This window comes from Mytilus edulis, chromosome 13 (genome assembly GCF_963676685.1).
Source record: "Mytilus edulis chromosome 13, xbMytEdul2.2, whole genome shotgun sequence".
In the NCBI taxonomy this organism is placed as follows: Eukaryota; Metazoa; Mollusca; class Bivalvia; order Mytilida; family Mytilidae; genus Mytilus; species Mytilus edulis.
The window spans coordinates 30663367-30764338 of NC_092356.1; the positions used below are offsets into that span (position 1 = coordinate 30663367).

The 100972-nt window shown below is 32.5% G+C and overlaps 3 protein-coding genes across 6 annotated transcripts; 1 reads left to right on the plus strand and 2 right to left on the minus strand.

Moving 5' to 3' along the window:
- Nucleotides 1-2789: 2789 nt before the first annotated feature.
- On the minus strand, nt 2790-10881 carry LOC139502315 (zinc finger MYND domain-containing protein 12-like). The gene is made up of 8 exons (XM_071291745.1): nt 10685-10881; nt 9139-9280; nt 7385-7556; nt 6790-6959; nt 6075-6197; nt 4933-5056; nt 4118-4263; nt 2790-3029 (listed from the first exon to the last, which is right to left on the minus strand). Exons 1-8 carry the CDS (start codon nt 10789-10791, stop codon nt 2910-2912), a joined length of 1104 nt encoding a protein of 367 aa, XP_071147846.1. The 5' UTR covers nt 10792-10881; the 3' UTR covers nt 2790-2909.
- Nucleotides 10882-15456: 4575 nt separating this feature from the next.
- Nucleotides 15457-27669, minus strand: LOC139502113 (ADP-ribosylation factor 2-like). Its single transcript, XM_071291480.1, has 5 exons — nt 27217-27669; nt 20118-20195; nt 18972-19045; nt 18493-18730; nt 15457-17534 (listed from the first exon to the last, which is right to left on the minus strand). The coding sequence occupies exons 1-5, from the start codon at nt 27308-27310 to the stop codon at nt 17257-17259; spliced, it is 762 nt and encodes a 253-aa protein (XP_071147581.1). The 5' UTR covers nt 27311-27669; the 3' UTR covers nt 15457-17256.
- A 5108-nt stretch (nt 27670-32777) lies between these two features.
- LOC139500848 (uncharacterized) lies at nt 32778-80687 on the plus strand. Of its 4 annotated transcripts, none has more exons than XM_071289727.1 (5): nt 32778-32885; nt 36676-36765; nt 56157-57049; nt 70379-70551; nt 78344-80687. In XM_071289727.1, the coding sequence occupies exons 2-5, from the start codon at nt 36704-36706 to the stop codon at nt 79694-79696; spliced, it is 2481 nt and encodes an 826-aa protein (XP_071145828.1). In that variant the 5' UTR covers nt 32778-32885; nt 36676-36703; the 3' UTR covers nt 79697-80687. The 4 variants fall into 4 exon arrangements, with proteins under 4 accessions (XP_071145828.1, XP_071145829.1, XP_071145831.1 ...); XM_071289728.1 differs by having other exon boundaries at nt 32780-32881; nt 78344-80644; XM_071289730.1 differs by lacking the exons at nt 32778-32885; nt 36676-36765 and adding an exon at nt 55392-55543 and having other exon boundaries at nt 78344-80644.
- The last annotated feature ends 20285 nt before the right edge of the window (nt 80688-100972 follow it).

Below are 100972 nucleotides of genomic sequence, written 5' to 3' on the forward strand. Positions count from 1 at the left end.
AAATTGAAAAAAAATTTGGTCGTATATTGGTATGACGTTGGCATCGTCATCCAAAACAGAAGGCTCTGACAAAATATAAAATGCAAAAAATCAATGGACTGACTTATGACAAAACAATATTATTTTTTTAAGAATGAAAGACTGCAACCAACAACCACTGAATTACCGGCTGTTTACTTGGGACAGGCAAATATATAGAATGTGGCATATTTTGTTTAGAGATGACTTATAGTCTCAAAGGATCTCTCTGTTGTCCTGGACCTGATTTTCATCATTGTACAGGGTTTAACAGACTTTGACCTTGTTTCATGAATCTTAATTAGATCTGTAACAATAATTCAATAAGTATTAGGTCATCTATGCATGTTTGATTGATAATGATTGTAAGGTGTCCATGACCTCATTGTCATAGTTCATTGATCTCGTGGTAGTGTGTTAGCTTCAAGTGCTGGAGGACTCCCAACTTGATCAATCCATACTTTGAAATTGGTATTTTCTCAGATAAGCATGCAGAAATAAGGAATCGGAGCAAAGACCACCTGGTTAGAATAAAGTATCTGAGTAAGGGTTATAGGTCCCTTATTTTACTTATGTTAGGGCGTCAGTCTTGTACAAAGCAGGGTTAATGCATTGTATTAATATTGCATTTAAATGTACTCGTCCTGAATATGTATATTTTTTCTACTTGAGAATTTACATATGTAAAGTTTTCATTACTGTGGATTCATTATTATTCGTTGGATACCAATTTTCGTGGATTTTGTGGGAACAGTTGAACCACGAAATTAAATGTTCAACGAATGACAAATTTTCTCATAGCTTGTATGCAGACTTCGGCAAAACCACGAAATCAAATATCCACGAACATGTAAGTTTTCCTCAATCCACGAAAATTGGTTCCAACGAAAATAAATGAATCCACAGTATTAATGTTAGTTTGTACAAGGATTTGTATAGTAAGACTATAAATATCCTTGTCTTGTAGACAATCTTTCATCTACTATTCCTGTCATATTTCCATTTATTAAGGAATTGTATGCAACCTCCTTGCATTCACATTCAGGGGCTTCAGTGGCCAAATGGTCTTAAGTAGTTCTACTGTAATCTCTTACGTTGTGAGTTTGAAACCCCCCAACCCCATTGCAGGTATACTGGACTCCAATCTTGATTGACTAGGATTATCAGTTTTCTTGTTGGTGTAGGTGGTTTTCTCTGGGCACTATGGCTTCCTCCACGAAATATCCAAAAAATAGTGTTCAAAAACTAATAATCATTCAATGCATTTACATTCAGCATACCTGCACACTTTTCAACATCTCTATGTGGGTTTTTTTAAGCACAAAAGAACCTAATGCATACCTTTACATGTCATGTTTACATGTTTAAATGTATTTTTTTGCTCCTCGGAATGTCTTTAAAGTATTTAGTCTGAATAATTAAGTATAGGGTCTGGTCAATACCTGTTATGGGGGATATTCCAATTTTAAAAGCAAGAAAGTTGGCAGGTCTTGAAGTTGGACTAGAAGTTTCAGAGGAGAAGATGGAATCATGATTTCTCATTTCAATAGGCTGCCATGTTTGCCACCTTTTCAAAATTAAATCAGGAACTTACACATGTACAGTAATTTATTATGTGTCAGGTCACATGATATCTACTGTGGACAACCAGGATCCAAGACTTGAGTGTCATTAGAAGAGGACCATCTGTTAAGCTTGTTTAAAAATGTCAGTTGTTACAGAACACACAAAGGTTTAAAAAATTTATAGACAATGGACAAAGATGAATGCTTAGTGATTCAATCAGCTCACATGATGGTGTCAGACCACCAATTAAAAATCCCTATCTATTCAACCAAATTTCACAATTTTCACAGCTTTCTAAATATTTTACCTTAAGTTTAACTTCATAGAAACCAGGTATATCCTGAATTGTACATGTATCAGCTTTCTACATGCCAATTTTCATGGAAATCTAAAATTAGTATATTATGGAGCGCATTAATCCTCAATTTTTAATGCAAACTCATAGACAAGTAAATTTTGACTCAAAATGGTCTAGATATATTTCTCTTTCACCAAAAGTTTCATTTCTGCAAATGTGTTGGTTAGTTTTAAGTAAACAAGGACATCAAAAGCACTATTTTGTGTCAGAGTAGGGCTACTTTTACATACGTTCTAAATTGGAGGGAGTAATTGGTGATCTGACACATGATACAAATGGGCCAGTTGAATAGCTGTCTCAATAACAACTATATCACATCTTATTTATACAGGTCAGCTTACGAACATAAGAATTTTCTATGAATTATGCTTTTCTTTTTCTTTGTACACTTTGTTTTTTCGGCTTGGAAAAGGTTTGCCTTAATATTGCTTTCAAAGACAGAAATGTTATGTTTGATATAGGAAACTGCAAAGCCCCAACAAAAAGCTGTAGAACGTTATTTCTTATGAATAAGCAATAGTTTTAAATTTCATCCAAAATACAAAAACCATTAAAAGGAAATAAGCCTAACCCATACCTGTGATGTCAGAAAATTCATTATTTCAATACTGTTCAGGTAAAAATCAATTATTATATATAGATATAAGAAGATTTAGGATGAGTGCCAATGAGACAACTCTACATCCTATTCACAATTTGTAACAGTAAACCATAAATGGACAAAGTACGGTCTTAAACACGGAGCATTGACTCAAACAGAACAGCAAGCCATAAAGGGCCCCAAAAATGACATTCAAAATATTGCCTTTTTATGGCTACTGTTGCACTTTCAATAAATAATAATAAATAACTTACATAATTATTTAATAACATAAGTATACAGTAATTTCCTTAAATAATCTTCAATTTACAGAAATCATTTAAGAATTAGTCAATATCACAGTTATATACAAATAATCACAGTATTTCAAATGACTCTCTGTGTCTGTGATTCTAAATTCTTCATAAATTCAACAATAGTACGAGACAGGGAGTCATCAGGGTGTCCTTCGCTGGCAACTACAGCTTTTCTTCCAAATTCTTTAGCCTGAAAATACAAAATTAACAAAATATAAATTCAACTATTATTTAAGGTACCAAACACTGACTAAAATTAATTTGGCTCGTTTAATTTTCATTAAACTTTGACAAAATATTTACTTTGAACCTTTGCCAAAAATGTAAAAATTTGAACAACACACCTCCTCGGAAAAATTTCATTGAATATATAACCGCTTGACAAACACTGATTTTGTTCATTGAGGAGCTTAATATTTCCTTAACAATACAATGTGATTAAATGTGTAATACGTCACGTCCGGTTGCATACAAAAAAGGTCGAAAAAAATATTCCCTTGAATTTGACAGTTGTAGGTATTCAATCCTACATTTTATTGCAGTAAAACATTTCTGGGTCATAAACATATATCTTGGGTATTTCAAAGCACCATTATGTTTTTATTTGGGGTTTCTATAGAATATTTTAGAAACTTGAGGTTACATGCTTAAACTAAAGCTTGTACACAGGTTAAATAAGGAAGGAAATCTGATTGCTTAACTTCCAGTAATGGTTATTTTCTTATATGCAATGAAGTGCTTTGTGAGATTTTTTTTCTTCTATACATGTAATACTGGACAGGATAAAACTCATGCCAAGTATTTCTTTATTTGAAACAAAGATAAATTCTTCACAATTTTTAGAAAAGTGCAAATTTAACAAAGACTAATAGGGGGAAATCAATGGTGGTATTACACCTAAATCATTTAACTGATTTTATAGAATTATCTCACCGTAGTGTTAGTTAACATCTTAATATTACAATTTTTTTTTCAAACTATAGAGACTGAAATATGTGACAAAAGAGATCTTACAATTTTGCCATGCTGTTGTGATCATTTGACAATATAAGTATATACTAATGAAAGATGATCTCTTTTAGTGAAAGCTTGTAATGACATAAAAGTGACTTGTACAGGATTTAAAGACATCACAGACTTTTTACTACCTTGAAAAATTTAATGGGTGTCATTAACATAACCTTTTAATTAAGAATTTTATTTAGACTTTTAGAAAGTACTACATCATAGCAAACTGATATATTTGTGCATCTGCTATAGATTCAGGAGAGAACATACCTTAGAAATATCCATCAGTATAAAGTAAAGCATGGCTAAAGCATGACAAATAGTGGCCAGATCTTGAGGCTGTCTGCTTTGCTGGTGTTCCTGCATATCATAGATGGCATTTAAAACTTGTATTGCTTCAGCCTCTTGTGCCTCATCTATTGAATACAAAAAGAAATATTCGATTGAGTAATTAAATGACATATTGGTACATTGTAATATTGAAAAGTAAAATAAAACTAAAGCTTTGATTAGTATCCATGTAATATATTTGTAAGTATCCTGAATTTGCAGGTAAACATGTAACTAAAACTCAAAGACTAGTCTGTATTTTCATATTTGCAAATGTGTTCCTACTACATTTTACTAACAAACCTCACATTTCTTTGCTTATCTTTGAAAATGTATTTTGCATGTGCTTTTGAAAGCAAATATCTCCCAACAGAAGAATATTCTGGAATTATGTGACTTCACATATATTTATACAATTGATACTTAGATGCGAGACTAAACAAATTGTGTATGACCCTTATGTTATCTGCAAATTTCACCCTTAGAGGCCATTTAGCTTTCCACAATTTAATGATGACCTACAATTATCTAATTCTAGCTTATTTCCAATACAATTGTGTGGTATCAAAATTATCTCCCTTTGTCCAATACCATTTTAGACTGGCCGCAGACATAAAACATGTAAGATATTGATTGATTTGTAAAAAAAAAGAAGTTACAGACACTAACAATCAATCATTTATCATATATAGTATAGGGACCTTTGTGTAATAAATATTCATCAGAAATACCGAAGTCTATAAATATACATGTACCTAGAGTATCTTCCTTTTCGTCGCTGGATTCTATAATCAATGGACCAATTCCTTGTGGAGTATCAGGAGTTTTTGTTCTTATTTTCACAATTTTTTGTAAATGATTATACCATATATTTGAAACCTAAAAGTAAACAAAAACATTGTTCATATATCTGCTATTTCTTTTTTAAAGTACAAAAAATAACAATATTCATGGGTTCTATCCCATATCACCATTAGATTTATTTTTTTAAATTTTAACTTTTTTTGTTTAAACAGTTTACTAAATCAAGAAATATTTTTTTGTAAATGATTATACCATATATTTGATACCTAAAGTGAAACAAAAACATACATCTCTGTAATTTCTATATAAAGTAAAATACAAAAATAATAGGTTTAATTTAAGATTTAAATTATTTAATTAGCAAAACAGTGAAATTTATATTTTACACCTCAGTAATCACACTAGTTCAAACTAGATTTTCATTAGTATAAACTCTTGCATTAAATTTACTCACTATATTATTTCGCTCTTTTTATTGGATATAAACTTTTCCTTTGTTGTTAATTGTTTATTTATACTATTGCAAAGTGTTTTCTTTACATTTTTGAATTTGATATTACGTTGAAATTACCCACCCTCCCTCCCTTGTTAATTTTTTTTTCCTTTTATAAATTCATAGTGGCGGATGTTTGTCAAAAAAATTTGGTTATATATCTATGTTTATGTATTTTCATTTGTGTATTTAATTAATTATGATATATTGTATTTTGTAATATATTGAAAAAATATTTATATCAGGCAATACAAATTATACCTATTGACTTCCTTTAATTTCACCCACTTGATAATTTTCATGGGTTATCTCCCATATGGACTACTAGATTATTTTTTTTTTATAACTTTTTTTGTTTAAACAGATTACTAAATCAAGAATTATTTTATTTCTGATTACTTATTTTTTTAGTGTGTAAGCTTTACAAGAAGATTTAAGAGACTTAAGCTTGTTATATCTAAATGAAATAAGAAAAATTGAGTCCATGTTTATTTATATTAAACCTCCAAAATCACTCAAGTTAAAAAAAAATATTTGCACTGGAACTCAGAGCATATATATATTTTTGTGTTGCAGAAAGTTTGCCTTATTTAACTTTACCTGTCGATATAAGGAATCAGCAATTTCCATTCTTCCTTGTCGGAAAAATACATTGGCCATGTGAAAATAACCCCCAGATGTCCTAATATCATTTGTACCAAAATTTTCTGAGGCATGATAAATCTGTCAAAAAAAACGAGGTAAGTATATAATAAAACAAATGTATAACAGTAAAATTTGTGGTGAACTTTAATTTTCAGTACTAATAATCATGAACACAACTTGTCAAAATTTGACTGGCAAACAATTCATAAGTGCAATTTAGACAAACCATGATAAAAATAAAATATCATATTTTGAAACATTTATAGAAATTTACATAACGTCATAAGAATAAAATTTCATATTTTGAATGATACAAACTGCAAGAAAATTTCAAATTCATGCATTTTCCTGTACAAATCTGTCTAGTGGACTTACATGTATAACATTCTTTTAAGAATCCAGTTCTTAGCAAGGAAGAAGAAGAAATCCTATGTCACAAATTGTCAATGCTGGTGTTATTACGTCACAGTAAGGATAAATATTTAAAATATTAAATGTGCTTTGCAAAGATTCAAAAAACATCATTTATACAATGTCAGTAAATAAAAGAAAAAGAGAAAATCCACAATAAATGTTACATTAAATATGAATTACCTCTCTTTACAAAATATTAGTCATGGTTCACTAATTGAGTTTTAAAAAAATAAGATAAAAGATAGATTTGACTTACGTCATCTGCTAACTGTCGTAAGGAATCATCATACTCTCCTTTGGCTGCATATAACAGTCCTAGATTTCTGTATAGTTTAGATTTGATAGCATTTGAACACGATGGGGTCTTTAAAACAGTCCACTGAGCTTGGGCCAAATATTCTTCTGCTTGTGATAAACGTCCTAATCCTGCAAAAATATGTGATAGGTAAATTATCTCCCTTGAACACAATGCAAACAATTTATAAATTAATACCAAAGCAAAATGACAACGAACAAGATTGATTGACTGATGTTTAACACCACTTTCAGTACAATTGGGCTATTTTGTTTCATGGCAATCAGTTTTCATTGGTGAAGGAAATCAAAGTTCCCCGAGAGAACTCTTTAGCCTATAGCTACCACAGTAATACAATTTGAGGAGGAATGATTTACTAAAAATCATTATTCAATTTGACAATACACTGTAAATATTTCCAAAATATGCTTGATTTTGGGACATAATGGCTTAAGCTAACATAGACCACAGTTAATTTTGTTAATCTACCCAATTTCTTTGGATTTTAATGTAGGCAACAAACTCTTTAAATTGAATTTTTTAGTAAACAACTTACCTATACTAGCTTCTCCAAGGATTAGATAAGATGGCACAAGCTCTATGCTATCTAGACCATGGACATCAATAGCAAATCTTAGGGACTGCATTGCTGCTGGTACCGCCTGTTCATGACGACCTTCAAAAAGTAACTTCTGTCCCGTTGTGCGTGTAAGGTCAATCATAGTTGTCTGAAAAATGTATAATATTTTTTTCTTTGTATTTTCAAAAAAATACAAAACAAGAGTGCACATGCTGAAATGTCTCGCCTTCTATACTAATCATTGATATTATGTTGATAGTCCTAAGTATAAAGCTAAGCTTTAATACAACTGTCACATAAACTTAACATTAACCAAGATAACTAAACAAAAACCAATGAACCTTGAAAATGAGGTCAAGGTCAGATGAACCATGCCAGGCAGACATGTACAACTAACAATGCTTCTATACAACATATATAGTTGACCTATTGCTTATAGTTTAAGAAAAATAGACCAAAACACAAAAACTTAACACTGTGCAATGAACCGTGAAAATGAGGTCACGGTCAAATAAAACCTGCGCGACTGACATAAAGATCATAAAATATTTCCATACACCAAATATAGATGACCTATGGCATATAGTATTAGATAAAAAGACCAAACTCAAAAACTTAACTTTGACCACTGAACCATGAAAATGAGGTCAAGGTCACATGACATCTGACACCTGCCAGTTGGACATGTACACCTTACAGTCCTTCCATACACCGAATATACTAGCCCTATTGCTTGTAGTATCTGAGATATGGACTTGACCACCAAAACTTAACCTTGTTCACTGATCCATGAAATGAGGTCGAGGTCAAGTGAAAACTGTCTTACAGACATGAGGACCTTTCAAGGTACGCACATATCAAATATAGTTATCCTATTACTTATAATAAGAGAGAATTCAACATTACAAAAAATCTGAACTTTTTTTTCAAGTGGTCACTGAACCATGAAAATGAGGTCAAGGACATTGGACATGTGACTGACAGAAACTTCGTAACATGAGGCATCTATATACAAAGTATGAAGCATCCAGGTCTTCCACCTTCTAAAATATAAAGCTTTTAAGAAGTTAGCTAACACCGCCGCCGCCGGATCACTATCCCTATGTCGAGCTTTCTGCAACAAAAGTTGCAGGCTCGACAAAAATTGATTGTGTGATGGTTTAAAACAATATGTTATCCATCCAAAATTCATAAAGCATCTGAGAAAATGAGAAATTTGGCATCTTATTTATACAAATTGTACCATACTGTATCATCAATTATAACACAGTGTAAATGATGTATAATGAAATCATTCAAATTCTGTCATTTTTTACCATGGTGAGTCCAATAGTAAGATGAACATATTTTATTCAAAATATTTCAATCTTGATGCATCTTTGGGGGAAAATGGCGAGTCCGGACAGATTTTTACGAGTCCATAACTTGCCTTAGTGACTCATGGACTGGCCTAAGTGAAAACTCTGACAGATACATGTAACTTTAGTATCATATTAAAACAATATAGCATCACATTACCCATGGTGTTTTGAAGATCACTGAAAATATTTATATATATATCTTCAATATAACATACAAATACGTTATCAGTGGAACTGTGATATTCAAAGCATTGATATTTTATTACCTCCTACTATCTATGGGAAAATTAGATCACCAAGATGCCAAGGTGGTTTTAATATACATATTTGATTAAGATCCTAATTACAAATAAAATTATTTAACCTCACCTTTTTCATTAAAATATGTCTTTCTCTTTTCTGTCTTTCTTCCTGTGATGGTAAAAAGGGGGCACCTTGTCGTAAAGCTATCAAACTTTGACATATTTTTTCATGAATTCCTACCCAATCAGCTTTCTGATGTTCCACACTACTGCAAAAATAATTTAAATTGTAAGATTTATTACTTATTACTGAATGTATTCTATTTGTCATGTCTTTCCACAAGTGATCCCAGTACTTTTTTTTGTTTTTATACATTTACAGTTAATTGTGTTTGTACTATAATTATGCATACCCAATAGAATTGATATATATTATATATATATAACTTTATAACTTCTAATACAATCAGTGTATCCCCCCAAACTCTGTCTGTCTGACAAAATGTCAGACAAAAAGTCCTTCGGTCAGACAGAAATTTTCAGAATTTTTAGTTCAATGTATAGAAGAAAAATGTCAAATTTCTTTTCAGTCAGACAAACCCAAAAACAGTTTGGCACGGACTGTAGAATTGTAATCAACATAAATTCATTTGTTAGAAAAAGGCCTAGGTCATAAATAAATTTTATATATTTTATACATGTACATTTCAATTATGAAATCTTATTATTTTACGTTATACCAAGTACTACACAAATCCTTGATTGAACAAATAATATAATTTGATATGAAATCTAAATATAGGACATCAAAATATTAATAAACACTATGTCAATATTTGAATTAATGTCTCTGCTAATATAAGTTTTATCTAAATATGCATCACACCTTCAAATGGCACAATTTCCGATCGACCACCTTTGCTATTGTTCATAAAATTCATTAATATTTTTCGAAGTCCATATATGTCACTTTTATACATCCAATATAATATAAGTTGCTTTTCTGTTAACCCCAAGAATATACTTCATGGACTTTGTGTGCGACTTTTCAGATATATATATATGTCTTTTGCATAAACCTTTTCTAAAATATAATCGTTATAATTCTTCTTAAATGCCACTGAAGTGGGTGAAAACATTCCCCATGTGTCACTGCCATACATTAAAATAGGTTTAATTGTATGGTCATAAAGGTGCATTAAAGTTGTGACACTAGGATTTGATGATGCTAGTTACATGTAGAACAACTTCAACAGATCAACTTAATAGGCCTAATCGATAATTGTCCACCATAACTGAACATCACAAAAGTACCCGTAAAATTTTGACGTCATTATAGAAAATATCTGACGCCACAATGCAAAAGGAATTGTTGTATGACATCAAAAGTTCAAGCCGGACAAATTCTCAGGTCAGCGTGACAAATTTCAAAATATTGATTAGGTGTAACAACAATACAACATGAAAGCTACTTACATACAAACATATAAATATGCTATGGTTTTTTTATATATACAAATATCGAACTGTTTAAATGTCTGCCACAAAATGCTTTAATACTGTTGCCAATAAAATACAAACCCCATGGTGTATATACTTTTTCGCGACAGCATATATGATCATATATAACTTTGTAATTTTACTAAAACATGTTTCAATTACTCTGTTCTTACCAATAATACGTTACTCGACACTTTGTACACTGAATAAATGCTGGTTTCTGACATAGTTCACAATTTAAATTTGTCCCTTTCGGGTTTGCAAGTGGATTCAACGTCATTTTTACATTTGTACGAGATCACATTTCATTCAGTCGTCCATCTTTATTGATATGCTGTTGCTACGAAAGCCGTCAATCATTCACTGCGTTGATTTAATATTGTTGCATGTAAAGGGAGAGAACTTTTGTTAAGTTACTGTTGCTAACAACTACTAGTGCTTGTATAGTCGTCACGTTAAAAACTCGTCCCCTTTAATAAACCTAAGCAACACACTTGTCATTTTACCATCAAGTAAATTTACTCAATTCTAACTTGATTGGTAGTAATTAAATATGGATACTGTGAAATACAATAAGACTTGAAATGTAGAAACATTATTCCTTTAACCTTTCACATTGTGTGTGTGTTTTATGCTCGCCCTAGGTCGTTTCGCCCCAACTGAAAAAAAATAATGATTTGAACAAGAATATGAATCATAGATTCTTTTTAGCTCACCTTGCCCAAAGGGCCAAGTGAGCTTCACTCATCACTTGGCGTCCGTCGTCCGTCGTCGTCCGGCGTCCGTCGTCCGTCGTCTGTAATCTTTTACAAAAATCTTCTCCTCTGAAACTACTGGGCCAAATTTAACCAAACATGGCCAAAATCATTATTAGGGTATCTAGTTTAAAAATTGTGTCCGGTGACCCGGCCAACCAACCAAGATGGCCACCATGGCTAAAAATAGAACATAGGGGTAAAATGCAGTTTTAAGCTTATAACTCAAAAACCAAAGCATTTAGAGCAAATCTGACAGGAGTAAAATTGTTTATCAGGTCAAGATCTATCTGCCTTGAAATTTTCAGATGAATTGGACAACCCGTTGTTAGGTTGCTGCCCCTGAATTGGTAATTTTAAGGAAATTTTGCTGTTTTTGGTTATTATCATGAATATTTTTATAGATAGAGATAAACTGTAAACAGCAAAAATGTTCAGCAAAGTAAGATTTACAAATAAGTCAACATTGCCGAAATGGTCAGTTGACCCCTTTAGGAGTTATTGCCCTTTATAGTAAATTTTTAACAATTTTTCATAAATCTTTGTTATCTTTTACAAAAATCTTCTCCTCTGAAACTACTGCGCCAAATTGAACCATTGGGGTATCTAGTTTAAAGATTGTGTCCGGTGACCAGGCCAACCAACTAAAATGGCCATCATGGCTAAAAATAGAACATAGGGGTAAAATCAGTTTTTGGCATATAACTCAAAAACCAAAGCATTTAAAGCAAATTTGACACGAGGTTAAATGGTTTATCAGGTCAAGATCTATCTGCCCTGATATTTTCAGATGAATCAGACAACCCATTGTTAGGTTGCTGCCTCTGAATTGGTTATTTTAAGGAAACTTGCTGTTTTTGGTTATTATCATGATTATTATTATAGATAGAGATGAACTGTAAACAGCAAAAATGTTCAGCAAAGTAAGATTTACAAATAAGTCAAATGACCGAAATGGTCAGTTGACCCCTTTAGGCGTTATTGCCCTTTATAGTCAATTTTTAACCATTTTCCGTAAATCTTGGTTATCTTTTACAAAATCTTCTCCTCTGAAACTACTGGGTCAAATTATTCCAAACTTGGCCACAATCATCATTGGGGTATCTAGTTTAAAAATTGTGTCCGGTGACCAGGCCAACCAACTAAAATGGCCACCATGGCTAAAAATAGAACATAGGGGTAAAATCAGTTTTTGGCTTATTATAACTCAAAAACCAAAGCATTTAGAGCAAATCTGACACGAGGTTAAATGGTTTATCAGGTCAAGATCTATCTGCCCTGAAATTTTCAGATGAATCGGACAACCCATTGTTGGGTTGCTGCCCCTGAATTGGTAATATTAAAGACATTTTGCTGTTTTTGGTTATTATCTTGAATATTATTATAGATAAAGATAAACTATAAACAGTAATAATGTACAGCAAAGTAAAACCTAAATAAGTCATCATGACCAAAAAGGTCAATTGACCCCTTAAGTAGTTATTGCCCTTTATAGCCAATTTTTAACAATTTAAAATTTTCACTAACATTATCTACTATATAACTACTGGGCCAAGTTCATTATAGAGATAATTGCAAGCAGCAAGAATGTTCAGTAAAGTAAGATCCACAAACATATCACCATCACAAAAACACAATTTTGTTATGAATCCATCCGTGTCCTTTGTTAAGTATTCACATAGACCAAGGTGAGCGACACAGGCTCTTAAGAGCCTCTAGTTGGTCTTTTTCTTTAGTTTATTGTATAAAAAAATGAAAATCGAACCGTTAGTGCACTTGGTGAACTTGACAAAAACCCTGACAATATTTATCACCCTTTTTTTTAAAGGGGGGGGGGGGGGGGCAAAAAGACCATTTTGTCATAAGAGAACCATTTATAGATTAATGTACGACAGGGTTGAGATATTGAATTGAATTCGTATTTGAATTTGAATTTGAATTTGAATTTGAATTTGAATTTGAATTTGAATTTGAATTTGAATTTGAATTTGAATTTGAATTTGAAATTCGAAATTGAATTCGTCTTTGAATTTGAATTTGAATTTGAATTTGAATTTGACCCAAATCTTTTTGGAATCTTTGTCATTTTATCTCTGATGAATTGTAAAAAACACAGGCACGTGTCTCAAATTCTGAGACAAGTGCCTGTGGTAAAAAGTATCTGTTTTTTGCTTCTTATATAAAGTAAAAAAAACAATCAGTTTTTTTTTTAATTTCAATATCACCCAACCATTCAAATAGTTTTCTGTGGGGTCTATTTATATTTCCCCCTAGTATACCAATGTATACACTGCTCCCCCAATGAAAAACACGAAGAAATGTATTTTGTAATGCCTACAAATCATGCGTATAATACTCCGATTAAAAATGATTAATTTCTACTACGTCTGGCATTAGTTTTTGATTTTTCAACCCTGCCAAGGACGTATATTAGTAATATATCATTGACCCTGCATACCACCATTCCCCATGTGAAAAATCATCTAAAAAAATAACCACAATGCTTTTCAACATGAAAATGGTAACATACGTTATAAATGTATTTCTTTGGGATACCATATAAGTCATATTTTGTATAAAATAAAGAAACAGGTAAAACATGCTACACAGTGAAAAAAGTAAACTGGAGTTTCTAATTGACAAAATAATTGTTGTCTTTGAAGGTAGACTTTTTTTGTGCACCTCTCCTAGTCGACATCTTTTTATTTTCATATGCATCGGAGTTCCTTTGGACACTTGTCAAAAACAAGAAAATCAAAGAGATTTTTGTATGTTTGTCTTTTATTTTTTGCTTATCTGCTTTGTATATATGCCCTTTTGTTTTTCTTTGTTATTTGATTAAGATTTTAACACAATGTTGACTGTTGTACCCCTATTTTGACATTTTGTTCACACATCGTTGTCAATATAATGGAATTGTCTGTGACTTTGATACAAGTGAGAGGTTTAGCTAGCTATAAAAAGTGTTAAATCCACCATTTTCTTTACAAGAAAAAAAAACCGTGTACCAAGTCAGGAATATGACAGTTTTTATCCATTCGTTTGATGTGTTTGAGCTTTTTGTTTTGCCATTTGATAAGGGACTTTCCGTATTTAATTTTCCTTCGAGTTCGGTATTTTTGTGATTTTACTTTTTGCTTTGTTCAATGCAGATTTCGAGATCACACCATTCGCTTTGTATGTTTAAAAGTTTCAGGACAACGGGTCCACACAGAAGATTTTGACAGCAGAGAAACCCGTGCATCCTTAAACAATAAGACTTAATCAGATGACAATACCAAACTAAAAATCCAGGCTGGGATCCCGCTAACATGTTTAACCCCGCCACATTATTTATATATGTGCCTGTCCCAAGTCAGGAGCCTGTAATTCAGTGGTTGTCGTTTATTTATGTGTTACATATTTGTTTTTCTTTCATTTTTTTATATAAGTAAGGCCGTTAGTTTTCTCGTTTGAATTGTTTTACATTGTCTTATCGGGGCCTTTTATAGCTGACTATGCGGTATGGGCTTTGTTCATTGTTGAAGGCCGTACGGTGACCTATAATTGTTAATGTCTGTGTCATTTTGGTCTCTTGTGGACAGTTGTCTCATTGGCAATCATACCACATCTTCTTTTTTATATTATACATAATTAGCTATCTTAATTCAGTGATGGACTCGATGCTGCGGATGTGTTCTAGTCCTTGTCACTTTCTAGTATGTGTACAAAGCAGTGCTGCTATAACACGATTTGTCAGTCTCTCATTGTTTATGAGTTGATTCTCTTTTTCGTAAGTTCTGCCTCTTTTTCTTTCTTCAGAGAGGTGGAAAATGTAGTTTTTCTGTAAGTCAAAGTGTGAACGTATATGCCGTCATAAGATTGATTGATTTTGGGTTGTTTAACGTCCTGTGGCAGATATATCATGTCGTGATAACCGTATAAGTCATATAGATGTCAAAGTTGAATCATCACAAAGCGAGAATGATTCATATATAGACGCCATCCAAAAAAGTTTAAAAAGACAATTTCTGAAATAATGACCAATCAAGATCTTCGCCTGCCAGTCATAAGTGTATTAAACCGGTACAAAATTTATTTACAGGAATGCCACACTTGTAAACTGGGTTAAATAAAAAATTATATGGAATGGAATCTATGCGAGTATTAGTGCATTCAATGAAGATGAAAAAGAAGAGACATGGAAAACAAATATTTCAACTGTTTTATTTATAAAATAACCGCACATTTATAACAGTTAAAGAACATTCCATATGATGCCAGAATGAGGGATAAATTAGGTTTTTATTAGTTTGTTTTTTACAGATTTAGAACTTTATCATCCCCAGTTAACATGGCTTGTCCGTAGTTACAATGTAACATACACTGTAGGGGTAAATTCAGTAAAAAAATATCCTGCAAACAAAACAGTTACTGGAATCATGGGGGTCATTCATTTCTTTTTATTGAACATTTTAGCCAATGTGTCCCTATTCTTTATATTTCAGCACCCCAATATTCTATATTCTTTATTTTGTGGCCTAGTTTTCTACATTTTTTTTAAATGTAGTGCCCCATTAATTTTCTGCACTTTTAGCCTCCAATTTTACCCTCTGTCTCATCCGCTAGGGTGCAAAGCTATTTTTCTTAGGTTAAAGATCAACAAATGAGATCCAATAGTTTCCTTCACATTTTGTGATGTCAAGGCCATTCATAGCTTACTTACTCATTCTAGAAGACTGTACTGTGAAATATAGTTGGTTTGCACTTTATACCTCTTGTGGATAGCTGTCTCATTGGCAATAATACAACATCTAACTTTTATGCAACTAAAATTCATGATATGCTTTGGTTTAACTATATGTGATTATTCTTCTCTTTCAAGTAATTGTGATTGCTATAGTTTCCTATCGAAGGTCGGTGGTTTTCTTAGGGCACTACGGCTTCCTCCACCTTAAAAATCTGGCCACCATGAATAAGCCTAAAAGTGGTACTCAAAAGTGGCGTTAAAACTCAATCAATCAATCAAGTAATTGGAGGTAAAACAAAATAATAATGAGCACACAATGGAATTTATAATTATTTACAACCGGTAATACGAACTTCTAATCCTTTCACATCACATAAAATAAATTTCCAGTACAAGCGAACAATACACATATATATATAGACACAATCTTTATAAAAAATGTTTTTGAGACTTGTGATTTTTAAATATATAAAACTCTATGATGATTTTCTAGATGAGAAAATGAAGTGTATGATAAATGACGAACTAGATCACAGCTAAGATTATCATCACCATATATGGAAGTTTTTATCGACCTTGACTGGCTATACAGCCCTTGCACGGTCGGTGTCATCACCATAGACGACCGGCGCATCCATTTATACTTGTTTAGTACACAACCATCCCTTAGGCAGTCTTATATCTCAAGGTATGGCCTCTGATAGATTAAGTGAGCGTAAAATCAATGTTATCGATATGTTACAGGTAAATGATACAGTATTATACCAACATAAGTATTACAGATGTCCACGCTGTTATGAAAATGATTCTAGCTTAATTTCTGAATTCGAAGATGACAGTTGTGAAGATTCGTTTAAGTTGAATATAGTTGATAAAGACGACACTTTGCTTTTGTCAATTAATCCATGGTCTTGCATTTTCATAATGGCATTCCATTTTAAACTCACATTGCAAATAAAGCTAATACTTGAATCATAGTTAGTCGCACTGATGTTCTTCTTGAGTGGTTGCTGGATTGAACTTTCATCGCTACATAACTTGACTAGATAAATTAACGTCAGAATGTTGCTTAATCAATTTGCACACCTTTCTCTAGAAAAAAGGTGAGTCTAACTCTTACTATCATTTTTTTAACTGATTTTAGCTTAAACATGCCGATAAATAAGTTTTATTTTATTGACATCATTTTCGTCCAATGAATGAGATATCTCTGAAAGTTGAATTGATATGAAATCTGTCATGATCGATTTTTATCGTGACGTCACACATTGTCGATCTTATCGTCATCGCCATCATTATTATCATCGTCTTTGTGAATACCAACTGCCTGAGTTGGTCTAATGAAAAAACAAGCAAGAGCACTATACGATCGTTCACATGTTTCAGGATGATTTTGCGGCGGTAAAAATTGCGTGACTTCAGTTTGTATTTTATTTATTTCAGCAGTTTGTTTTACTTGACTTGATCCCAGTTGTAGAGCTAGCCAATCGAATGCCTCTGTGATACCATCACCGGTCAAGGCACTTATAGTGAATATATCTGAAAAAAATAGTTAATTGTTCTAATAAATCATGTGTGTAGGCGCATTGGTACATAATCTAAATTAATATGTATCCCTACCCCAACACCATGTTTTTGTTTGTTTGTGTATAAGTTAGACATGTAGTGCTCATATCTTTTCCTTTATCCAATCATTTTCAATATCAATCTAATTAAAATATTTAATTAGATTGTTTCAATATCTTCTCTCCTACTTTTCATGCCTTTCTCCTATCTACCATTTTTGCGTAGTATTCCACAACCTCTTTTTATCTCCCACCCTCCCCATGCATGCACTATCTACTTTCTCTATTACGAAGTATTGTGTCTCTATGTACTTTCAAACCAGCTGTGTCCTAATGTGTGCTATATAAAAGGATTCCAATTCAACTAAGCAACATAATTTTCGTCTTGATATAGGCAACCAATGTAACTAAACAACATAATTTGCATCAAAGTTTAGGTCCCCGATTCAACTTAACAAAATAATTTTGGTAAAGGCCTCCCATTCAACTAAACAACATAACTTTCATTTTGATATAGTTGTTTTAGATCATTTGTATTTCCATCTTATATACGTCGGTGATCTTTAGTTTCTTTAAAATGTAAAAAAAAACGTTATACTTTATCGGTAGTTTGTTCTTTGAGTTTGCTCTCAGCAATTATGAGTATATTTTATAAACATTTAACATTGTTCTTGTTGTATATTTGAGTTTTATTTCAAGCCCTTCTACCGATATTTTCTGGATAGGCCCTTTTTTATGTTTAATTGTATATGATAGCATATTGTAATTCAGCTGATCGATACAAAAAAATAATGGGGAGGGTAGCGTTTTAAAACTGTATTTAACCAGGCAACAAATTGGTGCGTTTTTTTCCATATGAACCCGTGAGCTTGAGCCGCAGTGGTTTTGTCTACGTGTAAATTAAATTTCTCCTTTTAATCATATATACTTACTCCATCTTCGCTTTAAATTATTTAAGGCCAACGAATCAGATATTTCTTGAAGACTCATTCCATCTTCAATGTCTGATTTATTTGCAAGGAATAAGAACACTGCATCTTTGAGATCTTCGGATTTTAATGCTGGTTTTATGACGTCATATGTGACCTCCTCCAACCGTTCTCTGTCTCCACGGTCTATCATGATAACAACCGCATTACTGCCCTTGTAGTAATGTTGACACAACGGACGCTACAAACAAAAAGAAGAAGAAATTCGAAGAAGAAAAATACTAAGTAAATGTCTAGGAATATTCCTCAAAAAATCAAAAAGTTAACACGAAAGATACTTGCAATAACATTCACGATGCCAATTTTACTGTACCAGATATGCATTTCGACAATATGTTTTATCAGTGATGTTCGAGGCAAAAGGTTTAAAAATTCAATTTCTAATTACAGTAAAGTTGTAGCCAAAAATACAAATTACATACCATTTTACCGCCAAATCCAAGGTCCCACGCATTGAGAGATAAGTCTTTATATTGAAATGATTCAACGTTGAAACCTGAAATAAAGATAAACATTTTTACCTTTTATGTCTGTTTGTTTTGTTCATACATTGTAGTCAATATAATTGAATGTTATGCGACTGTCAGTCAAGTGAGAGGTTTAGCTAGCTATAAAACTGCCATGTTTAATCCACCAGTTTCTACACAAGAAAATGCCAGTAGTTATCCATTCGTTTGATGTGTTTAAGCTTTTGATTTTGCCCTTTGATAAGGGACTTTCCGTTTTTAAGTTACCTCGGAGTTTTGTATTTTTGTGATTTTACTTTTTATGTAATATGTATGAGATGTAGTCTTCTCATATCAGGTTGAGTAGCCACGACGATATCAGACAACTGCATCTACTATATATAAATGAGATTATTTTAACACATGCGTATTATCTTAATCTCAGGATTGAAGTAATAAATGATTATCTTATCTTTTCCCTTGTTTTAAAAAGAACCATTATTATATTTATAAAACAAGAATATATAGTGTCTATAATCTCAAAAAATCACTTAACACTTTCAACAGATGTTTTATAGTTATGAAATCTTAATTGCGTCTATATTTTTTTCTGTCATCAAATTGATACCTTATCACTATCTGCTATTGTATGGCAATATGACTCGCTGTACATACTTTGTCTTTTTTTGTTTAATTGCCAAAACTTTTTTTTTGCTGATAGAAGATAATACTTCCATCGCGGTAAATTGATTTATAAAGTATTCTTAAAAGCGTAATAATTCTGTACATTCATGTAGTATTTTCTAAGCACTCGTGAGTGCATTGGATGAATAGTATGCTGACATAATACTAATATTACGTGGTAATAGCAACTACTTATTGTTTTTCAATTGTTGTTTTCGTGGTAATATCCACTTCTTAATTATCGCAAATGTTGTTTTCTATAGTTGCATTGTTTACATCAATGCACTATTACATGTTGGCATCTTAGATGTCTATGTAATTACCTACAGTCATGATATATAAAAATATACATTAATATCAAATAAGCAAGTAAATCATAAATATTATTATGTAATTTTTTCATTAACGAACCGGAAGCTGAGTAAATATGACACTCACCAATTGTTGGCGTAGCCTTTATTGGTTCTCCCAACTTTAGCCTATATAACAATGTTGTCTTGCCAACTGATTCCAGACCTGGAAAAAATAATAAACGTGAATAACCAATCGAATTCAAAGACATAACATGGTAAATACTAACTCTCATTCCCCATAATACTACTCACTGGGTCACAAGGAATAGATAAAAAGACAGCAAACACAGGATCAAACTGGAGTCCAATTCACTACAGGGAATACAGTCACCATAAACGCATGATTAATACTTATATATCTTAGAACAAAGGTCTACAGAAACAAATGCAGACCATTGCTCTTGTGTGCATAAACAACCAAGAAAGCTGGCCTCTTGAAAGTCATCAAATCTTTTCCGTCAAGAATTTTTAGTTGTTACATTTTTGGGGCTTAAAAAAGAGTTACAGATACAGTTAGAAACAAAGATTTCAAACATTCAGACAATTCATCAACAAACCGGAAGCCCAGTATATACGACACTCGCCAATAGTTGGCGTAGCATTTATTGGTTCTCCCAGAAGTGCATCTTCCTGGTGCTAGTAAACTATTTGCATATGCGTTCCTCATTGTCACGGAGAATGTATTTATAACATTTTATGTAATTCTGACGGTCATACAAAGCCAGGAGACCATCTTATTATGGTAACAAATAAGAATCACTTCTGCCATGTACAGTCGCAGCTTCGTCTAGCAGTCAAATTTTGATAATCATCAACTCCATGAAAACGGCTAGACAAAATTCATTCAAACTTGCACAGATTATTTTATGCTAGACATGAAGTTATGCCCTGCTATATTAAATTTTTCATTGATGTTTTCCGTACCACTGAAAAACATCAGTTCTGCCATAACCATTTTTTATTGGAAGCATTTGTTTATCAAGTTAAGTATGTTATAAGCCTTCGTAATATCAGGGACATAAAAATACTGTATTATACGTCTCTAGAGCTACGTTTTCTCAAAGACAAACAAATAGATTTTCCTCAGTGGTTTGGTATTTTTTTGATCGATAATTGAAATTGAATCTTGAGTAGCACCTTGCTTGCTTCTTACTCTGACAAGATAGAAGCAATTTATTGTTAACATACTCGTAGTTGGCAACTGCAATAAATTGATATAAATTTAGAAGGTATAAAACTATCTGTTTCCCTCATCGCAATAAATTTTAGACAAGATAAATACATGTTTGATCTTATGTGCAATTTTATCATTTAATGATGAAAAAACTAACGCACGTGTCATTAGAAACACGTGCAAGATCAATTTCTTCTGCTATATCAACAAACCATCTGACGTGTGAATGATGCAAAATCTTGTTGTCAAGGTAGTTTGTTTTGGTGATGCATCATCACGGCATGATAATGAGTGGATGATTAGAGGTATTTTTTTTAAGTGTGATGTATATTTTTTTGGGGTATTACTATTTAGAAGTTTCGGGGTTAAAAAGGGGGGCATCATGAAAACTTAAAAAATAATAATATGGCAATGGTTCAAATGTTTGGGTAGTTAATCAGGCAATAATTCAGATGATCTTGACTCGGCAAGTGAATATCGACTGGTGCTGTCGTTTGATATCAAAGATGAAAAACGCGGGACCATTTATAAAAATAAGAAGGGAACTTTTGTTCACTATACAACAAGTTATGATTTGTGTGTTAAAAAAATAGACATTTAACAAATCATACAGAGAGTATATTTAAAAAAAAAAATACATGAAAACTACACTGATTGTAACTCAGATGCCGAGTCTGTATAATAATTAGAAAAAATATTTTAGAAGATGAAGCTCACGTTATTTTAAGGTGTCCAATTTAAGACGATTTTAAGCAATAATTATTACATGATTGAAGCACAGCATTCTGAGAAAACGTATTTCAAACGGGATAGCACATCCTCATCTTTACGGATATGTTGTTTACAGTGCCCGGAAATTTAGAAATGATCCTGGTAAACTTGCCAATCCTTTAAATAAACTTATTCTAAAAGGTTACTAATTCAACACTGTAATTAGATCAATGAATATTGTTTTATTGATATTAATATTGATTTTGTTATCAATAATTAAAAACAAACTAAATATTATTGTTATATACATATGCCCATTCATGGATCTACAATCTGTCCATACCTGCATCTTGGCATTGTTCAATGTCATGTTTTTCTCTGGCTGATTGATAGATGCATGATTTTTTTCAGTTGTTAGTGGCTTTAAACTAGCTGTCAGAGTAACTACGACTACTCGAAGATCTGTACTGTTTGTTTTTGTTTTTGGGATACACAAGTTCCCTGCCACGTCCACTTTGCGTAGTATTTCTATTTGTTCGTTAGTTTTCTCGTTTAAATTGTTTTACTTTAGTAATTTCGGGGCCTTTTATAGCTGACTATGCGGTATGGGCTTTGCTCATGGTTGAAGGCCGTACGGTGACCTATAATTTTTAATTTATGTGTCATTTGTTCTCTTGTGTCCAGAGTTGTCTCAAAGGAAACCATACCACATCTTCTTTTTTATAATAAAAATTTCGTGTGTCTTTTGATATTACACAGAAATTAGTGTTTTTATTCACAGATATTGATATGATTCGTAGCTATGCCAACTTCTGTTTTCCTATTTATATTGATGTAGTTATGTTTTATACTGTAAATAATGTACATATAACTAGTTTCATAGACGAACTTGCTGTAACGAACTAATGTTTTAATGTTATAAAGTCTCTTTTAATTCTGTATAAATTGGCTCTCTATTTCAAACCCATTGTACGCACTCAACTTGAAGTTATGTTTTTATATTATTGAGACACGAGACTTTGAATAAAATATCGTGACAACTGCATTTCCATAGTTTAATGCGATAATAACGGCCCAAAAATGTGGACACAGAGCTGTTCTCAAATATGGAAAAATAGGCAAGGCTTAAAATAGTACATGCATGTATATATAAAAAAAGAAGATGTGGTATGATTGCCAATGAGACAACTCTCCGCAAGAGACCAAAATGACACCGAAATTAACAACTATGGGTCACCGTACGGCCTTCAACAATGAGCAAAGCCCATACCGCATAGTCAGCTATAAAAGTCCCCGAAATGACAATGTAAAACAATTAAAACGAGGAAACTAACTAGAAGTACTTGTAATATTTGTAAGACCAGAAATAACAATTATAAGACATGCCATAGTACTGTTGCAGTATACTCCCACTTCCTGAAAAAAAGTTATTTTTATTTCCTTTTTCCCTGTGCGTATTTTGAAGATGCTTTGTTTTGAAAAAGTCAATTGTATTTCCCCTTTCCTTGTAAGTATATATAAAAGATTTTTTGTTTTCAACAATATCAATATAAACCCTCAAAACATCCCGTTTGTATAATTGTTGATTTCCTGATATGATAAACGTTTTTACTATTTAAGTCCAATAGAGTAAAACATCCGTTGGAATTTCTTCCTCTTATTTATTTTTCTTACGGTTTTCGTATGCATGTACATGACAATATATATATATATAGGTCTGGAAATTAGACCCGAGACATATCTATATAAATACTGTATACCGATATTTGAAAGACTAGAGAACTAATCAAGTTCTAAAATAACCATAAACAAACGAATGATCGAATGAGTGAAATGTATGGGTTTAAGCTAAGATAAATTGATAAACTAGCAAATGCATAAATAATTATTTTTCTTTCAAAACACCAGTTGATTATTTAAGTTACAAGAAAACCAAATAACGGAAATTATGAATGATTGCTGCCCATCAAGGGCCATATATTCTTATGCTTTAGAAAAAGATCCTAAAAACAATCTTTTTACATGTAATAATAAATGAAAGACGAGCACAATCGTTTTATCTTATTTCCCCGAAGATTACACATAAATATATTGTCAAAGCTCAGTCTACGACAATTTTACGTTTTCATCAATATCAAATATCAGCTGAAATTCATTATCAATCAAAACAGATTGCTTCAAACAGATAGTACAACCATGTAAATTTGTGCGTAACGGAATTCTATTGTATCTATATGATTTGTCATGAACAATTAATTAACGGAATTCTTCTTTGTACACGTTTTGTATTTTTAATTATGACACAAGCTGGGTGCAGAGTGGGAAAAAAAGAAATTAATTTCAATCGATTTTCCTGATCTAAATAAACTCGAGTATAATACCTGTCGATGACTCATTGCTGTGTGTCATAGACCTTTCAATGCCAAAGTATGATCACAGATATTTCAATGATTATTCTAAACAGCGTATATTTTTTTTAAGCAACAATGAAACATACGCCTTCCTGTTCAAAGTCTTCTGTTCTCATTTAAGCACATATTAATATAATGATGAAAGCTAAAACTGGTATATTTTAAAACAAAATTTGTATAAGGTTTAAAACAAAAAACAAAAATATATAAAATGGGGGGAGGAGGAGGAGGGTGGTCATTATAACGCGACAAATATGATGAATGCATATGATTTAAACAACCATCAGTCCAAATGTTGCCAGATAACCCCGACCTCTTTTTTTTCATAATCTTGAGTCTGCACCTGTCCAGAGACACAGAATGAGAAATATGTTAACATCTGAAAACGTGCCTTCAATTTCAATATAAGAAGACTATTTTTTAACAGATGTAAACATGTTTCTTGGAAGCAGAATCGTCCCGATATAACTGCTGAATAAGGAGTTCCAACAACCTGACCCCCTTTTGAATCAGCCACTGATTGTTGAAAACTGAACATAATCATGTTGACGTTTGGATGTCCTTTGGTTGTCAATGTCGTTCGGTTGCTGTCTCATTAACGTTTACCTCAAATCCATTTTTATTCTTATTTTTTAAACATACATGTATATTTATTCAATTTATTGTATATATATATATATATATATATATATATATACAACTCGTCTAAATGTTGATGTTTAGACGAGTTGTATATACATTATGTACACAGCCATGTATCACCATCATTGATGGCGATCCGATGGATACATCTGTTGTAGGGTTGTCACTGACTCAGACGTATATATATATATATATATATATCATGTACTGCAGTACGCCGCTAGATTAAAACTGACGTGGAAAGGTAACACACGGCCAGCGAAAGCTCTTTTTTGAGAGCCCAGGTGGTCGTGTGGTCTAGCGGGACGGCTGCAGTGCAGGCGATTTAGTGTCACGATATCACAGTAGCATGGGTTCGAATCCCGGCGAGGGAAGAACCAAAAATTTGCGAAAGCAAATTTACAGATTTAACATTGTTGGGTTGATGTTTAGACGAGTTGTATATATATATATATATATATATATATATATATATATATATATCATGTACTTTATGGTACTTCAAAATACCATGCTATTTGATTGTCGTGCATTAATTAGAAAAGTAAATACATTAGTGCTCAATGTCCCTCCCCCTTTTTTATAATATTGATACAAGATGGTTCGGTAAGTAACTAATTAACTAAATTAGACAGTGTAGCAAGTCACGAATTTGCATTATTGTTTTCAAATAAATCTATCACATATCTCTAGATTCTGGCCTATTGCAGGGGCTAATCTAGACTTTCTAAAACACAAAGGGGGGGGGGGGGTCCTACACAGAGAAAGGGGGATTTCAACAAATTCAACTATATGTCCCCATTCAAATGCATTGATCGTCAATAAAAAAGGGGGCTCCAACCCCTGGAATCTCCCATAGATAAGCCACTGAATTGATCCACCATACGCTCTGAAAACTGGGGAATAAAATGAATGAATCTTGATATATGGTCACACTTGAGGCATTCCTTATCACTTCTGGTAACTGATAAGGGGGAACCTGTACTGTCCAAAACTTCAGTTTTAAGTGTTCCTTGTTCGTTGGTTTAACAATATACCCTTGTGATTTTCTCAGTTTTGTATTCTGCTTTGATCTCTAGCTTTATATGCTCCCTTTACCAATTTTTGTCCGTCATCTTCAATCTTCTGCTATGTAGAATCATTGCATACACAGTAGAAAGTTTGTTACCTTGCGTTCGCAAACTCCTCAAAACCCAACGATTCAATGAAACTTTCACACAATGTAAGTGCAAAAAGAATTGTACATTCCTTTTATTTTGTGGGTTTTCCACAAGGCAAAGTTTGAACATTACGGACCGCTAAATATAAACGTTTAAGGAGGGCAGGAAGGATACGATTGTCTAATTGGGCGTGCCTATCAATCTCTTTTCTTTTAAATTTAGCACCCCATTATTATATTTTCTTTATTGGTTTTGCCTATTATTCTCTAATCTTTATATTTAAGCACTTCATTATTGGATATTCTTTTTTTATTTTTTAGGGTCTATTTTTGTCATCTTTTATCCCTTCAAGTATTATTCTCTATTCCATTAACCCAGCTAAGGCACGATATAGGCTGTACTTGAAGTGTTTCAAACGGGGTTCAGTTTCATGAAGATTAGCCATTACAAATATGTCTGCTCTTCATATCAAAGTCACTACGAAAGCATAATGCAAAAAAACAACCAAACACATCCCTACAACTTCATGACGGCCCTTAAGCACCCATTTTATCGAAATCCTTTCAGTTGCTACACTGCCCCTAGCACCGACTAGAGTGGAGTTACTTGTTAGATATCACGACCACTGTACATTTTTGTATTTAATTAAGAACACAGATGCATGGTAAATTCAAGAAATCTATATTGATCTATATGTATTTGTAAGTAAAAACATATCTATGTGACGTATAACATTATTTGTTTTTCATGTGCAAGCATAAAAATACATGTATTTTCAATATGGAATATGCATTTGTGATGTATTTACATTAATATAAGAGTGTAGATGAAATGCACACCTCGAGCAGTGCCAGACACTAAACGCCTGTCTGATGTTATTATATTCAAACAGATGTCTACGTACAAAAAGAGCGGGGTAAATTTAGAAGAACTAATAAAACAAATTCGTGAACCATTATTTTTTATGCGTTTTCTAGTTAATTATAATAAAAACCTGAAATTAGTATAACATACAAAATGTTAATTAAAAAAATAATGATTATAAATTTGAATAGTATGTATAATATATAATTTTATTTAACTTACCTAATAAAAGTATTCTTATTTCCTTTGATCTGTATTTAGAAATTTTATTCCAGGCTTGTCCCATCACTTTTGTAAACAAACCATTTCTAACCATGGTTTAATAACATTGTGTCATAGTCTTGAATACAATCAGCATCCTTCATCATAGTCTAAAAATAACCTGAAGTTGGAGAGTTCCGAATAACGACACACTTAATCATAAGCGGAGGTGTTTTCTTAATTTTGAAAAATGTCAATTTCTTGACGATCTACTCATTCAAACTTAAACCTTAAGTTAAACCATAATTGATTAATTTACGAAATGAACAATTTGAAATCGATTCTTGCATCTTAACAGTCACGGTTAAAGAATAATAAACTGCTGCGATGTAGTAATATCTCTGCTATTCAGCAGGTTGGTTTTGAATCAATAATTAACAAGGTGAAATATCGAATTTTAATGTTAGATATTTCATTTGAAAATACATAGGCAAAAATTAGTTTCAAAGTGAAAGCAAAAGCGAAAAAAGACGTTCAAATGGTTAACATTTTACAGTCTTACATAAATACAATCGGGTGGTCATTTGTCACTCGGTTGTTTGCGGCCCAAGAGTGTAAGACTTCATTTAGAAACTTAATTGCTGCAAATAAAAAATAAAATGTATTTGAAAAATATCTAATTGAAATTTAACGGCAGAATTGAAATGACGCTTTCTATTATAGAAGGTGTCTTTAAAAAATCGAAGCAGAACTAGTGATTAACATAAGAACTTGGGACCCGCCTTTTTTTTTGGCGTCCCCCCCTTTTTTTTTTATCCAAAATCCGTTATTTTTTATTTTCGATTATTTTCAATTATTTTCGATAATTACTATATAATATATCAGTGACCGCGCTTTGGATAATAACCTTGGAATTGTTAGTAACTGGCAAATACAAGTTAGTTGTAGTATATTTAAGTTCGTATAAAACAAACTGAAAACGGCGAAAATAATTGAAATTAACCAACGATAGGGAGACAATTATAACGTATAGTAGAGAGCTTCCTGGTAAAACAAAAGGTAAAAATAACTGATCATATAAACATGAAATATTTTGAAAAAGCTATTTAGAATTTCAAACGGGTTTTCGTTTGGTGTTAAGAAAGTTAGCGGAAATCTCTGAAAATTTTACAGACTCCATCACTAGTGGTTGACTGTTATCTGGTTAACAACTCTGATTAAAATTCAGACCTATATCAACTCGTGTGCTTGTATGAGTATAATGAAAACAGAGACTGACATTTTATTTAGCTATTGGGAACACAGGCAGAATTTTTATCCCTATATACAAATGTACCTCCATGGATTTTTTATTTTTACATACTTGATTCGCATAGGATTTTTTTTATTTATATACATTCTTGATTCGCATAGGATTTTTTATTTTTACATACTTGATTCGCTATAGGATTTTTTTAATATAAAAAATTTCATCAGGTTGAAGTCTTAATGCACTGAAAACAAATATTTCATCAATGAAATTCCAGACAGATATTCTCATGAATATCCTTTTTAAATCAGATACAAATTTTTATTAAATCCGATACAGATTTGTCATTGGAGAACGTTTCAACTGAGACACTACACATGCATCAACAAGCGTCATTATGCATGGAGTAAAGGGGTTGGCGTCATTATGGAGGAAAGGGTTAATATAACAGGTATATATACAGGTAGAAAATTATGAGACAAGTGCCTGTGATTGGGAATAACTGTTTTACAGACGATGACGGATATGTTTCAATTAACGCAATCAAATCCCGTTCTCGTTTCGTTCTCGTTTCCTAGATATGACCTATCAAAGTAGATTTATCATTGAGTTTTTTACTTACATGATGATCAACAGGACGGTTGCCACAAGTAGAGCAGGATATGATAACCCTTCCGAAGCACCTGAGACCACCTCGGATTTTTTTGTGGGATTCGTGTTATTTAGTCGATCTTTGTTTTTCTATGATTTGTTTCATGTACAGTGTCCGATTGTATTTTTTTCGTTTTTCGTTTTCTTACCATGGTATTGTCAGTTTGTGTTCGGCTAATGCGTTTTTGGGATTCTTTTGGTATATATTTCGCAAACTCTATTATGGCTGTGTATCGTTACTGTGGATGAACAAGATAACAAATCACGTTGATATAAATACGATTTTTTTTGTATTTGTTTCCTCTCCCTGACAACAAACATACATTCCTTCGTTGATAGAATAAGACCAAACTTAATATGCTTGGACTATATAAATCCCAATTTGGCCGTTACATAATCTAAAGCATCATGGGTAATTTCATTGTTCGTACCCCAAAATGAAAATAACGTCACGTCATTGGTTAAATTTCCATTGTTTATGGCATTTTAACCAATTCCGACGTTTTGGTGTACACTTTTGAAAATATAACCGAGGATGCATTAGATTCTGAAATATTAACTGTTTTATTTCTTTTTTAGGAAACTAAGTATATGATGTCAGTGACCACCATGGCAATTGAAATAGATAACTATTTTTATGTGGATGTTTTCTTTCTACAAAGTATTAGTACTAAGTGTAAATTAACATTTAAATGATTTGCATAATTTGATCTTGTTTATTCGACAAACTTATCAATGCTTTAATATATTTTTTTTAATGTTTTACTACACAGATTGGCTAACAGTTTGAGTCAGTCAATGGTCAAGGTATAATAGCATATAAGGATACTTTGAGATTTATGGTGTTTAAGAAACAACAATCCAACGACACAGAAAAGAAGACATTATTTTAGACCTCAATATTAGTTTTTCAACGATATGCAAATTAAATTCAAGGTCAAAGTCAAATAATGTATAATCATAGGGTCCTTCCAGGCATTTACCTTTTGATACGTTCATTCAAATTTTCATACAAACTCTTTTTCACTCCGCTCATTCTAATATTGTTTATTTGGTACCGCACAATAACACTGTTACTTCATTGGTGCGGAATAGAGGTCTAAGAGAGGGGCGAAAGATACCAGAGGGACAGTCAAACTCATTTAAACTGGCAACCAAGTCTAAAAAGAAAAAGACAAACAGACAATAAAAGAACACAATACACAACATAAAAAAACAAAAACTGGAGGTGATCTCAGGTGCTGCGAAAGTGTAAGCAGAACCTGCTCCACATGTGGCACCCTTCGTGTTGCTCATGCTATTACAAACCCGGTAAATAGTCTAGTTCGGTAGGTCATATTCGTGAAAAGGGAAGGAGATAAGGAACATGTCCGACATATTTATCTAGAGTTGGATAAAGAGAGATAACTCTAATAGTTATAAAAGTTTCTTTCAGCAAAAATCAGTTATAAAATATGTGTTTTCACCAATTTTCTACTCAAACGACATTGCCTGTAGAACATCCTGTTGTTGTACTAACAGAGAGACTGTTATATACGTTTGACCAAATCTAAAAAAAAAAGGAGGTTGAACAATCCAACCGTTATTCGTTGTACAACGTGTATAAAAAAAATGTGACTGTTCTCAATTAGAAGTATAAACAGCCTAGCCGGTTGAAGAACGCCTTCGGGTGCGTTCTTTTTCTCTCTCGCTGTATTGAACACCCATTGGTTGCCTTCGGCTGTTGCGCTCTTTGGTCGGGTTGTTGTCTCTTAAAAACATTCCCAATAACTATTCTCAATTGTGATAAAAAATCAATCCATAGATACTTATTTTTCAAGTATGTCCTTTGGTAATTCTCCAATTGACTATGCTTGTAAACTGCTCGATCACAAACTCTGCTTAATTTTAATTTAATTTGATCTAATAAGGATCCATGAAGCATGGTTGGAGTGTTGTATCATTTTTTAGCGTAAGAGTCAAACAGCAGCCTTTTTTTGTTATAGCTCATCCTGTTCACGGAAAGGATAAACTAATATGATATATCACATAATAATTCTGGTATATTGTATTGTGCGGATGAAACTTCAGCCGCTGAAGCCGAGAAAAATGTGAATTCATACTTCTGCACCATTTTCTCGTTTGAATTGTTTCACTTTTTTTTTTCTTTTTTTATTTCGGAACCTTTTATAGCTGACCATGCGGTTTGGGGTTTCTCTTTTTTGAAGTTCATACGGTAGTCTGTGAATGCTTATGGGCACATTATTTGAACTCTGGTGGGTATTTGTCTAATTGGCAATCATATGGCAAATCTCTTTATTTTCATACAAGTCATACTAAATGATGTGAAACGCTTTATGTAACTTGACATATTAAACACAAATACCAAACTGAACATAATTTAACAATTAAGTTCTTCAAAGAGCAATTAGGTTTTTAAACGGGACTACATTTCTTTTATTTTTCTAAAAAATTCAAGGAAATATACCTCTTCTTTCTGCTTTATCGTCCTGAAAATGCATGAAATATTTGCCACTGGACGTTAGGCAACCAACAATTAATCATGGTAATCTTTCTGCTCTCATATTGTTTCCAGGTCGTTTTCCCTATGTTTTACGTCAATTTGACTTCTAACTGCTGACTTTAAATTATAGAAGAACTTTTAAACAGCAAAATTTTCAAATTCAACAATTGTACTAATTGTGGTTCAAACGGAAGTTGAACATGGAGACGCCCAACATTTTATTTAAACTGAGTGAAAAGCTCTCAGACCATCATACATTTTCAGGAAGCACAAAACGCAGAGCAACTCATGAGTTATGACAACAGCGACCCTGGAAACTATCATGAACCAGTGCTAAAATATGTATATACTACTTATTCACGAAAATGGTAGTCTAGACTGATCAAACCTTTAGGTACCAAATTCTCAATCAAATTGGAATACTGTAAGACTATGATAAATAAAGATGGTATAAAATGTAATGTTTACAATAAAATCTCTACAAGCCAGTAGCACCCGGCGTGTACTTTTATAAAAAATATCTACGTTACTATAGACCACAGGTTGATTTTTATCTGAGTTAGGTTGACATTAGAACAATTCTCCTCATTACAAGGTTTTATCTTTTTTATTTTATGTCCTTCTGTATCACGAAACATCAAAGACATTAATTATAAGGTGCGGATCCAAGTTTTGAAAGGGGTAGGGGCTGGCAAAGTTTGGAGTGGTACATACAGAAAGTCTATGAATTTATTATACACTTTGTTCACATGGGATCTTCAGTCCCCTACACCTGTCTATGCCATGGTATTAGATCCGATATTACGACTAACAATATGAGTTATTCCTAGAATATAGGCTAACCTTTGTCTTTTTGGTAACAAGGGAACTATCACTTGATCATGATATTTCAATCCATTTGCACCCAGACTACTGATCTCAACAAAGATATACATATATACTATATGTCTCTGGTCTCAGATATGCTTTAGACTTCAAGCGGATTATTACCGGCAGAAAAAAAATCATCAATTTAAACTCATATCGCTATTGTTAAAAACTATTTACTGAAAAATCAGACGTATATTTAAATACTTCTTTGTGTATCAGAGATTTTTCATTTGATTACGTTTTTTTTCTTAACTACAATTTTTTTAAGGTTTAAAAATTTTCACCCTTCAGTAACCTCATTGAATTTTTTTGGGACAGTCTAGGGGCGATAATCCGTTTCTTTGTAAAACAAAACGGTACTTTTTTATGCATTTCCGGCAGTTATGCCATGCAAGTGGAATGATTAAACAAGTGTAGGTAGGTTACATTGCACCTCATAATAAACATATGTCACGCAACATTGGCTTTTGCATTGTTTACAATAAATATCACATTTCTGACGCATATCAACAAAAAGGAATGCGGTGGTCAAGATTAGACAATAAAAAAATAGTTGACCCGTTCAAGTATTGATTTTCTCAGGCTTTTTTTTAGTACACATACAACGACCAGTATTTACATTTCATTGTTAACATGTTTACACAGGATGATAAAATTTATACGTGAGAATGAAAATGTGTGAGTGTTTTTTTTTCTAATATTTTGCAACTTTTTTAACCACAGTGATAAAATGTGACTCAGTTACACAAGCACTTGCTGTGCAGTACAATGTAAAGTTTAACATATTATTCATCCAATGGACACCTCAAAAATGTGGAATGTACATTCTTTACTAAAAACGACCTGCAAGTCCCTATAAGATTTTTAATAACAACAGTCTTGTATATATATTTTTAATATTGGTGCATAGTAAAAAAGGGGGAATACAGGTTTTCTGACCAGAAGAAAAATATGAAACTCTTTCAATTAAGACAATTTTCTTTTAAATTACTTGAAAAGAAAATTTCATAAAAAGAATCTTGAATTTCATTTATACAGAAGATAAACATTTATTTTCAATTAATTTTTAACTTGGAAATGACTGCTTTTGTGACATTAATGATTTTAGTACTCTTGGTGATTATGAGTTGTATAACTGGTCTATTTGTACATTTTTTGTGAGGACCAATCAGAAATCAGCAAAAGACCAAAGAGCTAATCTATTGGTCAAGGACCAGTTACCCTTACTCTTTATAACTTGTTGCCTAATACACATATAAAAAAAATGCTGTAAACTTCTGCCCGTTTAGAGAAAAAAATAAGAAAGTCTTTACATTGAAGGCTGAAGGATAATACATGTTATGAATTCATACAGTTAATGGTAATAAAAAGCTGTATGCAATTTAATTGCAAATTCAAATCAGAAGTGGATACCGAAAAAATCTACTGTTTTCTTATTTTTGTTATTTCAATATTAAATTTTTTTGATATTTTAAAAGAAAAAGAAATGTCCATGTCTACATTTTTTCTACTAGAATAGAATCCTTATTTTTTACATGCATTTAATTCCATTTAACATAGGGGTGAATGAAAATAATTAGATTAGTGTAGAAAACCACAGAAAATTACTCAAAAGTACTCTTAAAATTAAAATTCCACTGAAAAATTACAAATTTTGCGTGATATTTTTATTTGAGTTATTTCCCTTTATTGATGATATTTACTGAGTTTGAAAGCTTTGAATTGTCATAGGGTGAAACTTGCACATTTATTTCTTATCTAAGATCGGTATTTAATTGCCCGCATTAATTTACTATAGGAGTGTTAAGTATTTGTAGATTTATTGTTTTCATGAACTTTAGCAGACTGTCTGATTGACCGTTAAATTTATTGTATTATGTAATCATTTCTAATTAGAAGCCTTATATTTTTTCATTTTAAATAAGTACATAGGAAAATTGGGTATATTTTTTTTTCAAAGAATGACATTGATTTAAAATAAAAGAATTATTTCCAATAAATGGAAAAAAAAAGAAACTAGAAATATTAAGTTTAAGCTATATATATTTTTGAAGACTAACAGCTGCAATTGAAATTTCCCACAATATTATTGAAATATACATTGTACATGTATTGTGCCACATTTCTTTTTTTTCCATTGAATGATTGAAGAGTTATACATAGAATATTGTAAATTTGAATTTACTGTATACTATAAAGAGTATGTACATGTACAATTCTACTTAGTTGGTCCTTCCAATTCAAAGTGGGTGTTGTTAGATATACAATAAATCTATGAGATAGATATTAATTGAGTTCTCATTTGGGGGTGGGGGGGGGGGGGGGGGGATCTAATCCCGGATTGTTTTGTCAAATTCCTGTAATAAGCATGTTTATCATTGAAGTAATAATGCAAGTAATTTCACTTGTCCAACCCAACTTTGTTTCCCATTTTCACTTAATTATTTGACTTTCATGCGTCAGTCTTTCAAATAATCCAATGATATGTGTATCTGTTTATTGGTAGTTATAAGAATAGAATAGAATAGAATAAGAATATTTATTATTCCAATCAAGGGCGCTTGATGGGCAGAATAACATGTACACATAAAACAAAACATCATGATTTGTAACAGAAAAATATTTTTATAAACTAAAATGAAACATTAAAAAAAAACTTCATACAGATGTTATTATCTTCATAATATTTTTATCTTTGATACATGTACTATGAAATATGAAATGAATCACAACCTTACACAAAGCAATATTATGCAACCTAATGTGGGTAGAATAATGTTCCTTTGGTAATGAAGCTGTTGCTCACATCTTATAATTATTTTCCATAAAAATGTCATTTTAGTTCAAATATGTCAATTTTAACATGTTTATGACAACACATGTACAATTGACATTTCTGCATTAAAGTTTTGTCATATTTTTATTTATATCATATTTTTCATCATACCGATGAATTTAACATGCTTTTGTAAGCATTGAAAAATTTATTGTTTTTTTTTGCAATTTCGGGACCATATACATGTAGATGAAACACATGAAATGTCTCTTACAAATGTATATATTATATCTCCTCCTTTAAAAGATTTTTTAATCAGATTTGTTACATGTTTGTCACATGTGGTTTTCAAATATATTTTACTGTTTTCAATAACAAATTTAACTGAAAGAATGAAACTTTACAATGTTTCCTCTGTCATTTTCAGACACATTAAAGAATAAGTGAGAGATTTTTGTTATCAATCATAGTTACCTAACTGTTGACATTTTTCTAAGGCTAAAGGTGATGCCTAACCAGATAGAGGTGGTGCTTCCTCTGCCTACCTATATCTACCCACCCTGCACAGAAGACTGATAAACTAATAAATCCTAGTCCAGGTTATACACCAAGCTAACATTGATTTGGTTCTGTCCAGGTTATGCACCATGCTAACATTGATTTGGTTCTGTCCAGGTTATGCACCAAGCTAACATTGATTTGGTTCTATTCAGGTTGTGCACAAAGCTAACATTGATTTGGTTCTGTCCAGGTTATGCACCAAGCTAACATTGATTTGGTTCTGTCCAGGTTATGCACCAAGCTAACATTGATTTGGTTATGTTCAGGTTATGCACAAAGCTAACATTGATTTGGTTCTGTCCAGGTTATGCACCAAGCTAACATTGATTTGGTTCTGTCCAGGTTATGCACCAAGCTAACATTGATTTGGTTATGTTCAGGTTATGCACAAAGCTAACATTGATTTGGTTCTGTCCAGGTTATGCACCAAGCTAACATTGATTTGGTTCTGTCCAGGTTATGCACCAAGCTAACATTGATTTGGTTCTGTCCAGGTTATGCACCAAGCTAACATTGATTTGGTTCTGTCCAGGTTATGCACCGAGCTAACATTGATTTGGTTCTGGAAGCAATGGAAAGCACATATTCATGATATTTGTTGACCCCAAAATTATATCAGGGAAGCCAGACACAGCAATCCTGAATTCTGGTGTTATCCTATCGGGAGCAAAATATTTAGGTTCAGTATGTGGTTGAAATTATTTTAAACGTCATAGCTTTATCAAATCTTCATTGCTAGCTTGACAGAGGCAGTATCCAAAGCAAAATATTGTGTTCCATTTAACTCTTATAATGCTTGTAACAAAATTAAAAAAAACCAGTTGTATTTATATTTATTCCTTGTTTTACGGGTAACTCATGTCTTTTCAGGATGAAGATACAATACAAATAATTGTCCATGGCAGCCACGAAGAGTTTTCCATCAGAGTCCAGAAACTTTAAGCAGTCAAATGAATTAAGGTAATTTAATTGAGATTAATAGTTTAATAGTCCAACAGTAATTGACACTATACATAAAATATTTTGTAAACTATCCATGCAGATGTGGAGTAATTTATTTTGAAACAAGGTGATTGCTAGTGAAACAGGGAGATTGAGGGTGATTGCTAGTGAAACAGGGTGATTGCTAGTGAAACAGGGAGATTGCTGGCTAAACAGGGTGATTGCTAGCTATAATATAGTGAAACAGTGTGCTTGCTATTGAAACAGGGAGATTGCTGGCTAAACAGGGTGATTGCTAGTGAATTGAATTGTAGTGATGTCCGAGATCTACAACCTTGTCATATATATTTAAAGCCTGTGAAATATAATAAAAAGAAATGTTTATGTTTAAAATGGAAAAACCTCAATCACCACCACTATAAAATTCACTAACAATTGGGGGGGGGGGGGGGGGAATGGCTCCAGTCATGCTTCAGTGACTTCCTAAACAATCAATCTCACTGAAAAACTGTCTTTAATCCACCTCTGAGTTAACTGTCTAAAACAACTTGAAGGATGGTTTGAGCACTATGTATTGGATAAATAAACAATGTTTTGACAATAATATGTCAACTTTTACAGAACAAACAACTACAGTGTTAAGGTTATGTAATTAAGTATTTGTCACTTACAATTTTTTGCTATATATTTAATTTGTTAAAATAACATTTGAAGAAAAAATTGAAATAACCAAATGTTGAAGGCATTTATGGTTGGATATGAACGAATGATGTGTTTAAAGACACAAAATTGTCTGAAGTGTATTTGTTTATTAGGTTATGATTTTTTAATTTTTTTGGGGTGATGCGAACATAAATAATCTATACAAAATTTCAGACAAAAATAATGTTATTAAATGTTTTTATAAATAAAAAATGACAATTGACGACCACACATATAATTTTTAGTTCAATTTAAAAGTTACAGTTAATAAGTAAAAGACGAAGTACTATTGGTTTATTTGTGTTGTTCAGTTGCTGTCTCATTGACCTAAAGATACCCATGCCTCACATCTTACCTAAAGATACTCATACCTCACATCTTACCTAAAGATACCCATATCTCACATCTTTGTTTTATTCATAATCATTTGCAGATTAGTTGAATCTCCCCTTTAAGATTAAGTCATTTCTTAAACATCTTAATACTCCAGTATGTGGGTCAATAATATAAGTCTTGTGAAAAATGTTCAAAACATTTTCAAATTTTCTACATGTGATAAAAGGAAGACAACTCTGTTGAATTTTTACCAAAGTTAAATAAGTTAGCCTGCACTTCTTGATAACATCATCTATATAGCTAAAAAAATACCTTTTAAAGTCATTGAAAGAAGAAATAAGTATAAAGAAAAAATATAAAAGAATATACATGTACGTTGTCTTAAAGATAAAACGTTGCAATCAATCAGTTGAGGTCCAAAAATTACGCACGTCACAGCGGAACAGTGCATTTATATAATTAATAAGTATTCATTGCTACATGTAACACATCCCAGATGGTAAAAAATAGCTAAACAAGTAATACAGCCAAAGCCTTCTGACCACTAAGAGAAGGTTGTTTGATAGATTGAAGATTGCTTAATGTCACATCAAGGCAAAAAAGGCTTTTTGTCAAGAGAAGGTAAATTTTATCTTGAGGTAAATTATTTATTGGAAAAACTGATCTTTGATTTTAGGTTTTGGTCATTTCAGACCATTTCAGTTACTGCAATAATTATGCCCCACCTACGATAGTAGAGGGGCATTATGTTTTCTGGTCTGTGCGTCCGTTAGTCTGTCCGTCCGTCTGTCTGTCTGTTCGTTCGTCCGTCCGTCTGTCCCGCTTCAGGTTAAAGTTTTTGGTCAAGGTAGTTTTTGATGAAGTTGAAGTCCATTCAACTTGAAACTTAGTATACATGTGCCCTATGATATAATCTTTCTAATTTAAATGCCAAATTATAGTTTTGACCCCAATTTTACGGTTCACTGAACGTAGAAAATGATAGTGCAAATTTCAGGTTAAAGTTTTTGGTTAAGCAAAACCTTGTATGCGATATATAAAAAATTCTCAGCTTTTCTGAATCTGTACACTATACCGATTAAAATGATGTCTTACTTTAAGGATTGTGACCACAAATAGTGAAACTACAGCTCTTTTTTTATGTCGCGCGGTAGTGGCATATTGGCCAGTGGCAAACAGTTTAACTGGCAAATCCCAAACATTTACTGTATCACATTTTCATCAGTTTTACAAAGAAAATAAATCATAAAATAGGGTTTCTTTTAAATAAATAGAATAAAAACTATGAAATAGGCATGAATAAAGTTACTTTAAATAGATTTTGTTCCTAGTACTATATGAACTAAGTTATAGCTGAGTTGAGAAAATATTGAAATAGTGTTTTTCTTAGAAATGGCATGTGTACCTTTTTGACTATAAAAAGTACCAAATATTTATTATAATGAATAAAACTTTATGTAACACTGATCAGGAGTAAAGGTCAAAGTAGAAAAAATCTACACTTTTCATATGCAACTTTTGGTTCCAAATATATGAGAGATTGAATAAAAATATCATGACGTCGCAAAAAATTAAAAAACTTCAATATTCGCACAGAGTCTGGTTTTCTTATATCTGGTTGCTATGTACAAATCTGTAATATTTGCATTAAATATACCAAACTGATGCTTTTAAATTAATGTATACATGCCGTACAATATTTTTCAGAATTATTTTACTCCATTCGCAAACACATTTCTATGCTAAAACATCACTAATATTTTGTATTTGTCCCTTAAGGGTGCAATCAACAGTTTTTTACGTGACGTCATTCTGTAACAGGGCATGTAATAGTGGACCCATCATGCAGAAGTCAGATATTCATAGTTATATAGATATCTATACATCAATGGAAAGATAATTCTATGAACTTTCTGAATAAATAAAAAAAAATCCAACATCTCTTGTTTAATCATGCAAATTGGTACAAGTTATCAGCTGGAAATTAGGCATTTTCCCCCTAAAAAACCTTAAAAACAGACCACCTTTGGACACACGGATCAGTAACCTGTGCATATATTTGAGATTTCTTATAATATGCATTTCGAAGAGCTTATCCGGCTGATTTAAGAAAATGTAGTTTCAGCCTACGTTCGCCTGCTCCGAAAGGAGCTATCTTACCTGACAAATCAAAGTGCTTTTTGCAACAGGTGAAAATCAGCTGTTTATGGAGTTGCCTCCCATATAGTAGGAAGTCACAAAAACATTTTTTTTTTTTTAAATCTTGACAAAAGTGGCATTTTAATTGAACTTTAATATATGTTTTTCACATTGAACATAAAAAACAATCAACTTTTTCATTTAGTGGTATATAAATAGCAGGGAATTCCATCAGTATGTAAATCTCACTGGGGAAATACCCCTAGTTTTTAGTACGAAACTGTTTATAGCACCCCAAGGTAGTTTTTGATAAAGTAAAAGTCCAATCAACTTGAAACTTAGTATACATGTTCCCTTTGATAAGATCATTCTAATTTTAATGCCAAATTAGAGAATTTATTCCAATTTCACGGTCCACTAAACATAGAAAATGATAGTGTGAGTGGGGCATCCGTGTACTGTGGACACATTCTTGTTTTTTTCTGCTTGACCAATGAATTTTTGAGGAATTTAATTAGTTGATGCATTAGACTAAAAAATATGTATACCGCTAATTGACCAATACTTGATTCCTGCCTTCTGGTAGAAAAAGGGATATTAGTTTTTTTTTTTTTATTAAATTTTTATTAAGAAATATATTGCCTAGACTACATAAGGAAACTTTCTGTAGTTTAACAGTGCTTGTATTGAAGATCATACTTTGACCTATAATGGTTTACTTTTACTAATTGTAACTTGAGAGGGTTGTCTCATTGGCACTCATACTACATCTTCTTATATCAATTGACCAAAAGTGCCTGGACTTCAGCTTGTGTTTCCTACCAAAGGTCTCTGGTTCTTTCTGAATATTCCTACTTTCTCTACCAATATAAACTGGCCATCTCGGTGTACATGGTGTAGTTAAACAGTTCTGAAAGTGGCATTAAACATCAGCTATCAATCAATCATTGTTGGGGACAATGTGGTGACCTCTAGATGTCTATTTTGGTCAATTCATGGGGTAGGATTACTGTACTGTTGATTGTAGCCTACATTTTATTCATTGTATAATTATATTGATTGGTATTGGTGACAAAGGAAGACAGCAACTTAATGTAATTTTGTAGTGACATACATGATAGAGGGTGGTAATGAGGGTACCTTCATGATGAATAAAGGTACTAATTCTTGCCAAATGACATTAACAGTAATATTAGGTGCTTGACAATAAAAAGGGCACTTTTTTTAGACGATAAAAAATTGACAGTTTTTGGTCAAGGTATATATAAAAAAGAAGATGTGGTATGATTGCCAATGAGACAACTCTCCTCAAGCCAACAAAATGACACAGCAATTAACAATTATAGGTCACTGTACGGCCTTCAACAATGAGCAAAGCCCATACCGAATAGTCAGCTATAAAAGACCCCGAAATGACAATGTAAAACAATTCAAATGAGAAAACTAACAGCCTTATTTATGTACAAATAATTAATGAAAAACAAATATGTAACACATAAACAAAGGACAACCACTGAATTACAGGCTCCTGACTTAGGACAGGCACATACATACTTAATGTGGTGGGGTTAAACATGTTAGTCTTTTATGGAGTGTAAGTCCAATCAACTTGAAACTTAGTACACATGTTCCTTATGAAAGATCTTTCTAATTTTACTGGCATATAAGTGTTTTCACCCCAATTTCACAGTCCGCTGGACATAGAAAATGATAGTGGGTGTCGGGGATGTGTGTTCTATGGACACATTCTCGATATGCCCCTCTCCTAAGTCAGGAGCCTGTTGTTCAGTGGTTGTTGGTTTTTTTTCTCGTTTTTCTTTTTTTTATACAGATTAGACTGTTGGTTTTCCTGTTCGAATTGTTTTAAACTTCAACTTTCCATCCAAGTCACAATTTGTAAAAGTAAACCATTATAGGTCAAAGCGGAGCCTTGGCACAATATAAAGGGCCCCCAAAATGACTAGTGTAAAATCATTCAAAAAGGAAAAACAAGGATTTAATCTATAAAGAAAACCAAATGAAAAACACTTACATGAACATTGTTTTAATCAAATTATTGAATTTTTGTAATATTTCTGGTATATGAGTAAATTGTTTTCATGAACCATTGTAATTTATGAAAATTATGTATGTACCTTGTACATATCAGCCTGGTTATGGTATTCATGACCTACATTTTATGCATCATTGATTTTTGGTTCTACTTCACAAATGGGAAAACAAGGCTTTGATTTATACATTACCTAATTGAAAATGGAAGGAATTTGTTTTTGCTGAGTTCTATGTCTGTTGACAACATTTATTAAATTTAGGTTAAAGCATATGGTCTGTTGAGAGCAGTTTTGTTGAGGAAATTTCTGGAATTGTTTTGCTAATTTTAACAAATATATTGCTTTAAGCTGAATCATCACATGTCATGTCCAATGGCAGCTGTTTACTAGAGTTAGACTTTCCATAACTGTGTAGCTTATTGAAAATCTTAGAGAGAAAAAACCAAAATTTAGTTTCTCATTTTTGATTTATATAAAATTAAAAAAAAATCATTACTGTACATTAGTTATTAATAATTATTTTGTTAGAACCTGTATGTTTAATTGAATGTTACATTTGTCTTTTGATACTATTTAATTTAATAAAATTTTGTCCAGTATTTTTCTAATTATGAAACTATTCAATTTGATAAAATTTTGTCCAAGGTTTTTATTCGTTCACAAATCTGTTCCTTCACAAATCGGTCTCCAATGATTCATTTATCATGAAGCCTCGACGTTGATTGTCAGACTCACAATTTGAAAGGTGGGTACACAATATTGCTTTTTTTTTGCCGACCTATTAGTGTATATTAATCTTAATAAACGAAAGCATGTTTGAAAAAAATGTGATGTTGATAATGTCAGACTCACAAGTTTTGAAAGGTGGGTACACAATATTGTATTTTTTTCGTCGACCTATTAGTGTATATTAATCTAAATAAACGAAAGCATGTTGGAAAAAAATGTGATGTTGATAATGTCAGACTCACAAGTTTTGAAAGGTGGGTACACAATATTGTATTTTTTTCGTCGACCTATTAGTGTATATTAATCTTAATAAACGAAAGCATGTTGGAAGAAAAATGAGACAGTGAATTTTACCTGTCTGCTGCTAGACACAACAAAGATTTTTAGTATTAGGGATATTGTATGCAGATATTAAAAATCTTTAGTCAGATATTAAAAATACAGTAGCAAGTTAACTCCTTGACAACTGTGTACATCGCCATAGGAGGGGCACTTTCTCATAACAATTTTACATTTTTGTGGTGATATAAAATGTTAAGTGAAAAAAAAAACTGAATCGGAAATTTTTGACAAAAAAAAAATTACATATGGTAGACATCTATACTACTAATGGCGTCCAAAGGAGACATGATTTTCATTGATATAAGATATTTATTTCTTAAAAAATGACAACCAGATAATTTAATGCAGTGACACTTTTATTTACATAATTATTATATTATCGAAATATTGTTTATGATAAAGTAATGCAGATTATAAAAAAAAATACTTTACAAAAAAAAAAAAGTCAGTAATTTGCATTGAGGTATACTGTAGGAAAGACGGGATTGACAAAGTATTATTTCTTTTATTGATTAAAGTGCATTTTTTATGGTGAATTTTAGGCAGCAACCATTTAACTTCAAAGGGGGGTTATAGGTTTTTGTCTGAGTCAGAAATTTTTCCGAAGCTATCAATTAAGTTATTTTGTTCAAAATTTAACACTAAGGTATAGGGAAAATCTGGATTCAGATTTTTTTTTGTCATCTGCTTAACCACAATTTGTGTTCTTCATCAAAGTGGAGATCTGAATATTTTTTTATGCCCCACTTACGATAGTAGAGGGGCATTATGTTTTCTGGTCTGGCGCTCCGTTAGTCCGTCCATCTGTTCGTTCGTCCCGCTTCAGGTTAAAGTTTTTGGTCAAGGTAGTTTTTGATGAAGCTGAAGTCCAATCACTTGAAACTTAGTACACTTGTTGCTAATGATATGATTGTTCTAATTTTAAAGCCAAATTAGACTTTTGACCCCAATTTCACAGTCCATTGAACATAGAAAATGAAAGTGGGAGTTTCAGGTTAAAGTTTTTGGTCAAGGTAGTTTTTGTCGAGCCTGCAACTTTTGTTGCAGAAAGCTCGACATAGGGATAGTGATCCGGCGGCGGCGGCTACGTCGGCAGCGTTAGCTAACTTCTTAAAAGCTTTATATTTTAGAAGGTGGAAGACCTGGATGCTTCATACTTTGTATATAGATGCCTCATGTTAAGAAGTTTCCGTCAGTCACATGTCCAATGTCCTTGACCTCATTTTCATGGTTCAGTGACCACTTGAAAAAAAAGTTAAAATTTTTGGTAATGTTGAATTCTCTCTTATTATAAGTAATAGGATAACTATATTCGATATGTGTGTACCTTGCAAGGTCCTCATGTCTGTCAGACAGTTTTCACTTGACCTCGACCTCATTTCATGGATCAGTGAACAAGGTTAAGTTTTGGTGGTCAAGTCCATATCTCAGATACTATAAGCAATAGGGCTAGTATATTCGGTGTATGGAAGGACTGTAAGGTGTACATGTCCAACTGGCAGGTGTCATCTGACCTTGACCTCATTTTCATGGTTCAGTGGTTATAGTTAAATTTTTGTGTTTTGGTCTGTTGTTCTCATACTATATGCAATAGGTCTACTATATTTGTTGTATGGAATGATTGTAAGGTGAACATGTCTAGCGGGCAGATGTCATGTGACCTTGACCTCATTTTCATGGTTCAGTGGTCAAAGTTAAGTTTTTGAGTTTTGGTCTTTTTATCTAATACTATATGCCATAGGTCAACTATATTTAGTGTATGGAAATATTTTATGATTTTTATGTCAGTCGAGCAGGTTTTATTTGACCGTGACCTCATTTTCATGGTTCATTGCACGGTGTTAAGTTTTTGTGTTTTGGTCTATTTTTCTTAAACTATAAGTAATAGGTCAACTATATATGTTGTATAGAAGCATTGTTAGCTGTACATGTCTGCCTGGCATGGTTCATCTGACCTTGACCTCATTTTCAAGGTTCATTGGTCTTTGTTTAGTTATCTTGGTTAATGTTAGCTTTTTACTTAGGACTATCAACATAATATCAATGATTAGTATAGAAGGCGAGACATTTCAGCGTGTGCACTCTTGTTGATGAAGCTGAAGTCCTATCAACTTGAAACTTAGTACACTTGTTGCTTATGATATGATCTTTCTAATTATGGTGCCAAATTAAAGTTTTGACCCCAATTTCACGGACCACTCAACATAGAAAATGAAAGTGGGAATTTCAGATTAAAGTTTTTGGTCAAGGTAGTTTTTGATGAAATTAAAGTCAAATCAACTTGAAAGTTAGTACACATGTTCCCTATAGTATAATCTTTCTAATTTTAATGCCAAATTAGATTTTTACCCTATTTCACGGTCCATGGAACATGGAAAATGATTGAGGGGGGCATCCATGTACTTTGGACACATTCTTGTTTTAAGCTAACCTTACTTGTATGAATAAATTTTCGGTTCTCTTTTTTGTTAAAAAAAGCCAAACCTTTTGACATTATATTATAACAGATTTTAACCTATTTTTGATAATGGAGTTTGATAAAAGACGCTGTTTGAAGACTGTACTTTGACCTATAATGATATTTTGGATGGAGAGTTGTCTCATTGGCTCTCATATCACATCTTCTTATATCTATTTATACTTGGTAGTAAGGTTAAACATGCCTTTTATAGCAGGGACGTTAATTTATTAGCAGCACATTCAGATATTTTTCTACTTCTGATAAAGCCGCACTTTTTGACATTATATTAAAAAAAGATTTAAAACTTATTTTTGATAAATGGAGTTTATATTTGGTAGGAGGGGTAATCATTGACATGCCATTAACAGAAACATTCAGTTGTTAGTGACACTATAAGTATTTCTTGATTTCTGAAAAAATTAGCCTTTTATCATTTTATTAAAAACAAGGAATTTAGGAGGATTTTCTACAGCAAAAAAAAGGGGTGTGGTGGTTAGATAGTTCATACTGAAATATGAGTCAAAGTAAAATTTATAAAAACGTGAGCATGGCTAACCCTCTTTAGTAAGGTTAGTTTTCATCATACATTTCTTATCACTTTCCAGAATTCAAAATTATTCCAGATTCAGATGATTTCTTGTAAAAAAAAGATTTAAAACCTATTTTTGATAAATGGGGTTTATATTTGGTAGGCTGGTTAACAATGGAGTGTAGATAATCATACTAATAACATTATTCTGATCCAATGATTAATGCACACGTTACAACCCCTCAACATTTTTTCATGTCTGCACAATAATATATGCACATTTGACAACATCTTTACATATTTAATATGATATTTAGTTATAAATTGTACAAGATCATACATGTATTTTGCTAAAGTATTAAATTACTGTTTTTCTTAACCTCATTTTTGGGTTTCAGTTTCTATATATTTGATAAATAATCTTGTTTTATAAACTTTTCTGAAAAAACTTTAAGCACTTATAATTTTACAAAAAAAAGACCTACTAAGAAGAGCCAAAATTTTTGAAAGAGGAAAGACGATTGATTGTCTCAAAAAGTTAATACCAAGTTCAATAGAATTTGGTGTAAAGGGGGTACATATCAGTCTCATCCATAACCAGTCTGCACCAAAATCTTTTCGGACTACTCAGTCCAAAGACCAATATTCTGACATTTTTCTAATGTGTTTAAACAAAGTTTAACAAAAACTTACTAGTTTGAATAAAGTTTTACTAGTCTTGTGCATTGGACTAGTGGCTAACAGTGCAGACTGCATGACACTAAACTGACCAAATCTCAAACAAATGTATGAATATTGGATTATAGAAAAGAGTTGCATAATTGTGGTCTGCAAAAATCCTACTAAGGTCTGGTTTGCATAATAAAGCTTTAGTAACAGGGAATAAATGAACTATACTGGTACTTTGAATTACTGTAAAGTAAACTTGTCTATTTGAAAGGGTTTGTGGTATTCTGTGGCCCAGTGGTCTGTGCATGTAGTCTATATACAGTGATCAATAGTGTGTCTTGTCTGAGGTTGTGAGATATCATCCATTGCTTAGGCGAAGTGTATTAGTCTTTGATCTTCATTGTCTAGGATTGCCAGTCTGCAAGCCAAAGATCAGTGGTTCTCTTTAGGTACTACAGCTTCCTTCAACAATAAAGCTGGTCGCTATGTGTGTGCTGGAAGGGGCTTTAAATACCAACAATGTGATGGGCTCACCTATCTAATGACATGATTCATTGATTAAATTTAAGCTTCTGGTATGGTCAGCTTTCATTAACTTTGTGTTATAAGTTGACTTGACTTTATTTGGTCTGATGATTTCCTCGTTACATATCATTTTCATGGTTTGGTGATTAAAGCTAAATTTTCAGGATTAGTTCTGTTCTCTGCTTCTCAGTGACATTAAGTCATAGTTATATAGGTGAACTAGTTTAACTTTATATTAGGAACTTTTATAGTTTACTGTAAGGAATGGGTTTACTGATTGTTGACCTGTTATAATTGACTTTAAATTTTTCCTTTGATAATCATCTAATTGGCAATCAGTTGTGTATCCAGGGGGTTCCTAGGGATGGAAGTAGGAACACCCTTTTTTATTGGACGATAAATGCATTTGAATAGGGACATATTAGATATAATTGGAACCTCCCATTTATCCTGGGTTGTGGGAACCCCTATTTAAGAGCTGGATCTGTCCCTGGCAAACATTCTTCATAGTTTTTTATATATTAGATGGAATCAGAGACCAGTTATAGGATACCAGTTCATTACCCACCAATGAAGTCTCTTGATAAATGGACCATCTTTGAAATGGGATATTGTATGGAGATGAAAATTATGTCGAGATGCTTAGATTTGTAGTATATCCAAAGGGTATTCATTAAACTCAGGTGCAGAATCAATTTCAAATGTGGGGGGGGGGGGGGGGGGTCAACCATATGTTTCCATTCTAATTCATGAACTAATCATCCAAGAAAAAGGGGGGTTCAAACTCTGAATGGTTCTGAAATGTATATGGAGGATGATTGTTTGAGTTAATGGTCCAAATTTTATTTTCAATTTTAGCCAGAAAGTTAAGAAGAATGACCATATTAATATTCAAAACAGTATTGCTCTCTTAAATGCCAGTCATGACCCTTAAATAATTAACAAATGAAACTTGTGAAGGGGGCTACTCAACAAGTAATTGAAATTTTGCAGTCTTATATAGGGAATAAATAATCTGTCCCTCAATTATTATAAATTTGCACTGAAGTAATTTGGGAAATAATTGGTTCCCCTAAAAAAAAATCTAGATGAATTACGGTAAATGGGTGTAAGGAGAACCACTAAAAGATTTCGTAAAGTTATAGTTAGGATCAAATTGAGAATGGAAATGGGAAGCATTTTACAATGCGATTAACTCTATCCTTTCTGCTTCAACACAACCTAAGTCTTTAACTCCGTTATAAAGGGAAGTATTTTTTATCCATGTACATACTTGTCTGAGTTGGCCATATAATATACATAGAGCAAACAAAAGAATCACACATTTTTTTTACCTATATATAACAAAGACAGCTTTTGTGTTTCAGCATTGAAGACATTTTATCTTAGTTTCTTTATTAAACATGTTACTGTTATAAAAAATAATAGATCTTTTGAGACTAGATTTTGTTAAATTAAAGGTTGAATATTTTTTTTCGGTCAGTTAAATATTTTCTTTTGAGTTTAAATGCCCATCTAGGAAATAAATTAGATTCTTAAAAGAAAAATCTTGTTTGTTCATAATTTATATGCCAAATCAGACATTAAAAAAATCTGTGATATTGAAAAATTTGTATTTAACTTTAAGGTATTATTTAAATTTATGAAGGTACAAATCTGACTCATTGCCTATTTACCTATACTGAATAAAATATGCACAAAAAAATTTATAAAGGTTATATTATTTTCTGTATATTAAACTTTTTATGTGCAAGTTTTAAACATTTTTAATGGATATTCGGAAACTTGCATCACTAAACAATGTCTGCACAATGCATTAGCATATAAATGCAGAAAAAAATCATTATTGATGCAATTTTTCTAAACTAATGAAAAAGACGGTGAAAGAAACATTTTCAAATTGACATCAAGAATAAATTGGTTGTTTAAAATCAATAGAACTTTTGACTGCCTTCTGCACAATTTTTCTTCAATTAAGATGCATTATCCTCTGTGTGGCCTCTGCCTATTTACAATTTTTCAATGTCTGCAGAAGATTTTTTATTCTCAATTTCATTGTATATTTGCATTCTTGTTGCACATCAAATAAAGAGGTACAACAAGGGGGATAATCAATATTATAAAAAGATTGGTTTATGTTTTGTTTAACTGCTGGGAGGGGGGCAGGTGGTAAATTAACTAGGTTGTTGTGCAGAAGTTCAATCCTTTGTTTTCTTTGTGTTAAAAAAGTGCAGTGAAAATTTAAATGTTTTTTTCAAGTTTCGTTACAGAATAAATCTACATAAAAAGCTTGTATGTTTCGTATATGTTAAAAATCAAGTCCTAGGTTTTGTCAAATGATTTTCAAATGACATTCAGTTTAAATGAATAATGTTGAAAAAATTATTTGAAAAAGGTTAAAATGTAAAAAATTGTCAAGTTGTTATGTAAAAAGCAATAAGTCAATTTGACAACCCATTAATTTAAAGTCTACACCCAAGCATAGAAAGAATAAATCATCACCTTTTTTTTTCAGTCGAATTCCTTTTGAAGAACTATTTTTATAAACTTAATTAAAGGAGGATTATTTTTATTCCTTTAATACATGTACTAGCGACGTATTTAAAATCTCATAAAGCGAAGAGAAAAAAAATCAAAGAGAAAAGTACCGATTAATCAGTCATACCACAATGCAAAACTTTTGAAAATTTGATTTGTATTCATTCAAAACACCATTGCAACTTTAAATCGTATGTCACTTTTTGTTGAAAGATTGCTTCAATTTTTGTATGTTAAGAACTTTGCAACAACTGTTAGTGGGCTCTGTAGGTGGACTGTTGCAAAGTCCTCTCCAATATACCCTTATTCTCCTGTGGCATTTCTTATTTCCTGCTCTTCATCTTGTCCAGTGGCAAATATTTCAATCTAATGAGAACAATATATCAGGTCATTCAGGTGGTAGAATTTAGATCTGTAAAAGGGGCAGGTAAATTTAAATTCCACTGTGAGTTTGATTGAGTAAGAAACTTTGACTGACATTATATCACTTACTTGGCCGTCTGAAATAGACATGTATAACTAGGGTAACATTTTACTATCTAGTTTTATTTATAACGGATAATTCAAAGTGTGCAGTAGCATGCTATTTTATCAAGCTAAAAAAAACCCAGATTTTTATGTTTATTTAGTGAATTGTAAATATGTTAAGGATGTACTTAGGTGAGGTTAGGTGAAAATTAATAAATTAAGAAGTTAAAATTGATACTGTACGCTGGTAGAGCATCAATTAAGGATAAAAATAAGCTAAAAAAATTTATAGGTCACCTCCTTTTCGAGATATTTGAGATTTAAAATATGGCGGGAAAAGGCTGACTCGGACTTTTACCTTATATTTGCATTGGTATTATTAGGTCTCAAACCAAAAGAAAGAAAATTAAGAATCTTCTAAAATTTTATAAAATGACCTTTCATGAGCTATTAAGTCTTATATGAAAAAATAAATGGGTGTTATGGGGCAAAATATTTTACATTGTATTGTATGGAAAAACACCAAGGAGTCCTAACATTTGACACAAATTCCAAAACCTCACCTAAGTACATCCTTAAGGTGTTTTTGTATTGGGGTATTAATGGTTATTTGTTTTAGCTTATTTTTAGAATTTGTATTATTTCTTACATGTTATTTTAGAAATATGGAACATTTTGGGATACAATGTATAAATTATTTTACCCCCACTCCCCCATTCACGGCCCTAATTCCACCTTCACCCCAAAAGAATTCCAAATTAGGATTTTGAACCAGATTTCATCTTTTAATGAACATGGAAAAAGATAGTGTGAGCAGGGCATGGTATCGTATTTACACATACATATCATTTTAAAAGATTAAGTACTTTATAAGCATTGATCAATATGATATTGTTAACTACTGTTATAATGTAGCCTTGAACTTTTTCCCCCCTTCAGTGCTTATCATTTGGCATGGTGTTAGGTTTTTTTTGTCCTTCAAAGAATTTGTATTAGTTGAAAGATTTTTGTTATTTTCTGCTAAATTTCTCCACATTTGCTTAATAAGACTTAAAGTGATGAACATATAGTAAAGCCATTGACATAAAGTAAAGACAATGACATACAGTAAAAACAATGACATATTGCAAAGACAATGACATACAGTAAAGACAATGACATACAGTAAAGACAATGACATATAGTAAATACAATGGCATACAGTAAAGACAATGGCATACAGTAAAGACAGTGACATATAGTAAATACAATGGCATACTGTAAAGACAATGACATACAGTAAATACAATGATATACAGTAAAGACAATGACATACAGTAAATACAATGACATACAGTAAAGACAATGACATATAGTAAAGACAATGGCATATGGAAAAGATGGTGAAGATGACATATGGTATAGGCCATGTCATATAATGTATACAATGACATATGGTTTATACAAAATATGGTATAGATGACATATTAAAAAAAGACATATGGATTGACCATGACATGATATAGACTACAATATATGATGTAGACAATGACATATGGTATAAATGACATATTTTATAGACTATATAGGGAACACATGTCATATGCTATAGATGACATATTATAAAGACCATATCACATGATGAAGATATATTATAAAGACCATAAAACATGATATTGACAACATATTGTATTGACATATGATATAGATGACATGTGGTATAGATAACACAAAGTATAGAACATCACATATGATTTAGACTATGACATATGGTATAGACCATGACATATGGTATAGACCATGACATATGATATAGACTGTGACATATGGTATAGAAAATGACATGATATAGACCATGACATGATTTAGACTATGACATGATTTAGACTATGACATATGATATAGACTATGACATATGGTATAGACCATGGCATATGGTATAGACTGTGACATATGTTATAGAAACTGACATGATATAGACCGTGACATATGGTATAGAAAGTGACATATGGTATAGACTGTGACATATGGTATAAACCATGACATATGATAAAGACTAAGACATATGGTATAGACTGAGAAATATGGTATAGACTGTGACATATGGTATAGACCATAACATATGGTATTTACCATAACATATGGTATAGACCATAACATATGGTATAGACCATAACATATGGTATAGACCAAGACCATAACATATGGTATAGACCATAACATATGGTTTAGACCATAACATATGGTATAGACCATAACATATGGTATAGACCATAACATATGGTATAGACCATAACATATGGTATAGACCATAACATATGGTATAGACCATAACATATGGTATAGACCATAACATATGGTATAGACCATAACATATGGTATAGACCATAACATATGGTATAGAAAGTGACATATGATATAGACCAAGACATATGGTATAGACCATGACATACGGTATAGACCATAACATATGGTATAGACCATAACATATGGTATAGACCATAACATATGGTATAGAAAGTGACATATGATATAGACTAAGACATATGGTATAGACTGTGAAATATGGTATAGACCATAACATATAGTACAGACCATGACATACAGTATAGACTGTGACATATTGTATGGACCATAACATATGGTACAGACAATGACATATGGTATATACCGTGACATACAGTATAGACCATGACATATTGTGTATACTGTGACATACAGTATAGACCATGACATATGGTATAGACTGTAACATATGGTATAGACCATGACATATTGTATAGACCATGACATATTGTATAGACCATGACTTACAGTATAGACCATTACATATGGTATAGACCATGACATATGGTATATACTGTTACATATGGTATAGACCATTACATATGGTATAGACCATGACATATGGTATAGACTGTGACATATGGTATAGATTGTTAAGTATGGTATAGACAATGACATATGGTATAGACCATGACATATGGTATAGACCGTGACATATGGTATAGACCATGACATATGGTATAGACCATGACATATGGTATAGACCATAACATATGGCATAGACCATGACATATGGCATAGACCATGACATATGGCATAGACCATGACATATGGTATAGACAGTGACATATGGTATAGACCGTGACATATGGTATAGACCATAACATATGGCATAGACCATGGCATATGGTATAGACCGTGACATATGGTATAGACAGTGACATATGGTATAGACAGTGACATATGGTATAGACCATGTCAGATGGTACCATGGCATATGGTATAGACAATGACATATGGTATAGACCCTATGTGTATAATTGAGGACAACTGTTATTTTCTAGATGTAATTTGTTGATGTCCTTAGGGTGCTGATATCTTTACATATACCCCACATCTCTGGTTATTAATTGATCTAATCCTGAACATGCATGAACTATTTGCCACTGGATGTTACGCATCCATCAACTACCTTTTTTGCTATGAATAAACCTATATGGTATGAAGCAGAAATCCTCAAAAGTGATTGTTTGTCTAAGTGATCTATTTTCATACCACACTGTTTTTTTATCAGTTGCATACTCTTGAGATGCAGGATCATTAAAAATTCCATTGAAATTTATTTAATGAGTATGTTAGTGTCTAGACAAAAGGATCATATCAAATATGTGAAAATTTAGAAAGATTTTGAAAGGAAGCAATATGTGGTTCCTCATTGAAAAGAAACAAAAATTACAATGGTCTTTCATAGAAAAAAGAGAAGACTATGAAACACTATTCTCTTGAAAAAAGAGATTTGAAAGATGTAATCTTTAACTCGAGACACATGGCTGAGATACTGGCACTGATTATCATGATTATGACTCAGATTATGGATTTTGGAGGCCTCGGTGGCAAAGTGGTCTAAGTACTTACTACTGTAATCACTAGCCAGTCAACACTGAGATTGTTAGTTTGAACCCCGCTCATGCGGGTGCTCTCAACTCCAATTTTAATTGACTAGGATTGTCAGTTTTCCTATCGATGGTCAGTGGTTTTCTCCAGGCACTCCAGCTTCCTCCACCAATTAAAACTGGCGGCCACAAAATAGCCTAAATGGGGTGCTTTAAAGTGTCATTAAAACACCAAAAATCAAACCAAATCAAATCAAATATTGGGGATTTTTTTTTACGTTTTTTTTCATGTAACATTTTTCATTAATTTATTTAAAATCTCAAACTCATAATTAAAGTTTCCCATCCATCAAATGATTTTAACCTGCAAATTTTAATGTTTTAATATTACATGGCATATTAATCTTTTAACTATGTTAATTAATCAAAATTATTTTTCTGATGAGATTTCTATTTTTAGATCAGCGAGTGGATTAGCTAATCCTGCAGGGTTCCCCTTTGCCTTTGTGCATTGAATTGATCACTTGGTTATCAGGGATAAAAAATGTATGAAATATTTTTCATGTGTGTAATTTAAGTAGTATTACATAAGATATTGATTTTAAGGATGGAAAGATTACATTTTTTGTCCTCCTTCGTTTCTATGACAACACATCAACTCTACCAAAAATAATATGCACTTTTTTCATCATCACTATTGTTGCAAGTATGCATTTCAATTAAGTTAAAAACCTTTTATTATGCATGTGTAGATGTTAAATCGCTTGGCAAACGGCCAGAAACTGTAAAAAAAAAAATCTGTAATTTATTCCAAGGCAGTTACAACAAAATGTCATTCTAGTTCACTTAAAAAAATATAAAATGATAATGCCTTGAGGCTTTAAGGTATTGAGGACATGTTTTCATAACCACGCTTTCACCTTTTTTTCTGATATTGTTTGGTTAACACCCATTTACCCATTAAAATATTGTTTGTGCAAGATAATAGAATTGGGGACGAAAAAAGGTCAGATATTTTTATATTTTTATACAAAAATCAATTATCCAAATTTCAGAGACCTTTAATTATTATATATAAATCTATGTATCGGTTTATTAGCTATGTATTTGTTTAAGTTAAAATGATTTTAATTAAATTTTCGTAACTAACAAATGTACAATCATTTAACCAGATATGAGTTATGTAATGTGGGATTTTTTTCTGTAGTGATTCATCAAAGATTTAATTGAAAAAAACGTTTGCCCTTTATTGAACCCCAATTTTTTTCCAAGCTTCTAAATAAAACTATGTTATTGCTTTTACTTGTTCAGAATAAAAAAAATGTGATTTTTATATCTGCAGAAGTTATAGATCTGTTTTGTGGCCCTTAGGAAGACATTGGTTTTTTCGGAAAAATATATTACATAATCGGATCGTCATTAAATTCAAGTCAGTTTCATTTACTCTTTTCACATTTTATTACACACCATAGAAAAATTGTAGAGGAAATTAAATGGATTTTTTTTTCATTGCAACATTAAAAGCAAGTTGCATTATTCATTTAAGCCAAAACTTTTTTAGTCTAGTTTTTAGTTGGCAATAAGTCAGCAGGCAAAATTACTTTCAGTGGTATTTTTTATTTAATGTGAAACTTTTTATTGTTGAGGATGGACAAAAAAAGTGGAATTAAAAAGTTTTATTCAAAGGAAACGTTTGTTGTGTTGCAAGAATGAATGAAATCGGGATTAAATGTTTAACAGGTTAATTTTAGATGACGATAAAAATTCTTTTATGATAGATTATTGAATACATTGGACATTTGAAGACAGGTAGAGTTCATGTTTTTCTACTGTGGATATTTTTCTCAAAACAGTTTATTGCAACAGTGAGCAAGATGTTGAAGGACTAAAACAGTTGTGCAGAATTTTAATACAAGATAGTTCAAAGAAAAAGTTATAGTTTGAAAAATATCGGTCAAAATGAATGGTCATTTTGATTTTGATCCTTGGTACAATAATTTTAAAATGTTTATGACTTATTGGTTTATGTCTTCTCGTCACAGGCCAGGATTGAATGGATTAGCAGGAGACGGTCCATTGCTGCCGGAGAGAATGGGAATCGGAGAAGGAATGGAAGAGGAATTACAGAGAAGAATGCGGGGGAGAAGTAATAATTTCGAAGAAGAATTACGGAGTCGTTTCGGACTTAACAATATTGAGGAGGAGTTACGAAATCGAATGGGATTAAGTAGCAGGGTTGGACAAGAACTTAATGGTAAAATGGGAGGTAATAGTACTGGGGAAGGAGACATACATAATAGACTCAGTTTTAATCGGGGTATGGAGGATGAACTGCGTAGCAGAATGGAAGCAAGTCATAGCATTGAAGAAGAGTTACGTAAGAAAATAGGATTCAGTAGTAGTATTGAAGAGGAATTACGGAGCAGGTTGTTATATAAAAATAGTGGACCTAATTCACAGGGTGATATGTCATTTTACAATGCCGTTGATGAAATGTGTCGTCAACCAAACCACCCTCAAAACCAATCATTCCAGTCAAAAAATGGAGACCGGGACACTGAAGAGGAAACTGAACCAAACAGCGACCATCTTGATGAGGTCATCGAAGCAGTTGCAAGAAATGAATTCGACTACAATCCAGAAGATAATTATATAAAACCTGAACACAAAAGAAGTTGTAACCAATTTGAAGACAATTTTCCGATCAAACAAGAACCTATAGACTATGATTTAATGGCAGCAAACTTGACAGCTGGTCTGATGAACCCTGACCGGCGTCATATGTGTGCACACTGCTGTAAAGGTTTCCGGAGTAGGCAACAGTTACTACAGCATAGCCTAGTCCATACCAATCTTAGAAAATATCATTGTAATTATTGTGAACGATCTTTTAAACAGCTCTCTCATCTTCATCAACATCATAGAATTCATACAGGTAATTATAATCATTTTAACAGGTAACTTTATTTTAATTACAGTGGGGTTCTAGGGGTTGGAACTGCCCCCTTTTTTTTATGATCAGCCCATTTGAATGGGAACATATGTAGTTGTAACCCCCCTTTAACCCCGGTGGGGAACCCCCTTTTAAAAATGGTTGGATCTGCCCCTGAATTGTATAATATGACATTTAATTACATTATTACTGTTAATTATTAATATTATTTTAAAAGGAGAAAGACCATTCGAGAAAAATATTATATAACTAAAGGCTTTGCTTAAAATTTGGGTCTACCAGTAGTCTTAAAGGCCACTGTTTTCAATATTTACAGTGGCAAATATTACAGAAATAACATGAATATTGTAAATAATACATCAATTTGCAGATTATGTAATAGCTGTTGATGACTAGCCTAATAGAATAGATAGACAATAATAATGAGTGTATTGGTAAAATTAGAGCACAATAAATAATGTCAGGTTGGAGAGGTATATGATATCATCAGAGCCATTATTTGCCTCTTAAGATTGTAAATTTAGTAACTTTTTTTCATCTTTTCCAAAATTATATCAAATTCTATTGATAAAGGAGTAGAGTGGTGTAGACATAATATAAGAGATATGTGGTTTATGAATGAGACAGCAAGCCAAAAGAAAAAAAATCCCAAAAATTTAAATAGTCTACGGTCAACATAAGGCTTTTTCAAAAATGGACAAATGTCCCCATGGTAAAATTATGTCTTTGCATGTTGTCATGTATAATACAGGAAATGTTAAAGTGTAGTTTACTTACAATTCGATATTGAAGAACTAATTCAACAATGGGTAATGTCTAGCTCAAGATCTAAAAGGCAAAATCACAAAAATACTGAACTCCAAGGAAAATTCAAAACGAAAAGTCCCTAATCAAATGGCAAAATCAAAATATGTAGGAATCTGATGTACAGTAGTTGTCGTTTGTTTATGTAATTTATACGTGTTTCTCGTTTCTCGTTTTTTATTTTATATAGATTAGACCGTTGGTTTTGAAGGGTTTTACACTAGTAATTTTGGGGTTCTTTATAGCTTGTTGTTCGGTGTGAGCCAAGGCTTCGTGTTGAAGGCCATACATTGACCTATAATGGTTTACTTTTTTAAAATTCTGATTTGGATGGAGAGTTGTCTCATTGGCACTCACACCGCATCTTCCTATATCTACCTATTAAAATCAAGAGGCTCAAACACATCAAACGAATTGACAACAACTGTCATACTCCTGACTTGGTACAGGCATTTTCTTAAGTAGAAAATGGTGGATTAAACCTGGTTTTATAGCTAGCTATAGCTAAATGTCACCTTTTTCACTACTTAAATTCAATTTCAATACAAAAGTGTTGTAGTGTAGTTGGCTAAAACAGATACTGTAAATTTAGAAATTATTGAATGCATTTATTATTGTGATTTTTAAAGAATGGACAAAATAACAAGATTAATTACTTTCAAAATCATTGGGGACTTAGGTGGACAAGTGGTATAAGTTTTTCATATACAGTAATAACTAGCTTGAAAGTTAAGCCCTGATAGGTGTAAACTAGTCATCCCCAGGAAAAATAAAGGCAGCATCCCAATATCACAAGATGACCTTCCTCCCTAAGAAAGCTGACCAGCAATTTCAGTATATTGAAACAATCCATTGATGGAACTTGATACATTTGCATATATTGTTGGTTAACCAAATTAAGTACATTTTTATAGATCTGCATCTTTGTGCATCAGTTAATCATAATACATCTATTTATTTTATGTTTTCAAACTGAATGAGTTTATGGTTAATTATGGTTATAAAAAACTTTAAGGTAAAATCTTGTTATTCCAATCCAAAGATAAAATGAATGATACATTTTCTAAACTTAATTTTAGCAAATGTTAAAAAAAATATTCCAATGCAAGTTTATACCCTTTAAATCTGTAAGAAGGGTTTCTTGTGTTTTAATCTCTCTTTCCTTACTAACTAAAAATGTTCTCCTCATGCAAACAATAGTGCTGAAAGTAGCTTTAAGGTGGTACCCAACACTTTATATAACTAGTATATATTTGTATAGGGGCCAGCTGAAGGACGCCTTTGGGTGCGGGAATGTCTCGCTACATTGAAGACCTGTTGGTGACCTTCTGCTGTTGTTTTTTCTATGGTCAGGTTGTTGTCTCTTTGACACATTCCCCATTTCCATTCTCAATTTTACTTTAACTAAAATTAATTTGGCTCGTTTAATTTTCTTAAAATTTTGACAAAGTATTTACTTTGACCCTTTTACAAAAATATAAAAATTTCAAAAAATTTGAACCAACCGTTTTATCAGAAAAAATACACTGGTTATATAGCTGTTTGACAAACACTTATTTTGATCATTGAGAAGCTTGATATTCCCTTAACAACACTACTTTATTAAAACGTCGAGCTGATTTTACAGAGGTATCTCCCTGTAGTGTTAGGTACCACCTTAAACACCAATCAATCAATCCTGCATAATTGAACATGAGGCCATCGTCAATGCTCTCCACTGTTGCCTTTCTTGTGCCAAACATGCTGCCTCTCCCTATGTGACTCCCATGTTTCTCAGTTCACTTTGGTGTTCAGAAATCACACTTCATGTTACACGCTGCATTTCTAGTTTCACTAGACATATTTGTAGGGTCATCCGCTGGTCAAGGGGGGGGGGGGGGGGTTCGTTGGACTCATGAACTCGACTTTAACAGTCACAATTTGAACAAAACGTTGACTTTAACAGTGCTTTTTGATTTCCGAACCCCCCGAACCCCCCTGGCTATGGGTATGATCTGTATCATGTATGTCCTTGTTAACAATATATGAAGTTTCTATTGATGTGGTTTTCCTAGCAGCACTTTCTTTACAGAGTGAGGTTGCAAGCCTTTTGTACAACCCTCCTCCTTTCACATCCTGGGCTTTGGATCCAGCAAATGACATCATTAAAATCCTTAAAGAGTTCATTTTATGCCCCCACCTATGTTAGAGGAGGGGAATTATGTTTTTCGGTCTGTTAGTCTGTTTGTCCATCTGTTCATTCATCCGTCCATTCATTCTTTCATCCGTCTGTTTATTCTTTCGTCCATCTGTCTATTCTTTCGTCCATCTGTCCCGCTTCAGGTTAAAGTTTTTGGTGAAGGTAGTTTTTGATGAAGTTGAAGTTCCCTTTGATATGATCTTTCTAATTTTAATGCCAAATTAGATTTTTGACCACCATTTCTCGGTGCACTGAACATAGAAAATGATAGTGTGTGTGGGCATCCATGTACTATGGACACATTCTTGTTTTAAAAATTAGAAGTTATTTCTTGTGGAAGGGTTTTTTAATCTGTTCTTTGAACATGTTGAATTTGAAATGTAGTATTTGTGAACTCTCTCCATACTTGGGTTTTCATTTTATTTGGCAGAAGTCAGTTGTCCTTGACTTTGTTTAAATGGCTCAATGGCTGCATAAACAAGTTTTTATTTTGGCCTTTAATTTCGAATATTACATTGGTTGACCAGTTTATTACTTTTTAAAATTTAATTATTTTGAACTTTTATAAAATTTAATTATTTTGAAATTTTAAAAAATTTAATTATTTTGAACTTTTATGTTCAAATGTTAGTAATTAGATGGGTATTTAAATGAAATGTATAATATCATTATATAATCTTGAACATTAATAGCTTATTTTCACATGATTTTGAACAGTTATGATTAAATTTCTTAGTTGTTTTGGATTTTCCGGTATTTGTCATAAGGACTATAAACGCACATCCTTTAACAACAATTTTTTTTCTATTTCAAAGGAGATAAATAGAAAAAATATGTTTAGTTTGAAAAATGATGTTAAATCCAATTCTGTAGGATGCTTTAATGCCTGTTGCTATGGTAACATACCATAGAATAGGCATCAGTAACCATAATGACTGTAAATTTTTGCGATGTTTTGCCCACATTGCAATAAAGTAGGTTTCTCAAAAATATAAAACTTGCAATTTCAATTTTGATTTTATGATTTGTATGCAGCTTTTCTTGAAATCTCAATAGTTACTACATGTATCATGTTTGCAAATTGAACAAAATCACAATGATAATATAAAAGAGACTAAAAAATTTCTGAATTTGCAGTATAAACTTAACTCGTTTAGTTTTCTTTGTATTATATATTTGGAACATTTTCACTTGTTGCATTATACACCAAGTTTGAATGGAGCGGCTGTACATCTGCTAGTTTGTCAAAATTTCTGTCAATCTAACTGTGCCCAATAATCACAACTGTTTAACATAAATAATGTTCAGCTTTGGTTAGGTTATACTGTATAAAGTAATTATAGGCCTGTCACTCTAACTACATCCCGTTTGTTGTTCTGGTAAATGTAATGCAAACAAAGAAATTTTTCATCAGCATCTACACATGACAACTTGTTTATCAGTATTATTGCTTTATCATTCAAGAGGAATAAAAAAAATAATAACCTTTTTTCCAAAAAATTTGTATAATAACTTTAGGTTGATAAATATGAACCCCACCAAAAATTGGGTAACTTAATAGGTGATACCAAAAAGTAATCAGTTCCTGTGAACTCAGTGCTCTGGAAAGGTAATCAGTTCCTGTTAATTCAGATGCTCTGAAAAGGTAATCAGTTCCTGTTAATTTAGATGCTCTGGAAAGGTAATCAGTTCCTGTTAATTCAGATGCTCTGGAAAGGTAACCAGTTCCTGTTAATTCAGATGCTCTGGAAAGGTAATCAGTTCCTGTGAACTCAGGTGCTCTAAAAGGTAATCAGTTCCTGTTAATTCCAATGCACTGCAAAGGTAATCAGTTCCTGTGAACTCAGATGCTCTGGAAAGGTAATCAGTTCCTGTTAATTCAGATTCTTTGAAAAGGTAATCAGTTCCTGTTAATTCAGATGCTCTGGAAAGGTAATCAGTTCCTGTGAACTCATGTGCTCTAAAAGGTAATCAGTTCCTGTGAACTTGGGTGCTGTGAAAGGTAATCAGGTCCTGTGAACTCAGGTGCTCTGGATAGGTAATCAGTTCCTGTTAACTCGGATGCTCTGGAAAGGTAATCAGTTCCTGTGAACACATGTACTCTGGAAAGGTAATCTGTTCCTGTGTGCTGTGGAAAGGTAATCAGTTCATGTGAACACAGGTACTCTGGAAAGGTAATAAGTTCATGTGACCTCATTGCTCTGGAAAGGTAATTATGTCCAGTAAACCCAAGTGCTCTGGAAACAAACAGTTCCTGTGAACTCAGGTACTCTGAAAAGGTAATCAGTTCCTGTGAACTCAGGTACTCTGGAAAGGTAATCAGTTCTTGTGAACTCAGGTACTCTGGAAAGGTAATCAGTTCCTGTGAACTCAGGTACTCTGGAAAGGTAATCAGTTCCTGTGAACTCATGTACTCTGGAAAGGTAATCAGTTCTTGTGAACTCAGGTACTCTGGAAAGGTAATCAGTTCTTGTCATTACTTATTGCTTAGGAAAATTTTTGTGAGATGTCATAATCAGTGATGTCATAATAAAGGAAAAAATGACTAGATTGTGACTTCAATAAGTGGATAATCAGTGACACAGATTCTATATCACAGTCAACCAAATAATGATGGTGTCCATAAAACTTTTGAAGGGATGGCTCTATACCATTAAGACCCTCAGATTCAATAGATATTATGCTTGTAAGCAGTAACCCTTTAAGAAGCAAAAATCTTGATCTTGGTCTCTTGTCATAAAACTTTATTCAGTATTCTGACTTTAAAATTTGTGTTCAAAACATCAAATCAAGTATTGTGATTGGCTGATTTCTGAGTCTGAGTACGATAACTTTTATGACCATAAGGCCTGGAAAAGCATATGAACTGGGAGAGATTATTTTTTCAGAGAATTTGTAAAATCATGTTAGGATTTATGGAGAAGCAAAGTTCTCATTTAGGGTGGATCATGTAATATCCTGAGTATATTGTACATCTAGTTAAACTTTTTCGTATCTACTAAATAGATATTCTCAATTACTGTAAGAATATAAAATGTTATTTTTATTTAGAATAATAATAAAATATTCTTTTCAAGTTATTTCAAATCTTTAAATTTAATCTCTTGATTGAAAGTGAACAATACATTAAAAAAGCATACATAAATATAGGTAGGACAAAACATTTTTGAAGTAAAAAATTTATGCAGAGACTGAATTAAGCTAGAGGGTTGGCATAGGATTTTCTGAATACATGTAGAGAATTATGAGTATAAAAAAAAGAAATAGAAAATGTGGCCAGAAAATAAGAATAATGGGGTGTTAAAGTATAAAGTATAGAGAATAAATGGCAAAAAAAAAGAAAAAAAAAGAGCATAACAACAGAAAAATACTAAAGAACCCTTCATCCAGCCCCTCATAGAAGATATGAAAATAACACAGATTTAATGATTTGTGTTGCAATGTTAAAATATTTTATGCACTTTAAATTTTTTAATCATGTTTGATTGATAAGGAAACATCCAGTGCTCACTCTAAATTAAGTCTGGTCTTGTTTTTCCCTTCAAACAACTTTTTTTTAGACAGGAAATTGGTCATTTAACTAAATGTGAAACACACTTATTTTTTTATGTACTTTTATGAAAAGAAATTGTTCACTTGAATCTTAATAGATTAAATATCTTTAGAGGTTAAATCGTACAACTTCAAACACTCCTGGACAATAAAAAGGTCAGAGTTCGAACCACAATAGAGAAAAAAATGTTGTCTCTTCACCTTACCATGTGACAATATTGAAAAAAAAGTTGTGTGGAGAAAATTTGATTAAAAATAACTCTTTGATCAATTAAATGTAAGTTGCTAATTGGAAAAGTGATTGGAAACCGATTGTCAGATCGATATATTTATATAGTAGGTTAGCAAGGCATTTTATATCTGCCATTATAAGAACTCTATATATAGAAACTGGGGAAGTAGTGCAGAGTGTTGCATTCAATTTGTTATTTGACTGATCATAATGGGAAGATAGTAAAAGGTGGGGGTGTCAATTGTTCATCTTATTACTTAATAAGGGCAGTTGCACTTTTGAATTTTATGGTATTATCAGCATGAATTGGAGAATTTTCCATCACTACCCAGTCTGTCTGGTTACAAGGACATTTTTATCTATGAATATTGTTCTTCAAGGGTTTTAGAGCATTTTCGTTGCTATATGATATTTTAGATTTATGATACATGTTTTTCTAAATAGTTTTATTGGATGAATGCATGGTGACCTTTTTTTTTTTGGCAAATTGTAAATTTTCAAAAAGCCTCTCTAAACCCTTGCAACAGTTCAAATCAAGTGGCTCCTATGTCATTCATTGTAAAATTGTCATTGGATGAATTTCATGATAGCAATTAGGCTCTTGTTTGGTTTCGTTTATTGTTTTAATATTGATTACCAACTTTTAAAAAATTCTCCTTGATGTTTATCTCACACTTTCAGGGGATCTCTGTGGCCAAGTGGTCTTAGTAGTTCTACTACTGTAATCACTAGCTCTATCAACACTGAGGTTGTGAGTTTGAACCCCGCTCGTGTGAGTGCACTCGACTATAATCTGAATTGACTAAGATTGTCAGTTTTCTTATTGAAGGCTGGTGGTTTTCTCTGAGCTTCCTCCACCCTTAAAGACTGTCCTCCACGAAATAGCCCAAAAGTGGTGCTTAAAAGCAGCATCAAAATACAATCAATCAATTTTTTTATTCAGATTTTTAGCAAGTTAAAACAAATTTTACATAAACTAAAAATTTTCATCTGAAGTATAAAGTAAATCTGTATTTGTAATCATCATAAATAAAAGCTAGAACTTTTTTTATACATATTTCATCCTGTTCTCATTCATCATCACACTGGAAAAATTGTTCCTAGCATTATGTTGAAATATAATTTTTTAAATTATTGATTTTTTAAACATAATTTTTTAAAATTATTTAACATTTTTGCTTCAAACCAGATTTGACTAAATATAGGTTTAGGGTTACGGGTAACCTTATTGAAAAAAAAAAGATCTTATGTCCACGTTTAGCTTATAGGATCCTACAACACTTCTTTCAATTATGTGTCCTGGTTATTATTACATCAGCCAATGAAATGCCGGCTTTCAAATTTTTGAAGGTTTGTATTATCATGACGAAACTAGAAGATTCTGAAAGTCTTCAAAACATTTAGTTTAATGAAGTGTTGTCAGATCCTTGTAATTTAGGCTTGGATACTGGATCAGTATTGCACTGAGATTGCTGGGTATACTGAGATTTCTTTTATAGAATTATTAGTTATTAATTATTATGTATTTCTGGAAATGCCAAAATTGAAATTGACATGAAAGATTTAATTCCATGTTCAAATGTATGTTGTTTTCATGGGAAATTGATTTTGCAACAGAAATATATTAAACATTATATTTAAGGTTAAATGCACTAAATATGCATCTGTATTGAATACGACTATTAGATAAGTGCATTTAACACAGTTTTTATGCATGTACATGAGTGACAGGTGGGTTTATGATACATGTACATGTAATCTGAGGGTTGAAAAAATGTCTATGTTATTTCATGAAGGTGTAGTCATTAAAATGTTAAAAGAAATGAAAAATATGTACATTTTGTAATGATACTGTGGATGAATTTTTTTTTGTGGGTATCAATTTTCGTGGATTGCTGCAAACTTGAATATTTGTGGATATTTGAAATTCGTGGTTTGGCAAATCTCTGTATACACATCCTATTGAAAATATGTAATTCATTGAAACAGTTGAATTCGTTGTTAACCTGTACCCAAGAAACCCACGAAAATTGGTATCCAACGAATAATAGTGAAACCACAGTAAATTAATTGCAGATGAGAACCATTTAATTTTAATAAGTAAGATTATATGTTAAAAGTAAAATCACAAAAATACCAAACTCAAGAGGAAAATTCAAAAAGGAAAGTCCCTTATCAAATCACAAAAACAAAAGCTCAAACACATCAAACAAATGGATAACAACTGTCATATTCCTGAATTGGTACAGGCATTTTCTTATGTAGAAAATAGTTGATTGAACCTGATTTTACATGAAAAATGATATATGAAAAAGAATTTAATTTTGCACTTGATAATGTTTGTGTATTTATGTCTTTACATGCAGTAACATGTGTTTAAAAGCACACTTACAAAAACTGCTATATAGCATTACTTAGGACGACCTCTCACATCTGAGTAAAAATGCTATTGGAGCAATCCTATAGCCGTAATGCTTGTTCAGTTATTATCTGTACAAAATGTAAAAAAAAATAACAATTTAGGGAAATATTTGTTGGGTGTCCAAAAACTTTTTAATTCATAAATTTGTGTATCTCATCTGCTTCTTAAAAAATTGTATTTCTGTATTATTTGCCATCATTACAGTCTTATAATGTCATAGTACCCAAATAGCAAAGAGGACCTAAATTGTACCTTTTTAGCAAAAGTAGAGGAAATCTCACAAGTTTTCTTAGAGACTATAAACAATTTGTATTTTTATGATAAGCTGATTACTGTAAACCAACTAATTTTGTGAGCAATTTATTTTCGCAACTTTCGCAAGTAGAAAAATAACGCGAATATAAATCGCCGCGAATATGAAAAACTTAGATTTTTCCTTATCCATCTTCATTGAGATAATTTTAGAATTGCGAAATCAAATCGCCACAAAATCGATTTGGAAAAACTACATGCGAAATAAAGTATCCGTGAAAATAAGTTGGTTTACAGTATATTTAAATATATACACAAAAGGTTCACAGTATTTATCAATGCTGTACGTGGATTCATTATTATTTGTTGGATACCAATTTTCGTGGGTTTCGTGGGAACAGCTGAACCAGGAATTTAAATGTTCAACGAATTCATTTTTTCAATTGGCTTTGTATACAGAGTTTAGAAAAAACACGAAATCAAATATCCAGTTTTCAGCAATCCACTAAAATTGATACCCACGAAAATAAATGAATCCACAATAGAAGAACTATCCACTGGAAAAGTAAAATTGACATTAACGATTCAAAATAAGATTGGTGGAACTCTATAATAAATAAGGATACATCTACAAAATAACACATAATGGAAAATTTTGTCTGGATCATAAATAAATGTAGGTGAAAAAACTCTCAAAATAGGTGCCCTCAGGTTATACATGTATTTGTATTGTATTGCAATTCAATGCACATTTCTGTAAGTGCCAATTAGCTGTACTGCTTTGGGTAATAAAGATTTTAAAAGTTATTGGTACTGACTTCAAAGTAGCCCAAGATCTTGTACATAACAGTGGTACTGACTACAAAGTAGCCCTAGATCTTGTACATAACAGTGGTACTGACTACAAAGTATCCAAAGATCTTGTACATAACAGTGGTACTGTCTACAAAATAGCCCAAGATCTTGTACATAACAGTGGTACTGACTACAAAGTAGCCCAAGATCTTGTACATAACAGTGGTACTGTCTACAAAGTAGCCCAAGATCTTGTACATAACAGTGGTACTGACTACAAAGTAGCCCAAGATCTTGTACGTAACAGTGGTACTGTCTACAAAGTAGCCCAAGATCTTGTATGTAACAGTGGTACTGACTACAAAGTAGCCCAAGATCTTGTACGTAACAGTGGTACTGTCTACAAAGTAGCCCAAGATCTTGTACGTAACAGTGGTACTGTCTACAAAGTAGCCCAAGATCTTGTACGTAACAGTGGTACGGACTACAAAGTAGCCCAAGATCTTGTACGTAACAGTGGTACGGACTACAAAGTAGCCCAAGATCTTGTACGTAACAGTGGTACGGACTACAAAGTAGCCCAAGATCTTGTACGTAACAGTGGTACGGACTACAAAGTAGCCCAAGATCTTGTACGTAACAGTGGTACGGACTACAAAGTAGCCCAAGATCTTGTACGTAACAGTGGTACGGACTACAAAGTAGCCCAAGATCTTGTACGTAACAGTGGTACGGACTACAAAGTAGCCCAAGATCTTGTAATAGTGGTACGGACTACAAAGTAGCCCAAGATCTTGTACGTAACAGTGGTACGGACTACAAAGTAGCCCAAGATCTTGTAAGTAACAGTGGTACGGACTACAAAGTAGCCCAAGATCTTGTACGTAACAGTGGTACTGACTACAAAGTAGCCCAAGATCTTGTACGTAACAGTGGTACGGACTACAAAGTAGCCCAAGATCTTGTACGTAACAGTGGTACGGACTACAAAGTAGCCCAAGATCTTGTACGTAACAGTGGTACAGACTACAAAGTAGCCCAAGATCTTGTACGTAACAGTGGTACTGACTACAAAGTAGCCCAAGATCTTGTACGTAACAGTGGTACTGACTACAAAGTAGCCCAAGATCTTGTACGTAACAGTGGTACTGACTACAAAGTAGCCCAAGATCTTGTACGTAACAGTGGTACTGACTACAAAGTATCCCAAGATCTTGTACGTAACAGTGGTACTGACTACAAAGTAGCCCAAGATCTTGTACGTAACAGTGGTACGGACTACAAAGTAGCCCAAGATCTTGTACGTAACAGTGGTACTGACTACAAAGTAGCCCAAGATCTTGTACGTAACAGTGGTACTGACTACAAAGTAGCCCAAGATCTTGTACGTAACAGTGGTACTGACTACAAAGTAGCCCAAGATCTTGTACGTAACAGTGGTACTGACTACAAAGTAGCCCAAGATCTTGTACGTAACAGTGGTACGGACTACAAAGTAGCCCAAGATCTTGTACGTAACAGTGGTACGGACTACAAAGTAGCCAAAGATTCTACGTAACAGTGGTACGGACTACAAAGTAGCCCAAGATCTTGTACGTAACAGTGGTACGGACTACAAAGTAGCCCAAGATCTTGTACGTAACAGTGGTACTGACTACAAAGTATCCCAAGATCTTGTACGTAACAGTGGTACTGACTACAAAGTAGCCCAAGATCTTGTACATAACAGTGGTACTGACTACAAAGTAGCCCAAGATCTTGTACGTAACAGTGGTACTGACTACAAAGTAGCCCAAGATCTTGTACGTAACAGTGGTACTGACTACAAAGTAGCCCAAGATCTTGTACGTAACAGTGGTACGGACTACAAAGTAGCCCAAGATTCTACGTAACAGTGGTACGGACTACAAAGTAGCCCAAGATCTTGTACGTAACAGTGGTACGGACTACAAAGTAGCCCAAGATCTTGTACGTAACAGTGGTACGGACTACAAAGTAGCCCAAGATCTTGTACGTAACAGTGGTACTGACTACAAAGTAGCCCAAGATCTTGTACGTAACAGTGGTACTGACTACAAAGTAGCCCAAGATCTTGTACGTAACAGTGGTACTGACTACAAAGTAGCCCAAGATCTTGTACGTAACAGTGGTACTGACTACAAAGTATCCCAAGATCTTGTACATAACAGTGGTACTGACTACAAAGTAGCCCAAGATCTTGTACGTAACAGTGGTACTGACTACAAAGTAGCCCAAGATCTTGTACGTAACAGTGGTACTGACTACAAAGTATCCCAAGATCTTGTACGTAACAGTGGTACTGACTACAAAGTAGCCCAAGATCTTGTACGTAACAGTGGTACTGACTACAAAGTAGCCCAAGATCTTGTACGTAACAGTGGTACGGACTACAAAGTAGCCCAAGATTCTACGTAACAGTGGTACGGACTACAAAGTAGCCCAAGATCTTGTACGTAACAGTGGTACGGACTACAAAGTAGCCCAAGATCTTGTACATAACAGTGGTACTGACTACAAAGTAGCCCAAGATCTTGTACATAACAGTGGTACTGACTACAAAGTAGCCCAAGATCTTGTACATAACAGTGGTACTGACTACAAAGTAGCCAAAGATCTTGTACATAACAGTGGTACTGACTACAAAGTAGCCCAAGATCTTGTACATAACAGTGGTACTGACTACAAAGTAGCCAAAGATCTTGTACATAACAGTGGTACTGACTACAAAGTAGCCCAAGATCTTGTACATAACAGTGGTACTGACTACAAAGTAGCCCAAGATCTTGTACTGTGGATTCATTAATATTCGTTGGATACCAATTTTCGTGGATTTCATGGGTACAGGAGAACCACGAATTTAAATGTTCAACGAAAAACAAATTTTCTAGAGGAGTGAAGGCAGACTTTGCCAATACCATGAAATTCAATATCCACGAATATGCAAATTTTCTTCAACCACGAAAATTGGTACCCACGAAAATAAATGAATCCACAGTACATAACAGAGTGATCATAGGTTAAACAAAATAGTAAACTTTTGCATTTATTTTTCAGGTGAAAAGCCTTACTCTTGTCCATTAGATGGATGTGACAAAGCCTTCCCACAGTTGTCTAACCTGCAGCATCATATACGTAATCACGATAAGTTAGCCGAGAGTCAATACCAGTGTCACTTGTGTGATAGAGCCTATCCTAATGAAGCTACACTGAAGGCCCATAACACAAGGGTTAGTATTAGGTCCCTTAAATTAGAACTTTAGCCTATTCCAATGACCACATGAGAACAGTATGATAGGGCCTATCACAATGAAGCTACACTGAAGGCCCATAACACAAGGGTTAGTATTAGGTCCCTTAAATTAGAACCTTAGCCTATTCCAATGACCACATGAGAACAGTATGATAGGGCCTATCACAATGAAGCTACACTGAAGGCCCATAACACAAGGGTTAGTATTAGGTCCCTTAAATTAGAACCATAGCCTATTCCAATGACCACATGAGTACAGTATGATAAGGACCATCCCAATGAACTCCATGAAGCTACACTGAAGGCCCATAACACAAGGGTTAGTATTAGGTCCCTTAAATTAGAACTTTAGCCTATTCCAATGACCACATGAGTACAGTATGATAAGGACCATCCCAATGAACTCCATGAAGCTACACTGAAGGCCCATAACACAAGGGTTAGTATTAGGTCCCTTAAATTAGAACTTTAGCCTATTCCAATGACCACATGAGAACAGTATGATAGGGCCTATCACAATGAAGCTACACTGAAGGCCCATAACACAAGGGTTAGTATTAGGTCCCTTAAATTAGAACTTTAGCCTATTCCAATGACCACATGAGAACAGTATGATAGAGCCTATCACAATGAAGCTACACTGAAGGCCCATAACACAAGGGTTAGTATTAGGTCCCTTAAATTAGAACTTTAGCCTATTCCAATGACCACATGAGAACAGTATGATAGGGCCTATCACAATGAAGCTACACTGAAGGCCCATAACACAAGGGTTAGTATTAGGTCCCTTAAATTAGAACTTTAGCCTATTCCAATGACCACATGAGAACAGTATGATAGGGCCTATCACAATGAAGCTACACTGAAGGCCCATAACACAAGGGTTAGTATTAGGTCCCTTAAATTAGAACTTTAGCCTATTCCAATGACCACATGAGAACAGTATGATAGGGCCTATCACAATGAAGCTACACTGAAGGCCCATAACACAAGGGTTAGTATTAGGTCCCTTAAATTAGAACTTTAGCCTATTCCAATGACCACATGAGAACAGTATGATAGGGCCTATCACAATGAAGCTACACTGAAGGCCCATAACACAAGGGTTAGTATTAGGTCCCTTAAATTAGAACCATAGCCTATTCCAATGACCACATGAGTACAGTATGATAAGGACCATCCCAATGAACTCCATGAAGCTACACTGAAGGCCCATAACACAAGGGTTAGTATTAGGTCCCTTTAATTAGAACTTTAGCCTATTCCAATGACCACATGAGTACAGTATGATAAGGACCATCCCAATGAACTCCATGAAGCTACACTGAAGGCCCATAACACAAGGGTTAGTATTAGGTCCCTTAAATTAGAACTTTAGCCTATTCCAATGACCACATGAGAACAGTATGATAGGGCCTATCACAATGAAGCTACACTGAAGGCCCATAACACAAGGGTTAGTATTAGGTCCCTTAAATTAGAACTTTAGCCTATTCCAATGACCACATGAGAACAGTATGATAGGGCCTATCACAATGAAGCTACACTGAAGGCCCATAACACAAGGGTTAGTATTAGGTCCCTTAAATTAGAACCATAGCCTATTCCAATGACCACATGAGTACAGTATGATAAGGACCATCCCAATGAACTCCATGAAGCTACACTGAAGGCCCATAACACAAGGGTTAGTATTAGGTCCCTTAAATTAGAACCATAGCCTATTCCAATGACCACATGAGTACAGTATGATAAGGACCATCCCAATGAACTCCATGAAGCTACACTGAAGGCCCATAACACAAGGGTTAGTATTAGGTCCCTTTAATTAGAACCATAGCCTATTCCAATGACCACATGAGTACAGTATGATAAGGACCATCCCAATGAACTCCATGAAACTACACTGAAGGCCCATAACACAAGGGTTAGTATTAGGTCCCTTAAATTAGAACCTTAGCCTATTCCAATGACCACATGAGTACAGTATGATAAGGACCATCCCAATGAACTCCATGAAACTACACTGAAGGCTCATAACACAAGGGTTAGTATTAGGTCCCTTAAATTAGAACCATAGCCTATTCCAATGACCACATGAGTATGAGTATGATAAGGACCATCCCAATGAACTCCATGAAACTACACTGAAGGCCCATAACACAAGGGTTAGTATTAGGTCCCTTAAATTAGAACCATAGCCTATTCCAATGACCACATGAGTATGAGTATGATAAGGACCATCCCAATGAACTCCATGAAGCTACACTGAAGGCCCATAACACAAGGGTTAGTATTAGGTCCCTTAAATTAGAACCATAGCCTATTCCAATGACCACATGAGTATGAGTATAATAAGGACCATCCCAATGAACTCCATGAAGCTACACTGAAGGCTCATAACACAAGGGTTAGTATTAGGTCCCTTAAATTAGAACCATAGCCTATTCCAATGACCACATGAGTATGAGTATAATAAGGACCATCCCAATGAACTCCATGAAGCTACACTGAAGGCCCATAACACAAGGGTTAGTATTAGGTCCCTTAAATTAGAACCATAGCCTATTCCAATGACCACATGAGTATGAGTATGATAAGGACCATCCAAATGAACTCCATGAAGCTACACTGAAGGCCCATAACACAAGGGTTAGTATTAGGTCCCTTAAATTAGAACCATAGCCTATTCCAATGACCACATGAGTATGAGTATGATAAGGACCATCCCAATGAACTCCATGAAGCTACACTGAAGGCTCATAACACAAGGGTTAGTATTAGGTCCCTTAAATTAGAACCATAGCCTATTCCAATGACCACATGAGTACGAGTATGATAAGGACCATCCAAATGAACTCCATGAAGCTACACTGAAGGCCCATAACACAAGGGTTAGTATTAGGTCCCTTAAATTAGAACCATAGCCTATTCCAATGACCACATGAGTATGAGTATGATAAGGACCATCCCAATGAACTCCATGAAGCTACACTGAAGGCTCATAACACAAGGGTTAGTATTAGGTCCCTTAAATTAGAACCATAGCCTATTCCAATGACCACATGAGTACGAGTATGATAAGGACCATCCCAATGAACTCCATGAAGCTACACTGAAGGCCCATAACACAAGGGTTAGTATTAGGTCCCTTAAATTAGAACCATAGCCTATTCCAATGACCACATGAGTACAGTATGATAAGGACCATCCCAATGAACTCCATGAAGCTACACTGAAGGCCCATAACACAAGGGTTAGTATTAGGTCCCTTAAATTAGAACCATAGCCTATTCCAATGACCACATGAGTACAGTATGATAAGGACCATTCCAATGAACTCCATGAAGCTACACTGAAGGCCCATAACACAAGGGTTAGTATTAGGTCCCTTAAATTAGAACCATAGCCTATTCCAATGACCACATGAGTACAGTATGATAAGGACCATCCCAATGAACTCCATGAAGCTACACTGAAGGCCCATAACACAAGGGTTAGTATTAGGTCCCTTAAATTAGAACTTTAGCCTATTCCAATGACCACATGAGTACAGTATGATAAGGACCATCCCAATGAACTCCATGAAGCTACACTGAAGGCCCATAACACAAGGGTTAGTATTAGGTCCCTTAAATTAGAACCATAGCCTATTCCAATGACCACATGAGTACAGTATGATAAGGACCATCCCAATGAACTCCATGAAGCTACACTGAAGGCCCATAACACAAGGGTTAGTATTAGGTCCCTTAAATTAGAACCATAGCCTATTCCAATGACCACATGAGAACAGTATGATAGGGCCTATCACAATGAAGCTACACTGAAGGCCCATAACACAAGGGTTAGTATTAGGTCCCTTAAATTAGAACTTTAGCCTATTCCAATGACCACATGAGTATGAGTATGATAAGGACCATCCCAATGAACTCCATGAAACTACACTGTACAGATTAATTATGATGAGGCCTTTCCCAGGAATGAATCTACATTGAAGGCCCATCACACATCAGCTAGTATTATGTCCCTGGTAAAGGCCACACGAGTACAGTATGATAGGGCCTATCACAATGAAGCTACACTAAAGGCCCATAAAAAAAAGCGCTAGTATAAGGTCATTAATAAGGCCCATGAGTACAGTATGATAGGGCCTATCCTAAATGAATCTTTTTTAAAGATGAATATCACAATTAAAATTAAGAATTGTTTGTTAAAGGCTGATATTCACAACCTTGGTCAATAATAGGTTATTTATGAGGTTATATGACTACATTAAAGTTGAAGCTATCCTATAGATCCAAGTTATTCTTTTGATCTGTAGGGTTACTAGGACATTTTTACACAAACTCAAAACGTTTTGCAGTCGTTTATTGGAATCACATTGTCAGCGTTGTCCAAAGACATTTGGTTTCTAGACAATAACTTTAGTATTTAGTATTTAGGGGCTAAAAACGAGCCCAAATAAGCATTTTTTTTCTTAGTTTCCAGACAGGGGGGCAATTCGTAACAGCATAGTATATTGCACAAAATCAAAAAATTGAATATAAATTCAAATCATATAACCAAGTCTTAAGTTCTTTGATTATAGTTATTCTTTGTCAGAAACCTATTATATGTGTCAAATGTTTATTATCATATACTTAGACTAAATAACATATAAATTTTACCGTATGATAATAGCATTAAATTGACGTAAATTCCATATTTTTCGAAATGGTGCTTAGCGGGCTGATATGAAAAGTTTATCACATGCTTCGATTGTTATCACATGCCTTTCCGTAACGTTATCACATGGCATTCCGGTAATACTCGGCCAATTCCGGAAAATACACCTCAATGCTACGTTTTCAGTGAAAAACATTACAAAGTAGTGTACAAAACAATTATTTGAATACTGGAAAGTATGTTGTTTAAAATAATAAAAAAATAAATATAAAAAAAACCAAACAAATTATTTAATAAATGCATTTTTAAAGTTTATGAAACATAATTTAGAAAGTTTCTTTAAAAAGTTGACTTTTCCAAACAATGATCATTAGGTATATTGTTGAATTATTTTTTTGCCAATTTGTCCATATTAAAATGTTTTTTTTCTCTCTCTCTGAGGCATATGATAGAAAGGCTTCATATTTAATGTATCAAATTTTGGGCCTGACGGCCGTGAACTTTTTTACTCTTTAAACTTCGGGAACCACGTAAAAGGATCAATATATGAATCTGTTATTTTTCTCTACTGTTGAAGCATATGATAAAAAGATCATAACATGTCATTTTTCATATCGCATGTATTATCAGCCCTCGGTCAATATCAGCCCTTGAGCCGTGCGGCTCTTGGGCTGATATTGAACCTAGGGCTGATAATACATGCGATATGAAAAATGCCATGTAATAATCTGATAGTTTAATCCAAATTCAGACAGTATCAAGCATGAATCTTGTGTCCACTTTAGCCCCAACTGTTCAGGGTTGGATATCTGCAGTCGTGTTCAGCTGTGCTCAGCAACACAATTTATTTAACTCTCTAGATAAAAGGTATTTTTAATGTTCTTTATAATATTGAAAAATTTATAGGATTCCAACCCTCCCAAAGCTACTAATAGATCTATACATTTTGTCTTGTTTCTTGATCTCTATAAATTTTTACCAGAAGGTTCAATACCTCTAGAGGAAGGTTGGGATTTATGGTCCCAATAGTTTAGGAATTAGGGGCCAAAAAGGGGACCCAAAATAAGCATTTTGGTAGTTTTCAAACAATAACTTGTGTTTAAGTGTATGAATCTCTCTGAAATTATACCACAATTTTCCATACCATGAAGAAATGGTTAGTAATGACTCTGGGGGTAACAGCTCAAAATGTTTTGGAATTAGTGGCAAAAAAGGTAGAATTAGGTGCAGAAAGGGCAAAAACTAGGTTTTTCTGATCAGTGGACAATGGATTTTACGTTTGTCATTTCAGGGCCTCTTATAGCTTGCTAGGTGGTTTGGATTTTGCTCATGGTTGAAGTCAGTACAATGACCTAAATTTTCTTACCCCTTTTTGACTCTGGTAAATAGTTGTGTCATATGCAATCATAACCACATCTTATTACTGTACTGCTATTCATGTTATATATAATGGAATGAAAAAAAAAAAAATAAAGATAAAAAAAAAATGGAATGAAAAAAAAAATCAACTTCAATAGGAAGTTGCAAGCTGTAACAGGCTTCAAAGTAAAAAAAAAAGTGTAATTCATATTCAAACTCAAATTCATTCTTGCGAAAAATACATATGAAGTGCAGAAAAGTTACACTAGGTTATGTAAGATTTTTAATATGACTTTTTTTCTTAATTTTCACCAATTTGTTCACAAATATGATCTGAGACGGATATTGATGATAATATGACATAATAAAAAAGTCAGTTAAACGTTGTATTTAATGTATATTAAGTTATAATGAAATGAACTTTCTTTTAAAATGTGGGATAAATTCAGAAAACTATAAAATAGCTATAAATCTAAAAATTAATAATCATAAATACTTCAAAGAAAAAATGTCTGTCTGGATATTTTTGTCAACATTGCACACTTTCAGTGTTAAAAGTTTACAAAACAGGATACTGCTACTATTTAAAATGATATTTAATTAGAAAAAAAGAACATTGAGTGCATACTTAGTAAAATTGGTTTTTAAAAATGCATAATGCAGCATTGAATGATAATAAGGTGATAGTATGTCTATTCTGATTAAGAACTTTTAATCCAAATGAAGGTAGATTTCAATATAAGGGAGCTACCATTTGGTTTTCATCCTGTCTTATTTTTTGCAAAGTTTATATCCTGCTATTTTTTTCAATCAAAACTCCTGTCCTGCTTTTTTTCAAATTTCATCCTATAGTAAATAACACTATTGAATAATTGAAGTTCTTACTGTGAGGGTAAAACATTTGCATTTTGACATATGGGAAAATAGCCTGCTGACCAAATCATAGTATATGACTTATTGAACAATTGTCTCTTGATGTGATGTAAAAACATCAGCATTTTTACATGGAATTGTAAAGGAAAATGCATGAATGTGGAAGACTTTTGTGGCACACTTTTTACATGTTAAAAAAGCAAAAGGACAACTCATTGGAGGGGTCTAGACTCCATGTAGTAGTAGTCACCCATCTGGGTATATTCAGATACCCTATTGTTTTTAGAAATACATTTAATAGCATCACATCCATAACAAACTATAAGAAAATAATGTCAAATAAGTTCATCAAATTTTTTCATTACAATGATGCTAAAAGGTCCTGGGAAGACTTGTTTTCCAGAGGTAGTCCTAATTCCCACCCTTCATCTCAGTTTACTTACTTTACCGAACCTGTTTTTGTATTAATTGTTAATTTGGTCTCATTGTGAAAATGCATGAAATATTTGGCACAGAATGAAAGCATCAATCAATCAATCAATCAATCAACAAAACATAAAGCAACAACCCATTCAATTAACCAACCACAATATTATGCATGTTTTTATCAGTTCAAATGCTTATGTTTTCTATGTAAGCATTTTTTTCAGAATAAGATCCTAGGGTCCTCAATGACCAAGTGATCTTCGTAGTCACACTACTGTATCACCACCACAACATAGAACAAAAGTGCTGAAATTGGAGTTAAAACCAATCAATCAATAAACTAACTTATTAAACAGTCAATGATTTAAATTTTAAAATAGAGTACGGTAAACTGATTCTGAAAACTTAATTTTGCTGATACAATTCTCTTTCTTTCATTTCAGATGCATGTTCATTCCAAATTGATTTCAGATCTACAAAAATCACCACTGTCTCAACAACCAAACATGTCTGTCTCACCGGAAGATACTGTCGTCTCTGACCTGCAGCCACGACAAAGAAAAAGAAAAGCATCTCGTCCACAACATATCAACAATCGATCAGCAATACCATTTAACCAATCAGAAATGGAGAATCGCATTTACAATAATTATATGAACAACTATCCAAAAGATAGTAGACCAGAAGGGTATGTGTATATCTTGGACAGTGATGATGACGAAAATGTCCCGGACATTCCATTAAAAAAATCAGACATTTCCAGCAATAATAATTGTTATAGCAGCAGTGTATCTCGAAGTGATAACTTTTACATTGCACAAAGGTCACAAGAAGGTCAGTCTAAAAATTTGTCGTCTGCAGAAGATGATGATAAACATTTTGGTAGAATTAATGATTTATCAAGTGTTCGTATGAATAATCCTAATTTTAGGTATTTAGATGAAGATATCTATAGATCACAAATGTCTGATACCAGGAGCCACAGCTTGCCTAAACTGTCCAATGATATGCCTAAAAACAATGATCATATGACAGAATCATCCAATGAAATCATTAGAAACAACAGCAGTGTTTCATCATCATCCAATGATATGTTCCGAAACAACTCTAGTGAAATGTTCAGAAACAACCCTAGTGGTTCAATGTCATCCACTGAAATGTTTGGACACAAAAATCAACCAGCAATTTCAAGAAATGGCAATTTTTTGCCTGTTTCATCTGTTAACCGTCGTGACACAGTACCCACAAATGGAATACCTATAAATAGGAACCATTTGTCAACTGCATCCAATGAAATGAATAGAAATCGTGATGGAAGGTCACATTTGGCCAATGAAATAACTAGAAACAGTAGTGAAAGGTCACAATTGGCCAATGAAATGCAGCATTATAGTAGTAGCATGGGGTTAGACTTATCAATCAATAACAATGATTTTTCTAGAATGTACAATGAAAGATCTAGATTACCAAACATGTCTTCTGATAGAAGTTATGCAAACAACCATGTTTTATCCAGAATTCAAAATGGTCTAGGTGATAACCAAATAAAAATTGAAGGAAAAGAAAATCAAATATTTACCAATGGAATGGTACCAGCTGAAACTGATACACATTTTATTCAAATGATGAACAACAATTCCAATGAATGGCGGAGAAGAAATTTTGTTGGCCAAAACAGAATAGTGAATGGTGAATCAGAAGGAAGTTCTGACGAGTCCGAAGTGGATATGGGACAACAGCAGCATTTTCCAACTCCGAATCTAGGAGCAGACGTGTATGATGACCCAATGAACTAAGTCAAAAAATAGATCTGTGTAACTTTTTTAAGTTGTTTATGTTTAATTATAAGTGTTGTGTGTACAATATGAGGCTAAAATCCAAGAAAAAGGGATAAGGGCCAATATGTTTTGTTAGTTTAACAGTTGCTTTTATTTGTTGTTGTTATGTAAATAAATGGAAACATTGCTTGTGCTTTTCACTTTTCATACTTAAGATTTTGTTTAAATAAGGCTAAAAAGAGTATAATTCTGTTTCCTGTCTCTCTACCTTTGACCTTTTTATGAACTTTTGTCATCAGGTTAAGAACCGTTGAAAGACCAAATTTTTTTTGGTTGAGCTCTGCTTAAGTCCATATCATTCCCCTATATAGCTTATGTAAAATATTTTTAAAAATAACATTATTTTACATACACTATTTTTTGGTCTAGAAGGCAGGAAACAGGTATACATTTTTTGGCCTTGCATTTTTGTTTGTTTTAACAAATTATACATGATCAAAGAATTTTGTTCCCATGTGTTTTAATATAGGTTCTTCTGAAGATTTTGTTAAATTAGCATTTTTGTCTTTCCTTGTAATATAATTTTCATATTCTTAAATTGAACTTCATAAAAACATCAAAATCAGAAGAAAAATCTGCATCAGTTTTAAATGTTGATAAAAGGGAGATAACTCTTAACTTTAAGAAAAAACCATTAGAATCTCATGTTGTCAATTTATATGAAAAAATGTTACTGTCTATCTGCAGAGTTGTGGAATTCTATATGAGAAATCCTTTTGTTTTTGTTTATTCTTTTTTTTTATACATGAAATTAACTTTATAACAAGTTAAAAAGGTTAATATTTTATAATTTTATATACTTGTTTTGACCAGTACATGTATATATATACGTACTGACTGTACATGTATACTTTGAAAAAATATTCATAAATGAATAAATCTATTCAACAAGAAAAAAACGAAAAATTTTCAAAGATAATACGTAAACCAAAGTTTTTTTTATGAAAAATAATATATCATAAATTAACCTACAAGTATTAGCATTTCATAAAAACATTTTTTCAATTACTTTTTTCAAACCAAAGATGTTCTTGTTATTGCATTGTATTATACAGATTTTATATTTACTATGTGTACTGTTCAGATTATGATGTCCTTACAAAATAATTTGATAGGTTGTTGCTTTCAAAATTTAGTTATTTCGTAAACAGGTCATTGGTTTATAGTTTTTAAGGTCAATTTATATATGACGCAGCTTATGTAATATGTAAATATATATCAGTAAGATTTACATTAAGGTGGTACCTAACACTACAGGGAGATAACTCTGTAAAATCACCTAAACGTTTTAATTACATTGTGTTCTTATGGGAATATTAAGCTTCTCAATGATCAAAATTAGTGTTAGTGAAACTGCTATATAACCAGTGTAATTTTTCTGATAAAACGGTTGGTTCAAATTTTTTGAAATTTGTATATTTTTGTCAAAGAGCCAAAGTTTATACTTTGTCAAAATTTAGTGAAAATTAAACGAGCCAAATTAATTTTAGTGAAGGTGTTGGGTACCACCTTAAAGGGAAATTCCGCGATTTTTTACTTATCATCTAATTATGTTCATCTTAACATAAAAAACACATTTGCAAAGTTTTAAATTTATATTCCTTCTAATAACGGAGAAAATCAAGTATTTGTAACTTTTTTGGTTGAATTCTCCAGTGGGTCGTGACGTATTAGCCCGATTTATTGAATTCTGGGAAAAAATAAAAATCTGTTTAACTCTTATAGCTTATCGACAATATACGTAATTAAAAGCGCACAGCTGACGAATGGTCGAAGTTATAAACCACAATATAAGAATGAACGAAAGTGAATATGCATATATATACCGTTTTGTATTGATTGAATTAAACTCCTATAAAATTATCTCTAGTAAATGTTTTTGAATAAATTTAATTAATTATTGTTGAGATTTTTTTCATAAAATATTTATTGAACATTTTTACTGATATTGAACTGAAAATATTTCAGTTCTATTTACCGTTATTGTTTTGATAATCATTTCAATGCAACTAATGTGTGAGCAGAGTGTGTATATTATTTTGTAAAGGTCACTGTATATTTCTCGGCTTGAGGTCAATTCGTTTACCTTGTAGCTATTTAGCCGCAGGTGTGAGTTCAAGCGTACACAGGTATAAATGTTGTTATTTGGAAAGGATAAATAGAAAGGATTAGAGTATATGCTGTCATGATGTTAATACACTCAGATTAAATACACGATGAGAATAAAGATACAATAATTAAATTGTGTAAATTAATTGAAAATAAAATTCAGATTCGTAATTCCGAAAGTGTATAAAAATAAAAGGAAACAATTTTTGATTACTTTCTTAGCGGCAATTGGCGTAAAGATTCAAATATGAAGCAAAAAATAGTAGTTTTAATCTTTAATAAAAACTAAATGCAATATTACCCAATTTGATATACCATTGTACATCTGTTTGATATCATTGACTTTACCGGAATTTCTTAACTTGTATTCAAATCTGGCTGTGTTTAAATGCTAATAAAACTATTGCAATTTTAAAGTTTTTAATTGACAAAAAAATACAACATACAACATGCATAATTTTTTTTTAAGTTTCTTTTTAACATTTTATTCTTACATAATTAAATTCATTTGACAATCATTTACACGAACTTTTTGTGAAAAGAATACTAATTATCTAAGCTAAGGCATTATATCTTTTGAGGATTTTTGAGGATTTTTTTTTAAATTCTATGATAATAGTTGTGCAATGTTGAACATGATAGCCGTCATTAATCCAAATAAGTAATACAGTAGTTGTAATAAAAGTTATACTTTAGTCATGCATTACAGATATTGACGAATTTATAATAGTTCGTTCATACATCGTTGTTCATGAAACAATCATTATTAGTATACATGTAAGTTTCCTGACGTATAAGAGCCATTGAGGATGAGCTCCAGAGAAATCAGACTAGTTGCGTTTCGTTCGTTTGTTTGTTGGGAAAGGAGAGGAAATGCAACCGCTTGTACAGATAAACAACAGAATTACCATACAAGCATTTATAGTCAACACAATCAGAAAGAGTTCCCATCGTTAGACGGGGAATATGAAGGCTTCCAAGAATGAACAAGTGACATGTCTAACTCTGAACAGTTAGAGAACAGCCTATCGACATCGAACGCTTGTTCTTGATATTTGAAACTGTATGCATATATATACGTATACGTTTATGATATAGTGATGAGTTCTGACAAAAACTAAATTCCTTCATGGTTATATCTTGCCATACGTTTATATTGGTTTGTAAGGTGATTACTCAAAATCGTTATTTGAAAATCCTGTTTGTGAGATGTAGATTCATTTCAATACAGAAATTTCGTCTATATATTTCACAAGTGTATAACACGGAGAAGCTCTGAAGGTTCATTACTCCCACTTAATTTGTTTGGGTGTGAACCATCGATGTTTACAGCAATATCAAGGAATAAGGTGATGATGGTAGAAAGAACTATGGGCGTCATGTGGCAAATATTACATGCATATCGGACAATGAGTTGTCAATCTGTATGAAAAGTTTTCCAATACAACCATATTATTGAGAAGGAATGTTTACATGCTATACTCTCGTACTAGTATTACAGGGTTCTTGTGGCATTCACCTTAGACACACATCGTTTTAACGATGTTTAAAAAAAGACAGAACCAATTTAATGTCATATTTCCCTATTTTTTAAATATAACTAAAATTCTTTTATCTGACAAGAATATCCCTATTTAGCGAACAAGTAATTTATTCTTTTTTCGGTTATTGAATACCAAGAAAGAAAATAAATCCCGAAATTAATTTGAAACTTTGATACTCAAAAGTTTCCCAGCAAAATATTCACATCCCCTGGGGATAATTAGTGTTCGTCCAGTGGCATATATAACAATTGTGATGACGAATTCCTTCCTTTGTTTGAGAACAATCTTATTGAAATATAAATCTGTGATTTTCCTAGGTCCACAGCTTCAATGAACCAAAGCAAAAGTTATACATCGACCTGTATTTAAATCAAATTGGTTCTCTTCTTCTTTTGGTATACAACTGTAGTCTATCGACATTCGATGATTACATACTGTTGGCATACGTTGGCTAGTCTATTTACAACACTTTTACCCCTATTTATTCAAAATATATGTTTTTTTCTTATGTTCAATGTATACACGTATATATTTTAAATTGCGCTATAGTTCCGTAACTTTATATCCAGTCGTATAAACGAATCGTCGGCAAGTGCGTACATTTTTTTAAATCAATATTTCTGGTCTGTTCCAATCTGTCCTTCACTATTGACAATGACTATATATTACATTTTCCCAAATTCACCCTTGGAAAAAATATTTAAATAGATTTTAATTTCATCAAATCTTATTTTTTGGGTATTATTTATATATTATGAATTATATTCTTTACACCAGAAATGTTATTTATAAACAAGCGTATGAGTTTAGTAATGACAAGTAAGACAGAGTTGTATATTATACATCTGATAGTTCAAAATGGAAAGTTATAAGTTATAAGTTATCAGCCGTGTACACTGATCAATACCTGCAGAAGTGAAACGATGCATGAACTTGCAAGCCCGACAGGAAATCGCTTGAATACCTGGACGTGTCACCTCACACCCCTCACAATACCTTTGGAAGTAATACCTTTAGCCATGCTGGTGATCAGATAAGGGAAGATCAAAATATATTTGAAAAAAGTTTATTACTTTAAAGAATTATGAACAAATTAGATTTTCGAAAACAATTTTCACGGAACACTTATTTATGATTTCAACTTTGACTTTTCACCTAATTCCAATATCAACAGTTTAAAAACAACAGACCATGGTAATTTAAAAAAAGTAAGAATATTTTCCGTATCAAGTTAGTTAGTCGTATTAAACAACCGTACGATTGACAAGATATCGACACGCAATTACGACTACATCGGTTACTGTAGTTTTGTTTCTTTGTGGTTTATAGACATATCGTTTTTATTCATCGGGAAAGAAGACAAGATGGCGGATCTCGGAGAATTGATACTCTAAATTTAAAATCGATGGTGATCGCTTATCTAGCGGAATAAAACTTTAATATCTATGAATTTGAACATTTTTATACAGAATGAACATAATATCAATTTTTGATTTTTTTGCGAAGTTTCCCTTTAAGATATCCCCTTTTATCTTAAAATCTTAATGGATTAAAATATGATCTGTTTTTCTGAATGTAACTACTATGAAATTATTTTTTTTTGCTGTATACTAATTTTAGTGGAATTCCTTTTCTATAGGGGAACTACAAATGTTAAGTTCATCTATAGGAAAGTATGCAGACGTTTGCAAAATATAAAAAAAAAATATTTTCGAAAATGCAAGTTTTCATGAATCCATGAGAAATGGTACCCACTAAAATACTAGAATCCATATTATATTTTTAGTTTATATGAGTTTACATTTATTGCTGCTTTTAATTGTTGATTTTAAAGGTTGTAAATATAGACTATTATTTGTGATATTTTTATTGCTTAAAATATGTGTACTTAACATGTATCCTTGAGATGGAATCATTCCACGTTAGATTGATGAAATAGGTCAAGTTTTTTCTATGTCAAAACATTTGCCAAAATATTCAAAGGAGTTGGTTCAGTAAGACCCCTTTTTGGTCCCAAAATATAGCAGTTTTACAAAACGCGAAAGTAGAATGCTTCTGCTACATAAATATGGACTGTTTTTGACAATTCAATGCATATATATCGGGTACTAGCATCATTAAGTCATGCTAAATAACTGAAATCTTCACAATTTTAGCATTTTAGTTAAATTTTAGATGGTTTCTGCATTTGTGTTCATTCATATTATTGAAATGTAAGTTGTATTTAATGATATTACATAACATATATAAAGGTTGAGGATGAACACGGATGCACTTCAATTTTGACAAAACCCATCTGAAAAATGATGTTTTTTTGGCATATTTGATAGATTTTTCATATTTAAGCTTGAATCGGAGCGTTTTAATGACTAAATCAGTTAAAATCATTCACCTAAAGTAATTGAATCAATTTAAATAGACACTTAAGTGTTTAAAAAATGTCCAAAATCTTTCATTAGATGAACCTGAAATTTGAGGCCAAAATCGGCCCTTACCAGACCTACTCCTTTGAATACAGAAAACTTACATATTCAAAACCCAAACATTCATATCATTTAAATAAGGTCTTTTTTATGAAATTATAAAATCTGTTTGTTCATCATCATCTTTTCTTTTCATTTATTTTGTACATGATCAGAAAAGTAGCCTCATTGCACCATTTCAGAATCTAATGCATCCCGGGTAATATTTTCAAAAGATAACATAAAATTTGTTGTGATTGGTTTAAAACGTTCGAAACAAATAGACGTGACATTATTTTTATTTTGGTGTACCAAAAATGAAATTACCCATAGTCCTTTAGATTCTGAACAGGTGAATTTACATTTGCAGACCCTAAAAGATTATTGGTGTAATTGAATAAGTTTCTGAAACAGTGAACTTTGATATGTTATATTATTTTCTTGCCATAAAAGAGTAAAGAGTTTGACTTAAATTTAACTAAATCATATTAATCAATTTTTCGGTGGTAAAAAAGATTTTCTTGCCATTTCGAGATAAATAACTCAAATTAAAACTTTATTCATTTTGTTCAATGTTTTCTGTGCAAGAAATTTCACCGATTATTTTCCGTATATTAATTTATGACATTTAAGGTGGTACCCAACACTTTCACTAAAATTAATTTGGCTCGTTTAATTTTCATAAAATTTTGACAAAGTATTTACTTTGACCCTTGAACCAAAGTATATAAATTTCGAAAATTTTGAACCAACCATTTCATCAGAAAAATTACACTGGTTATATAGCAGAGTGACAAACACCAATTTTGATCATTGAGAAGTTTAATATTCCCTTTACAACACAACGTTATTAAAACATTTGGCTGAATTTACAGAGTTATCTCCCTGTAGTGTTAGGTACCACCTTAAGCTTTTTTTTATTGTGTTCTACTTAATTGCTTGCTATTTTATTATATTTTCCATACATAATACAAGTGATAAGTGTGTTATTTTAAAAACAGCATTTTTTTTAAAGAGAGTCTACAAATATTGTGTTTTTAATTTGTGTATATTGTATATATATTTTTTATAGAGTATAGAGACGTGGAGCTTTAAAGATTTTTAAACAAATATGTGATGTAGAATATTTATTGGTGTCGTGTGTCACATTTATAAATGTATAGTTGTGTGCTTGTATTGTTTGTTATAGAATTAGTCCTACATTAAGCCAAACAAAACTAATATTCGCTTCTCGGGTGCTTCCTCAAAAAGTTCAAATTAAATATGACTGTGTTTCTCATTGAATAGTGTTTTGTCAGACGGTTTATATACACTGTGCTTTTCAGATTTATTTCACTAATTAGGTGGATCATTGGTATCGGGCGTGGATCCAGCCGTTCTAAAAAGGGGGGGTTTCCAACCCAGAGTAAAGGGGGTTCTAACTATATGCTCCTATTCAAATGCATTCATCGGCCAAAAAAAGGGGGGTTTCAACCCCCAGAACCCGCTGGATCCTCCACTGGGTATATTGTATTTCCTCAGATAGAATTTTCTTATACTTTGTCAAAATAAAGATTTTCCCAAGGTTTTTCGTTAACATTTTAAAAAGAATGGGTCATCTTGGCATTTTTCAAGCTACAAGTCCTGTAAAATTGTTCAAACTTGTATAGATTGTCCATGAAAAAAACACTTTTTTTGTGAATAAAAAGAAATCTATGAAATAGAGTTTGAAATAGAATATTAGAAGATAGGTTTTAAAATATTTTTAAGAAAATTAAAATAAAAGATGAGTCACCAATATTTTCTTGCTATAAGTTACAAGTAAAATTTAAAAAAAAAGATATTATTCCTTTCTAAAATTTACTATTTGATCAAGTTATCTGCCTTTGAATAGCCAAGTCTACAATTTGATTCAAATGAACACAATAATGCCATAAATAAATTAAATAAACAATCTAACACATAATTGCCAATTATATGTCTCAAAATTTGCAAATCTGAGCAAAGAACTAGACCAATTGTGAACTGATAATTTATAAAACAAGATGGCGTAATACAGTTTATCCAGAGGAGTCGGTTTCACAAACAAAATTACAATTAAGATTGATTGTAAGTTATGAACAATTCAGTATACTTACGATAAATCTCAATCATAAGTTTTTTTTGTGAAATTGACTCCTGGTACCTTAATTGAGATTAATTCGACTTATACTGCAGAAACTTTATGGTTGTGACTTTTAGCATTTAACAAAGTTTAAAATATATAGGTCTGTCTTTTTCTCCGAATAATACCTAGAGAGAAAAAAGAGTGCTATAAACTATAAAAACAACACTTTTTGAATTTCATGCGCCCCAAGCCGTTTTTTGATGTTCAGCTTTGATTTTTGATATTAAATAACATAATTTTTCTCATTTTAGTTGTAAATATTCCACTTAATTTATTTTGCCTATGGGGCCTTGGCGTCAACGTTGTAAGTAGGTCATCTATAGTGTTCCCTAGCTTTCCATAATTGAGATTGTGAGGTGGTACCTGAGAAGCTAAACTTTTTTTTATACTTAGCCAAATTAGAATGAGTCATCTGTTCTTATCTTTTGTATATTGCAAAGCTAGTTTATTTCAGTGAAAATTTGTTTCTTGCCAAATTATTCATTTCTGACACTTTTGATGGTTTGTGTTTTTATTTCTATTCATGTGCACATGTATATATTTAACATTCATCCAAAGATAGCTTTATTTTTAGCAGATGGTTACCGATACATCAATTTGAGTTATTTTTCTTTTTTTTAAGTTTTTAACAATTTTGATTTAAACTGGAAATTTTCCTTCTCTTATATGAAATTTAATGTACTTCATTTGTTTCCTAAAAATTATTAGTTCTAGTTTAAGAACAGAAAACTTTTTTATAAAATGCATAATAATATATTTTCACAGGTCTGTTTCATTCAAAAGAGTTTTCAGGGGTAAATTCATGGATAGGGGGCTAGTGTATGTGTAAATTTAGTCATACATATTGATAGAAATATATTTTCTAATTGGAATTCAAATTTATTGTGGTAAAAAGCTTTCAAAAAAAAGTCCATGGTTGTGGTAAAGCTTTTACAGTGTTAGAAATACTGAAAATTCAGTAATTATTGTGGAAAATGCAAGTGGGTGTACCATAATGAAAAGATATCTGATACATTTATCTGTGTGCAGATTTTCCTGCAATTGCAATAATTGATTTTGCATTTTTATCCATTCTTCACAAATCGCAATTATATTTGAAGTAGTTTGTTTTTGCATATTTTTCTAAAATTTTCACAATTGTTTTTGCTGTTTGCATGCATCATTTTCAGAAATTTTCACAGTTGATATTTTTTGCTGTTTGATTCCATCATTTCAGAAATTGTCTGAATAAATCTCATATGTTTGTCCATTAATTAACAGAAGCATTTATAAATGCATGCAGCAATTTCAGAACACTAATACTGCATAGGAAAATAACATATCATATGGTTCTGGTTAATAACAAATTGCTTTGTATATTTTTGACAGTATGTCTGTAGTGATATTTGAGTTCAGAACTTGTCTCTGCATGGTCCGTATTTTACAAATTATTCTTTGTTTGAACAGGGTACAAAATGTGATTTACAGTTGGGCATTTTTAAGTGTATTTTATCCAAGGGTTTTTCCACACACTGACTTTTCTGTAAAATTCCTAGGTGCTTTTCACTGTTTTATTATATTAAATGTCAGATTTTTTGCATTTTAGTAATATTCTTGTGCTTTATAATGTATGTATTATATTTGAGAAAGATTTTTTTTTCCACATCTGTATTATAAAATCTTATCTTGCCCAATTATATATCTTTTTTTACAGTATGTTGTTTGCGATCGTATATTTTATGTTCATGAAAAATATCTTATATGTCACAAATGTATAAAATCAAGATGTCTTTTTAAGGTTGTTATGTGTTGTTTGAATGCTGTCTCGTTGACATTTAACCATCGTAGATGATGTTAATAAGAATCCTTCTTAAAACTGGTATTAATTGGAACTGTAAAATTAAAGAACTTTTTGAGTATTTTACTTCCCTGTCGAATAGAACCTATTTAGTTTTGGATATTAATAGAAATATTTTTTGAGTTACTCATCCACAATCACCAGCATTTACAGTGAAAATTCACCACTAAGAGTGATTTTTAATTGTATCAGCTTGTGTTAATTGTACTTGCCACAATGTAAAAAAAAACACACCTGCCCTTAAATATTTGATAACAATTTTCAAAAAAGAGTTCTCGAAATCATTTTTTCTCTGGTGTTCCTTTACAAAAATTCTATTGAGAAAGCTTATAGAAAGTGTGGCATGTACACAGGAACAAAGAGCTTAGATTACAAATACATTTTAACAACAAAATTTATATTTGTGGCAATAAAAATATCATTTTTATATGCAAATTCTATAAATATCCTTAGCAAATAATGGAATTGTTGTTTTCCAGTAAACTAGAAACATAATGTATCAATTTCTGTGTGGAGATGTCAGTTTCTTTTTATAAAATTTTGAAATGTACATTGTATGTTGTTTTGAAAATATATTTGATCATTATTGACATGTTTTAAACACCAATATTAACATGTATTGGATGATATTATAGTGCTTTTAGTAGTTAATAAACATTGTTAGATTTTGACAGTCATTATGTTTTCTGGCCTGTGCGTCTGTTTGTCCAGCCATCTGTCTGTCTGTCCAGCTTCAGGTTGAAGTTTTTGGTCAAGGTAGATTTTGATGAAGTTGAAGTCCTATCAACTTGAAACTTATTACACATGTTCCTTATAATGTGATCTTTCTAATTTTAATGTCAAGTTTGACTCCAGTTTCACGGCCCACTGAACATAGCAAATGATAGTGCGATTGGGGCATCTATGTACTATGGACACAGTCTTGTTTATCTGGACATGACAGTCATAAAGGCAAGACTTAGGCTGTCTGCTTTCAATGACTGTTGCTTCAAAATAGATTAAGTCGATATGGTATGAGTGCCAATGAGACAACTCTCCATTCAAGTCACAATGTGCAAGTAAACAATTAAGGTCAAAGTATAGCCTTCAATAATGAGCAAAACCAAATCTGATAGTAAGCAATAAAAACCCAGGGAAGGAAATTTCAAAAAGGTTTAGTCCATTGGTACTTAAAAAAATCAACCAGAAACCAAAGAAACCACAATGTTAAAGGTTAAGTGTCATAGCTATTGAAAGTACATGTCAAATCAATCAAAATTGAACTTGATCAGTATTTGATGGTCAATGACTTTGAACTTGATCAGTATTTGATGGTCAATGACTTTGAACTTGAACAGTATTTGATGGTCAATGACTTTGAACTTGATCAGTATTTGATGGTCAATGACTTTGAACTTGATCAGTATTTGATGGTCAATGACTACTTGATCAGTATTTGATGGTCAATGACTACTTGATCAGTATTTGATGGTCAATGACTTTGAACTTGATCAGTATTTGATGGTCAATGACTTTGAACTTGATCAGTATTTGATGGTCAATGACTACTTGATCAGTATTTGATGGTCAATGACTTTGAACTTGAACAGTATTTGATGGTCAATGACTTTGAACTTGAACAGTATTTGATGGTCAATGACTTTGAACTTGATCAGTATTTGGTGATCAATGACTACTTGATCAGCATTTGATGGTCAATGACTTTGAACTTGATCAGTATTTGATGGTCAATGACTACTTGATCAGTATTTGATGGTCAATGACTTTGAACTTGAACAGTATTTGATGGTCAATGACTTTGAACTTGAACAGTATTTGATGGTCAATGATTTTGAACTTGAACAGTATTTGATGGTCAATGACTTTGTTTTCAAGTTTCAAAATATTTTGTTTGTGTTATCATCCATCATTTAGAAAACTGAAGAAAATACAACTTTTAAAGTAACTAAGGGTCTTAACTTTTGAACAGTATATGTAAAAACCAACAAATTCACCCTGGTCTGTATTTTAGGGCTCTAAGTTCAAAAGATTTGATAAAGCGTAATATTCTGTTGGAGGTGTATTGACTCATCATATCTTTCCTTAGCACAAAAAAACAAAACTAGAATTACTGTGAGCAAAGCTAACAAAATAAATGTCAAAAGCTCCTTAAATTGGAGGGGCAAAAGATATCAGAGGGACAGTCAAACACATCGATAGAAAATAAACTGACAACGCCATTGCTAAAAAAGAAAAAGACAAACAGACAAATAATTATAGTACACAAGACACAGCATAGAAAACTAAAGATTAAGCAACACGAACCCCACCAAAAATTGGGGTTACAAGGTCCATGCTTTTATAAGATATTCCTAAAACAAAATTCACAATGGCATTCATCATTTCTGCCTTATTTTAAAAGTTATTTGATCATGACAACCATCACTAAACTACTGGTAAGATCTTCTACAAGTAGAATAAGTTTGTATCTCATTATGTATAAAATTGCACCAACAAATATGAGCTAGCTTTAGCACAGTTTAGATCACCCTTGATCATGGTGAGAAAGAAAATAATAACATATTTTAGAGGTTAGACATTATTAGATGAAACTGCTTATAAATGTTCTGGTTTCTATACTTATGATCTTAATAGTTTGTACTGTTATCTTGATAGTTTGTAATGTAGGTAGCTGTTATCTTGATAGTTTGTACTGTTGTTTGCTGTTATCTTGATAGTTTGTACTGTTATCTTGATAGTTTGTACTGTTATCTTGATAGGTTGTACTGTTATCTTGATAGTTTGTACTGTTATCTTGATAGGTTGTATTGTTATCTTGATAGTTTGTAATGTAGGTAGCTGTTATCTTGATAGTTTGTACTGTTATCTTGATAGGTTGTACTGTTATCTTGATAGTTTGTACTGTTATCTTGATAGGTTGTACTGTTATCTTGATAGGTTGTACTGTTATCTTGATAGGTTGTACTGTTATCTTGATAGGTTGTACTGTTATCTTGATAGTTTGTACTGTTATCTTGATAGGTTGTACTGTTGTTTGCTGATATCTTGATAGTTTGTACTGTTGTTTGCTATTATCTTGATAGTTTGTACTGTTGTTTGCTATTATCTTGATAGTTTGTACTGTTATTTTGATGGTTTGTACTGTTGTCTTGATAGATTGTACTGTTGTTTGCTGTTATTTTGATAGTTTGTACTCTTGTCTCTTGATAGCTTGATAGTTTGTTCTGTTATCTTGATAGGTTGTACTGTTGTTTTCTGTTATTTTGGGAGTTTGTACTCTTGTCTCTTGATAGCTTGATAGTTTGTACTGTTATTTTGATAGGTTGTACTGTTGTTTGCTGATATCTTTATAGTTTGTATTGTTGTCTGTAGATATCTTTACAGTTTGTACTGTGCTCTGGTGATATTTTGATAGGTCGAACTGTTATTTTGATAGGTTGTACTGTTGTTTGCTAATATCTTTATAGTTTGTATTGTTGTCTGTAGATATCTTTACAGTTTGTACTGTGCTCTGGTGATATTTTGATAGGTCGAACTGTTATTTTGATAGGTTGTACTGTTGTTTGCTAATATCTTTATAGTTTGAATTATGTTTTTTAACAGGGTGCACTGTCGTCTATGTTTGGTTTAAATAGCTTGTACTGTCATCTACTTAGAGAAGAGGAAGATTGCACTGTTATCTACTTATTTCTTTACAGAGTGTACTGTTGTATACTTGATGGTCTACAAAGTGTTAACTGTTGTCTACTTATGATATAGACAGCATGTACTGTTGTCTACTTATGGTCTAGACAACTAATTCTGTTGTCTACTTATGGTCTAGACAGCATGTACTGTTGTCAACTTATGGTCTAGACAGCATGTACTGTTGTCTACTTATGGTCTAGACAACTTGTCTTGTTGTCTATTTACAGCATGTACTGTTGTCTACTTATGGTCTAGACAACTTGTCTTGTCTCGACAGCTTGTACCGTTGTTTACTTATGGTCTAGACAGCTTATTATGTTGTCTACTTATGGTCTAGATAACTTGTATTGTTGTCTACTTATGGTATAGACAGCTTGTGCTGTTGTTTACTTATGGTATAGACAGCTTGTACTTTTGTCTACTTATGGTCTAGACAACTTGCCTTGGTGTCTATTTATGGTCTCGACAGCTTGCACCGTTGTCTACTTATGGTCTAGACAGCTTATTCTGTTGTTTACTTATAGTCTCGACAGCTTGCACCGTTGTCTACTTATGGTCTAGACAGCTTATTCTGTTGTTTACTTATGGTCAAGACAACTTGTACTGTTGTCTACTAATGGTCTAGACAGCTTGTACTGTCGTCTAATCATGGTCTCGACAACTTTTACTGTTGTCTAATTATGGTATAGACAGCTTGTACTGTTGTCTAATTATGGTCTAAACAGCTTATACTGTTGTCTAATTATGGTCTAGACAGCTTATACTGTTGTCTACTTATGGTCTAGACAGCTTATACTGTTGTCTACTTATGGTCTAGACAGCTTATACAGTTGTCTAATTATGGTTTCATCAGCTTGTACTATTACCTACTTATGGTACATCTAGATTGTAGTGTTATCTAAGTATGGTCTAGACAGATTGTACTGTTGTCTATTTATGGTCTAGACATTCATTTCTACGTTTATCACTGATAGTGTGGACATTTATAATTAACTACGTATCTCCTCAATCTTTTTAACACAGAATCGTGTTGTTTTTTTTCCTACTTTTTCTTTGAGGGGGGGGTTGCTAAACGACGGAAACGGAAAACGGAACGTATTGTATTTTGTGCAAATTATCTATCGTTGTCTGTGGTGTATTTACTCGGATTTGCATTGTCTATCTTTTTCCCTTGAAAGCATTGTTTTCATTTTAAACTTTCACATGGGGTCTAAGTTTCGGGTAAATAAATGCTTATGAAGATGATTTATGATACGTTGAGGTCTTAGATTTATAAAACAGACACTCATCAATCCACTTTGTATGGTGCTTATAATCGGACAAGCTTAGGCATATATACGCTTGTGCTGCGATCTGTTTGTGCTTATTTTGTTCTAGACACTCAATACACATTCAATATGAAAGTATAAAAAAAAGAGATACATCAATCTTCGTCACATTTTTATTTCTGTTTTTTTTTCCTTTTATCTTCAAAGCCTTTATTGGTTCTCATTTCTAAGATTTTCAGGTTTAGTCGTTAGTGTAGTATATATTTTGTACTTTGTTTTTATGTCTATATAAAAAGATGACTAAGTTACGTAAAAAATAAGTCAAAACCACAACCAGTGTAAAAAACACATTGTAGAACATAACTGTATCTGATATGTTGAAAATGCGTGTACCAAGCCAGGAATGTAACAGTTGTTATCCATTCGTTTGATGTGTGTGGGTTTTTGATTTTGCCATTTGATTAGGGACTTTCCGTTATGAATTTTCCTCGGAGTTCGGTATTTTTGTGATTTTACTTTTTTAATCTGTCACAGTTTAATGATGAAACAATAATTACCCTTTTGCTAATATGAATCACAAATTATAAAAAAAAAATGGCCCGTTAATTTAGCCATATTAATGACTCAAGATGTGAGCATGGTGAGGTAAGGGTAAAACAAAACAAATAGTCAAAAGCCATAACTAAACAAAGAAACACCAGTCTGAAGAAAAAAAGCATCAACAACAAACATACATTAAATAAAGGTTTCGATATTTACAAATAAATCACAGAATGGAAACTTTTGTCTGTTTCTCAAATAAACGAGGCCTGCATGGAGATGAAAAACACTGTATTGAAAAAGATATGATGATCACATGAAAACCGATGTTTACGCATGATTTATGTATATATTGTTACCATATCATTTAAGAAAGGGTATCAGAAAAGCATATTATCTTTCAAGTGGACTGTTACAAGATGCTTATAAATTCGAAGATACGCAGTATTTTATCTTTTATTAGGAATTCAATAAAATTGATTGATTGCTGAGTAACTGATGTCAGTTAAACAGGACAGTTTCAGCACAATTGTTCTATTTCGTGGATGTCAGTTTTTGTTTGTGAAGGAACCGGTTGTGAAGGAAGTCAGGGAGAATCGATCTTCGGTAGAAAACTGACAATCCTAGTCATTGAGATTGAGTCGAGCGCACCTGCCACGTGTGGGGTTTGGAACACTCGGTTACCAAGGCCCCTGTGATTTAGGAATTGAACAAATGATATGAGAATGATGATCGAAACAGGGTTTTTTTTACGTCTAATCGTGCCTCGTTCAGACGTTACGCACGGTGATGCGTTCGGATTAAAATTACGTTATTATATGATCTAAGAACGCAACCATTTGCCTATACAAAATAAAATCACCAACATCCATATATCTACAGAAAGTCCCGGGCATGTTTTTCTTATTTTAAGTTAATTCTATAAATTTTTGCACCACACATTTATTTTATAATATTGAACACACAAATCTTACTTTTACGTTAAAAATTGCATGTCCGGCGTAACATTTCAAATTAAATAAAATGCATTTTTCTATGTTCCGTTGTAATTTTGCACATAAAATCTGCGAAATTCAGTATATCAGCTTCATATACTAGATTTATATTATAACATCATACCCGTTTTTTGGTATTGGATGAAATTTGAAGCAAACCTTCAACGAAATATTCAGCAGAGGAACTTGTCTTAATGTGTTATGAGGAAAGTTTATCAACATTTCAGTTTTATTATTATCCCTATAAAGTAATAAAATCATATTAAAACTATACTCAATAGAAAGTTCTGAAAAAGATTATTATTTCCAAGGTTTCAAATGTAAAAAAAAACTTTTTCTTGAAGCAGAATTTAAAAAAATCGAATGTCTAGCCACTATGTCCAAACGTAATTTTTGTCCATTCCTTAGGTGAAACATGTTGTATAAATACTAAATGTGCATTTACAATACAAAACTAACATATTTATAAGATACAAACTATAAGTTCATACAAATGGCTAAATGAGTCGGGTGTTTTCGCAAACATGATGACCATACATTTTTTTTTCGGAAAGCATTCCCTATGTCTAGCCATTATGTCCAAGGGCGTCATTTTGACGTTTCTGCACAGTGGCGTCTTTTATACAAATACACACTATTTACGAACTGTTTAGGCAGTTAAAATGATGCCGGGAAATGTTCATTCCAAAATGGTCTGCTGAATCAAAATAACACTCAGATTAGAAAAACACACAAACATAAGGAATAAACCCTTTATAGACATAGGGGAAAAGGGGGGATGAGCCGAGGGATAATTTCTTATGGACAAAAGTTTTCACGCAAATCTAAAACACCTTTTAAGATTAGAAACCGATTAGAATCCGAGTAGTCCGCAAAATGCCGAAATCGATAGGTCACTGTGAAAACTGTTAAAACATGGAAAAATAAAGGTTGGCAGGTAGGTGAAACTTACATAAATGAAGAGATAAATGAAAAATGAACAGATTGATGCCCGATTTATATAATTCCAAGGCCGTCAGTCGGCATCAGAAGCGACGAAGCAGCGCATCTATTTTGGGTGGGCAAATATCCACTTTTTGATATGGGACGAGCTCTGACGTCCCACGGCCCCAGCTTGTCGTTGGACGTCAGAGTAATCTCGGACTAGAATCCGAGGTACAATGGTCTTATAATTTTTAAAGAATTAAATAAATACGTATTTGTAAAATAAAACCATCAGTGCTAAAAAGATAGAGAAATAGTCTGAAAACTCGCACAGACACATACAAATATTAGACAAAAGTGAGTTCAATCTAAAAAAAAACCATTTCAACTAAAATCCTTATAAAAAGAAATATTGCTGAATTATTATATGACCGATTTTCATTAAATAAATACCATAAGTGTTTATGAGTCAATGTCAAAAAAAATTTCAGCTATATTTTTGTTTTCATGTGTCCCTCCGGGAACAAGATTTTGTTTAAAGGTTGCTATGTATCCTATCCAAAATAAAATTGGAAAAAATTGCATTTGTTTTCATCTCATTACAGATCAGAAAATAAAAACGATCCTTACTTACATGTAATTGCCTCTATACACATGATAAATTTTGAAACATTTCTTCAGCTTATTGTATTTATTTGAAGTCGATTGAGTAGGTTCTCCGCTCTTGATAACGAAATGTCAAAGTTAGTTTTTGGCGTCACATTTGTTAATTATACATGTTACGTCTTGCGACGCAATACCGTGCGTAACGTCTCAACGTAAAATTGAGAATGGAAATGGGGAATGTGCCAAAGAGACAACAACCCGACCATAGAGCAGACAACAGCAGAAGGTCACCAACAGGTCTTCAATGCAACGAGAAATTCTCGCACCCGGATGCGTCCTTCAGCTGGTACATGTATTCGGTTTATTTGATTTTACGTGCATCATGATTTTGAAATGCTTATTTCGCGTGCTCGGTATTTTTTCAAATAAAATTCAAACACTTGACAGGGATCGCCAAGAAATACTCGTCTTTCAAAGCCGTAAACCAATTATATCATAAATGTGTATACTTAATGATAAATCGGGAATATACAAGAAGACAGTGACTCAGTCACAAAAGGTTCACACTCTCACACCAAAATATTTAGTTTTCGTGCAACGTTCATCACAGAGATGATTTCACGTTCAACGTGAAATTATGTCTTATTTCACGTTTTTTCCGTGCAAGCACCCCCCTTTACCACCCTCATTATAATGTATATTTTGTAAACCCCTATCTATACCTCTCCTTCATGGGCCATCTTATTATCTTATCATATCTTAGCTATTTACTTTGATTTGTCTAAACAAATTCAGTCATATATACTACAAGACATGAAGCGTTATTTTTTTATTTCCAATGATACAAAATTACCAATAAAACAAGCTAAAGGGAAATAACTGTTTATCATTTTTTAAGCCTGGTTCCCGATAAATGTGTGAAGCATCCTGAAGCATCTAAATGTTTCATTGGTTTCAGTTTGGCGGAGTTTGGATTTGAAGCTTATCTCGAGATGAACATTGTTTGTATATGTATGTCGTATGTGTGAACCCCCGCTTTGAACGTCATGACAACAAACAAGAATATAATGTTAAATTAAAAAAACTTTTTTGATTGTACTGGTATGAATTACTATGTACTGGTATGAATTACTACACAGACAGGTGTTAGTTGTCGCCGTCCTCTGTACATGTCCTTCCATCAGTTCCGACAGTTCGTCAGAAATTATTTTTCTCTGTAACTACCCAAAACCAATGGTAAACAACTGTAACTAAATGTTCCTTAGATTAAATTTATCTAAGGACTTTGTATTATCAAACATGGCTGATATTTATAAATGTAAAATGCAATTTTGGGATTCTAATAAAAAGATACTATATTAAAAGCAAACTTGATAGTGGCTGAGACTATAGTAATCTCAGATAGTGGTAAAACTATCAGATGCATAACAATTAAGTTTTCTCATGTTTATCACCTGAGAAATTTTTAAAAAGTTGACCTCTCATTTTGGAGTTATTGCCCCTGAAATATTTTTTTTTTTGCAAATTTCAAATTTGCGAGTGTACTGATATCGTCTTGGTACCTGTTTTGACGCGGACCAGAAATGACGCACCAATTTAGTTTTGGGTTTTATATTTCTAAACAAAAGCTGTGACGTCATCGATAATTACTATTCATAACATGATGGTGAAGGTCATATGACTACAACATAGATGCCTCAAACTCTGTCCAGACATGTTATTATTGCTTGAATTAGTAAAGATAATGCAATTTCCGCCATTTTATTAAGGTCAAAAACAGTCTACCCTTCCCAGAATGATTATCAGTCCTAAATCCACTTTGGCCGACCAAAGTATGTAAGCACATGCTGCCCCAGTTTGTGTTTTTCAAATCATATGACTGTCATGTGACATGGTTTTACATTTAAGCGGGAATCACTGTAGAACAAATGATCGTCGCTTATATAATTTTCTATGGTTTATAGATTTTTTTCATTCATTGTACGAAGTATACATTGTTTAATGTTTTAATGTCAATGTTGTTTTATGAATGCAATTACTTCTTATTTTCAAGTATATGGAATATATATGTCACTTTGATAAATTTGGAACAATTTTATATAAAATTTGAAATAAAATATAGGTTACAATTAAATTAATGAAAAAAATTGTGTTGCTATCAACATGATCATAAAAGTGACTGTAAATGTCAAAATTTGTTATTAAAATTAAATTTGTTGAATAGTGTTAACTTTAAATTATCCGGATTGAAGCAATTTTTCGAACATCATGTACACTGCAAGTGGTTTTTACTGGTTTGCTTATAGTGCGTCATTACTGGTACCCATCATAAGTTGACAGTCCGTTTGTAATGTTAGCAAACATGATTTTTATTGCTTTTACTGTTTCAAAAATCAACTGTTTAATGATTGAAATACATTAACAAGTGATCAATCTTTCATTCTATTCCGTGTTTCTTATTCTTTTAAATGGTAGATTAAATGCAGAGACAAACACAACGCTAGGTGCGTCATTACTGGTTCCTCGGGGATATGAACTACTACATGTACACAGTGACTAATTGTCAAAATGGTATTAACTTGAAAATTTTAATGAAAGAGAACTGGAATGGACAAAATTGACCAAGTGTCGAACTGTTCCTTAACAAGAGTACGTAATTGCCCCTGAATGTTGATTTTTATATTAATTTATACATTTTAGCCATTTTTGAATGGACTATTATACAAAAAGAGAAACTTTAAGGAGCACAAATGCTCAGTAAATTATATTCTACAAATAACATGTTATACATGTTATAACCAGTACATATTAATTGGCTCCTTTTAGGAGTTGATGCCCTTAAAAGCTGAATTTTAGGATATATTTGTATGGACTTTGTTCATTGTTGAAGGCTGAAGGTGACCTATATAGTTGTTAATTTTGTCTCATTTAATCTCTTGTGGAGAGTTGTCTCATTGGAAAGTTTCTTTTGTAACCTATTCTGACATCAGAATCAGACTTCTTTTAAACTGAGTTTTATTGTGCGTATTGTTGTGTGTTTGTTTTTTTCTACATATGCAAGAGGTATAAGGGAAGGGTTGAGATCTCAGAAAACATGTTTAACTCCTCCGCATGTA

Excerpts from the sequence above, each read along its gene's own strand:
- LOC139502315 (XM_071291745.1), bottom strand. The coding sequence starts at position 10,791 with ATGACGTTGAATCCACTTGCAAACCCGAAAGGGACAAATTTAAATTGT. Across the intron at positions 6,960-7,384 it reads CCTTGGAGAAGCTAGTATAG|GATTAGGACGTTTATCACAA; the intron begins GTAAGTTGTTTA and ends ATATTTTTGCAG. Across the intron at positions 6,198-6,789 it reads TACGACAGTTAGCAGATGAC|ATTTATCATGCCTCAGAAAA; the intron begins GTAAGTCAAATC and ends TTTTTTTGACAG.
- LOC139502113 (XM_071291480.1), bottom strand. The coding sequence starts at position 27,310 with ATGGTTAGAAATGGTTTGTTTACAAAAGTGATGGGACAAGCCTGGAAT. Across the intron at positions 18,731-18,971 it reads TTGGATTTGGCGGTAAAATG|CGTCCGTTGTGTCAACATTA; the intron begins GTATGTAATTTG and ends TTTTGTTTGTAG. Across the intron at positions 17,535-18,492 it reads TAATTTAAAGCGAAGATGGA|ATATATTCACTATAAGTGCC; the intron begins GTAAGTATATAT and ends TATTTTTTTCAG.
- LOC139500848 (XM_071289726.1), top strand. The coding sequence starts at position 56,074 with ATGAATGGTCATTTTGATTTTGATCCTTGGTACAATAATTTTAAAATG. Across the intron at positions 57,050-70,378 it reads ACATCATAGAATTCATACAG|GTGAAAAGCCTTACTCTTGT; the intron begins GTAATTATAATC and ends TTTATTTTTCAG. Across the intron at positions 70,552-78,343 it reads TGAAGGCCCATAACACAAGG|ATGCATGTTCATTCCAAATT; the intron begins GTTAGTATTAGG and ends CTTTCATTTCAG.